Source organism: Prionailurus bengalensis, chromosome E4, assembly GCF_016509475.1.
Source record: "Prionailurus bengalensis isolate Pbe53 chromosome E4, Fcat_Pben_1.1_paternal_pri, whole genome shotgun sequence".
Lineage (NCBI taxonomy): Eukaryota > Metazoa > Chordata > Mammalia > Carnivora > Felidae > Prionailurus > Prionailurus bengalensis.
The window spans coordinates 9,544,588-9,688,766 of record NC_057360.1 but is presented as its reverse complement, the minus strand read 5'-3'; the positions used below and the strand labels follow the sequence as shown (position 1 = coordinate 9,688,766).

Here is a 144,179-nt window from a genome sequence, read left to right as displayed (position 1 = left end):
TTTATGGGGAATTAGTGCTATGGAGCTGGTTTTTTCTACCAAAAATTTGCAGAAAATAAAGGAAGAATCCATAGAATAAAAGAGGCACAACATCAAATTGGAATATGTAATACTTATTTGTATCCTAATTCAAACTATCAAAGTGAAGAACGAAGCAAAAATAAAAACACAGCTGGTAAAAGGTGAACACGCATTATGTGATGATATGAAGAAATGAATTGATTTCAGGTGTGATGAAAGTGTGTCTTTCTAAAGGACTCCTTACCTTTCAAAGATACACAATAGAATCCTTACGAATGAAAACAATACGATGTCTGGGATTTGCTTCAAAGTAATCGTTTGGGAGGTACGGGGAATGGATGGGAATATAGATGAAACGAAATTGGTCATACTTGTATTGATAATTGTTCAACTGGGGGGAGAGCTCCAGCATATATTCTACCTTCTACATGTTTGCAAATTTCGGTGATAAAAAATAAAAATAACAAAAGACAACAAAAACCAAAGTCCTGTAGCAAATAGTAAAGGCGATCCCATTATTTTGACTGAAAAAAGGAATAGGCAATCTCATTCATTCATTCATTCATTCATTCAACAAATTATTGAGCATCCATTCTGTGCCAGACAACAGTGAAGGGAAGAGAAAGAAAAATTCCTTGTCTCCATGGAGCTTACATTCTAGTGATGGGAAAAGGCCACTGGAAATAAAATGAGTGAGTGAAACAAAGTATGCCAGATGATTCTGTCATGGCGGATTGTCAATTAGCCTAAGGGGCTAGAGAATTTGGGGGAACGGTTATGTTGAAGAAGCTATCCACAAGACGATGACATTTCTTTCTTTCTTTTAAGTTTTTATTTTAATTCCAGTTAACTACAGTGTTATATAGTTACAGTAGTTTCACTGTAAAATACAGTGATTCAACAATTTTATGCATCACCCAGTGCTCATCGTGACAGCCACACTCCTTAATCCCCATCACCTATTGAACCCATCCCCCCCCCACCCACCTCCCCTCTGGTAACCGTCTGTTCTCTATAATTAAGAGTCTGTTGGGGTGCCTGGGTGACTCAGTCGGTTAAGTGGCCGACTTTGGCTCAGGTCGTGATCTCATGGTCCGTGAGTTCGAGCCCCGCGTCGGGCTCTGTGCTGACAGCTCAGAGCCTGGAGCCTGTTTCAGATTCTGTGTCTCCCTCTCTCTGACCCTCCCCTGGTCATGCTCTGTCTCTCCCTGTCTCAAAAATAGATAAAACGTTTAAAAAAAGAGTCTGTTTCTTGATTTGTCTCTCTCTCTCTTTTTTCCTTTTGCTCATTTATTTTGTTTCTTAAGTTTCACATGAGTGAAATCACATGGTAGTGGCCTTCCTCTGTCTGACTTATTTCACTTAGCATTATACCCCCTAGATCCATCCATGTCATTGCAAATGGCAAAATTTCGTTCTTCTTTATGGATTAATAACATTCCATATATACATCCATTCATCAATCCATTCATCAATCGATGGACACTTGGGCTGCTTCCATATCTTGGCTGTTATAAGTAATGCTATTATAAACATTAAGGTGCATGTATCTCTTTGAATGAGTGCTTTTGTATTGTTTGGGTGAATACCCAGTATAAGTAGTGCAATTCCTGGATCATAGGTAGTTCTATTTTTAACTTCTCGAGGAACCTCCATACTGTCTGCCATAGTGGCTGTACCCGCTTGTATTCCCACCAACAGTGCATGAATGTTCCTTTTCCCCCACATCCTTGCCAACACCTGTCGTCTCTTGTTTGTTGATTTTAGCCATTCTGACAGGTATGAGGTGATATCTCATTGTGGTTTTGACACGCATTTCCCTGATGATGAGTGATGTTGAACGTCTTTTCGTGTGTCTGTTGGCTATCTGGATGTCTTCTCTGGAGAAATGTCTGTTCATGTCTTCTGTCCATTTTTAGTTGGATTATTTGGATTTTGGATGTTGAGTCAATTCTTTATATATTTTGGATACTAACCCTTTATCAGAAATGTCATTTGCAAATGTCTTCTCCTATTCAGTAGGTTGCCTTTTAGTTTTGTTGAATGTTTCTTTTGCTATTTATTTTAATGTAGAAGCTCTTTATTTTGATGTAATCCCAATAGTTTGTTTTTGCTTTCATTCTGATGTAGTCCCAATAGTTTATTTTTCCTTTGTTTCCCTTGCTTCAGGAGACATATCTAGAAAAAAGTTGCTAAGGCTGATGACAAAGGGGTTACTGCCCGTGTTCTCTTCTAGGATTTTCATGATTTCAGGTCTTACATTTATGTCTTTGATCCGTTTTGAGTGTATTTTTGTGTAAGGTGTAAGAAAGTGGTCCAATTTCTTTCTTTTGCATGTTGCTGTCTATTTTCCCTACACCATCTGTTGAAGAGACTGTCCTTTTCCCATTGGATGTTCTTTCCTGCTTTGTTGAAAGTTAATTGATCATATAGTTGTGGATTCATTTCTGGGTTTCCTATTCTGTTCCATTGATCTAGGTGTCTATTTTTGTGCCAGTACCATACTGTATTGGTCACTATAGCTTTGTAATACAGCTTTAAGTTTGGAATTGTGATGTGTCCAGCTTTGCCTTCCTTTTTCAAGGTTGCTTTGACTATTTGGGATGTTTTCTGGTTCCACACAAATTTTAGGATTGTTAATTCTAGTTCTGTGAAAAATGCTGTTGGTATTCTGATAGGGATGCATTAAATGTGTAGATGGCTTTGGGTAGTATAGAAATTTTAAAATATTTGTTCTCCCAATCCATGAACATGGAATGTCTTTCTATTTCTTTGTGTCATCTTCAGTGTTTTATAGTTTTCAGGCTGCAGGTCTTTCACCTCTTTGGTCAGATTTTTTCCTGGTGCAATTGTAAATGGGATTATTTTATTAAGTTATTTTTGGTGCAATTGTAAATGGGATTATTGTAATAATTTATCTTTCTGCTGCTTCATTATTGGTGTATAGAAATGCAACAGATTTCTGTACCTTAATTCTGTATCCTGTGACTTTACTTAATTCATTTATCAGTTCTAGCAGGGGTTTTTTTGGTGGAATCTTTTAATAGTATCATGTCATCTGCAAATAGTGAAAGTTTTACTTTTTCCTTACTGATATGATGCCTTTTATTTATTTTTGTTGTCTGATTGCTATGGCTAGGACTTCCAATACTATGTTGAATAAAAGTGGTGAGAGTGGACATCCTTGTCTTGTTCCTGACCTTGGGGGAAAAAGCTCTCAGTTTTTCCCATTAAAGATGATGTTAGCTGTGGGTTTTTCATACACGGCCTCTATTATGTTTATATGCTCCCTCTAAACCTACTTTGTTGAGGGGTTTTATTGTGAATGGATGTTGTACTTTGTCAAATGCTTTTTCCGTGTCAGTTGAAATGATCATATAGTTCTTAACCTTTCTTATTGAGGTGATGTATCACATTGATTGATTTGTGAATATTGAACCACTCTAGCAACGTGGGAATAAATCTCGCTTGATTGTGGTAAATGATTTTTTAAATGTGTCGTTGGATTTGGTTGGCTAGTATTTTATTGGGGATTTTCCCTCAATCTATGAAGATCTATATTCATCAGGGATATTGGCCTGTAGTTTTCTTATTTGGTGGTGTCTTCATCTGGTTTTGGTATCAGGATAATTCTGGCCTCATAGGATGAATTTGGAAGTTTTCCTTGCTTTTCTATTTTTTGGAATGATTTGGGAAGAATAGGTGTTACCTCGTCTTTAAATGTTTGGAAGGATTAGCCCGTGGAGCCATCTGGTCCCGGACTTTTGTCTGTTGGGAGGTTTTGCTTGTTTGTTTACTGATATAATTTCTTTCCTGGTTATTGGTCTCTTCAAATTTTCTATTTCCTCCTGTTTCAGGCTTTGGTGGTTTATCTAGGAATTTATCCATTTGAGAAAACATGTAAAGAAGGTAAGGGGAGAGGTGCATAGGTATCTAGGGGAAGAGCATTCCAGGAAGATGGACCTAGCACACAGGCACTGAGGCAAGAGGGCACTGAGAGTGCCAATAGAACAGCAAGGAGACTAGTGTGGCTGCAGGAGAGCGAGCAAAGGCGAGGGTAGGAAGCCAAGTGGAAGACGTAGTGCAGGGTCTTGGTAGCTACAGACACGACTCTGTGACATGAATTGAAATGGAAAGCCATTAGAGGTTGATTGGTCTGTATTGATTGATTGATTGATTGATTTAAAAGTAGGCTCCGGGGTGCCTGGGTGGCTCAGTCGGTTAAGCGTCCGACTTCCGCCCAGGTCATGATCTCACAGTTCGTGGGTTCGAGCCCTGCACTGGGCTCTGTGTTGACAGCTCAGAGCCTGGAACCTGCTTCGGATTCTGTGTCTCCCTGTCTCTCTGTTCCTCCCCTGCTCTCACTCTGTCTCTCACTCTCTCAAAAATAAATAAAGATTAAAATAAATAAATAAATAAAAGTAGGCTCCATGCACGCCCAATGTGGGGCTTGAACTCACTACCCTGAGATTAAGAGCTGCATGCTCTACTGACTGAGTCAGCCAGGTGTCCCCGATTGGTGTGTGTTTTTTTTTTTTTTAGTTTCTTGAAGTATGTATTAATTTCTTAGGACCGCCATACAAATTACTACAAATTGGACAGCTTAAACCAACAGAAATCTATTCTCTCAACATTCTGGAGTCTACAAGTCCAAAATCAGAGTGTCAGTGGGGTTTATTCTTTCTGGAGGCTGAGCCCTGAGGAACCGTAAAATTTAGATGAAGGGAGAAAGCATAGCTAAGACGGATGAACAATCAGACAGGAGGGAACCAAGAGAATGTGGTGTCCTGGGAACCAAGTGAAGAACTGTTTCAGCTATGTCTAAGAAATGTTGCTGATAGGTTCATTAAGAGGAGGACTGAGACTGACCATTCAACTGAGCAATACGAAAGGCACCGGTGACCTTGGCAGGAACAATTACAGCTAAATGACAGGGACAGATGCCTTATTGGGTTCGGGAGACCATGGGAGCAGAGAAAAAGAAGAAAAGACCATTCTTTTTGAGAAGTTTTGCTTTAAGAGAGAGCCAATAATGGAGCAATATAGAGAAGTACAAGGATAGCTTGTTTTTCTTTTTAATTTTTTAATTTCTTTTTTATTTTTTACAGAGAGAGAGAGAGAGAGTACACCAGCAAGCGGGGAGGGGCAGAGAGAGAAGAGACACAAAATCTGAACAGGCTCCAGGCTCTGAGCTGTCAGCACGGAGCCCGATGCGGGGCTCGAACTCACGAACCACGAAATCATGACCTGAGCTGAAGGCAGACACTCAACCGACTGAACCACCCAGGCGCCCCAAGCTTGTTTTTATTTTTAATGGGAGACACAATATTGAGTTCATAGAGTAATGGGAATGATCAAATAGGGAAGGAAACATGAAGGGTGCCAGAGGAAAAAGAATTGCACGTGAAATGCGCTGGATGAGAGGGATGAGATTTAGATTGAAGGAGCGGTGTTGTCCTGAGTGTGACCAGATCATCCCTTCTACAGGCTGGGGTGGAGAGGACACAGACGTGGGACAGACGCCAGCAGCTGGGTATATGTCATGGTGGGAGCTCGTACAAGTTCTCTTCTGAATACTGCTGCTTTCTTAGTAAAGCGTGAAGCTAGGAGCGAGGATGGGGTAGGAGGTGTTGGAGTTTTGAGGAAAGAAGGGTAGGTACGAGAGAGCTATCCAGAAGAGTGGGAGAGTGAGGGACTAGGGCAACATAGCAGCATTCAGGGTGTCCTTGAGGTGGTGGTCAAACAGTGAGACGGGGCAGCCTGGCAGCGTGCCTTTCGCCAGCTCTTGTCAGATGTGCAGGTGTTGACACAGAGTAGGCAGAGAGCTGGGTTTAGCAAGGAGCTGCGTTATGCCAAGCGAAGAAAGAAGATAAGCAAAGGCGGTGAGAATGGATGCAAGGGAGGGATGGTAACACTTGACGTGGACTTTTAACATGGGAAAAAGCAAAGTGAAGACGGTGTCGTACAAGGGGGAAATGGTGATTGAATCAACAGGTCGTAGGTCCCGTGTGCAACACAAGAACTATTGAACTTGGGTGTCAGAAGATAGGAGCTAAAAAACTGAGGATTGAAAAGATCACCTCCACGGAGACTGGAATCCCCAAGAACCATGGCAGAAGTAGCACTGGAGAGTGTGACAGTGAGCCCAGAGCTGAAGTGCAAGCGTGCTGGCAGAGTAGAGGACGACGGCAAGGAGCCGTAGGTGACAATCTATCCAAAGGACACTCCAACCCGGAAGTTCTTAGGGAGAGGTGATGGAAAATGAGGAGCTGGGGGTGGGGCATCCGTCTCACCTCTAGACCCAAGGGTATGAGGAAGGTGGGAGAGAACCAGCCAGAAGTGGAGAGGACTGAGGCGCCAGAAGGGGAGGGGAATGTTCTGACAAGCGGTGGCGTATGCTAGAAGATGTGCCCACAACTCTCTTGAGCTCCGGAGGGCCCGGTAGAAGAGTGTTATGGATGGGGAGGGCTGGGAGATTGGGCCAGAAAAGAAATGTACAGAGCTGCAGAGGGTTTCCCGTGTGGGGAAAGAGGATGACCTGCGTCTGGTGTGTGGGAGCAGGGGGCGGGATGGATGATAAAAACAGAAAAAATGGCCCAAAGAGATTGGTCTCAACAGTCTCAAGACAGAAGGGGGTGAAGCCACTGCATGTTGGGTGTGAGGGAGCGGTAGGGTCTTGGGCTATGGTAACGTTCCTGTCAACCAGAGATGAGGAGGCGGGGGAGAGGACATTGAGAGATCCCTGGAGGCTTGTGGAGGTAGGGGTCAGGGCAAGGTTGTCTTACCTAGAATTTGCTTGGCGCCACGAATATTCTGAGTGCATTAAATCTCTTAATCCTCGTAACCACCCTACAGAGCAGGCGTTATTATCCCCACTGTTAGATGAGAAGCACAGAGAGGTTAAATAATTTGCCCAAGGCCATACAGCCAGTGAGTGGTGAAGCCCAGATTTAAATGGACACTGTCTGCCTCAGGGGCCATGTTCTCGATCACTAACTCTACCAATATTTGACATTCGTTGAACGTCGGCGGGGTAATATCTACGTGCCCACATCTCTGTGAGCTTTCTAAGAGTACAGACTGCTGTTCATCTTTTTCTCCCCTGCCCTGGCAAAATGTCAGGTAGTTAGAAGGTGCTTAATAAACGTTTGAATAGTAAATAAATGGGTGTAGGAATTGAATGAGTAACTAGATGAACGAAATAAACAAATTTGACCTTGCAGAAGGCTGGAGGTTGGGTTTTAAATGAATGAAATTGTCCCTTTGCCATACCAAATATTACAGACAAACAACCAGGTACTCGTTGTAAAGCGATAAGGAAAACAGGGCATGAACACATGAATAGAACAGAAGTCAGGCATTAGACCTAAATATGCAAAGGAATTTATTAAATGAAAAATCGGCATTTTGAAATCATTGTGGAAACATGGATTTAAGAAGGGATCCAGGGAAACGGTTTATCCCGGGGAAAATGTATATCCAGATTGCATCTAGAGAAAAATGTATGTCTAGATTGCATCTAGAAAAAAATGCAATCTGGGGCGCCTGGGTGGCGCAGTCGGTTAAGCGTCCGACTTCAGCCAGGTCACGATCTCGCGGATCTCGCGGTCCGGGAGTTTGAGCCCCGCGTCGGGCTCTGGGCTGATGGCTCAGAGCCTGGAGCCTGTTTCCGATTCTGTGTCTCCCTCTCTCTCTGCCCCTCCCCCGTTCATGCTCTGTCTCTCTCTGTCCCTAAAAAAAAAAAAAAAAAAGAAAAAAATGCAATCTGGATCCAGGATACAATATAGATGAATCAAAAATTAAAATATAAAACAATGAAATTCTAGAAGTCTGAGGGACAAGGATGTACACACTACATGCATTTTTTATCTCAATGTGTGGAAGGCATTTATAAATGTAATAAAAAGCCCCAAAAGGTAAAAGGTTGATAAATCTGATCAACATAAAAATAAAAATTTCAGCCTGACAAAAGCCACAATTAATCAAGATAATAGATACGCAACAAGATGGGCTAAACTATTTGCAACTCCTGTCATAAAGGGCTTCTAAAAATCCAGGCTCAAAACAATTCAATAACATAGTGGACAAAGAACAGGAATGCGTAGTTAAAAAGAACGGAAATGTAAATTGCTATCAAGCACGTAAATATCCTCAGCCTCACTCATAAGAGGAGGAATGGGATTCAAATGATATGGCATTACCACGTTGCTATCGCGCTGGCAAAAATCCAAGTTTTGATAACACACTCTGTGGTGAGAGTGTGGGGAAACAGGCACCCTTGTGGACTCACACACGTGCAAAATTACACACGAACAAGGATATTCGCGGCAGCTGTTCTAACAGCAAAAGATAAGAATCCGTTAAGGATATGAGGCATATACGATACCCATGCAGGGGTGTGTTGCTACACATACAGGTAAATACAAGCACCTGCTAAAAAGCGGAAGGAAATTCTATAGAAGGATGTGGAATGGGCTCCAAGATTCATCAAGTAGAAAAAAAAAAAAAACAGGGGGCAGAACAGGATGCTACCATTTCTATTTTTTTGTTTTGTTTTGTTTTGTTTTCCCGAGAGAGAGGAAAAAGAACCTATGAATGTATACGTGTTTGGTGTGGTTCGATAGAATAGCACATGTTGAAGGATGTTGAAGGATAGCCAAGAAACCGGCAATACGGGGAACACAGTGAGTGGTCTTATACATGTCACGCATAGAGACTCATGCATACCCTTCGTGTCTTTTGAATTTGTGCGTAAGGTACCTATTCCGAGTAATTGTAGTAACATAAAAAGAATGTCTTTTTGTCCTCAAGTTGGGGAGACCCTGCTTTACTACAAGATGAAAAATGTTAGGTGTCCTGAGAGAGGCAGAGATGAAATCATGTTCTGGCCTGGCTAGAAAGACGGGGCTGGTGGAAATTTAGCGGGAGTGTGCTTATATTTTATTTAAATATACCCAAATGCCCAGGAATGAGTATACTTGATGTCTAAGTTCAGGTCATGTTCAGCAGCACTTTAGCCCCCAACAATTTTTTTTTTTCCAGCTAAAAGCAGGTGCCTGAAAAGTTGAAGAATTCCACAAGGGCACGGATAGCATGTGGTAAAAGTCAAGGGTCTGAGAGGGGCTCCTGGGGTGGCTCAGTCGGTTGAGCTGCCCCCTCAGCTTAGGTCATGATCTCTCAGCTCATGGGTTCGAGCCCCAGCTCATGGGTTTGAGCCCCGCATCGGGCTCTATCCTGACCGCTCAGAGCCTGGAGCCTGCTTTGGATTCTGTGTCTCCCTCTCTCCCTGCTCAGACTCTGTCTCTCCCTCTCTCTCAAAAATAAACATTTAAAAAAAAATTTTTTTTTTAAGTGAAGGGTCTGATGTTACTAGTTAAAGGCTTTTTAAACACTCACCAAGCTCCTTTCTCACCTGTCCTGGTGGTAAAGTAATTGTACTTAACACCATTGTGTGCCAGTGGGAGACAGAAAATGTACGTTATTTTTAGCAAATTCTAGTAAAAATGGCAGATGCTCTTTGGACTCTGCTGGCAGATTTGCCTCTCAGCTCCTGGGAAGCCAAATTTATTTAAATTTCCATCCTTGCCTGTCATCTCAAATGGAGAAATGGGACTTTTTAGATTCCTCCAACTGTGATGTGGTGGGTGAATCCATTCCCAAGGTGGCATCCAACTGGGGCTGGCAAAAAGTTTCAGTTTTTCTTCTTAAAGCCAAGGAAAGACACAAAGTCTCAGCTCAGCAGCTGATGCAGACACCTAATTTACAGATGTACCACTCAGAGCACCTCTGCCTATATTTTCTTAAAAAAAAAAAAAAAGTGTTGTTTTTTTTTTTTTACATATATTTATTTTTTGAGAGACATAGAAACACAGAACACAAGTTGGGGACGGGCAGGGAGAGAGGGAGACACAGACTCCGAAGCAGGCTCCAGGTTCTGAGCTGTCAGCACAGAGCCCAACGCGGGGCTCGAACTCACCAACCGTGAGATCATGACCTGAGCCGAAGTCGGGAGCTGACTGAGCCACCCAGGCGCCCCTGCCTTTATTTTCTAAAGTAAAGTTTCAGGTGACTCATTAACTCTAGCCCTTTCCATATCAACTAGCAGAAACCGTCTTAAAGATTAAGATATTGTTACTCAAGAGAAGGAAGCTCTTTATTTCACTGTTTATTGCCCGAGTCACCAAAAACTTCTATTAAAATTTGCTCTGTATCATCCCTTTCAGTGTAATATTTGACACATATATTCCTCTGCCTTTTTCACTTTCATTCCCCAGAGGCAGCCACTATCCTGACTCTGTGTTTCTAATTTCCCGCCTGCGGCTTGTCTTTGCATAACGTCTGTAGTTTTGTTTTTGTTTTAACGAGCGTAAATTCTTTAAAGTAGCCACACGTATCAATAGCTTTTTACAGTGAACTCTTTCTGTATTCTGTGTTCCAAAAATCCTTATGACCTCAATCCTTAGGACCTTATACATCTTCTAAAATTTTAAATTTCTTTTCATATTTAAATCCTTAGGCCAAGTAAAAGGACTCTTTTGAATAAGGTAGGGAAGGGGTCTAATTTCAGGGGGTTTTTTGTTTTTGTTTTTTATTGTTGCATTTATCAATTTCTCTAAATAGACAGTTTCTAAGTGGACACTTTTCTAAATAGTCCCATTGGTCTGAAATGTCACTTCGGTCATATATCAGTTTCATGAAGGCACGGTCTTTGACTCTGTTGCATTTGTTAATTTGTCTATCCTTACTGCAATATCTCATACTGCTGTATTCACAATCTTAATTATAATTACAATAATCTTTGAAATAAACTGAAGAAACCGTGGATCTGAAGATTCACATTATTCCTCTACAGGGGTGTCCTGGCTTTTCTTTGCCTCTATTCTTTCCCGAATTCACTTACTAAGTCCCATAAAAACAAGGTAAGGATTTTAACTAAAATTGCGTTCAATCTACAGATGAGTCCACGGAGATTGAAATCTTTATGATATTCTTTCTATAGTTAGAAAACCATCTGTAAAGAGAAAACCTATCTATAGAAAGGCTCAATATTAAATAAATTTCTGTGTAGGTCTTTATTAATGTTTTTCACTAATGTGTAGTGTGTGTGTGTGTGTGTGTGTGTGTGTGTGTGTGTGTGTGTATTTGCTATTATAAGTGCTGTCTTTTCTTTTTAAAACTTTTTTTCCAAACTATTGGTTGCTGATGCGTAGAAATGTATTTGACTTTTTATACTGATCATTAGCCAGCCAAACTTACTATTTCTGCCCATTATCTATAGATCTTTTGAGCTTTTATGTAGACAACCATATCTGTGCATGACAATTTATTCCTTTCCAAATTTTATTTTCCTTTTTATACCGTACTTGCTAGAAACTCCAGTACAATGTTGAACACAGGCAGTAACAAAGGGCATTTTGTCTTAATTCTGGTTTGAAAGGAGATGCCTTTAAAGCTTCCCCATTAAGAATATTTGCTGTAGAATTTTTGTAGTTGCTTTTCATCAGGCTAAGGAAGCTCCAATCCTATTTCTAGTTTGTTTGGAATTTTTATCATGAATAGGTGTTGAATTTTGTCATATGCTTCTTTCTCCATCTTTTCTAATAATAACACGCTTTTCTCCCTTGAATCTATTAATGTAATAAATGACATTTATGGATTTTCTAATGCTAAATCACTTTTGTTCTCCTGAATAAACCCAGCTTGGACACAGACATATGTATACGGTGTAGGCTTTCTCTGTCTTAAGGCACTTCTAGTGAATTATATTTTTCTAGGAATTTGTTTCCAGTTCACCTGAGTTTTCAAATTTATTGGTTCGAAATGTTCATAGTATTAGTCCATCTCTTTGGCCTCTGCTGGCCTGGATTTATGTCCTTTTTTACATTCCTAACATTGTTTGTGCCTTCTTTCTTTTTGGAATGGTTCATCTCATCAGTTTTTTGTCTATTTCAATAGTCTTTTCAAAGAGCCATGTAGGACTATGTTGAACCTTACTACTGTATCTCTGCTTTCTATTTCATTGAGGTTGAGTCATTTTCTCCTGCTTTTCATGGGTTTATTGTTCATTTTCTAATTTCTTAAGTTGGGTATTTAGTTGCTTAATTTTCAGCCCTTCTTTTCTTAGTGTATTTAAAGCCATATTTTCCCTCACTCAGTATCCTAATGTAATATGTAGAATTTATATTATTGTTTAATTCTATCCAGAATCATAACATTAGTTACTATCATTTATTTTACTATTATTACTATCATTTAGCTACAAAGAAGTTTTTGGATTCCACTATGACTTCCAAATGTATGGAGTTTTTTAAATTATATTTTTAGAACTGGGGTGCCTGGGTGTCTCAGTCGGTTGAGCGTCCGACTTCGGCTCACGTCATGATCTCCCGGTCTGTGAGTTCGAGCCCCACGTCAGGCTCTGTGCTGACAGCTCAGAGCCTGGAGCCTGTTTCGGATTCTGTGTCTCCCTCTCTGACCCTCCCCCGTTCATGCTCTGTCTCTGTCTCAAAAATAAGTAAACGTTAAAAAAAAGAAAGAAAACACAAAAATATAAAACTCCTAGAAGATAACAAAGAAGAAAATCTAAGATGACCTTGAACATGGAAATGACTTTTCAGATATAACATTAAAGGCACAATCCATGAAAGAAATCAATGATAAACTGGGCTTCATTCAAATGAAAAATTCTGTTCTGCAAAAAACAATACAAAGAAAATGAAAAACCACAGAGGAAAAACTATTTGCAAAAGATACATGTAATACAGTTATCCAAGTTGTATAAAGAAGTCTTAAAACTTAATAAGAAAATGAACCACCCAATTAAAAAATGGGCAAAAGAGGGGCACCAGGGTGGCTCAGTTGGTTGAGCGTCCGACTTCAGCTCAGGTCATGATCTCACAGTTAGCGAGTTTGAGCCCCGTTTCAGGCTCAGTGCTGACAGCTCGGAGCCTGGAACCCACTTCAAATTCTATGTCTCCCTCTCTCTCTGACCCGCCGCTGCTCACGCTCTGTCTCTCAAAAATAAATGTTAAAAAAATTTTTTTTCAATGGGCAAAAGAACTTAAAGGATACCACACCCGGGTTTTTTTTTTTTAAATGTTTATTTATTTTTGAGAGAGACAGAGACAGAATGCCAGTGGGTTAGGGGCAGAGAGAGGGAGACACAGAATCCAAAGCAGGCTCCAGGCTCCGAGCCGTCAGCACAGAGCCCAATGTGGGGCTCGAACTCACAGAGCTGTGGGATCATGACCTGAGCCGAAGTCAGACGCTCAACCAACTGAGCCACCCAGCTGCCCAAACACACCCGGTTTTTAATTAGGTTGTCTTGTATTGCTGTTTTAAGAGTTATTTATATATTCTGGATACTAGACCTTTATCAGATAAAATGATCTCCAAATATTTTCATCCATTCTGCGGCTGTTTTTATTGACTTTGACAGTGTCTTTTGATGCACAAGAACACTTTTACTGGACTTAATGTTGATGAAGTCCAATTTATTTTTTCTTTTGTTGCTTTTACATTTGCTGTCCTATTAAGAAACCAATGCCTCATCTAAGGTCAGGATTTACCCTTATATTTTCTTCCAAGAGTTGTACAATTTTAGCTCTTATATTTAAGTTTTTCATCCATTTTGAGCTAATTTTTGTAAATGGTAGAGCCCAAATTCATTCTTTTGAATGTGGGTATCCAATTGTCCCAGCACCGTTTGTAGAAAGACTATTATTATTTCCCTCATTGAATGGTCTTGGCACAAATGTCAAACCAAATGACCATAGTTTATTTCTGGATTCTCAATTCTATTAGTTCATCTATGTACATAAGCACTTTTTTAAAATGTTTATTTATTTTTGAAGGAGAGAGAGGCAGAGTGTGAGCGGGGGAAGGGCAGAGAGAGAGAGGGAGACACAGAATCCGAAGCAGGCTCCACGCCCTGAGCTGTCAGCACAGAGCCCGACTCGGGGCTCAAACCCACGCACCGTGAGATCATGACCTGACCCAAAGTTGGACGCTTAAACGACTGAGTCACCCAGGTGACGCTAAGCACTTTTAGTAATACAGTAATCCTTCATTACACCCATGAAATGACATTCCTTGAAGACAGGGGAAACAACTTATTCACCTTGGTATTTTCTACCCAGCATTTAGCAGACCCTCAGAACATGTTCACCTGAATAAATGAAATTAATCATTTACTTTTGAGGAAAGGAATGGAAATGGAGTCCACAAGAAAGATGGGCTCCTTTCCTCATGGAGTATTTTACTGTTTGATGTGGATTTGGAATTCTGGCATTCCTTCTCCACTATCTGCAATGGTAATTTTTTTTTTTTTTAAGCTTCAAGTATACAATTTACTGACACAACATTTACATACAACACCTGGTGCTTATCACAACAGGTGAGCTCCTTAATCCCCATCATCTATTTAATCCATCTCCCCCTGCCCTGCCCCTCTGGTCACCATTACTTTGTTCTTTATATGGTTGTTTCTCCATCTGTCTTTTTTCCATGATCGCTTGTTTCTTAAATTCCACGCGAGTAAAATCATATGGTATCTGTCATTCTCTGATTTCACTTAGCATAATACTCTCTAGCTCCATCCACGTCATTGCAAATGGCAAGATTTCATTCTTTTTTATGGCTGAGTAATATTCCATTGTATGTATGCACACACACACACACACACACACACACACACACACACACACAATCTTTATCCAATCATCAGTTGATGGACATTTGGGCTCTTTTGATAATTTGGCCATTGTTGACAATGCTATCTATAAACATCGGGATGCATGTATCCCTTTCAATCTATCTTTTTGTATCCTTTGGCTAAATACCTAGCAGTGCAATTGCTGGATTGTAGGGTAGTTCTATTTTTAGCTTTTTTGAGGAACTTCCATATTGTTTTCCAGAGTGGCTGCATCAGTTTGCATTCCCACCAACTGTGTAAGAGGGTTCCCCTTTCTTCACATAGTCACAAACACCTGTGGTTTCTTGTGTCAATTTTAGCCATCCTGACAGGTATGAGGTGATATCTCATTGTGGTTTTGATTTGCATTTTCCTGATCATGAGTGATGCTGAGCATCTTTTCATGTGCCTGTTGGCCATCTGTTGGTCTTTGGAAAATATCTGTTCATGTCTTCGGCCCATTGTTTAACTGGATTGCTTTTCTGGGTGTTGAGTTTTAAGTTATTTACACATTTTGGAACCACAAGACCCCAAATAGCCAAAGTAACCTTGAAAAATAAAAGTGCAGCTAAGCTGGAGGTGTATTACAATTCCCGATTTCAAGTTATAACACAAAGCTGTAGTGATCAAGACAGTATGGAACTGGCACAAAAGCAGACACAGAAATCAGTGGAACAGAAAACCCAGAAATGAACCCACAAGTATATGGTCAATTCATCTTTGACAAAGCAGGAAAGAATATCCAAAGGAAAGATGGTCTCTTCAAAAAATGGCGTTGGGAAAACTGGACAGCAATCATGCAAAAGAAACAAGCTGGTCCACTTTCTTACACCATACACAAAAATAAATTCAAAATGGATTAAAGACCTAAACGTAAGATAGGAAACCATTAAAATCCCAGAAGAGAACACAGGCAGTACTTTCTCTAACACCAGGCATGGCAACTTTTTGAGGCAGGGAAACAAAAGCAAAAATTGGGATTTCATCCAAATAAGAAGCTTCTGTCTGCACAGCAAAACTGAAAGGCAACCTATGGAATGGGAGATGTTACTGGAAATTATTCATTCTAACGTTCACTGAACATCTCGTACAGAAATACGGGCACCTCAAAATGAGCAACTGAGGAAAAACTCAGTGATGAACTCAAACAGCAACAGTTAAAAGCTCTAAATATTGTCAGATAACACAAAGAAAATGTTACTGAAAATGGAGCAGAAATCACTTTCAACCAGGATAACTTTGATTATCCCAATCACTCATCAAGTCTTCCCGAAGGGTAGTTAATACCTCAAATTTGCTTTCAAGAGAATTTTGAAAAAAAGTGGGAGACAGGAGTTTGAATTTTACTAATGAGATTTGGGGGGTTTATGAAGACAAAGATCAGCCATTCTTCTAACCTAAATTTCTGGAACTTCTTGTTTTGGTTTATCTGACATGTATACTACAAAAGTGCAGCACAAGCTATAAAATTTTTAAAATAGAAGTTGAATAATTAATACAAGATTAAATTCAGATGGCATAGAACAGGACTTGGGCACCTAAAGCCATGGATCTGAATTATAATTTTAGGCCTTCCCTTCATCTCCCCAGCCAACCCAATTACTGTCATGTTGATTTTGAAGAAAGATAGGTTTTCAAAGCTTGGATATAAGATTTTTTAAAAAATCTTCTAGTAGAAAATGCAATATAAACTTACACTGTATGAGTTTTTTCTTGTTAAAAGATCTGATATCAGGGGCGCCTGGGTGTCGCAGTCGGTTAAGCGTCCGACTTCAGCCAGGTCACGATCTCGCGGTCCGTGAGTTCGAGCCCCGTGTCAGGCTCTGGGATGATGGCTCAGAGCCTGGAGCCTGTTTCCGATTCTGTGTCTCCCTCTCTCTCTGCCCCTCCCCCGTTCATGCTCTGTCTCTCTCTGTCCCAAAAATAAATAAACGTTGAAAAAAAAATTAAAAAAAAAGATCTGATATCAAAAATAGATGAAAAGGAAGTAGAAGACAATGCCGTATATGAGAAACAGTCCTTGGAGTCAGTTACAGTTACTCCTGAATGTGACCTGGATCTCTGAGTCGTGTGTGTGTGTGTGTGTGTGTGTGTGTGTGTAAAATGGAGGTAATCTCCTTTCTCAAAACGGTTATAAGGATTTCCCAAGGTGATAGATAACAGATATGTCTATAAAGTAGGTACTTAAATAAGGTTCCACATCTCATAATGGGAAGAAACAGATTAACACTATTTGAAAAACTTTTATAACAGATATTCAGTACCTTTATTGTAGACGAAAGATTATCAAAACATTCCCAAAAAGCACAACTCTGAAATGCCAGTTTTGTTTGTAAAGGACTCAAACTTTAATGGCGCTCACACCATACAGTCAGGAAGTAGAACAAGCCCTAAGAAAAAAATAAAAGCAAAAATGCCAAGATCTTCTCCAACCACAATTATTTTTAATCTATGAAACAGAATTTCCTTACAAATTAAGTAGTTTTTACAGTAGTGACATTTATCATTGATGTGATCTGTTTAATATGACTAGTCAGAAGGGAAGTTGGGCCTGTAATTTTTCCAGAAATTGAAAAAAGTACCATCATTAAGATAAGGAAGAGAAAGATTTGTATCCATCTTTCTGGGACATGTAAGGTGAGAGCGATGTCTCACGGTTGGAGAATTTGTGGATATTGCTGGAGGAATTGGAGATGCTCTCTAGTAAGCGCGTAATCCCTCTTCCCCGAACACTGCTGTTTGGGCCAGAAATTTTCACCCCAGATGGACAGTCACCTAAGGATACTGGAAATACAAGAAAAGAAATGTAGTAATTTTATAGTTTTATTAATTAGAGATGCCTCGATTAACTCTTATCCTATGATAGGCCTTTCATGAATAGGACAGAGATTCTTAGTAAAGGAAAACAGATTCTCAGAATAAAGGCAGAAGCCTGAACAAGAATATTTCTTTCTGCTTTTAGCCCCAGAAACCTTAATTGAAGTTCTTCAGGCACCACTTGAAATTTCATGTCACTAGCTTTAAAATTTTCCTATCTGCCCATAGACATCACAGAACTACAAAACTACAGCTGCTACAGGAATAAAAGGCTTTATTTTAAATGCCTTGAACAAAAATCAGAAGACTAAATTAAAGTGATACAAAAATATACATATTGAAATTGCTTAAGGTGGTAACATCAAATAAAATTCCCAATTCAATAAGATCCTCATAACCTAAAACTAATTTTTTTTCTTAATGTTTTTATTTATTTTTGAGACAGAGAGAGACAGAACATGAGCAGGGAAGGGGCAGAGAGAGAGGGAGACACAGAATCGGAAACAGGCTCCAGGCTCTGAGCCATCAGCACAGAGCCCGATGCGGGGCTCGAACTCACAGACTGTGAGATCACGACCTGAGCCGAAGTCGGATGCTCAACCGACTGAGCCACCCAGGCGCCCCAACCTAAAACTAATTTAGAGCATCTGTTTAATAAGTACCATACGCTAGAATCTGAATAAGCTTTAGGCCCAATACTTCTTGAGGTACATTCTTAGAAGATGCTTACCAGTGTGTGTGTTTGACCTTTGTTCCTGATTAGAAGAGTTGAAATGAGAAAATCCTGGACTCTCAACTCTTAGCTTCTATAAGTAACAAAGAAAAATACAAGGGAAAAATTGTTTTCTTATCAATTATTGGATCACCTACTTCCGTTTCAAATTACTGTTTATAAAATACAAACACCCACTTTTACAATGTCTGATCAACTTTTGAAGAGACTGCTGTAAAAGGAACAGAGGGGTAGTGTCTGGAAGGGTATTACAGGGTCAAGAGAGGGTTTCTACTTTTAAAGATGAGATGACAGGGCACCTGGGTGGCTCAGTCCAGTTAAGTGTCTGGCTCTTGATTTCAGCTCCCATGTGGGGCTCTGCCTGGGATTCTCTCCTTCCTTCTCTCTCTGCCCCTCCCCTGCTCATGCTCGCTTGCTCTCAAAATAAATAAACATTAATTTTAAAAACAGACCATAGCATGTTTCTTGGTGATTCAGAACAGAGAGAGACCCTGATGATGCGGGAAAGAGAAGTAAGTTACTGGAGCCACATCTTTGAGCAGGTAAGAGAATAAGATCTAAAACGTAAATGGAAGGATTGGTCTTAAGCAGGAACACAGACAATTCATGCATTAAAACAGGAGTCAAAGAGTACATGGTAGATGCAGTGGTAGGACTATGTAAAAACCTCTTCTGATTGCTTCTGTTTTCTCAGAGAAGTAGGAGGCAAGGGCATCAGCTCAAACAAGGATGAATGAGGGATGAGGTGGTGAAGTCTGAAGCGAAAGAAGGTGAGAAAGGTGCGCCTGGGGGGCTCAGTCAGTTAAACGTCCGATTCGGCTCAGGTCATGGTCTCACAGCTCGTGGGTTCGAGCCCTGCATCGGGCTCTGTGCTGACAGCTCGGAGCCTGGAGCCTGCTTTGAATTGTGTGTCTTCCTCTCTCTCTGCTCCTCCCCCGCTCATCCTCTCTCTCTCAAAAATAAACATTAAAAAATAAAAATAAAAAACAAAAAAAAGAAAGGGGGTGAGAAAAAGCTCTAGGAGAGTGGGAGAAATGGACAACCGACAGGTAACACTAAGGGCTCACTTGAAGTTGGTAGTGATTAGATCAGTCAGTATGGCAGTTTCTTTTCAGTCTCATTTAGCTTCAGGAGTATAGGAATAGAATAGGGAAGAGTTAGATTCAGTCAGGGTAGTGTTAATCAAGTAGGATAAAAAAAAAAAAAAAGGGAGGGTCAATGAAGTCGATGTTGCAAGTGAGTGGAAACAACAGATCCAGAGATTTAAGCTGGGAAGGAAGGAGGTCAAGGGCAGGGGTGAGGGAGGTTCAGGAGACACGAGGCTGTAGCACTGCATATGTGCCAGTGGTACCACCAAGGTCTAGGACAGGATAGTGGGAAACAGGACCGCCAGAGAAAGGGAAGTCAAAGAACTGAGAGGTCAGGCACTTGGATTATCTATGTGGAAGCTGACCTCAAGAATTCTGGCAGGAATCCTGTCTGATAACATGGCTCAGTGTTGCTCTAGGAATGAGGACATGCCACTCAGGGGCCTACTGACTCCACGATGTGGTTATCAGGTGCTAGAGCCTTTATGGCAGGAGATCCAAAGTCTAAGGATTTTAGGGAGAAGATAGGAACAAGCCTATAAGAGGCAATGGTAAACAAGGAAAACTATCTCAAATCTAAGCCCATGATAAATGAGGGGAAAAAAAGATGACACCATTTAAAAAAATTTTTTTTAGTGTTTATTTTTGAGAGAGAGAGAGAGAGAGAGCAAGCAAGCACAAGCTGGGGAGGGGCAGAAAGAGAGGGAGACACAGAATCCGAAGAAGGCCCCAGGCTCTGAGCTGTCAGCACAGAGCCTGACACAGGGCTCGAACTCACGAACTGTGAGACCACGACCTGAACCAAAGTCAGACGCTTAACCGACTGAGCCACCCAGGTGCCTCACGAGGGTACGATTTGATAGGATTAATAGGGAAGCAGTATCTTTAGAAGATAGCCAAATTTTAGTTAGAAGACGGAAGATAAACACATCTTCCCAAGAAAAGATTGAAGATATTTGAGATTTTGCTGATAACTAAGGTTGAGAGACCCACGGAGAAGTTTTCCAGGAGTTGGGTGGGGCCGGGAAACACAGTCAGCCAAACAAGAAGAGTCTGGGAGATGAGGGAGAATTTAGGTATCCTGAGTTTCTGTAGCGAGTGATGTAAAGAATGAAGGGGAACATACAGAGATTAATTCTGGCAGTCTCAACACAGTGATGACGGGATAAGAAGGCAAGGTTTCTCGACCTGGGCGTTACTGACATTTGCTGTGGGAGGCTGTCCTGTGCATCATAGGACGTCTGGCCTCTACCCACTTGATGCCAGTAGCACCCCTTCCCCCGCTGGGACAACCGAGAACGTCTGCAAACATTGCCTAATGCCCCCGGAAGGACACAAAATAGGTACTGGATGATAAATCACTGGGTTGAGAGTTGACAGGAGAAAGAAAAGTCTTGCTTGAGGAATATACAGAGACCTCCGGGATATCCTCGGTTTTATTTTTTAAAATGTGCATTTATTTTGAGAGAGAGCAAGGAAGTGTGCACACATGCACGAGTGATGGAGGGGCAGAGAGAAACAGAGAGTCCCAAGCAGGCTCCGCACTGTCAGTGCAGAGCCTGAAGCGGGGCTTTATCTCACGAACCTGTGAGACCATGAGCTGAGCCGAAATCGAGAGTCAGATGCTTAACCCACTGAGCCATTTAGACACCCTCTCGTTTTTAAATTATCATACACTAAGATGGACTTGTTTTGGGGGGTACACCTCTACAAGTTTTACCACACGAAGAGATCTGTGAAACCACTACCGCAATCAGGGTACAGAGCCATTCTATCACCTCAAAAACTTGCCTCGTGCTGTCCCTTTACAGGCAGCCCAAGCCCCTGGGAACTCTGGATATGTTCTTTATCATTATTGTTTTGTCTTTTAAAGAATGTCATATAGTATTTTGAGACTGCTTCTTTTGCTAAGCATAATACTTGTGAGATCCTAATCCTTGACTGTAACAATAGTTCATTCTATTTGGGGGGTTCCCTTTTCACTGTTTTACGAACTATTTTCAAGTGACAACAACATTTATTATGTACTATGTTCCTAGGCAGAGTTCTTGGCACTTTCATATACAGTTGCATTTAATCCTGCAACTACTAGCCCTTATTATTATTCTTGTTTTACAGATGAGGAATCAGCACAGAAAATTCAAATAACTTGCCTAAAGACACACAGACTGTATGTAGCAGCCTGAAATGCAATTCAGGAATTCTAACTCCACAGTCTATACTCTTAACTGCTACGTTATTAGGAGTATATAGAGGACTCCTAGTAAATAAATTGCCAGGAGGGAAGAAAGGTGGTAGGGAAATTAGACAGCTTTTAATCAAATCCTAAATCAGGTCTTATATATTTTTGAAGTAAATATTTTAAATATTTATATTGTCTACATTTAGACACTTAATTTTTGGAATGAACTTTGGATATGATTTGTATAGACTAGTCCACTGCTAATTTTGATTTTCCTAAAACTCTGTTAAACATAGTAGGAAAATATAGAAGAAAAAAGATTTATGCAACTGGGTCCAATTGGATTAAGAAGCGTTCGACATTCCACAAAGGATTTTTAAAAAATGTTTTACGAAAAAGAGAACCAAAGTCCCGATCTTTAGCTGTTGTTGGCCAGGACCACATGGAGCAGCACAAAGAGACCAGGAGCTCCTCCTAAAAGTCAGCTCCTTACCTGGTAACGCCCTGCATCCAATACAACCATTTTGGGTGTCACACTGTTGCTGGCCTCATAATCTTGAAGTGGTACATGAGTTTCTGTAAGCTGGATTCCAAAGAGAGTGGCCAGAGAATTACTGATGCAGTACCTTTAAAAGGAAATAAAAGCTCATTATCAGAATCTCATCTAATTCATTCTAAAAGCATTCAGATTTTTAAAATTTCTAATATAAAGAAAAAGCATGTAAGATATACCATTCTAAATGGGGGGGGGCAGGAATTTAGAGATTCAGAGAAGAAATGGGAATGGGTAGCAATACATACAATAAACTGGTCATTACTAGTAAGCAATACTCCACTGATTACCAGATAAAATTTCAGGTTCATTATAAGGAAACATGGATGGGAGTAAAGATTACTAGAATTCTCAAATGTTTAAGGCAAGGAGAGGGCAGCAACAGAAATTAGGCTACAACTTTAAAAACACTTATCTATCTTCAAAACCAATGCCACCAGCCATGTAAAGGGACCACCAGAGCACCCAGGGAGCTGAGGCTCCAAGTGTTTTCACTACAGAATGAGAAGGAGGCCGTCTGGGTGGCTCAGCTGGCTAAGCATCCGACTCTTGATTTTGGCTCAGGTCCTGATCTCACAGTTCGTGAGTTCAAGCCCCCACACTGGGCTCTGTGCTGACCACCTGGAGCCTGCTTGAGATTCTCTCTTTCTCTCTCTGCCCCACCCCTGCTCACTCTCACTCTCCTTTGAGACATTTTTAAAAATGAGAAGAAAAGGGTCTTTTTTGAGCACCTTAACAAGGAGGTGCTGTTGTTAACGATGGTAGGGAACTTCACTCTCCTATAATGAAAATTTTCAATAAATGCTTCTGAAGGTTCACCCAAATCACTCAGGTGGGTAACTCTCGCAAACAAGTGTCACATGTGAATAGTAACAGTTAACATGAAAACACACACACACACATATACACACACACACGAAACCCAACCATTTTTTTTAAAAGAGAATTATGGAAATAGAAGTGAACAGTGTTTAACCCCATTGGTGAAAGCAACAGCGAGCAAAATGGCTAAGAATTCAATGCAGAATAGAGCATTATGAAGACATTCCTTTCTCCAACTTACGCAATTTTCTTGCAAACAGCTAAAGCACAGAAGAGAATATCGTTTTCTTCGTGCCACTTGCACCTGTACAAAAAAGAAAAAGGACTTTAATATCCTTAACAGCAGTAGCACTGTTTAAGGGTTTTTATATGCCAGATTTCTAACTTACTTAGTTAAAATCATTTAAGAAAAACTAACATCCTTACTCAAAGATTTAACATTTAACAAACAAAAAATAGATTTTTTTAGAAAATGCTTTTTTTTTAATGTATCTCGTCTGATGCAAATTCATAAACTACACATAACCGGTAAACTCTACCTTGGAATAAAATGAGTGTTACAGAGACACATTAGTGACCATGGTTACCATATTTGACAACCATTTACTAAGTGCATACTATTTACCAGATATTGTTCTTGGCACTAGGGATATAGTACTGAATGAAACACAGAAACTCTTAATCACACAAAACTTACTTTCTAGTAGGAAAGACAGATCAAAAAAGATGTAGGCAGAATACACAATAAATCAGATCAAGACAAGTTATAAGGAGGAAAAAAATAAAGATGAAAAAGATGATATGAAATGTTGCGGACAGGGGACATTTTAGGTAAGGCAGCCGGGAGAGGTACCACTGAGAAGGTGTTTGAGCGGGGACCTCAGGAGATAATACTGGAGAGAAAATGATGCACAGCGTATTTTTACAACGACAGCCACTATAAACCCGTATCTTTCCACTAGGCACATTTTAACTGAGACTCAGAAGAGTACTTACTACTTGAGTAATTAAAAGCTTGCCTGAACCTACCAAGAATCACTTAAAAATTACTAAAAACGTGCTAAACACTAAGTGTAAAAAGTCAGTTATCTGCACTTAATTGGAGTTACTTAACTGAATGGAAGACTAAATATAAAATTAAGAATTTCCCACTGCTATTCTAAAGTGATTCAATAAATAGGATTCATAAAACTCTTAGGTCTAAAATGAAGGCTTAGGTTGAAACAGCCTAAGTTCTTACACAGACACACAGAATCAAGTAATGTTTAAATTTCCAGTTAGTTTTGCTCCTTTTCTGGAACTTAAACTCCCAAATTTAGTACCTCATACACACATTTCCATGTAGATCGTATCTGAAATAAAAGCAATTGAAAAACCAGCAATGTATTCCAAGATTAAAAACAAAGAACCCAAGAACAAACCTATAGGAATCTGATCCCAGGGGAAAATGCCTCCAAATCTAATAGTTACACTGTTAAGAATGATACTGTTTTGATGTTTTCACTTATACTTTTTAAAATTTGAATTCCAGTTAACACACAGTATAATATTAGTTTCAGGTGTACAATTTAGTGATTAAACATGTCCATATATCACCGCTCATCATAATGTACTCCTTAATCCCCATCACCTATTTAAGCCATTCTCCACCCCATTCTCCTCTGGTGTTCTCTATAGTTAAGAGTCTCTTTCTTGGTTTGTCTTTTCTCCCCCATGATCATTTGTTTTGTTTCTTAAATTCCACATATGAGTGAAATCATACGGTATTTTTCTTTCTTTCATTTTTTTCTTCTGGATTCTCTTCCTCAAAATCATCCCACCAACCCCCCCTAAGAATGACTGTATTTTCTAGTAAAGGAGGATTCACTCTGTCAAATATCAGAACTGCTTTGTCCACTTTGTTAAGCTATTAACATTCACTTTGCAGCCTCAAATCTAGCCCCAGTTTGAACACCTCTTAGATGGGTTTATTTTATTTATGAAATTCCACTCCAAAGTCATAAGGTCACAAGGGAGTCAGTCTTTTGAGTAAATCTGCAACCTTACTCCTGAGTTCCAACACAATCTCATTCACCCCAATGACGTGTAGCATGAAGGCCTTGACAATCCTCTTTTCCTGTCTCAAAAGGTCTCAATGATGTCCTTTCCTCCTCTTTCAGGATTAAGATTCCTCCTCTTTTCCAAGGATAACTCAGTCTTTACACCCTGCTCAGAACTAGGCTGCTATAGAGGCTCTATTATATGCTAGTCAAACTGACTCACTAGTTTCTCGTAAACAGTCTCTGCTTCATTCCTTTGAGTCACTGTTCAGGTCATTTTCTTCTCTTGGAAGGTCCTCCCTTCAACCCAAATCTCTGCTCATAGAAATTCTATTCATCTTTCCAGGAGAACCAAATAAAACATTTACCCCATCAAGTATTTCACGTTATTTTTAACCCTCACACTGAAGTGATTTCTCCCTGATGTATCATTATCTTTGGAAACACTTTTAAAAGTGATAAGAAATTACCATATACAACTCCATTGTCTTTACTTCGCTTTATTGCTCGTCAGACAGGAGACATTGTAGGCAAGGACAATCATGTTACTCTTTCCTGTGTTTCCCTAGTCTTCAGCCTTATATAGGAGAGCCACCTAAATGTTTGTTAAAAATAAAAAACTCAGGGCGCCTGGGTGGCTCAGTTGGTTAAGCTTCCAACTTCAGCTCAGGTCATGATCTCACAGTTCAGTTTGTGAGTTCTCGGGCTAGCTGCTGGCAGCGGGGAGCCCCGCTTGGGATCCTCTGTCTCCCCCTCTCTCTGCCCCTTCTCCACTCACACTCTCTCTCAAAAATAAACATTAAAAAATAATAAAATTTGGGAATGCAAGCTGGTTCAGCCACTCTGGAAGACAGTATGAAGGTTCCTCAAAAAGCTAAAAATAGGTCTACACTACGACCCACCAATTGCACTACTGGGCATTTACCCATGGGATACAGGTGTGATGTTTCAAAGGGACACATGCACCCCCATGTTTATAGCAGCACTATCAACAATAGCCAAAGTATGGAAAGAACCCAAATGTCCATCGATGGGTGAATGGATAAAGAAGATGTGGTATACATATACAATGGAGTATTACTCGGCAATCAGAATGAAATCTTGCCATTTGCAACTACGTGGATGGAACTGGAGGGTATTATGCGAAGTGAAATTAGTCAGAGAAAGACAAAAATCCTATGACTTCACTCATATGAGGACTTGAAGAGACAAAAAAGATGAACATAAGGGAAGGGAAACAAAAATAATATAAAAACAGGGAAGGGGACAAAACAGAAGAGACTCATAAATATGGAGAACAAACTGAGGGTTACCGGAGGGGTTGTGGGTGGAGGGATGGGCTAAATGGGTAAGGGGCACTAAGGAATCTATTCATGAAATCATTGTTGCACTATATGCTAACTAATTTGGACGTAAATTTTTTAAAATAAAAAATAAAATTGAAAAAATTGGGCTAAGAAAAAATGACTCTAAAATGATGTCAGAATAAAAAGCTCACCTCTTAAGGGCACATGCACCCCAATGTTTATAGCAGCACTATCAACAATAGCCAAAGTATGGAAAGAGCCCAAATGCCCATCGATGGATGAATGGATAAAGAAGATGTGGTATATATACAATGGAATATTACTTGGCAAGATTTCATTCCTTTTGATAGCCATTTGGGACAACATGGATGAAACTAGAGGGTATTTTTTAAAATTTTTATAATGTTTATTTATTTTTGAGAGAGACAGAGTGCGGGCAGGGTTGGAATGGAGAGAGGGAGACACAGAATCCGAAGCAGACTCCAGGCTCCGAGTTGTCGGCACAGAGCCAGATGCGGGGCTTGAACCCATGAACAGTGAGATCATGGCCTGAGCCGAAGTTGGATGCTCAACCGGCTGAGCCACACAGGTGCCCTTGAACTAGAGGGTATTATGCTAAGCAAAATAAAAGTCAGAGAAAGACAAGTATCAAATGACTTCACTCATATGTGGAATTTAAGATACAAAACAGATGAACCTAAGGGAAGGGAAGCAAAAATAACATAAAAACAGAGAGGGAGAAACCATAAGAGACTCTTAGATACAGAGAATAAACTGAGGGTTGCTGGAGGGGTATTGGGTAGGGGGATGGGCTAACAGGGCAATGGGCATTGAGGAGGACACTTGTTGGCACTGGGTGTTGTATGTGATTAATCACTAAATTCTATTCCTGAAATCGTGATTATACTGTATGTTAACTAACTTGGATTTAATTAAAAAATAAAAAAATTTATTACTTGAAAGAAAAAAAAACTACACCCCTTAAAACTACTATCTGCTGGGCTTCTGGTTAAAAATGCATAAATTTATCTCCTCTTGTTCCCAAAATCCTATCAAAATGACAGTCAAAAGAATAAAAATAGTAGAGGTCCACAGGAAAGGAGAAAACAGAAAGAGGTTTCCATGGAACAGAGTGTAACACACCTGTGGGATATGGAAAGTAAACGAAGGAGTGGTAACTGATGAAGCTAGACAAAGGAAGTCATAGCCTTCAGCCCCCACAGAACCAGCGACACAAATCTGCCTACCAGAACTCTAGAGAGGCTCTGAACCCATGGACATATCCCTGGCCAGACAGCAGAGGTTAAGACCAGGAGGCTGAACTTCTTCTGTACAAAGAATGGTCAAGTTCCCTGACTGTGCAAAGAAGTAAACTCTTCTTAGAGAACTAGGCAGCAAGAACGGATGCTAGTATCTTAAGACAAAGCCCTCAATATTCTGGCATTTAGGATTTTGTCTCAACTTAGCATCCAGCTCTTATCTGCTTCCCCTAGAGTAAAGCCCAATTAGTTGTTAATCCCCAAAGAACAATACTAAACACTCAGCTTTGCAGCCTCATTTCTAAATATGAACATAACCAAAGACAATCAGACATTCAAAGAAACCCTGCAACATGGAAAGATCAAGACAGGAACACCACAAGTCACAACCCCGAAGAATGAAAATACAGAGGACAAAAGCACACAAACATCCCTCCCCCACCAAGTACCCCAATGAGATCTATAAAATTACTGCATCTAGGATCCTACTTATCTTCCTCATATCTTCAACCTGAATCAGCACTGATGATGAATGTGACAGTATGTGTAACAGGATAGTACCTGCAGGCAGAGAGACCTCAACAAGTCAGCCTCTGCTCAGTATTAAAATGCCACAGCTTGTTAGGGTTCTGTGCTTGGTCTTCTTCTCTTTTTGCCCTCTGCCTAAGTAACCTCGTCAATATGCAGTAGATCCATTAAAGCAGAGAACTGGTCTCTCTTCGTTGCATTTTCAGTGCCCAGAACAGTGCCTGGCACATAGTGAAATGATGAATGCTGGCATCATCCAAATCTCTTCACGGAGTTCTAGGCTGGGAAGACCAGCTGCTTGCTTGTTATTTCTAGATCTTACCTCACTAGGGCCTCAAAACATTCTAAACTTGCTCCTCTCTCTTCCCTGTCTACTCTGAAATATATACTACAAACCTGAGTATTGTCTTTATTTCTTTTCACGCTCTTCCTGTATCCAGTCCATCGGGAAGGTCTGCTGATTTTTACCAAGATGAAATCTACTTATTCCTCTCCATCTCTACTGTCACTGCTCTGGTCCAAGCCATTTCTTGCCTTGACTAGAGAAATGGTTTAACAGTTACGGACTGTTTCCTTCCCTTCTTGCCTCCTTTCAATATATCCATTAAAAACTCAAGAGGAAAGGGGCGCCTGGGTGGCGCAGTCGGTTAAACGTCCGACTTCAGCCAGGTCACGATCTCGCGGTCCATGAGTTCGAGCCCCGCGTCGGGCTCTGGGCTGATGGCTCAGAGCCTGGAGCCTGTTTCTGATTCTGTGTCTCCCTCTCTCTCTGCCCCCGCCCCGTTCATGCTCTGTCTCTCTCTGTCCCAAAAATAAATAAACGTTGAAAAAAAAAATTAAAAAAAAAAACAAAAACTCAAGAGGATCTTTTAGAAACCTAACCAAATTCTGTTAATTCCCTGTTTGGTAAAATTCCTTCCTGTACCCCTTACATACAGAGATCGGATGGTTGCCAGAAGGGAAGGGGGAGGGACGGGGAAAAATTCCTTCCCGTAGCTAAGAAGGCCTATAGTGTGTATGGTCCTTGCTTATTTCTTCAACCTCACCTTGTACATTCTCTCCGGTGCTTACTACTTTCTGTCACACTAACAATTTCCAGTAAACACCAAGCTTTCACCTCAAAGCCTTTGCCTCTCTCTGCCCAGGATGCTCTTCCTTCTAGTTTTGCATGGCTGCATCTCTCTCTTGCTTCAGATCTGTTTTAATATTACATCTTTTAAAAAAAAAGTATTCTTGACTATTCTAGAAAGCAGTCTTTCTACCTAGTCTTCTCTGCAAGAAGAGGAACAGTATCCTACTGATTTCCTTCTCTGCACTGATCACAAGCTAAAATTACCATTTTATTATTTACTGTATGTTTCTCTTTCCCATTAAAACGTTAGCCTCATGAAGGCAGAGACCACGTAAATCTTGTTCACCACTGAACCTCCAGCACAGTGCCTGGGACAGAGGAGATGCTCAATAAATACTGGCTGATTAAAAACTACCTTGTTTCAAACAGATGTCATTACACAGTGAATTAATTCAGGGACAATTATGACAAAAAGCAACAAAGAGAATGGAAGATCTATAAAAGTTATGAATATTCTAGTCTTCAAAATTCCAGGATAGCCATCAACAGCCTCTTAAGATTCGGATACTCACTTTGTCTAACTGTACTCAGTTTCACCAATACCTATCCATTTCATCTACCTGAAGCTAGAGGCATTTATCAAAAATTTATTATAAACTTTAATGTAAAAGAAGTTCAAAAGAAGCATTTGAAAGGAGTCCTATCTGCTTATATTAACTAACAAATTCCAACAGTAGTTTCTGTTGACTACTACAACACAATCTCCTGTCTAAAAAATACTGTATATTAGAATCCATCCCATCCGAAGCAGTTGATTACAAAAGTGCTTAAAGTATTATGTAATAGTTTCATCATTAACAAAATCCCATGGCACCGGCCCCAATGTCATACACCAAAGCTACTCTTGTTGTAGCCTACACTTACACAACTGAGCTCACCACTGTGTTTCTTCTATTTTAAAACATGCATTTTTCACTTTTTAACTTCAGTGGAAATGCACCTTCCAAATGAAGGTGTTTTACAATTGCTATTGGTCTAAGAAATAGTTGCATTGCCTAAACATGTACAAGTTTGGTTGTTTTTGATGACAAACAATTGCACCCCATTTTATTCAATAAACCAATTGAAGATTATTTGAGAAAAGTATTGGTTTGTCTCTGAACACTTTCTGCTGACATCAAGAACCAGCATAAAAACTTGCATAAAGGGTGTTAGTGGCAAACAAGTATTTTAATACACCAGCATATAAATACATATGTCTGTTATGTGTTTCACATTAATTCACGTCGTTCACTTTCTTTGCACAATACTTGCTCAGTCTGTTTGGTTTCCTTTTTTTTCTCCTAGTAACCATAAATTTATCCTTCCCCTAAAATTATTTTTCATTTTTTTAACTGAAGTAGAGACTTTCAGCTGTACAACAGTGATTCCACATGTTTAATAAACACTACACTATACTCACAAGTGTACCGACCATCTGTCACCACACAACACTACTAAGACACCATTGACTATATTCCCCGTGCTGCACTTTTCATCCCTGTAACTTAATCATTCCTTAAGTGGAAGTCTGTACCTCTTACCCCTATTCACCTATTTTTCCCCATTCCCCTCCCCTCCCTGTTTGTTCTCTATATTTATGAGTCTGTTTCTGCTTTTGTTTTTCAGATTTCACATATAAGCGAAATCCTATGATATTTGTCTCTGACCCATTTCACTTGGAAAAACACCCTCTAGGTCCATCCATACTTTGCAAATGGCAAGATCTCATTCCTTTTTGTGGCTGAGTAATATTCACGTCTTTACCCATTCATCTATGGATGGGCGTTTGGTTTGCTTCCATATCTTGGCTATTGTAGATAATGCTGCAGTAAACATTGGGGTGCATAGATTTTTTCCAATTAGTGTTTTTTCTCTGGATAATATACACAGTAAAGGAATTACTGGATCACAGGATATTTCTAATTTTTTGAGGAACTTCAATACTGTTTTCATAGTGGCTGCACCAATTTACATTCCCACCAAAAATGCACAAGGATCCTTTTTTCTCCACATCCTCACCAACACTCGTTAGTTGTTGTCTTTTTGATTCTAGCTATTCTGACAGGTGTCAGGTAATAGCTCATTGTGATTTTGATTTGCATTCTCTCATGATGAGTGATGCTGAGCATCTTCTTACATGTCTGTCATCTGTATGGCTTCTTTGGAAAAAGGACTACTCAGGTCCTATGCTCATTTTTTAAATCAGATTTTTGTGTGTGTGCTGAGTTGTAGAAATTCTTCATATATTTTGGATACTAACCTATTATCAGATATATCACTTGCAAATATCTTCTCCCATTAAGTTGCCTTTTGATTTTGTTGATGGTTTCCTTCACGGTGCAAAAGCTTTTCACTTTGGTGTGATCCCAATAGTTTATTTTTGCTTTTGTTTCCCTTGCCTGAGAAGACACATCTAGAAAAATGTTGCTACAGCAGATGTCAAAGAGATTACTGCTTGTGTTTTCTTCTAGGAGTTTTATAGTTTCTTAAATTCTTTTTTTAGTGTTTATTTTTGAGAGAGAGAGAGAGCAAGGGAGGGGCTGAAAGGGAGACACAGAATCTGAAGCAGGTTCCAGGCTCTGAGCTGCCAGCACAGAGCCCTACTGAACCACAAGATCATGACCTGATCTGAAGCTGGACCCTTAACCCATTGAGCCGCCCAGGCGCCCCTAGGAGTTTTATAGTTTCAAGTCTTTAATACATTTTGAGTTTATTTTTGTTTATGGTGTATGGTGCAGTTCTCTTTTAAGAAACATTGTATCACAAAAACTCTGGATGACAGAGAAGTCAATAATGTATATAACAGACACCGAATGACTCTGAAGGTAAAGTTTTAGAAAGACATTAACAAATAGCTAACAGTATATGAATCAAAATATGCTAACATATCATCCATAAATTTTACAGATTAACAAGAATAGAATAAACAAAACAGAAAATCTATAGATGATGCATAACCAAGAGAGTATTACAAAACTACCTATAAATGGGGGGAAATAACTCTTAATTTTCAATGGAGTAATTTCTCAAGTTTATACCAAGCTATTTTAAATGGCTTTAGAGGGAGACTGGAGTCCCAGAAACACTGGAGGAGAGACAGAAGGGAAATTAAAGAGCCTAAGATTAAATTACAATAATTCCACAATGAGATCTGTAAATATTCAGCATCCTGATAGATCAGAGCACTGACTAAAAAGCACCTGTGGGACTCTAGGAGGCAGTCTGGAAGGGGAGGCTTCTGGGCAGCAGGGGGTAAGAGGAAGGGAGAAGTTGTTTAGAAATTGTACAGAGAGGGGTAAAAAAAGCAAACGGGAGAGGGGGAAAAACAGGACTTTTCAGGACAAAAGAACGAGAAAAATGGGAAGACCCACCACCCTGAAAGCATTCAAAGGAACCGCCATTTGCTACACAGACAGAAGAGGGAGCACTGGAATGAAGAATGTCAAACGTCCCAAATCAGCAGCCCTGTCCACGAAACGCAAAGGAACAACATACCCTGATCTACAGAAAGCTACAAGAAGAAAACTGAAAAGGGGACTTAAAACACTTCAGCTGATAACTTCTCCCCAAAGTCCCCTGATCCCCAAAACACCACAAAGGTAAAACTAAAACATAACACTCTATGTTGAATTAAATATCCTCAAAGAAGGATTTTAAGATATGAAAACATGTCCTGAGTGAGAAATTTCAAAACTAAGAACAGAAATAAAAAAAATAAGAGTTGACAAAACTCTGGAAATAAAAATTATATCAGAAAAGAAATTACAAACTGCCTAAGGAAGAATAAAAGATTAAAGAAGTAAAAAAAAAAAAAAAAAAAGAAAGAAAGAAAGAAAAGAAAAAGAAAAAGGGCCAGAGACCATGATCAAAATGAAAGGTAGGCCAAGAAGACCAAACTGGACCATACATATGCTGGACTCCCTTAAGAAGAAAAAAAAGAACAGAATATTAAATAACCAAGAGAAATCTCCAGGAATAAGACCTCATTCTGCATACTGAAAGTGTTCACCAAACAATTGAGAAAACTGACCTGTGATAATATACTCAGAGAAATATCATAATAAAACTATTAGACTTTAAAAAAAATTTTTTTTTCAACGTTTATTTATTTTTTGGGGGACAGAGAGAGACAGAGCATGAACGGGGGAGGGGCAGAGAGAGAGGGAGACACAGAATCGGAAACAGGCTCCAGGCTCTGAGCCATCAGCCCAGAGCCTGACACGGGGCTCGAACTCACGGACCGCGAGATCGTGACCTGGCTGAAGTCGGACGCTTAACCGACTGCGCCACCCAGGCGCCCCTAGACTTTTTAAAGATGAAAAAAACACCCTTAAAGTCTCCAGGCAAAAAGATCAAATAAATTAAAAGGCCAAGAGAATTAAATGACCAAACTTCTCAAAAGCAACACACAATGAAATACAACAATAAAGCTGTATTTGTAGAAACTCAAGGAAATAAAAGATAAATAACAAGATTTCAACAGGCAAGAACACAGGGACAAGTGTCCCCAAGAGCCCTTAATCAATATACCAGATCAATTCCACAATTTGTTTCTGTAAAGGCACCAAAATAACACAGTAACCAGCTTAAAACTACAGGATATGCAATGAAACATAGAAACACAGTATAACAGAAAACTTTAATACACCATTCTCAACACGTGACAGATGAAGCAGACATAGCTAAAGGTAGTTTCTTTTTTTTTTTTTTTAATAACTGGAAGTTTGTACCTCCTAATCCTCACCTAACTAGCCCATCCCCTCACCAACCTCACCCTCTGACAACTACCAGTTTGTATTTAAGTCAGTTTGGTTTTTAGTTTGTCTGTCTCGGTTTTTACAGTCCACGTAAATGTGAAATCATGGTATTTGTCTTTATCCGACTTATTTCACTCTGCATACCATCTAGGTCTATCCACGTTGCCACGAATGGCAAGATACATTCTCTCTGTGGCTCTGTAATATTCCAGCGTGTACGTGTGTGTTGTGTGCACCAATCTCCTTCATCCATTCGTTTGTCACTGGGCACCCGGGTTGCTTCCATTTCTTGGCTATTCTAAATACACATGGGGTGGTAGGTATGTTATCTTTTCAAGTTAGTGTTCTTGTTTTCTTTGGGTAATGGAATTACCAGATCCCATGGTCTATTTTTATTTTTTTTCCATGCTTATTTTCCACAGCGGTTGTACCAATTTACATTCCCACCAGTAGTGCCCGAGAGTTCCCTTTTCACCACATCCTCACCCACCCTTGTCTTTCTTAAGAGATAAAACAACTTAAACATAATCAAAGTAGTCCTCATGGATAAATGTCAAACGCTACACCCTGACAATAAATATTCGTCTCACATGCCCACAGAACATTCACAAAATTGATTATATATTAAGTTAGCAAAAAACTGCAAAACTTCCATAAAGTAGAAATATTATGGGGGCGCCTGGGTGGCTTAGTCAGTTAAGTGGCGAATTCAGCTCAAGTCACGATCTCGTGGTCTGTGGGTTCGAGCCCCGCATCAGGCTCTTGCTGACAGCTCAGAGCCTGGAGTCTGCTTCAGATTCTGTGTCTCCCTCTCTCTCTGCCCCTCTCCCACTTGCACTCTGTCTCTGTCTCTCAAAAATGAATAAATATTCAAAAAAAATTTTTTTTAAAGAAATATTTTTTAAAAGAATTTCTTTTTTTAAAAGAAAATTTTTTAAAAGAAATTTTAAAAGAAATATTTTTAAAATAAATATATTTTTTAAAATCACAATGCAAAGACACCAGAACTTACTAACAAAAACCAGAAAGGCCTTTCCACCTGGAGATTATTAACTCATGAGTTAAAACTACAGAATATTTTTTAAATTACAAAATACTGTATGTGAATCTATGAGATGCATTGAAAGCAATGTTAAGAAGAAAATTCACTCTACTAAACACCTACCAATAAAATATAAAAATTAATTCTGATCCCCCAAAATAGAAAAAGAACCAGAGTACCAAGAAATTAAGAAAAAAACAGAAATTAATGAGGAAGAGAATTTTAAGAAAAGTTGTTTTGAAGAAAAAAAAAACAACAGAATAGACAATATGCTATCTTCATTTAAGGAAAAAACACACAAATACACAAGATAACCACCGAAACAGAGGTAATTTTAAAAATTATGAGACTAACTTTGCAGACTGTTAAATAAATTTGGAAACTTATATAAAACGTACAATCTCCTAGAGAAGTACAGATTACCAAAACTGATTCCATTAAAGTTAGAAAGCCTAATCAAACTTATTTTCATAGAAGAAACAGAGTAAGTTATTAAGGAACTGCCCCACAAAAATTATCCAGTCCCAGATATGCACAATTTGTATGAGAAAATTTTAAAAGTACTGAAAGACCCAAAAGTAGATTAGAGAAATGGAAACACATCTCACCTTGGATAGAATTCAACATTATAAACATTTCGGTTCTCCCCAATTTATACATTCAATGCAATCCAAGGAGTTTTATGGAGCTAGACTGAAGTGAAGGGATTCTTCTGCATATACATTTTGTTTAAACCACATTAAAAAGAATAAAATCAACAAGGATGGGGAAAAAATGCAATAAAACAAGCAAATGGGTTGAACTAGATTTCAAATGAATAATTTCACCAGACTGAAGAAGGGGAAAGAACCAACTTTTCAAATAACTTTTGAACAAAGTATTTTGACTATGTATCTTCAGACTAAATAACTGAAAGCAAATTCTGAACTATTAGTATGTCATTTTACAGTAGTATCACTTAACAGTTCTCTAACAATTGACTTTTACTTACTGTATTCTAGGACTGAACAAACAAGAATATTGAGTGCCAGGTTTTTCACTCAGAGAAGAGAAATACAAAAACAGAAAAGTGGAAAAGTAGAAAACAGTATGTGTAGGTTTAGTATGAACTCATGGTGAGACAGATAAAAATGTGTGTGGAGGGGGTGTATATACATGTATTTCCTAGCTCTATCCACTAAGGGGAACTAGAATCAATGATGCTCTAGTAGGAATGAACATACCTAGCACCCACATCCTATCTCCTAAATACTCTCCTCCATTTAAAGGAACCAGGGTTTCTTGGAGAAACGGCTAACCCAAAGCTGAAGCAGGAAAGTACAAGGATAGGCCTGAACGTATTAAGCCAGAAAGCAATGAAGCACTGAAAGAATAATGAAGAAATGCCAAAAGGACAGAAACCACTGCTTTGAAGGGACTCCCAACGGCCATAAAGAAACAATGTAAGTATAAAAATAAGTTGGCAGTAAAAGATTATACCCCATTTAATAAAACAGGAATCCATGAGTCCATACTTATTATTTTTAAAAATAAAAGCTCTTCCTTACAGTAGGATGTCAACTAATAAATGTAGTAGGAACAACTGGATCAGAAAATCACCATTTCACAGGGGCACCCGGGTGGCTCAGTCGGTTAAGTGTCCAACTCTTGATTTCGGCTCAGGTCATGATCTCACGGTTTGTTCCTGAGTTTGAGCCCCTCATCATGCTCTGTGCTGACAGCATAGAGCCTCCCTCTCTCTCTGCCCTTCCCCCAATTTGCTTGAGCTCTCTCTCTCTCCCAAATAAACAGTAAAAATAAATAAATAAAAATAAAAAACAAAAAATAAAAAAATCACAACTTCACAAATGTAATAATTACTGATTCAGGCAAAAATCATCAATGGATGTGAAAACTAACAGGCAGGCTGAAATTTGAGGAGAAGAAGATCTACCATATCTCAAAATATCTCCCTACAAAATATTAATTTTAAGGTGAAAAACAGTAACTTTTCAATGGCAGAAATCTGGCAGAGGATATCTGGCAGACATGATCAAAGTTGCCATCAGTAACGGAACAAATGGACATCAGATGCATCCAGATACGACGTACTGAGAAGACACCTAACTTTTGTGGCACTCCTGCCAAAAATACAGAACCTCAATCTACTCATGAGGAAATAACAGGCAAACTAAAACTAAGAAACAGTCTATAAAGTAATTGGCCTATTCTCTTCAAAAATGTCAAGATCAAAAAAGTCACAGTAAGTCATTTGCAAATATCTTCTCCCATTCTGTAGGTTGCCTTTTAGTTTTGTTGATGGTCTCCTTCGCTGTGCAGAAGCTTTTTATTTTGATGCAGTCCCAGTAGTTTATTTTTGCTTTGTTTCCTTTGCCTCTGGAGATGTATTTAGTAAGATATCTAGTAAGAAGTTGCTATGGCCAATGTCAAAGCAGTTACTGCCTATGTTGTCCTCTAGGATTTTGATGGTTTCCTGTCTCCATTTAGGACTTTCATCCATTTTGAATTTATTTTTGTGTATGGTAAGAAAGTGGTCCAGTTTCATTCTTTTGCATGGTTGCTGTCCAGTTTTCCCAACATCGTTTGTTAATATATAAAGACCTTATAAAACTGAACATCCAAAAAACAAATAATCCAGTTAAAAAATGGGCATAAGACACGAACAGACATTTTTCTAAAGACATACAGATGGCTAACAGACACATGAAAAGATGCTCAACATCATTCATCATCAAGGAAATACAAATCAAACTACAACAAGGTTATCACCTCGCACCAGTCAAAATGGCTAAAATTAACACAGGAAACAACAGGTGTTGGTGAGGATGTAGAAAAAGGGGAACCCTCACTGCTGGTGGGAATGCTAACTTCATGCATGAGCCACTCTGGAAAATAGTATGGAAAAGTTAAAAAGTTCCTCAAAAAGTTAAAAATAGAACTACTCTACCATCTGGCAATTGTACTACTAGGTATTTACCCAGAGGATACAAGAATATGAAATCAAAGGGGTACAAGCACCTCCATGTTTTAGCAGCATTACCAACAATAGCCAAATTATCAAAAGAACCCAAATGTCCATCAATTGATGAATGGATAAATCAGCCATGAAAAAAAAAATGAAATGTTGCCACTTGCAATGCTGTGGATGGAGCTAGAGAGTATTATACTAAGTCAGTCAGAGAAAGACAAATACCATATGATTTCACTCATTTGTGGAATTTAAGAAACAAAACAGATGAACACGGGGTGGGGGGGTGGGGGGAAGAGAGGCAAACCAAGAAATAGACTCTTAACTAGAGAACAAACTGAGAGTTACTGAAGGGGACTCGGGCAAGGTGGAAGGGTTAAATAGGTGATGGGTATTAAGAAGGGCAGGTGTGATGAGCACTGGGTGTGGTATGCAAATAATGAATCACTACATTCTATACCTGAAACTAATATTACACAATATGTTAGCTGAAATTTAAATAAAAACTTGAAAAAAAACTAAACAAAAAGAAAGTCAAAGACTGAGAAACTATTTCAGATTAAAGGAGCCTAAAACAACCTAACTAAATGCAACATATGCTCCTGAGTTGGACCCTAGACTAGATTTTCTTTTGCCATAAAATATATTACTGGAACACTAGCAAAATATGAATATGGTCTTCCAATTAAACAACACTATTATATCAAGGGCAATATCCTGTTTTGATAATTTTATCATGTTACTATACATGTTCTTAGGAACAATACATTGATATTTAGAAGTGAAAAGGCATCATGGCAGCAACTTACTCTCAAGTGGTTCAGAAAAAGAAACTGTGTCTAGAGAGCAAGTTATAAAGAAAATGTATTAGAATGTTAACAATTAGAGGGGAGCCTGGGTGGCTCGGTCCGTTAAACATCAGACTTTGGTTCAGGTCATGATCTCACGGTTCATGGGTTAGAGACCTCCATTGGGCTTTCTGCTGTCAGCGCAGAGCCTGCTTTGGACCCTGTCTCCCTCTCTCTCTCTGCCCCTCCCCTTCTCATGTGCACATATGCACTTTCTCTCCCAAAAATAAGCATTGAAAAATAAATAAATAAATGTTAACAATTAGGAAATCTGAGAGAATGACATATAGGACTTTTCTGTATTATTCTTGCAACTTTTCTGTAAACCTGAAATTATTTCAAAATATAAAATATTTTCAATTTATTTTACTTACATATTTCATATATATATATATATATGCAAGAATTCTACGTAATATGACATCTGTTTAAATAAATATATTCTTCCATCAGTATAAAAATTCTAAGTGATAAAGCACCCTGTCAGTTATTTGGTAGTGTGTCTGTTTTTAGTTGCAGACAAAGTAACAATGTATCTGACAATCAATGGAATCCTATATTCAAGGAAATAATGATTCCAAAGTTTCATAGGAAAACACTGCCCATTGATGGAAAAACCAATCTTGTCATATTTTCTCAGTTCAGAAAAGTCAAAATCACTAACACAAAATCATTATAAATACCTTGTGTTGCTAGAATAATCCCACATGGCCACATCTAGGAGGCTCCGAACCCAGGTTTTAGAGGGCTCCTTAAGAAATTTTTGCTGGTAGATTCCCACTACAAGATCTTCTACAGTGAGAAGTTCTAGATCTTGCCTGATTTCTTCCATTGGTAAATAGAAAAAGACATACAATTAGTGAATTTAGATACACAGAAGATGTACATCAAAATGGAAACAAACACAGACATTATAAAGCACTTGAACAGTAACCTAGTTTTACTTACTTGATGCCTTTGCCATATGCTTCAAACACCAGTTGACTCTGGCTCGGTCATCAGACTGGAGAAGGAAAAAAATTTACTTGTATTTTCTCCTACATTGTTGTTCAATTGTTGTTCTTTCAAACTGGGGAGATAGGGGTGGCAGGAAGGGAAAGACTAAAGAGTTTGTGACAACTAAATGAGAACCATAAAAAAGAGCAACATGTATTTTAAAAGACTACTGCTATGAATAAAGTTACATTTATAAAGCAATGTTAACAGACTTTGTGAAAAGCAAGGGAGACCTAGGGTAGGCGCATGAAGAAACCAACATGCAGAAAAAGGTCATCTGTTCGTGATTACACTAAACTAGTAAGATTAAAACCCAGTTCTTCAACTCCTAATCTAAAAGAATTTCTTTGGGTACCTTTTGTGGATCTTTTGGTATCTTAAGTGGATAACCTTAAAAAAAAATTCTTACACTGAAATTACCTTGCAGTAGATAGGTGGCCAGCTTCCTGGGTTTGGGTGAATAAAACTATAAAGGTTTTGTAACACAGTTGCTTGGTCATGCCCAGATTCAAAGTTTGAAATAGGAATCTTGTGACTAGAATCACCTGAAGGAAACAAAAAGGAAGTAGGGAGTTCAAAATTTGACCAAGACAAATATGACAAAGTGGGTAAGGAAGGAGGGTATAGGAAGAGGATAGTGAGTAACTCATGTTTAAGCACTTGTACCAAGCCTAGTTATGATTAGGTACTTTATCCGATATTCTTATGAGAAAGGGGATATACACCTATTAGAGAAGAGACAACTGAGAATCACAGAAGTTAGTATAGTAAGTTAAGAGTTGGTGATCAATGGAGTAAGGACTCAAAACCAGGTTTAAGTGACTAAGCCTGTATGTTTTCACTATTCCCCTCTGCTTTTCATGTAAGGCTGGAGAACTTAATAGCAATGATTGCTTTTTTAAAGGTTGTACAATCAAGATTTTCACTTGCAATAAAAAGTGGACCAATTCAGACCAAACTTCCACAAAAATTTAAAATACTTGAAAATATCAAGAGCACACAGTAGCGAGGAATTAATAAACCCAGATGCAAGAGAATATAGAAATTCAAAAAGGCCCTCCAGAGAGCCTAGCTTTTGGGGCAGTTTTTTCCCCCTGCAGTTATTTACCAATTCCAGAAGAGGAGGAAGTTGAATGGCTGAGAAATGTGCTTGTGACAGCTTTGGAGGCCTGGTTTGCTAGGCCTCCAGGTGTCTAGTAAGAGCAAACATAAATCTTTTCTGGAGGAAGGGAACATCATTATAAACCTCAAATTACTTTAAAATCATTTTTTCAGCATAGTGGGGAAAATGGTGGCCAGGAAGGCAGGAAAGGAGAAGCCCAAGAAGCCACAGCCAGCTGGAGCTGTCAGAGTAATGAAAGGGAAAGTTCCAGTTGCAACACCAAGAAGTAATCAGCTGAACAAGGAGCTGCAAACCTCTCAACAAAGCCTGTAAAGATCCACAAATTTGGAAGCACCATACGTAGTGACAAAGAAAGTCTCAGCCATATCCATCAAACTTGGATCAAGTAAGCCTAGAGGAACTCTTGCTCCAAAAACCCTTTCAGTAGCAGTAGGCTTTAATGAAGATGAAGATAGTGAACAGAGGAAATGACTCCAGAAACAAAGATGAAGATGAAGAATACTGGAAGGGATACACCAACATCGTTAGAACCAAACTCGTTCAATAAAGGAAAGCATGATTTTTCTGATGACCAGAACCTATGGGAATGAAATAGAAAATCTCATCTTGGAAATGTCCATGACCAAGATAATTAAATGATGTGTTTTGAAACTGGGGTGTTGGGTGGGTGTAAAGTTAAAAAGAACAGTTTCCTTTTATTTTTTTAATTTTTTTTAACATTTATTCATCTTTGAGAGACAGAGCATGAGCGGGGAAGGGGCAAAGAGAGAGAGACACAGAATTGGAAGCAGGCTCCAGGCTCCGAGCTGTCAGCACAGAGCCCGATGCGGGGCTCGAACTCACGAACTGCGGGATCATGACCTGAGCCCAAGTCGGACGTTCAACCGACTGAGTCACCCAGGCGCCCCGCAACAGTTTCCTTTTTTAAAGAACGGTATAAGATTATCTTTGAAGACTTTTTTTTTTTTTTTAAGATTGAGTGATATATAAATGAATTTGAAATTAGAGGCAATTTAGGTTTTATATACAGATTTCAAGACATTTACTAATTTTATAGTTTCATGTGATTAGCTTACAGATAATAGAAAAATCAGAAATGGTATCTAAGAACTGCATTTTTTTTTAATGTCTATTTATTTTTGAGAGACAGAGCATGAATGGGAGAGGGGCAGAGAGAGAGGGAGACACAGAATCCGAAGCTGGCTCCAGGCTCCAAGCTGTCAGCACAGAGCGTGATGCGGGGCTTGGAACCCACGAGCCATGAAATCATGATCTGAACCAAAGTCAGACACCCAACCGACTGAGCCACCCAGGTGCCCCTAGAATTGCATATTTTTAAAGACACTATCAAGAGGGATGCAAAAAGTTATTATCTATTTAAACTGCAAACAATTACTCTTGACTCCCTTATTAATGTAAACTGTCTCCCAGGAACAGCGCCTGTATTGGGAAGAAAATGTTACTGGACTATTGACTGGAAGTACATTAGATAAAACATGGTTTGTTTTTCCCCCCCCAATGGGCATTTGTTTTTGATCCTCATAAACTAGGTATTGCATTGCTATCAGCTGGTACAGATGCCTACCTCTTTAAAAAAAACTTTGTTTTCATTTTATGTAAACTGTTAAGTATTTGAAATAGTACATTTCATCTTAATGGGTCCGGTCTACCTTCGTTAGTCTTCAAAGACCATCTGCTACCAAAGTAAAATCAGTATTGTGAATGTGCTTCTTAGTTTTTGTTCTTCGCTAGTTCCTGTAAGCATTTCCACCAGATCTTGAGGCAACTCATGAAGAAGTAGTTTCTTTTAAAATACAAACTACCACCAAAAACTTAAATGTAGGTATAATACTTAGATATGTGGGTGTTTTTGTTTTTTAAAAGGTAGTAACACCAAAAAAACCCACACTGTATGAAGATGAAAATGAGAAAAATGCACTTTCCATACCTGTGTTAAAGCTTAATTTACTAATTTATGAAAATGGAATTTGATTTGAACTTAATACAAGAAATCTTATGTTAGTAAAATAATATGGCTATTTGAATTATACATATATTTTTTAAAGTATTATACACATTAATCATGTATATTTTAGATACTGAAGATAAAAATAAAGAAAATACATCTTTAAACATATTCTATGGAATCTCCAACCACATTGTTAGATCTATGTACTATAGGCTTTCTAAAAACTTTAATTTTTTTAATGTGACAGTTAAGCACATCTTTAAAAGCACAATCACAGATAAAAGAAACATACAGTAAAATGATTTCCTTGAAAACTCCTGCAATGTTTAATTTGGAAGCAGCTTCAGACTACTTTATTGGTAGCAACCACTCGCTGAGCTCTTTTAAACAGGGATTAACTCCAGAGAAGCAGCCTGTATTCCTAACTCTTTGTTCATTTGCATTTTGCTTTTAAGTTGAAAGTAAACCCCAAGTAAAACAATGGAAATATATATAGAACTATCAGTTCTTACATGATTTAATTATATCATAATACATGAATTTAACTTGCTTTAATGTAAGCAAACTTTCCACTTTTGTCCATTTTGTTGTTTATGTTAAAATAACATCTTTTCGGGGCGCCTGGGTGGCGCAGTCGGTTAAGCGTCCGACTTCAGCCAGGTCACGATCTCACGGTCTGGGAGTTCGAGCCCCGCATCAGGCTCTGGGCTGATGGCTCAGAGCCTGGAGCCAGTTTCTGATTCTGTGTCTCCCTCTCTCTCTGCCCCTCCCCCGTTCATGCTCTGTCTCTCTCTGTCCCAAAAATAAATAAACGTTGAAAAAAAAAATTTTAAATAACATCTTTTCCTACATATATATTGTCTGGACTCAAATGAATTATTAACCTAAGGTCAAGAGGGGAGAGAAACGACTGAGATGAATGTCTTTACTAAAATACCACTAAATTTGTCAAACTCAAAAAAAAATCATTTTTTCAAACATTATATATGAATAACCAGGTACCGGATGAAAGAAGAATGAGAACCAAACCAAATTTGATAGAATGAGATCCAAAGTATTCCAGCTACGGAAATTATTCAGTACAGATGATAAATATTCACGCTTATGATCAAATTATGAATTTTATCATAAAGTTATAAAAAAGGACACACAGGAAGAGTTCAATTTCTGATAGCAACAGACTAGAACTCTATGAATGAAACACCTGCTTGAGAGCACTGCAGAGAGACAAACTACAGTAAGGAACCGGGGGTCCAAAATCTTGGAGAAGAAGGAATCCTAGAAAGTGGATTCTGGCATTTGGGTTCATTGGTAATTTGGGGCATTTATGAATTCTGGAAGAGGAGATTTAGAGTCTGATAAACTGAGCAGTTTTCAAAAGACTTAGATATATAAGAATTAAAACTATTATTCCGGGGGCGCCTGGCTGGCTCAGTTGGTGGAGCATGTGACTCTTGGTCTTTGAGTTGTGGATTAGAGCCTCATGCTGGGTGTGGAGATTATTTAAAAATAAAACCTCTAAAAAAATATATTACTGTAGGACCACCTGGGTGGCTCAGTCAGTTAATCATCCATCTCTTGTATTCAGCTCAGGTCATGATCTCACGGTTTGTGGGTTTGAGCCCCGCGTTGGGCTTTGTACTGACAACACGGAGCCTGCTTGGTATTCTCTCTCCCTCTCTCTCTCCCCCTTCCCCTCTCATACTCTCTCCCTTTCTCTCAAATAGGTAAATAAGACATTAAACAGTATTACTCTAGTATTACTTGTGTATATTAAAAATTATAATTAAAAGAATATTCAATTGCCTTCTTGCTTCCACTGTTTACACTCAAGTCAATTGCAAATTTTACAGATGATCCTTTGGCGGTAATCTGTCTACCTTCCCCCACTTTTTAGAGATCAATCAGAAATAGACTCTTAAAAGATATGAACCCAATTTTACATTATCTCAATCCCTGAAATTGGATTAAGGTACTCTGAGATGGCTAGTGACAGCATCTTTCTGCCAGAAGCAGTCACAAGTTTTCTTCAGAGAAGAATAACAAGTTTTTCTATGTACTGTTCAGCCCTCAAAAATAATCAGATGGGGGTGGGGGAGAAAAAAATAAGACATATGAAGAGATCAGGTATCTTGACATCAAGATAACCAACAGACCCCCGCCCCCACAAAAAGATCCCTATGTTTTTCAGACATAAGGTTTTAACTGTTCAGAGAAGTAAAAAATAGATTATTTTAGCAGAACCATAAAAGAGAACCAAAGGTAAATTAAACTGAAGACACATTCTCTAACCCATTTTAGGATGGCAAAATAACCTTGAGAACAAAATTAGGTAAGATTAATCAAAGTCTTTAACATGAACGTACAAATCCTAAAACAAAATATTAGCAAACCAAATTCAGCAATTTAAGAGCTATACAGTCACTATAATGGGTTTATTGCTGGAATGTAAGGTTGGTTTAGCATTAGCAAATTACCAGATGAACAAAAAGACATAAATCACCTGAGATACAGAAAAACTATTCATTAAAATGTGCAATTGGGGCGCCTGGGTGGCGCAGTCGGTTAGGCGTCCGACTTCAGCCAGGTCACGATCTCGCGGTCCGTGAGTTCGAGCCCCGCGTCAGGCTCTGGGCTGATGGCTCGGAGCCTGGAGCCTGTTTCCGATTCTGTGTCTCCCTCTCTCTCTGCCCCTCCCCCGTTCATGCTCTGTCTCTCTCTGTCCCAAAAATAAATAAACGTTGAAAAAAAAATTAAAAAAAAAAAATGTGCAACTGATATCTCTAACCAAACTGGGAGTAGAAGGGACCATCTTTACCCTGATCAGGAGTATATACTAATGCACTAATATATAGAATCAGAAAAGACCCCAAAATAATGTCAGCCAGAGTAATGTTAAAATAGAAAACCAAAACTGGAGGCATCACAATTCTGGACTTCAAGCTATATTACAAAGCTGTAATCAACAAGACAGTATAGTACTGACACAAAAACAGACACATAGATCATCAATGGAACAGAACAGAGAACTCAGAAATGGACCCACAAATGTATGGCCAACTAATCTTCGACAAAGCAGGAAAAAATATCCAATGAAGAAAGTCTCTTCAAGCAAATGGTGTTGGAAAAACTGGACAGAGGCATGCAGAAGAATGAAACTGGACCATTTTCTTAAACCACACATGAAAATAAATTCAAAATGGCCAAAAGACCAAAATGTGAGACAGGAAATAATCAAAATCCTACAGGAGAACACAGGCAGGAACCTATTTGACCTTGACCGCAGCAACTTCTTTACACGGTCTCCAGTGGCAAGGGAAACAAAAGTAAGAATGAACTATTGGGACCTCTGTGCTTCTGCAAGTGAAGGAAATAAAATCAACAAAACTAAAAGGCAACTGACAGAATGGGAACAGATATTTGCAAACGATGTATCAGATAAAGGGTCAGTATACAAAATCTATAAAAAACAACAAACTCAACACCCAAAAAACAAGTAATCCAGTGAAGCAATGGGTAGAAGACATGAATACACTTTTCTAAAGAAGACATCCAGAAGGCTGACACATGAAAAGATGCTCAACATCACTCATCATCAAGGAAATACAAATCAAAACTACGAGATACCACCTCACACCTGTTAGAATGGTTAAAATTAACAACTCAGCAAACAACAGATGTTGGCGAGGGTGCAGAGAAAGGGGAATCCTCTTGCACTGTTGGTGGGAATGCAAACTGGTGCAGCCACTTTGGAAAACAGTATGGAGGTTCCTCAAAAAATTAAAAATAGAACTACCCTACAACCCAACAATTGCACTAATAGGTATTTATCCAAAGGATATAAAAATACTGATTAAAGGGGCACATGCACCCCAATGTTTATAGCAGCACTACCAACAACAGCCAAATTATGGAGAAAGCCAAAATGTCCATCGACTGATGAATGGATAAAGAAAATGTGGTACAAGGGAATATTATTCAGCAATCAAAAAGAATGAAATCTTGCAATTTACAACAGCATAGATAGAACTACAAGTGTATTACACTAAGTGAAGTAAGTCAGAGAAAGGACAGATCTCGTAGGATTTCACTCATATGTGGAATTTAAGAAATACGACAGATGACCATAGGGGAAGGGAAGGAAAAATAAGATGAAAACAGAGAGGGAAGCAAACCGTAGGAGACTCTTAAATACAGAGAACAAACTGAGGGTTGCTGGAAGGGAGGTGGGTAGGGGATGGGTTAGATGGGTGACAGGCATTAAGGAGGAGGGCATTTGATGGGATGAGCACTGGGTGTTATATGTAAGTGATAAATCACTAAATTCTACTTCTGAAACCAATACTACACTATGTTAACCTGCATTAAAAAAAAAAGTGCATATGAAAAATAAGAAAAAACTACAGCCAACAACATACTCACCGATGAAACATTAAAAACCAGAGTTCCTAACCAGCACAGTTACACACATTTTTTAAATTTTAAATAAAAAAATAGGGGCGCCTGGGTGGCTCCGTCAGTTGAGTGACCGACTTCGGCTTAGGTCATGATCTCATGGCTCGTGGGTTTGAGCCCCGCATCAGGGTCTGTGCTGACAGCTCAGACCCTGGAGCCTGCTTCGGATTTGGTGTCTCCCTCTCTCTCTGCCCCTAACCCACTCACATTCTATCTCTGTTTCTCTCAAAAAATAAACATTTAAAAATTTTTAATTTAAAAAAATATATATATAGATTAGGAAAAACATCATTTCACAGATCTAAGGAATTGACCAAATTCAAGAATTATAGTTCAGCAATGGTTGGATAAAACTAAAACATAAGAGTAAATAAAAATATAATTTCAAGAGACATTATAAATCATAAAATTTATAAGCTACAAATTTAATGAGATAGTAAGATCACTGTGAAGAAAATTATGAGTATTATAAGGCATCACAGATCCAAAATTAAAATGTAGCCCCATGTTCACAGAGTATCATGAAGTTGTCAGTTTTGTCCAAAATGATCTAAAGATTTAAAGGTGATTCCAATCTAAATTTTTTTTTTCAACGTTTATTTTATTTTTTTTATTTTTGGGACAGAGAGAGACAGAGCATGAACAGGGGAGGGGCAGAGAGAGAGGGAGACACAGAATCGGAAACAGGCTCCAGGCTCCCAGCCATCAGCCCAGAGCCCGACGCGGGGCTCGAACTCACGGACCGCGAGATCGCGACCTGGCTGAAGTCGGACGCTTAACCGACTGCGCCACCCAGGCGCCCCTCCAATCTAAATTTCAACAAAGCTTTTTATGAAGCATGATACTCTGAATTGTATGGAAGAGCAAAGGGTCAAGAATAGCTGTGATGTTCCAAAACAAAGTCAAGGAACTTGTCTAAGTAAATATTATCAAAATACTGTATTCAATGGTATGAACACCAAACAAAACACAAGTAGACCAACAGAACAAAATAAATATATCACAAAGACCCATGCATCTGCAGAAATGTGGCACTACATACTGACAAACAAGCTGATTATTTAATAAATGACGCTGAGGGGCACCATGGCTCAGTGGCTCAGTCGGCTGAGCGTCTGACTCTTGATTTCAGCTCAGGTCATGATCTCATGGATCTGGAGTTCAAGCCCTGAGTCCTGCTCTTCACTGAGCATGGAGGCTGCTTGGGATTCTCTCTCTCCCGCTCGCCTGAATGCACTCTCCCAAAATAAACAAACATTAAAAAAAAAAAACAGTAATAATAAATGATGCTGAGACAACTAATTATCTACACAGGAAAAAAAAAGAAATAGAACCTCTATTTCACACCATGACACAAGTCAGTGCCAGGTGGAATAAGAACTTGGGATATGAAAAACAAAACTTAATAAAAGCTATCTTTATCACCTGCAGGTAGAAGAAGATTCTTAAATAAGACATTAAGAACCCTCAAAACCCTAAGGGAAAGGAGGATACATTTACTAAATTAAAAATAACTTCTGTTCATTGAAAGACGCCACAATGACAGTAAAAAAAAAAAAAATACAATGCATACACTGAAAATAGGTACCTGTAATTAAGTCAGTAAGCAGATACATAATAAAATTCCCCAAACCAATATAAAAGACATTCCAATACAAAAATTGGGGAAAGGTAATGTTGAGTTAAAAAAAACAAATACAGGTATGGAAACAAGCACACAATGTTAATTACATAAAAGTTCAAAAAAAACCCAAAATTAAATATACCCTTTAATTTTTTTTACTGTTTATTTTTGAGAGAGACAGAGAGAGAGCGAGCGAGCGAGCAAGCAGGGGAGGGACAGAGAGCGAGGAACAGAGGATCCAAAGTGGGCTCCATGCTGACAGCAGAGAACCCGATGCAGGGCTTGAACTCACGAACTGTGAGATCATGACCTGAGCTGAAGTTGGACGCTTAACCAAATGAGCCACCTAGGTGCCCCTAAATACACCATTTAAATACATATGTATTCACAATAAAACTATTCAGAAAAGAGAAAATGATTAGCACAAAATTCCAAATAGTGTCTCTCTCATAAAAACGGAGGGGGATGCAATCAAGGAGAGCTACAGGGACCTTCAATGATAGGGCACCGCTATTATTTCTTCAGCTGACTGGTGAATGCACAGCTGTTCATTAACGTTCTTTATACCTTAAGTCAATGTTATACTCTTTGTGTATGAAGACTAATTTTAAAAGCTGATAGACCTTTTGTACGGGAAGCCAAAAGCAGTTTTCCAAGCTTTGCTTTTTTTAAAGCAGAACTTCTCTCAAGAAAATTAACCAGTAAAAGAGACAGAAGCAGAGCTCCTCTGGTTAAAGGGGGGAAGAGAGGGAAGGTCCAAGACCTCCTACTCCCACACTCTCATGCAGAATCTGAAGTACCTTTTCAGAGAAAAGCAAGGCAGTGGGGGTGGGGAAATTAATGGATTCCGTACCAAAATCTCTTGAAATTCTTTGATTCTAATGTGCTAAACCATAACACCCATCCATGAAGTATTCCCGCGATTCACTTACACATATTTCATAAAAGGCCAGATAGCACAGGAGCATCTGAAAGATCTACATGTACATTCCTTAGCTACTACTTACGCTGCATCCACATGTAAATTTGCTTCAGCATGTTCCCCTTTGAAACATGATCTTTTCCTAAGCATCAGGTTGATTACACTAGCATAAGCATTTTTAGTTATTATGTCGACACAGCCATCACTCTAATAGAATCATTTATTTTATTTAACTGGCACATTTCCCAGCGTTATCAAATTGGCAATTTAAGACATGTCTAAATTGATGAGCTCCAAAAGATCTAAGTTTCCTGAATGAACTGTGTTCAATTTTAATTAGTTTAAAATAACATATTAAGAAAACCCTTCTAGAGTCTTTAATAGGTTTTTAAGAACCACACTTTCTGTTAATCTGGTTGACTTGAAAATGTTGTAAAAATAAGCCCTAAAAACTTTTTTTTTTAAATCAAGTACTTATCAGAACCAGAATAATAAACAGTAAGCCAGTGGCAATCTCATAAATGAGTGTCTGGCAAATTGCAGGGATTCCAATGCACTCAACAGATGAACAAACCAGAAACAGCTTAACTAAAAAAGTGAAGTTAATTCACCAGCTAAGTTTCTATTTTTGTTTTACTACCACCTATTCAGTTGAATAACCTCAGATGACGTAATACGTGGGGAGATTAGCTAGGTTCACACTTCAAAAACTGCAACAGAATTCTTCTGCTTTATACATTTTTTTTTTCATTCAAAGCTACATAAAGGAATCAACTAAAAAAATTTGCCCTTACCTTGTTCCACAGTCTATGGCCCTGATCCCAGGCAAAACAAAAAAAGGACTAGTACATATTTTTCACGAAGACTAGAAAAAACTCAAAGGACATAATTAAAAGTGACTCTAAAATGTTTTCATGTATGAAGAACAGCATTATAAATGTTACATAATAGCTGCTTATCATGCATATTTGAAAAACTTAGCATTTTTAAGTAAAAAAAAAAACCTTAAAACAATGATAATTTTGAATATAAATAAAAAATAAAATTATCATGATTTTCATTCTAATCACAGAGGAAACTTGCTAAAACCTAGTTTCTAAAAGAGTTTAGTTCAGAGTTTAGGTATACAGTCATATCCTTTGGTGTCCCACAAATCTATTTAATTTTCAGGTTTTTAAGGATCACATGCGCCATCTATCATGTCTATGAAGAGTCTCCAACAGTAAGATTATTCTTCCTCCAAATTGTTTTACGTGTTCATTTAAAGCAGTAAGTCTTAATCAGGTACATACACATTCAATGCCTATATTCTACCCCATTCATTTATACTTACTTGCAGCCTGACAATGAAACCGAAATCCTCGTGGAATTTCACCTATAATACAAAATATTTTGTTGAGAGAAGTTCTCTGATTTTGCTATAGCAATATTTCATAGGATGATCAAGTCATAAATAACATAGGTAGGTAACTTACTGCTATGTGAAAACACAAACGATTAAATTTTCATAGAGATTTGTTTTGTTTTGTTTTGTTTTACCCAGAGGAATGAGGAGTATTAAAGAATTTTGGTATATTGTCTAAGCTGTTTTAAAAAGGAAGTTACTCATAGGGGGCACTTGGGCTGCTCAGTCAGTTAAGTGTCTGGCCCTTGGTTTCAGCTTAGGTCACAATGTCATGGGATGGAGCCCTGCTTGGGATTCTCTCTCTCCCTCTCTCCTCACCACCCCCACAGGCTGTCTCTCAAAATAAACTTTATATGTACATAAAAAGAAAGTTACAGAAAAAAATACTAGGTAAAGAAAACTTGGGCTAAAGAAGTCTTAACGAGGGGTCCAGAAGGCCCTTGATATAGGTATTCATGTATGTATTTAAAAAAAAAAAAAAAAGAAAGTCTCCAAATTCTTTTTAATTTTTTGTAACCATATGAAGAAAAATAGTTATTTAACTTATTCTAAGCAACAACTCTCACAGGTGTGAGTAGGATAATTAGTTTTAGTTTTTCTGTCATCTAAACACAAGGAAAAGTGCTGGCCTGTACTAATGAATTTTATTTTTTTTTTTTATTTATTTTTTTTTAACGTTTATTTATTTTTGAGACAGAGAGAGACAGAGCATGAACGGGGGAGGGGCAGAGAGAGAGGGAGACACAGAATCGGAAACAGGCTCCAGGCTCTGAGCTGTCAGCACAGAGCCCGACACGGGGCTCGAACCCACAGACCGTGAGATCATGACCTGAGCCGAAGTCAGACGCTTAACTGACCGAGCCACCCAGGCGCCCCTGTACTGATGAATTTTAAAGCAACTGACAAAACTAAAGATGAAGTTCTCTCCTCAACCTCTTTCCCTTTACTCTTCTCCCTATATAGTTCCCCTCCTTGCCTTAAAAAGTATTACTGGTCCTTTATCTATCCTCTTGGTAACTGAATTGAATCCTGTCTTCATGACTACCTCTTTTGCTTGAGTGGAATATCCAGAAAAAAAAGTATTGAGAACATCTGAGAAGCTATTAAGTACTAGGCTATTTCCATACCTTCTCTTGTATTCCTTAGAGCAGCCAACAATAGGAATTATTCCCACTTTACTGATAAGCTAATAAGTTCAGAAAGGTTAATAACTTTGCTGAAGGTTACAAAGCAACATCAAGTTAAAAACTAGTGATCACCAAGATAAAGGATGGGTTAAAAAAATAAAAGAGCAAAGGCATAAAAAGCTTTTAGAAAATTCCAAGACGTAAGGCCATAGGCAAGCAAACGCCAGGCTACATACACATTTTCAGGTATACCATCCACCCAACTCTAATGCTTTCTTGAGGTTAAAAGCTTCAACTAAAAAAACCCCATGTAAACACCTAATTCTTAATGATTTTTCAACCAATTATGATGAAGTCTTGTTACATTTAAGAACTCAACTATGCATCAGCCTTTAAGAAAACAAATATTGTTAAATAAACTCAAGATAAAACGCATAGTTTTTAAGATCTAGCATCTACCCACTCTACTTACCAGGATTTATAAAACTGTGGAAATCTGCCATAATACCTTCTTGGAGAGAATATTTAACACAGCCTATTTCACAAGGGAGGAAGCGCTGTTCACAATGAGGAGGTAGTTCACCATGGCTAAAAATGTTCAAAAAATAAAAAATGCCTCCAAGGAGAGCTAAAAAAATAAATAAAAAGAAAAAAAAAAGCAGTAAGACAGCACAAATAGATGAGAGTTTACCCCTCTACAAAAGAAAGTTTTAGAACCGTTTTCCTTGTGTTCCTATAATCCTAAATGAGCTAGAAATGAGAAAACTAATTATCTGTACCAGATAAACGAATCAAAATTTTTATAATTATACTTATCAAGGATTACAGTGGTAACCACTCTGCATGAAGCAACAAAATTATTCAAATTTGCAGCCAGCTCTACATAATTTAGTTAGACATATGCCTTGAATTTCAGGAATGACTTAAGAAAAGCTGTGACCCATATTCAACAAATTCAAGAGGTTTGGGAAATAAAGCCAAGTAGAATCAGTGTAGAAAAACTGCGTGATATAAACTATGGACAATTTAGTTCACTCTTTACTTTTTACCAATTTACATAAGAACACCAATAAATTCTCTAAAGGAAGAAAGAAATATGAGATTGCGAGAAGGGTTTTATACACCAGGATTGGCCACAATTTAAGACTGTTAAAAGTTTATTAATCTTCAACAAATTCATAACACAATAAAAACAGCCAGAAGGCATAACAAGGGCTCTTATTAGCTACATTCTTTTCCAGGCCAACTCAGTAATTCAACCTTCTCTTTGTAATTTAAATGTATTTTAAGGGTCTAGTTATAAACACTTAAATCTAAGAAGTATATTTAGTAACACATGAAGTGGTTATTAACCAAGAGACCAGATTTTTGTATAAAACAAAACCTCTCCAGCGTTATTTCAACAAACGCAAATTAGCTCATCTTTTACAACTTTAGCACCACTGTAATTTGAACACTTGTAGTCAGTTATTTTGAAATGCAGGATCAAAATGAACAGAACATATATTTACTGATCACTTGATCAATTTGAGCACCCACATTTATCTAAGCAAAACATTTTAGGATTATTATACCTTGATCACTTTTTAGAGACAAACTTGACATATCCGGGGGTGAAACATTCTGCTTTGGTACAAGCATGCCTGGCCTCCTCAGTGGGGTGGAAAAAGGTTTCTAAAGAGGAAGAGAATTCATCACATTCTTAAACTCTTACTGGTCACTTTATACATATACTTAAAGTTAGCAAAATAACAAAAACAGCTCATAGATTACTTCAGTAACCTCTCTAGGCCAATGAACCCCAATGAGTAAATAAACACATATCTGTCAGTGACACCAACAACCCAAAGGGAGACAAGGGCAAAATCTGTAAATATTCTGAATCAAAAGATGAGTAAACAACCAATTCAACTATTCCTGAAAACCATGTGCCCACTACTGATAATCCAAAAAAATTTTTTTAATGCCCACTACTGATAACCTAAATCAATCCCACTGAATCACATAATATATGCCAGCCCAGTGGCCAAAAGAACATTGTTCGACAAAGTACTTTAACACGGTTTTTGCTAAAAATAAAAACCCGATCATGCTGACTCCAAGTCTCAATGAGGTATGTACACAACATGGCTTACATTATGAGAGGAAATTTCTTATGAGAAATTATAGTAAAAAAAAAAAATCAAAGCCCACAAGTGTAACTAAGTACCAATGCAACTGATTGGAGCTTCTACTCAAATATACATCTACAAAATAAAACAATCTCTCAAGCCTAAAGCAAGCAAAGCTCTCTCGAACTTCAATCCGATGTTGACAGTTTAAAAAAGAATGGAACTTTACTATGTAAGAATGGAAAGAACACAGAGGGAGGGGAAAAGTCCACAACTACCCTGAATTTTTTTTTCATGTTTATTTATTTTTGAGAGAGCATGCACACGGTGGAGGGACAGAGGATCCTGGCTGACAGCAGAGAGCTAATGAGGAGCTTGAACTCACAAACCCTGAGATCATGACCTGAGCCAAAGTCAGCCACTTAACCAACTGAGCTACCCAGGCACCCCAACCCTGCATTTTCTTGATACAAATCAATAAGAAAATTTTTTAGTACTTTATCATTTTACTAGTCATAACTTTACCCAAATAAACTTTATTCAATTCTTACTATAAGGCACATTAACCTTCATCAGCATGTGCAAGTTTTGTTATTTCCTAATTTCAAACACAACAACTGGTCTGGTTCCAAGTGTCATTTAAAAAGACAGAATGGTCCAAGCTACTTTTAAACATTCAAAAAGGGAGTCTTTAATCATAAAGGGGTTGAAAGGAACCCTTAAAGATCATCTAGTACAAATCCTAAAACCCAACTCCCCCATTGCTGATCATGGTTTATTGGTTGCAGGTTTCCGAATAGGGATTTCCCTGTTTTGGTGATTTCACACCACCCAGTAACAACAATGTGTGGTTTGCCCTAGCTAGGGAACCTGTTGGCTCTTTAAATTTTTTCCAGTAGGCTCCCTGCCCAATGTGGGGCTGAACTCACAACCCTGAGATCAAGAGTCGCATGTTCCACCAACCAAGCGAGCCAGGTGCCCAGGGAGCCCGTTGGCTTTTTAACAGGCATTCTGCCACCAGGAAAAAGAAAAAAAAAATCCTTTGCATTAACCCAACTCACCCACCAGCCTACCCTTTTAGTCTACCCTTCACCCATTCACTCCTCCAGCATTTACTGAACACGCCTATGTGCCAAGCAGGTAACTGCTCGTCTCTAACTTTACCTGCTTCTCCGAAGGCCCAGAGTCCTTTCCCTGGGCTGCTCTCCACTCCCGAGCCATTTCTGCATACTTCTCCTTTTCTTCCTCCCTCAGGAGCTTGGGGACATTTGAGGGGACAGAAAGGAGAGAAGCGGCAATGAGGACCGAGTGCCCTAGGCCCCAGACGCGGAAGCCTAGACTTTCCAGGAGGTTTCCGCGTCGGTTTGCCTTAGGGCCGGACTTCCTTTCCCTCCAGCAGGGGCCAAGGGGTCACTGGTCTCTTCGAGGCCTCTATCCTTCCCGCCTCGCCTTCTCACCGGCCCAACTGCCTGCTCTACCCCCCTGCCCCCCATTACCCCCCCCCCCTCCAGCCTTACTTACCGCCCAGTCAGCAGAGCAGTAGGGGATGGCATCAGCTACGCGAGCCACGGGCAGGCCTCGCCGCCGTAGTTCGGGGATCTTCTCCTGCACAAAGAAATAGTAGGCATTACGGCTGGTCCTGCGGTTTGGCATGGCGAGCGAGGCCAAGATTCGACGACCCGGGCCTGAGACTGCACAAGCCGCCGGCGCCCTCGCCGGGCTCCCGCCCTTAGTAACCGAGGCAGGCGCCTGCGCGCGAAGGCTTGCGGCGCTCAGCCAATCAGGGCGCGGTGCGCAGGCGCATTGGCCTTGCCGGGAGAAAAGCAGTCCGAGGCTGACTCGTGGAGCCGTGGGGGTGGGGGGGAGGGGGGGGCGGAGCTCGGTCACAGGTGCAAAGCATTCTGATTGGCTGGGATGAGGCGTTGGTGCGTGTGCTGTCACGTGGAAGGCTCGGCGCAATTCCTGTACATTGTTGCGTAGTATGTGTTAAAGTAGGTAGAGAGAAAGAGGCCTGGTGAGTTGTTTAGGTTCTTTCATGTTTTACGACTGTAAAAGGCCGGCTCTGTGTCAAGCATTGTGAAAGGTGTTGGGTGGGGGAAAGAGACAGGAGCGCGACAAACAAGATCTTTTCCCCCAAGAAGTTTACAATCTAATGGGGGGCAGTTTGAGAAGGAAGGTGACGGAACAAATGCATCAACCAATATGGGGCACGCGGGGCGGGGGGTGTTGTTGCCTTTTCGTTTCGCCCCCCCCCCCCCGTTCTTAAATTACACTTGTTATGGTTGCAAAGAACATGGGGTTTTATAAAGCAGTTTGCAATATGTGAGGAAGAAAACCGACAATAAAAAGCTGAGATTTAAAATAATGTCCCTGAAAAAAAAAAAACACGTAAATAACGTCCTTGAATAAAATTTTATAGGTTTCCTCAGAAAGGTCAGGAATATATTTGTAGCTGCTATGGAAACTTGCATCTTTTAATTGGTTACTGCTGGTGTATACAGAAGGCTTTGGTTTCAGTGTTATATATGCTTCACAAAGAAATCCCCTTATGAGGTCAGTTTATTAAGCATGTGTATACATGTTGATGTATATATATTTTAAATGTTTTTTATTTTATTTTTGAAAGAGAGTGACAAAGGATCCGAAGTGGGCTCGGCACCGACAGTAGAGAGCGAGATTTGGGGCTGGAACTCATGAAGCCACAAGATCACAACCTGAGCAGAAGTCCGGTCGTTCAACCCACTGAGCCACCCAGGCGACCCGTCGTATATGTTTTTAAGTCAAGAATAGGAGTTGAAAACTTATTAAATGCTTGTTGTGGATCATTTCAGATGATCATATGGTTTTATTGTTTAATTTGTTAATATAATACATGATACTGCTGGGGGCGGGGGGGCGCCTGGGTAGTTCAGTGGATTAAACCCCCAACTTCAACTCCGGTCATGATCTAGGTTGGTGGATTCTAGCCCTTCGTCGGGCTCTGGGCTGATGACTCGGAGCCTGGAGCCTGCTTCAGATTCTGTGTCTCCTTCTCTCTCTGCCCTTCCCCTGCTTGTGCTGTGTCTCTGTCTCTCTCTCAAAAATACATAAATATTAAAAATTGTTTAAATAGGGGCGCCTGGGTGGCTCAGTCGGTTAAGCGTCCGACTTCGGCTCAGGTCATGATCTCACGGTCGGTGAGTTCGAGCCCCGCGTCGGGCTCTATGCTGATGGCTCAGAGCCTGGAGCCCGTTTCAGATTCTGTGTCTCCCTCTCTCTCTGACCCTCCCCTGCTCATGCTCTGTCTCTCTCTCTCTCTCTCTCTCTCTCTCTCTCTCTCTCTCTCTCTCAAAAATAAATAAACGTTAAAAAAAATTTTAAAAAAATTTTTTAAATAAATGATCCTGCTGGATTTTTCTAATTTTGAAGCAGCCTACTTTTCTGAGTATAACCTCTTCTTGATCATGAAACAGTGCTTTTTTTTTTTAACTTAATGTAAGATTTTTTGCTTCCTTGTTTGAAGTGATACTGAATTATATTTTTGTGCTAGCCTTACAAAATGTTGGTATCAGCATTGTGATAGAATGAACTGCCATCTTTTTCTCTGTTCACATTAAACAGTATATGGGAATTATTTATTCCTTCACAGTTTGGTAGAACTTACTGGTAAAAGTCTTTGACCCTAGTATAGCTTTGGCAGATAGAGTTGCCCTTGTTTACCATTTCAATAGTTTGTATGGTTATTATTTTTTTTCAAGTTTTCTAATTTTCCTTCGGTCAAATTTGCTAATTTACACCTTTTAGAAAATTGTCTAATTCATTTAGGTTTTCCAATATATTGGTTTAAAATGTTGGCAAGGATGTGAAGCAACTAGAATTTCCATATATTATTGGTGGGACAATTGCATGACAGTTTCTTACTTACCATAGGACCCAGAAGTTCCACTCTTTAGGAGAAGTGAAAACGCGTATCCACACAAAGACTTATACACGAATTTTCATAGCAGCTCTATTTATATTCATGAATAGATTAACTGATAAGCAAATTGTAGAACATCTGTAGTAGACTGCTACTCAGGAATTAAATTAAATGGAATGAACTATTCAACGTGAATACATACCAAGATATTTTGTTGAGTAAAAAAGGCATACGTAAAAGACTACGTACTTTATACAAAAATGTGTAAGTTTGTACACAACTTGAGAAAAGGTAAGACTGTAGTCATAGAAGTCAGGCCGGTGGTTACCTGGGGCCAAGAGGTAGGGTGAGGGGTTGCCTGAGAACTGACACAGGGAAACTTCTGGTTGGCAGAAATATTCTATATCTTGACTGTGGCGTCAGTGGTTACAAGTGTTATGTAGCTGTCAAAACTCCTCAAATTATACACCTGAAACATATGCATTTTATTGTGTCTAAGTTATACTTCAAAAAGTTGATTTATTTTTTTTTTTAATTTTTTTTTTCAACGTTTATTTATTTTTGGGACAGAGAGAGACAGAGCATGAACGGGGGAGGGGCAGAGAGAGAGGGAGACACAGAATCGGAAACAGGCTCCAGGCTCTGAGCCATCAGCCCAGAGCCCGACGCGGGGCTCGAACTCACGGACCGCGAGATCGTGACCTGGCTGAAGTCGGACGCTTAACCGACTGCGCCACCCAGGCACCCCTCAAAAAGTTGATTTAAAAACCAAAACCTTTATTGGCATAAAAATAATATTTGCCTATATTTAAAAATATATGTATTCTAATATTGCCTCCCCTTTTCATTCTTAATGTTATTTATACCTTTTGTCTTTTTTCCCCTTAATACTTGCCAAAGTTTATTTTATTGATCTTTCCAAACACCAGGTTTGGGTTTCACTGATGAAATGTATAGTTTTCCTTTTCATTTTAATTTCAGCTTTAAGTTTATGACTTCCATCTTTCTGCTTATCAGAGGCTATTTTGTGGGGTTTTTTTTTTCTAGTTTCTTGACTAAAAGCTTCATTCAGTTATTTTCAATTTATATTTACTATCTTTAGGTTTCTTATTTTTCCTTTTTCTTCCTTAGTAGGATGGATCAGTATGTTTCGCTATACTTTTTCTTCTGTTGGCTTCAAGTTATACATTCTAGTTTGCTTCATTCAGCGGCTACCCATAAATGTTTAAGATACTTGCATTAAAACGTATTTTTATAACAACATATACAGTTAATAAGTATCTATATACACTCTTCCCAAATAGACAAGAAGCTTAGAAAATTATTGCTTTCCTCCACTTAGTTCCCCAACTCATTCCTTGCTCACCCCACTTCTGTCTCCCATGGTGGCATCATCTGGGATTTTAGTTCCTGGTTGCTTTGTTACACTAATGTTGAGACATGGCTGAAGTACCAGTCTCATAGATACAGAGTAGTATATCTAAAGCATACGATTTGATGAGCTTTGACATGTGAACACCTGTGAAACCATCATCCCCATCAAGATAATGAACATATCCACCCCTAGTTCCCACCCCTCCCCCTTAGGCTTGAAGTTGCCCGCAGTTCACTGATGTAGTGTTTGTTTTTGTCTTCAGTCTTTTTTCTCTGATTTTCATTTTTGCAGTTTCTGTTGCTATTTCTTCATGTTTACTAATCTTTTCTTCTGTAATGTCTCATCTGCTGTTAATCCCATCCAGGTTTTGTTTGTTTGTTTGTTTTGGTTTTTTGGTGGGTTTTTTTGTGTTCATTTGTTTTTTGTTTTTTTGTTTTTTGGTTTTGTTTTTGGTATCGGATCATTTAGTTTTCATCTCTAGAATTTGATTTGAATCTTTTTTCTATCGTCCACATTTCTACTTATCATGGTCTATCTTTCCTCTATCTTTAATGTGGAATGTAGTTATAATGTGGACTATAGTTATAACAACTCTTAAATGCTGTCTACTCATTCTATCATCTGTGTCATTTCTGGGTCTGTTTCTGCTGGTTGATTTTTCTCCGTATTATGGGTTGTATTGTCTTGCATCTTTGCAAGCCTAATCATATTTGATTGCACGACAGTTGTAAATTTTATCCTTTTGAATGCTGCATATTTTTATATTCTTATAAATGTTCTTGTGCTTTTTCTGGGATAGAGTTATGTTATTTGGAAACAGTTCAAGTGTAGTTTTTCCTCCTTTTGAGGCTTACTTTTATGCTTTGTTACTTGGAATCAGAGCAACCTTTAGGGCTAATTTTCTCCTCTGCTGATATAATACCCTTCTTAGTACTCTGCCTGACAACCCGTGAATTTGGAAGTTTTTTCACTTTGGCTGATGGAAACACAAACTATTTCTAGCCCTGTGTGAATTTCAAGGATTGTTCCTTCTAATCCTTTCAGGTTGTTCTTTCCCTGGCACTGTGTGGTTTCCTCCCACACATGCACTGATCAGTATTCAGCTGGAGCTTCAAGGGAGATCCTTAACAGATTTCCAGAGCTCTTTCTTTGTGCTGGTCTCTATTTTCTGGTACTCTGCCCTGCAAACTCTAGTCACTGTGGCCTACCTAGGTACCGACTCCATCTCCTCAACCCAGAGAGACCACAGGGCTCTGCCTAGGTGACCCTCCTTGCTGTCTTGTGGGTACTCTCTCCAGGCAGCAACTGGGGGGCAATCAGAGGGTTCACCTTATTTGTTCCTGTTCTTTCAGGGATTACTCACCTCTGCTCCTTGATGTCCAGTGTCTGAAAACATTGCTTTATATATTTGATCAGATTTTTAGTTAAGACTGCTGGATAAATCCATTCCCTGTTACTCCATCTTGGCCAAGATCGCTTTCTCTTATTTAAAAGTTTTATTTATTTATTTATTTATTTATTTTGTTACGTTCCTTTATTTTTGAGAGGCAGAGAGAGACGGAGTGCGAGTGGGGGAGGGGCAGAGAGAGAAGGAGACACAGAATCCGAAGCAGGCTCCAGGCTCCGAGCTGTCAGCACAGAGCCCGATGAGGGGCTCGAACTCACGAACCGCGAGATCATGACCTGAGCCGAAGTCGGACACTCAACCGACTGAGCCACCCAGGCGCCCCTGTCTTATTTAAAAATTTTAAAACAGTATTTAGATTTAACTGCTGAATTTTTAGATTTGTGATCAGGACAAATGTCTCTGGGGAGATGCCATTTAAAATGAAGAAGGATGCTAAGGAATAGAGCTAGTCATGTGAAGAATCAAAAGGAGGGCGTTCTAGACAGAGGGAACAGCATATGTAATGGTGTCAGACAACAACTGGTTTGGTGGGTCATCAGAATAGACAGAAGACTGGCTGATGTTGCAGCAGCATGTCCACTCAGGTGGAGAAGGTGAGGTGCATGCCGAGGATGAAGTGGATCAGCAGGGATTTGGGCATGGCAGGGTCAAGGGTCTAAGCACTACTCAGTGTGTGGGCGATCATTGAAAGATCTTTTTGAAAAGTGTCATGATATGGTTTACAGCTAAAAAAGATCGGTCTTGTTGCCATTTGGAGAATAGGTTCAAAGCAGCAAGAATGGGCATGGGGATACTAGTTAGGAGGTCCCTTAAGAAGTCCATGTGAGAGATGATGGTGATCTAGAACAGAAAAGAGACAGGAGAAATGAAGGGGGAGGAGGATGGCTTCAAATTGCACTTTGGGGAAAAAAGAGCTAACTGACGGATGGGATGTCGACAACGTGAGAGAAAGGGAGGAACCCTAGGGTTTTGGCTTGAGTAACCTAGTGGCAGGTCGTGTCTTTTTCTAAGACAGCAAGAACTGGGGGGGGGAGGGGGGGAGGACAGTGCTAGTGCCAAAGAGGGTTTGATGCTCCTCATAATTTCTATTACTTGTTCCTCTCCTTCTTTGATACAACTGATTTTTAAAAAACATTACTTAAATAAAGTCCTTTGTAAATGGGACAGGTTTCCCCTCTTTCCAACCAGATTGACCTTCCTTTCCAGAAATTCTAGAGGGTGTTAGGTTTGGGTTGGGGTATTGCACGGCAGGGGGATCAAGATTTCAGTTATGGAGATGTTAATTTTGAAATGCCTCTTATCCATTCAAGTGGAGAAGTCAAGTAGGCATTTGGCTGTCTGCATCTGGGGTTCTGGGACAGAGACAAAATTTGGAAGCAATTTAGATTTAAAGATGGTATTTATATTCACAGAAATGGATTAGATCACCTAGGCTGGAAGAGAGGAAAAAAGGATTCCAGGATGGAGTCCTGAATAACACCAGCATTCAGACGTCAGTTAGAAAAGAAAAACCCAGCAAAGGTGTACTAAAAAGGAATGTCTGAAGAAGCAAGGAGAAAACCAGGGAAACCAAGACAAAAGAGTATTTACAAGAGGAAGTGCTTCATTTATTCAATGAATATCTATGAAAAGTCTGTACTCTTGTGGAGTACCAAGCTCAGTTTTAGGCCCAGTAACACCATAAACAGAACAAAGTGCATAACAAAGCAAGGAATGCAGATCATGAAGAAATAAACAATCTTGTATATAATAAGATGTCTGGACATATTATTAGACAACGAGTCCAATGAAGGAAAATAAGGCAGGATAAGGGAATAGGGACTGATTGAAGGTCAACAAAGGCCCTATTTGAGGAAATGGAAGTTAAGCAAACAACGGAAGGAAGTAAGGAAGCAAAGAGGATTCCAAGCAGAGGGAATACCGAGTGCATACACCCTAAGGTGGGCACGCGTCGGCTCTGTGTAAAGAACAGCAAAGCAGTCTGTGGCTGCAGTGAAGGAAGCCAGTGGGAAAATCGAGAGGGTATTAGACAGGGAGTTGGGACAGAACCATACAGGGCTTACGAGGCCACCGTAAAAACTTCAGATTTCACCTGTATTGGTGAGAAGCCACTGGGGAGTTGAATGACTTCTATTATTTTTTGAAAATATGAAATATGAAGCGATTGTAAGCTAAGCGAGTGTGATGAATGCACCAAGAACACACAGCATTTTGAGAAAACGCCTTTCCTAATGCTACTTCTTCCCAGATGCTAGTTTAGGTTAAGGTCCTGACATTGTTCAGTGTGCATCTTCCAGTTGATGCTGATAATAATAGTAATAGTAGCTGACGTTCACTGAAGGCTACTGTGTCAGACTGTCTCTTTTATTACATAATGGTTTGCCAAAGCAAAAAGAGGGATTTCCAAGTTCCCCGTCATCTCTAGATTTTGCCTGAATGCATAACCATACTCTGGAATAGCTCAGTCTGAATTCTAGTTGATTCCTCTGCTTGCTCAGTCAGGTCATGCAAATTCTACCTTGTGTTTCCCTGCAATGTCCCTCCCACTTGCTGTTTGCTTCCCATTTCTGCTACCCTGTAGCCTAGTTTTGATGCTTGTTCCTTTTTGGGCTCTTGCAATGAGCTCTCACATGGAAGAGGTTGTCTCTCTTCCCATCAACCCATCCTACACCCTGTGGCCAGAATAACTTGGCTGAAACACGGGTCTAATCTTGTTTTTCTGCCTAGAAATCCTCGTGTGGTCCACAGCCTGTGGAATTAAGCTCAGACCTGGGACCCTGGCTCCCCTTGGTCTAACCTCCACCTACCTTTCTAGCTCTGTGGCTGACTCTGCCCTTCGTGAAGCTATGTTCTGGACGGCAGATCCCACTCTCCTCTCGGCCTGTTGCTTGTGTATCTGCACTACCTCCTGCTCCATTTCTGCCTTTAGAAATTCTGCCCAGGTCACATTTGAAGACTTAGCTCAGGGGTTACCTTTCCTTGAAGAGATCTCTGACCAGCACTCCCAGTGAGTAATTGACAGCTCTCCTTTTGTTCCACCACCATACCTAATACAGGTCCTGTCACACCATCGCAGATAAAGACCATGTGTCTGTCTCTTCCTCACCCCAACGCACACACATGGCTGCATCTCAACTGTAAACTCTTTGACATAAGGAGCTGTGATTCATTCATCTTTAAATTCCTTTCATCTTAAATCTCTAGACAGCATAGTGTCTAGCATATAGTAACTGCTCAATAAATGTGTAGGGGCTAAATGAAGGAATCAGGGAAGAGAGAAAAGATGAAGAAAAGGGAAGAAGACCCTAAGAAGACCTAAAACGGTTTGCGATTAATTAGACAAAAATCCACTTTGATTATCTGCGTATAAGGCACTCACTCAGAATTGGGGTAGGAACATGGGATTAACAGTTCTAGGAGAGAGCCTCAACCCAGAACTCCGACACGTAGGTCAAGTCTGCTGTTTTTTTAACACTAGCTTTTGAGAGTCCACAAATGACCCCTCTTTTGTTTGAGTGGTTTCCTTTCATGCTCAGTGTTCAGGTTCTCTTATTCTAGCTCCCTTCCCTGTCTGTCTTCTGGGGGTAAGGTCATTGGATGAGATACTTGTTCTGGCTCACTTCCCTCTCTCAGGTCCCACCTTTGACGTGTGCCAGGGGAGAAGGCCTCTAGGAGAATGCTTAGGGCCGAGAAGCAATCCTCTGGCTTAACCATCAAGACCGAGTGCCCAAGGCCCTGATAAAATACAGAAAGACATGCCTTCTATCATTCTCCCCACTTTGGGCTACAGAATGCTGATCGATCGATCCCTGGAATCTGCTCTGTTGATCATTTTGGGGGCTGTGACTGTTGTTCTGGCCTCCAAAGTGTGCTAACACTGAAACAAAAAGAGAAACAAAAGCAAAACCCAGAGAAAGGGCGCATGAAAGAGAAGCAAGCTTACTTCATCTTTGGCTCTGTAACTCGCAAAGAAATTATAGTTGAACTATCAGTCAGTAAAGGCTCCCAGGGCTTCAATTGCTCATAATTAACTTGATTAACTGCTCAGGATTGAGACAGAATGAGAGCAGGTGTGCATCTGGGGGCTTTGTAGCTGGCTAAAGATGCAGGCCTGACAAAACACCTGTCACTCCTTCTTTGTGCCTCTATCCTTCCTCCAGGGATGTCCCAGAAACGGAGTGCATTGTGGCACAGTTTTATCTTTCGTCCAGCAACTTTTTCTACGCTGCAGAAATATTAGAGGATATAGAAAGTTATGCAGAAGATACAAATGAATGACAATCCTACCCAGAGATAACCATGGTTAGTATTTTGTTGTTTCCATTGGCTCTTCTAAATGCATTGCCTACATTTGAGACCCTGCTGTAATACAATTTCATATTCTGCTCTTTTTTTCTGTACACTGTCCTTGGATGGACCTCTGTGGGAAATTGTTATTGGAAAGCTAACTCAGGTGGAGGCCGCCCACTGTTGGTGAGGTTTGGCCTCAGGATGAGGCAGGCAGACACCATCTAAAAAAAAAAAAATATATATATATATATATATATATGTATATATATATATATATATATATTTAGTATTTATTTTTGAGAGACAGAGAGACAGAGTGCGAGCGGGGGGGGGGGGGGAGCAGAGAGAGAGGGAGACACAGAATCTGAAGCAGGCTCCCGGCTCTGGGCTGTCAGCACGGAGCCCAACATGGGGCTCACACCCATGAACAGTGAGATCGTGACCTGAGCCGAAGTGGGAGGCTTAACCGACTGAGCCAACCAGGCACCCCGGGCAGACACCATCTAATTCGGCACCCTACACCCCTGAAGTTTGCCTTGAAGCCGGAGACAGCAGGCTCTTGGGTTAAATCTGCCTCAAGTACATAGAATTTTCAGCACATTTTCCCAATCTTTTACTTATTATATACTTACCACTGTTCTTGGCAGTACAGCTTTTTAAATTTTTGGCATCATGCACCCTGCATTTGCATTTCCTTTCTTTATAGCATTTTCTTAATGAAACAATTTATTCCTCAATATGAAAGCGCTTCCAGATTGAAAACGTTTCTAGTTTCCAGTATAAGGTGCCTAGAATCTCCCCCCCCCCTTTTTTTTTCGGTTCCTTGCTTCAATTTATATTTTTTAAAACTTACAATTCATTGAACGTTGGTTTGAAGACACGGGGAGATGGGGAAGAAAACAAACCTAAAAGGTAGCACCAGGGCAGGAGAGCCGAACACAACTCAGATAAGAAACATGGTATCTATTTTGAAGTCACACCTCATAGATTCTTCCTGGAAGTCAAGATCAGAGAGGAGAAGTGAAGTGTGATGTTATCTGTGTGCTTTAAAAAGACCTATGTTAAGCAGGATTCGTGTGCATGCATGCTTCCCCATGTGCCTGCAATGAAATCATGTTTTAAAGTGGATTCAGCTGCATTATATTTATAACCACGGGGTTGCTACCAGCTACCAGCATGTCTCCTTGTGGTGGTTCACTTCTCTTCGTGTCCTAATTCGGTTCTAAAGTGTGCAGCTTTAGTGGACTAGCGGTGTGCTAGTCCACTTAATGCTGGCTGTGGCTTCCTTCAAGTCCGGCTCCGGTCCCACACAGGTTTATGTTCTGACGTGTTTGTTTCTGGTTGCAGCAGAAAGTTTGAAGTATAGGGGATTCAGACCCTGCCATGACGGTGAAAAATTAATCTGCACTGTCCTATCTGTCCCATCCTGTCTTATCTGGCCAGAGAAATGGACAGCTGGAGCTTAACCAGATCTGAATCTGGGGTTCATTTGCAAACATCAACTCAACAGCTACTCAGGGAAGCGAAAAAGTAATTAGGTAGTACTTCTTAAACCTTAGAGTGTGTCAGAAGCACCTGAAGAAGGCAGTTTAAAATGCAGATTTTCAGACTCCACCCAGAGTTTCTGATCTTAGTTTGTATCAGAGCCAGAGCCAGAGGATCTGCATTTTAAGCAAACACTTTAAAATTTTTAAAAAATTTTAATATTTATTTGAGAGAGAGAGAGAGAGAGAGAGAGAGCGCGAGCTGGGAAGGGACAGAGAGAGGGAGACACAGAATCCAAAGCAAGCTCCAGGCTCTGAGCTGTCAGCACAGAGCCCTTCGTGGGGCTCGAACTCACGAGCTGCGAGATCATGACCAGAGCCGAAGTGGGACGCTCAACCGACTAAGCCACCCAGGTACCCCTTAAGCAAACACTTCAATGTGATTCTGATGCTGAAAATTCAAAAACCACACTTGGCAGAGCACCAGGATTCTGAGGTTATGCCCCTCTACCACCAACAATCCGGTAAAATCATACCGTCCTTCTGCCTTCTTTCCACTGGCCATCCCTTAGGCTCCCTGTTTTGAAACATTGGGTGTTCCCTCAACGTTTCTCTTAACCCTCCATCAGGTTGCTAATAACTTGCACGTTTGGGAGGGACGCACATTGTGGCTTAATCCAGTTTAACCCCTCCTTCGAGATGGCTGGGAGCCCCACCCATTCAGGCAGATGCGGGCTCCACCAACTGTTACTCTAGCTGGAAGGTAGAAGTGTAGACTGCTACACACAGAACAAATTCCCAGGATGGTGGACGAGGCCCCTGTGTTCTATGACTTGCTCTGGCGCAAACTCTCCCCCAAGTCCCCTGAAATCTTGTTGATTTGAGCACACACTCGAAGCTCACTTCTTCAGTGGGCATTCACTTTCCACTTCCTGTGCACATGCAGGTTCTCTTTGCTTAGTCGGACTCTTAAAAGTTGTCCAAGTTGTGCATAAACTTCTATTGTTCTGTACGCTTAGACACTAAACACTGTGCAAACTCTTCTGTGCACTGTGTGCACCTGCCCGTGCACACACACAGTCACACACGCATACAGTAAATGGCAGAGCATACTACAAACGCATGGTCATATCAGCTCAGGTGTCCTCCCTAAGTCACTATAGCCCTGGAGTCAGGGGTCTTGGCATCCAGGTGTCTGGAGTTAGTGGTCTACATGGTGAGCTCCCCTTGTCACTCCTTAGATGTTATCTATTGTTCTGGAAGACTCCAAAGAAATCATTAACTCCTTGGCCTTTACAAGGAGGTCTAGATGCCCCTTTTATGGTGCAAAGGGCATATGCTGGGAGTCAAAAGACCTCAGTTCAAATCCTCCCTCTGCCATTTACTAGCTACCTAATCTTAGAAAAGTTAATTCAATTCTTTGGGCCGGAGCTTCCTTATTACGATTAAATGAGAAAGCTTGTAAGACATCTAGGACTGTGCCTAAAACCTGCTAGGGAATGTTAGGTACCTGCTTTTGTCTTATTTTCTATTTTTCTTTTCCTTTTTTCTTTATGAAAGGAAATAGTCCTCCAAATTTCTCTCACACAGCATATTAAAGTCAGAGTTCTTTTTTTTTTTTAATTTTTTTTTAATGTTTATTTATTTTTGAGACAGAGAGAGACAGAGCATGAATGGGGGGAGGGTCAGAGAGAGGGAGACACAGAATCTGAAACGGGCTCCAGGCTCTGAGCCGTCAGCACAGAGCCCGACTCGGGGCTCGAACTCATGGACCGCGAGATCATGACCTGAGCCGAAGTCGGCCGCTTAACCGACTGAGCCACCCACGTGCCCCTAAAGTCAGAGTTCTTGATTGCAGTTATCAGAAATAATCTCTGGCCAAAATACACAAGGAGGGAATTTATGACAGGATACTGGGGGGCTCACAGAAATGCCAGGAAGGCTGAAGAGCCAGGTGTAGAGAAAATGGGCCGGAACCCAGAGAGGTCTGTACAAGCAAGACCACAGCCAAACTCACACCTCAGAGCAGTCCGAACACGGGGTGCCCCTGCCCGCCCAGGGGGGAAACCTGATGCTCCTCTGTCTTTGCTTCTCTTATCCCATGCTCCGGAATCAGAAAGCTCTGAGTGAGAGGGTCCCTGGCTATGCTTGGAGCCTAGGCCTACACCCCAGCTGGAGTGGTTGGGGAGGTGGCTCTGGATTTTCTGGCTTCCACGGTTGGAGTTTCTAAAAAATAATGATGTAGGCCCGGTCTGAGGACCCAGAGGGGGTCCCACAGCACCAGCTAAGAGGGTCCTTGGCTTTGCACAGGATAGAAAGCAAATGTGGGCTGAGAGGAAGTGAGAACAGAACGTATTGGAGACATAGAAAGAGTAGATAGAGTGTCTGGGAGACTCGGAAAGGAAAAGGAGAATGAGTCTTAATCTTTGCTTGCGGGTCTGGTGTACATGTCCTTTCATGCATCCAGGAACCAGTCACAAATACGGACCAGTGCTCAGGTGTCCTCCATTAGTCACTGCGCCCAGGAGACAGGGGTCTTGGCATCCAGGTGCCTGGAGTGACTGGTCTACATGACAACCTCCCCCAGTCACTCCTTAGATGTTATCTATTGTTCTGGAAGACTCCAAAGAAATCATTAACTCCTTGACCTTTACAAGGAGCATATACATGAGCTGAACTATAAAGCGCGTGTATGGTGGGGGTGATGCAGGCGGTAGTAGGAATAAAAATAGGAAAAGGAGCAGAACCGGTCCTTCCTGGGTCCCTTCAGTTTCCCCATCTCAATAAGAAGGGAACTCAGATCTCAGGCAGTCAGGAAAGATCAGTGTCCAGAGACTTTTCTCCCCATTTCTAATGTTCACATCTCACCCCTGTTTCACATATACATTCATTCTTAAGTGCGTAATCTTTCTCTCCAGGAACTCCCCTCAAGCTTAGAACCACTCTGTTTCAGAGGCAATTTTGTACCTGCCTTGTCTCCTTTCCTCTGCCCAGAATTCCCTACCCTGCCCCCTTTCCACTACCAATCCCGGAACAGTTCAAATCTTGCCCATTCTGCAAATGCCAGTGGAGATGTGACCCCTTCTTTCTTGCGGTGCCCCTCCAACCCCCTAAATTGCTCCTTCCATTATGTTCCTAGGGCACTTTGCCTGGGTCTCCATTATCACCTTTGCTTTGTTTTACTACCACTATGTCTTAGGCGTTTAATGGCCTGACCTTCTTCCCTCTCCTGGACCCAACGGGAAGCTCTTTAACTGCAGGAAGCCGGTCTTATTTATCTTGTAGCCTCGGTTCTTAGTACACAGTAGAGGCTTAATACATTTTTGTTAAGCAAAGCAGAAGTTTCTTCTCACTTGTCTCTCAACACATACGTTCAGACACTTTTCCTATGCACATGCGACAGACCCATTTAAAAAGTGGAAATCGGGGCGCCTGGGTGGCGCAGTCGGTTAAGCGTCCGACTTCAGCCAGGTCACGATCTCGCGGTCCGTGAGTTCGAGCCCCGCGTCAGGCTCTGGGCTGATGGCTCAGAGCCTGGAGCCTGTTTCCGATTCTGTGTCTCCCTCTCTCTCTGCCCCTCCCCCGTTCATGCTCTGTCTCTCTCTGTCCCCAAAATAAATAAACGTTGAAAAAAAAAATAAAAATAAAAAGTGGAAATCAAGGCGCCTGGGTGGCACACTGGGTGAAGCCTCTGACTTTGGCTCAGGTCAGGCTTTTAGAGCTCACGAGTTGGAGATCCACATCCGGCTCTGAGCTGACAGCTGAGAGCCTGGAGCCTGCTTCCGATTCTGTGTGTCTTTCTCTCCCCCTCCCCCACTAGTGCTGTTTCTCTCTCTCTCTCTCTCTCTCTCTCTCTCTCTCTCTCTCTTTTTTTTTAAAGAAATAATCCATGTGAATGCATTCAGCAAACTGTACCGTTTGGACAAATGCATTTGATCTTAGCCAAAAGGCCGGGAAGCGATTAAGCGTTGGACACATGTAGGCGGTTACAATGGTTTATTTCTCTCCAGTTTTCCCTATTTTCTGTTAAAGAGCTCTATGCCCTTGGTATGCCTCACAACGTTTTCACAGGAGAAAGTTGCAGCGTGGGTCTCCCTGCTACCTTTCCCGATGCTGGAGAATCTCTGGTTTCCTTGAACGGCCTCCTGGAAGCAGACACCCTTGCCCAGAGAACTTGCTAGGAGGAGTCCCGGGACAAGTTATGCCAAGTCCCCGCAGGTCCCCCCTCCCGCGTCTGTCCCTCCCCCGGTGCAGGCTGGCCACAGACACCTGCGTCTCCTGACTCCCCCTCCCAGAACCCCCACTCCGTCGGGGCTCGGGTTCCCGGACGTGGGCCTCCCTGGGAGGAGCAGCGCCCGCGGCCCCCGGCTCTTCCCAGCACCCTCTCCCCCAGCGTACTTTGTTACTCGGCGCGACCTCGGGGCCGGCACGTGACCCAGAAACTTCGGAAGCCCCGGGGCGGCGGGCGGCGGGGCGGAGGCGGCGGCGGCGGCCGAGCTCCCCCGCGCGGCCGGCTCTGCGGCGGGGAGGCGCTCGCCCCGCGCCGCGCTCGCTGCCTGGGCGTGCGGGAGCGCCGCCGGGAGCCGCGCCGAGCCGAGCCGGGGAGCCCGCGGCAGCGCGCGTTCGGCAGGCAGGCGGCGCGGCGGGCCGGGCGGGCGGGCGGCGGCGCCCAGGGACGCCGGGGGCCGGCTCACGCGCGCGGCCGCAGCCCCGCCGCTGCCGCTGCCGCTGCCGCCTGGTCACCCCGAGCCTTGCGCTGCTGCCCTTCCCCACTTTGCCCGCTCCTACATCTGAATGGGAAGTTGGGGAACATGGACGGGGTCGTGCTGGCGTGGATCGCTGTCTTCTGGCTAACAGGTAGGAGTCGTTTTCTCCCCAGGCGAATAACTTTACGTATATTCCCTCGGTGCTTCGGTTCCCACCCCACCCCACCCCCATTCCCCCCCCTGGCTGGGCTTAAAGCTGCTTAGCAGGCCGGCGGTAAGTGGGGGAGGGGGCTGTGTGTGTGTGTGTGTGTGTGTGTGTGTGTGTGTGTTAGAATGATGGAGGAGGCGGGGAGAATCCCGATTACAAGTGAGACGGATCGAGATGCAGGTGTTTGACTCATTAGGATTTTTTTTTTTTCTTGTGCATTTCCTTTTCCACACAACGGTTCTCTCTTGGTCTTATCCCGAGTTTGTAATGCTGTGGGTCCTGGGAAGAGCCTGGCTAGGAAGAAAGAAAGCTCGGGGGACACCGATTAATTAACCGAACTGGTCTTCTGGAGGTGAGGGGTAGAGGAGTGTCTCTTGAATTCCTTCCCTAGAGAAGCCGGGAGAGCCAGCGGCGTTCTCTCTGTGGCTCCGGGGGGTGCAGTGGGGCGCATGAGGAAGGAGATGGGGACGGAGGCTTGATTGGTTGTGGAGTTTAGGGCCCTTCTCTCTCTCTCTCTCTCTCTCTCTCTCTCTCTCTCTCTCTCTCTCGCTTGGTACAATTTGGGGAGTGGTCTCACAGTGGAGAAGAAAGAGACTTCTTCCCCCAATAAACAGGCCCCAATAAAGATGAATTGCAGAGATATTCAGAGGGTAGAGCTTCTCCTCAGCATTAAAGTCACTTCCTCTAGCTGGGTCCTCTGTGTTTCCCCCTGCCTTTCAGGGAACTTTCTCCCCACCCCCCTGGGGTCTGGAGAGGCTCAGCTTCCTAGCACGTTGTCTCCCACGAAGATCCTGCAAGGTTAAGGGGCCGGTGGCTAGCCCTGAGAGATTCACAAAGTAGCCTTGCTTGGGTGGGAGTGGGGATGGGTAGGAAGGTTCAGGTAGTTTGGAAGCGGTTGAGACCAAGATTCCAAGCAAGGTGGAGATGGACTGATGGAGGAAAGGAACAAGAGATCAGAAAGGTTGTGAGGACTGGATGCGGGCAGTGAAGGGCAGGGGAGAAAACAGAAAATAGCACCCCCCTCCCCCAAAAAAGAAGAAGTTCTGTTCCCTCTGGGGGCACCACTCAGAAGATTTGGAAAAATCAAGTCAATAGGGTAAGGGGAACAAGTTTAAAATATCCAAGGCAAATCATTGGAAGAGGATTAAATATATTTAAGAAGAAAAGCAAGAACTCCTTTTCCCTTCGCTGTAGAGTAAGATTACTGATTGCCTCAATTTTTTTTTTCCCTGTTCCAAACGGAGGGCCCCTAACACTGGCTCTGCCCCCTGCTGGCTTTACGTTTGGGGGAGCAGGGCACGCCAGCAGAGTTAGCCTCTTCTCTTGGCTGTTCTGAGTTCATCCCTCCCACATTATTCAAATATGAATCATCTCTGATTTCAGGGTTTGGCTGAGCCATGTCTCCCCACTCCCCTGGCCTCCAGTGCCTTCCACCTCCACCCTCACTGATTCCGAATGTCCTTAATTTGCCTCTACTTCTACGTTATCATACTGGAAGGAACTTGGGCCTGGAGCCTGTATCACCACCTCCCCAAGGTCAGCTAGGTATCCTGGGGTGGGGGTGGGGGTGCTCTGAGTCAGAGATGCTCTTGCAGATACCCAGGGATGTGCCCGAGAAAAGCACTCTAGGGATTGGCAGGGAGTGGGAGCAGAAGGCGAACATATATCCAGGCCTTGCTAGATGGCCGACAGCTTTTTATGAGATGGAGTCATATCACCGGAAGGGGTCACAGGCCGTCTAGTTCAGCCCTCTCAGTTTACAGGAATGGAGGTCCAGAGAGGTGACAGGCACACAGCAAATTTGTGATGCAGCAGGGACTAGAACCCAGTTCTCCAAGCCTCGGGCCAGTCCTATTTACACTCTCCTAAGCTGCTGCCTCTCTGGTGTTTCTGTTTGTTCGGTTGTTGCTGGTGGTGGTTGTAGGATGTTTTGTTTTGTGTTTATTTCGAGGGGAGTTGCTGCTTTGTCCGTGCCTTCTTTGCTCTGTACCTGGGGAGGCCGCCACCTGCCAGGAGGCAGGCAACAGGTTAGTTGTTAGGGCCATCTCAGCTGTCAGATGGCTGGGCGGCTGTGCTCTGCACGGGAGACTGGCTCTGGAGATCCCGTGGACCCCGCAGGCGTCCCCGGATCCCAGCTTCTGCTTCCCCGTCATCCCATCAGGCTGTCAGTTGTGCCTCTGGACCGGCTGCCTCTCAGCCTCAGCAAAGCAGAGGAGCTAAGGATGGCGGCCGGGGAGGGGGGAAGCCAAGGATGAGACGGGGATTCAGACTCATCGTTCACAGAGAAGCCAGGAGAGGAAAGGTGAGAAATCTCAGTCCGGCCCAATCAATGAATTTTCTCTTAAGGGGGTGGTACAAAGGGAGGGAGAAAGGAAAGGACAGATTAAAAATGAGTCAGAGAGCATAGGGAAAAACACATTCATTCTCCTCTCCCTCCCTTTCTCCTCCCCCACTTTCTCTTCCCTCCCTCCCTCCCTCTCTCCTCCCCTGTTTCTTTTAATGCAGGCTGAGCAATTTCTAATCAACACTTTAGTTTTTTTCCCCTCAGTCTCTAGCAGCTCCTTCCTTGTCTTTCATTGCTGAAATTCTGCTGTATATTTAGCCTCATGATTTCTTATTGTCATTTCGATGCTGCTTCCTGTAATAGATTGTTGTTGTTGTTTTGAACCAAGCGCAATGCTTATCAGCTGTTATTCTAGCAACAGGTGCCATCTAGCAGTAGGACCTGAAGGAGGGTTCACTCGGTCTTTGTTCCTGAATGTGGCTGGTGGCGTTTTCCTCCTTTCCTGGCAGCAGAAGCTGTGAGAAACGCTGGCGCCGTGTCCACTCCGCGAACACACTCCCATGCGGGGAGCAGGCGACGGGTTTTCCTGGAGGCTTCTGCGCCTCCCTGTGATGAAGATTGCTCGCTCTATTAGCATTTCTTTTGGTTGCCTTCTGGCTTTACTCCATTCATTCATTCATTCATTCATTCATTCATTCCTTCAGCCACCCTCCAGGCACGGTTTCCTGTGCTTTGTAAGGGTTCCAATAGGTGCTGAGGATGAAGAGAGAAAAGACACAGTCCTTGTCCTCAAAGAGTAGTCAGTCTGGTCGGTGACTCAAGCGAGCTTTCCAGTGATTTTGATGTCGAAGCAGAAGGTCCCCTGGTGAGAACCGTGGCCACACGGGCGCGAGGGGAGCGTGGCAGAGGCACACCCAAGCCGCACCTGAAGTGGATCCGACGGCGGAGGCCTGGAATGAACTCCCAGAAGAGGTGGTGGCCGCGGGGAGACACGTGTTCCCGCGTGTCAGTCAGCTGCGGAGTTCCGGCCACATGCGGGCGCCGTGCCGGGGTTAGGAAAATGAATGAGACACAGCCCTGCCTTCCAGCACCCGCCGGCGGGTGGCCGGACACGGTTATGGAGTAGCCTGTGCCAAAGCAGTAATGGAGCTCTGCACCCAGTGCTGTGGGGGTGCTTCCAGGCGGCTCCTAGCCCAGCCTGGCGGGGGCCGGAGACATCCAGGAGCGGTTGTTACCTGGTGTGGTTGGCGTTCAGGCAGATACCTGGTGCCTTTTTTAGGAGAGGCTTGGATACGGAGAGTTAAGGCGGGGATTAGCCCTGGAGAAGGAAGAGTGGCTTCCGGAGGCTGCTGACCCCTCCGCTTCCATGATCTCCTTCCCTGTCCTGCACTCCTTTCGGTTCCTCTCCCTCCTCTGTTCTCCTTTCTCCTGGGGAAGAGACCTTGCTCTTACCAGAGCATCTTCTTTGAAACTCCTTATCACAGCTCTCCCCACTCCCCTCCATCCCCCCAGCCAGATGCTGCCCTCTGGACCAGAACAGGGCGGCTTGTTTGGGTATCACGCTCTTTAGATTTTACACTCACGTGACTCTGTGGGTTGGCGGGTTTTTGCAGACTTGGAATTGTTAGTACTCGTAGTCTTGGTGCAAGTACTTGGTGCTCAGTACAGTGTTCGTAGTTTTGGCACCAGGACTCGGTTGGTGGATGGAACCTTGACCTGGAAGTTAAGGATTGGGTTCCAGTCCTGCCTGCTCCACAGATTGACTATGTAAACCGTGGGATCTGGGTCTCATAACCTGGTGAATGAGATGACTTCTGAGGTCACTTTCAGCTCTAAGATCCTATGATGTAGAATCTTTTCTCCATGTAACTTTGATGAGTTGGAAGTCACAACTGAAGAGTGACAGGTCCAGTCTTCCCTTTGTAATTCACCCAGGGAAGAGCCACCAGCCAGCTCCAGTTTCTTCAGCCTTTCCCTGATCACGAATGATTGGAATGAAAGACACCAGCCCGGGGAGGGAGAGCTCTTGCTAGGATTTTCAGAGAAACGGATGGGGTAGCACCCAGTGCTTGGTGGATAGGAGAGGGTCCACTCTGAACTCTTAAATGTGGTCAGATTGGGAACTGGCAAAGCAAGCCAAGCACTGTGGACCAGGTGGGATGACTCCTCCTAGAGCCAATATGGCCCTAGAATGTCCCTTCTAGTCTCAACTTTCTGTTCCAGGACCCACTCATCTCCTCACTTCTTTCGACATTTTAGCTTTTATGCCTCCTTTTCTCCAATCAAGAATATAAAGAGAGGTAGGGGCGCCTGGGTGGCGCAGTCGGTTAAGCGTCCGACTTCAGCCAGGTCACGATCTTGCAGTCCGTGAGTTCGAGCCCCGCGTCGGGCTCTGGGCTGATGGCTCGGAGCCTGGAGCCTGTTTCCGATTCTGTGTCTCCCTCTCTCTCTGCCCCTCCCCCGTTCATGCTCTGTCTCTCTCTGTCCAAAAATAAATAAACGTTGAAAAAAAAAATTAAAAAAAAAAAGAATATAAAGAGAGGTATAATGTGATGGTTCTTGTTTGTTTACATGCTATCATGCTTTTCGGTATGTTAAATGGCTTTCATATACATTATGCCTTTCGATCATTCTAAGTAAGAATGGCTGATATTACCTGCCTCTACTTAAGAAGACAAAGACTCAGAGAGAATAAGTGACTTGTCCAAGTCCGTGGTATCTTATTGATCCAAAAAATAAGAAACAGTGACACTGACTTGATACGACTTGGTTGTTTCAAGTGCCTGAATCCAAGTGAAACATTCTTTTCTGCTTACAGTGGGTCGGAGTAGAACTCTTGATTTAAGTGAACATACGTGGGGTCTGTTATGGGGCACTGGGTAGTGAGGCTCAGAGTTCATGGAACTCAAGGAAATATGGCAGGGACTAGTGATAAAGAAAGCATTTAGCTTTTCCACTTCAATTCTAAGATCTAAAGTAAGTGAGAAGTGCTCCAGTGAGGCCCAGAGAGCAGAGGATGTGACCCAGGGACAGCAGATAACTGCTGGTATATCAGAGCCCATCCGGGACTAGGGGCTGGGGCTCTGCACCCGGGAGCCGCACAGGATGTAGCTGGGGCGTGTGTACAGTTGAAATTTTGGTCTTCAAGATAGTTTTTGGCTCTCTGAAGGTGAAAGAAGGCATTTTGGGTGACTAGTGTTCTTTATGGGCCAAGAAACAAAGAAGAAGTCAGAAGAACATGCTGCTTCCTGTTCTCCTGCAGTGTCTGCAGTCCTGTGGAAAGTGGTGCCCCGCATCAGGAGTAGAACCCTCATTCAGCTGGAATCCTGCATCGTCACTCCTCCATGCCCTCGGCTCATCAGGAGGCAGACCCGGAGGCAGTGCAGGGAGAGGGATTAGATTCAAACTGACCTGGATTTGAATACCAGCTTAATATTTTACCTTATTTTCTTTGGCTTGAAAGTGGGAAATTAACTTCCGTTATAGGGCTGTTGTGATGATTAAAATGGAATTATGTAAAACTCCCAGCACAATGTGTGGTACACAGTAGGTCCTCAATTACTAATTATGAACCCCAAATAGGCCTATCAGCCAGCATTTTGATACAGCAGGGAGCAACCTCCAAATCTCAGTAGCTCGTACGAGCAGACATTTGCCCCTGCTCATATTACACGGGAGCTGAAGTCAGCTACGAATTGGCTAGAATTGGTGGACTTGGCTCAGTTCCAAATGTCTTCTTGTTCCAAGACCCGGGATGAAGAAGCAGCCACTAGCTGGGCCTGCCGTTGTCATGGTGGAGGGCTCAAGAGGGTAGGGGGAGGGCCTAGAGTGACCAGAGCCAAAGCATGCATCTGCCCTTTAAGTTTCTGCTTGGACGTGTCTCATGGCCTTACGTGTCTTACGTACTTACATTCCATTGGCCAATGCAAGTCCTTGGAAAAGCCCATGGTTTTTGAAGTGGTACCCTGCCTACAGGGAACAATGCAAGAGTCCAGAGGGAAAACGAATTGGGAATAATAAATAAGACGATCTATTAACTGGGTTAAATCATTCAGCAAATGTGTCGAGTACCTACTATGTAGCAGAGTCTTTTTTTTTTTTTTTTCAACGTTTATTTATTTTTGGGACAGAGAGAGACAGAGCATGAACGGGGGAGGGGCAGAGAGAGAGGGAGACACAGCATCGGAAACAGGCTCCAGGCTCGGAGCCGTCAGCCCCGAGCCCGACGCGGGGCTCGAACTCACGGACCGCGAGATCGTGACCTGAGCTGAAGTCGGACGCTTAACCGACTGCGCCACCCAGGCGCCCCATGTAGCAGAGTCTTTAAAAGGCTGCAGGAGAGAGTTTGTCATTTCATGGCAGGGACCACTGAATAGGAAATTCTTAGGCAATGCGATGTCATCCTCTCGGGTACCGTGACTGCAGTGAGAGCAAGAGGAGACTCCTAGAAGAAGTGATAGCCGAGCAAGTTTGGAGGGATAAGGAAGAAGTACTAGGGGAAAAGTGGGATGGGAGAAGGGGAACTTGCAGAGGGAACAGCCATGTGCAGAAAAGACAAGAAGCAGGGAGGACCTGATTTCGGACAATTACAAACATTCCAGTGTGGTCGGGAAATTTGGTGCCGCAGGAGGGATGAAGGAGAGCGGCCCCCTCTGAAATGGGGCCAGTTGTCCCTTCTCCTGAAGTGGCCGGAAGGAGTCGTTAAAAGGGTCAGAGCAAGGGAGTGCCCCAAACGGACGTACATTTTAGAAATACCATTTGGACCTCAGTGCGGAGAATGGGTTAGTCACAGAGTCGCAGAGTGGGTTAGTCACAGAGCGACTAGACACGGAGGAGTGGCGGTGGCGTGGTTGGATGTGCAGGGTGAAGGGGCAGGAGTGTCAAAGATGGCCTTCAGGTTTGTGGCTTGGCATAGATGGGGATGCCATTTGTGGGCCTGAACTAATACAGGAGGAGAAACATGTCAGGGAGGGAGATAAAGTTTCACTATTTTGCATTTCATTAAAGTAGAGCCTAAGCTGCCTTAACAAAGAGACTCTAAAATATAATAACTCACACAGAATAATTCCTTTCTCTCCCCTGTAATAATCCAGGCCCAGTGGGGGTGAATTTGCCATTCCCCACATGTAGCTGCCAAGACCGTTCCAGTGACTGGCATTCTCAGCCAGTTGGAGCAAGGAAAGCAGAGGGCCAGGCAGGCAGCTTGTCTTTAGAAAGGTAACCCAGAAGTTGCACCTATCACTTCTCCTCATCTACCTTCATCCCGAACATACGGCCACATTAGCTACAGAGAAGCCAGGAAACAGTATTTGGCTGGCTTGGCTGGCTAGATTAAGCCCTGAGGAATTCCATTACTGACGGAGGGGGACCCTTAGTGTCTCCCTCTATGGAGTGACAAGTTGGAGGTGCTTGCGTAACATCCACATGGAGAATGAGGTTGTGTCTTTGGGTCTGGAGCTCAGGTGAGAGTCTAGACACGGAAATACAGATAACGAGGTGGTATAGGTTGTTCAGAACTTTCTTATAGGAGTTTTCTCTGTCCAAATGGCCGGCCCATCTCAGAAATCTGGCCCACCCAAATGAACCAGGACACTTTCCAAAGTACCTCTGCCTTGCAGGCTAGGGACTGACCTCTTTTAGTGCAGCTTTGGTCCTGCTGGAACAGCAGGTAGGCCAGCTAGACATTACCCAGGAGCTCATTTCAGATCTCTGGAAGACAAGGCAAATCGGACAGAAAAGAGATATGCTTCTGGCTCTCATCTGCACAGTGGCGGCCGAGAATGGGAAAGCATGGCTCAGTTGGACACAGAGAACGTATGCTTAATGAATGGCAAGTTCTGTGTGCACAAGTACAGCGTTATTGGCAGCAGATAATAAGCAGGCCATGAGCAAAGCCTACCTGAGCCAGGGCAGCACTGGCATTCACCATAACCCCGTGGAAGACGGGGAGCTATTGCTGCCTTTGAGGACTACCAGGGAGAAAATATACAAGAATGCTGTCACATTTTTAAAGTATCCAAATGGCACATCTGGTCACCCTAACACTGAAGTGGATCAAGCAATCGGGTGTCATGAGAGCAAACAAGAGAAACTGATCCTGGCCAATTGAGGCAGGAAAGGAGTTAGAAGGAAGCTGATTAACTTGCAGAACCCGTGGGAAAGCTGCATAATTGGGCTTAGATATTAGGCAAATACCAAGGGAATGTCTGCTATTCTTTGTAAAGCCTTTTTATTTTATTTTTTAACCCAAGTACATCAGGAAGATGATGGATTGTTCCTATTTTTTTAGGGGGAAAAAAAAGACCCAAGCTGACTTGTCTTTTCCTTTAAACCTTGAGCCTGCAGGGCAGCATTTCTCCAAATACTTTGCTCCCATCCTGACAATGCCACTGAGGGATGGACAAGCTTTATTTCCTCTTCTGGACTATGGACCAAACCTAGAGGAGATGCGTGGATACTTCGTACTCATCTCCTACACTTAGGAAACCCACCCGTGGCAGGCAGTATCTTAAGAAATTGGGACAATATGTTGAAAGTGTGCAGGCAAAAGATAAATTTCTTAAATAAGATCTAACGTGAAGGCAGGAGAAGGAAGATTTGTACTGTCATACGGAATGCAGCAAAACCTTAGGAGTCTGACGGCCAAGGTATGCTGGGGAACGGGTGATTCTGAGGTCAGAATCCCACTTCTGGAACTTCAAGGACGGATGAGCTTTATACGAAATTTCTAAAGATGAAAATCCCTACAATGATGATTGTCCATGACCTTCAGCAGCAATCTTTGTTTCTCTAAAAGGGGACTGTACTTCTTGAGCTGCCTCCCAGAGATGCTGGCAGGAATAGCTTACCAACTAACTAGTGGGGAAAAGGAACTTGCTTTGGAAAAAAATGAAATGGCTAAAATAGGAACAGCTTTGCTTTAGATACTGCTTTTGTTATTCTCGCAAGAACACAGTTTGTCACGTATGGAATCCTTTCCTTTCCACGAGAATTGGGGCAGGACCTTGTTTGGCCGCATGAAGGGAGGCATTGTCTTTACTTGGAGCTGATCTTCCCTGGCCTAGTGACTAGCTGAGGTGGGGGCTGCTCTCTGAGCTGTCGCGCATCACTCTACTTTTAGGCAGCTTTTCTAAGTTATTGGCCGGAATCCATTCTCTGTGCTGGGGGTAAGTCACTCCTTCATTTATTCTGTCATCCATTGATTCATTCCGCGTTGTGTGAGCTTTAGCCATATTCTGTGGCTTTGCTACATACTGGGGATACAGGGTCAACCAAATCCTGGTTCCTGCCCCCAGGGACCCTGGAGTTAGAAATGAACTTTGTATTGAATTTCTCAAGATCAGGGACTGGTCTTTCAAATCAATTTTCCCAGAACTTAACAGAGTGTTTTAAAACAGACTTTTGATTGAATTTGAGTTTGATAGGCAAGGGGAGTTTCTCTGTTGATCAGGGGCGCAGTGACAACGGCCAGCTTGGTCTGGTGGTCTAAGAATGAAGATTCCCTCCTCTGCAAATGTAGAAAAACACATAATCTCCAATCCCCACCTTTGTGTTGTTTTTTTTTTTTAATTTTTTTTTCAACGTTTACTTATTTTTGGGACAGAGAGAGACAGAGCATGAATGGGGGAGGGGCAGAGAGAGAGGGAGACACAGAATCGGAAACAGGCTCCAGGCTCTGAGCCATCAGCCCAGAGCCCGACGCGGGGCTCGAACTCACGGACCGCGAGATCGTGACCTGGCTGAAGTCGGATGCTCAACCGACTGCGCCACCCAGGCGCCCCTCCAATCCCCACCTTTGATCCTCAGTGTGCTGTCTATTTGCTGCTCTCAGTCAGGAATCCTAAATTTTACTGATGCCTTCTATAAAGGATGATTCCTTACCTTACTTCGCTTCTTTTGCTATCTTTTGCTATCTTCCCTAACCTTTTCTCTCCGGTGTTCCGAAATACTTGCTTTCGCTTGTAGGCTGAAACACAGATTCTTTCCTTACCTCTATAAATCTCTTTATCAGACACTGAAACAGCAGTCCCTTATGGTGTCGCCAGTGCCTGGACTCGGAGGCCCATCTTTCCCATTGTGCCAGTGTATGCATGACCCAATGCTTCCCTCTCTCTGGCTCGCAGGGACTCCTTCAGTTACATGCTCTGGTGTTTCCCCAGCGAAAGGAATAACATATTTATAGCTAGAGAATGGAAAATGTTTTAATATGTCTGGAGTGCGCTTGGGGCCAAATCACATTGAAGACCTCACATGCCGTGTCTAGGCATTCGGGTCTTATCCCGGAAGGAAAGGGGAATCAATGGAAATCTCGAAGCAGGGAGCAGATATGATTGGATATGTCTTTAAAAAAAACAACCCTAGATTAAAAAAAAAAAATGTGGAGAGTGTATTTGGCCAGAAGTAGGGAGACCACGTAGGAGGCAATTATAAAACTGAGGAGGTAACGAGACCTACGTGAAGTGATGCTCAAGAGCTTTGGAGCCCGTCAGCCTGGGTTCCTATCTGACTGTTACTTGCTAACTCTGAGATGTTAGGGAAGATACATACATTCTCTGAGAAACAGGTTCATCGTGTATAAAATGAACATAATAACAACTGTAGAATTTTTTGAGAGAATTCATTTAAGATACTACATGAATAATGCATAACACAATTTCTGACACACAGTAAGCATTTCATAATTATTATTTAGTAGGAGGAATAGAAACCTAATTTAAGGGGGTGATGGCCGCAATAGAGGAGGGTCAAATTTGAGAGATGTTTAGATTTAGTGACCAACCAAATGTATTCGGGGATGGAGAGGAAGTCATCAAAGCTATGATTTCTATCCGAGGTGATAGGATGGGGGTATACTGGCAGAGGAACTAGAGAGAGAGGAAGGCCTGCTCTAGAAGCAAGGAGTGGGAAAAGAGATGATGAATGGGGTTAGACATGTTGAATTTGAAGTATCTGTTAAAACATGCAGATGAGGCTTCAGAGAGCTGAGGGTCTGAGACTTAAATGATAGTTGGAACCGTGGGAGGGAATACGATTTCTCAGATCAAATGCACGGATGAACACCACGAAGAGGCTGACCATTTTTAATTTATTTACCTGGCATGCAAAGATATTCTTATTAGCCTGTATAGACTCCAGCGTAAGAAGTACTAGGTTTTTGGCATCTGACAAATAGTGAAATAGAAAAAACTCTGTGGGAGGCAGGACCAAAGCTCAGGACGCTAACCTTACCCCAGGGCAGATCTCTTGGAAATGAGAACCAGAGGGAGGGTATTGCCAGGCCGTATCTCAGTGCCCATGGGGAACTATCAATCTTAGTTTTCGCCCCAGTTACATACTCTCTCTGAGGGGCCTGATCTGGTGGTAGGAATGGAGATCCCATATGAGAGGTATTTTTCCAAGTTGGGTGGTCAGCCACATGGTTTCAGATTTGGTTCAGTCATGTGTCGGGGGGAGGGGAAACAGTACTCAATCCTCTGGAGAAGGGGCTAGTATCGTGGCCCAGGTAAACAGACTGGAGCCTAGAGTAAGGTCTCGGTCCCAGTTGGGCAAATGGATTGCAAATCAGGAGGAGACCGTCTAAGGTTGAGAAGGAGATGGTACGTAGTGGGTGTAAGGAATCCAAGCCCTCACCCAGAATTCAGGGTTAGGGCCAGAAGAGCCATTCCAGACCCCACTAGAGTGGGTTGGGGTTCCTAAAGGCAGGCTCAAGACCCGGGTGGCATTCATCCTACAGTTTGAAGTTCATAGAGCTAACGCAGGGATTGGCATTTCCATCTTTCTTCACTCTTAAGGTCCTTAAAGAGCCGATAAACTGGGATTTACTTGAGATTTTTCGTCCTGTCTTCTCCAGTTGTCCAGATGTATCCTTAGCTGAGAGTTCCAGGGTTCCTAATATACCTGCACAGGAACACACAGGGTTACCCTCCATTTCTGATTTCCAGGAGGTGCCTGTGTGACTGTGCAGTGATGAGTAAACCCAGGCACTGTCACTGTTCAACTCCTAATTACCTATCCTAGCGTTCCTGTGCAGTTTCTGCCCTCTGCCCTCTACGCACTTAGCATCTCCCGTCTTGGTATCTGTGCTCACCCAGCTCTAGGTTCATAGCTTCCCGGAAGTCAATAGACTGTGCTTGACAGGAGCACCAGCTACATTTATTGAGTGTTTGCCATATACCATGCTGTCCTAAGTACTCGGGTTCAAATTTCATTTAGCCTTCAGTCAATTCCGTAAGGTAGTTATAATTATCCTGGTTTTACCAGTGAGGAAACTAAAATTGGTGAGTTGAGAAATTTGCTGTAGGTCATGCAGCCAGGAAGGGGTAGAGCTTGGACTCTAATTTAGGACTGGATTCCAAAATCCATGACTCTTGCTCCCATGCTGTAAAATGGTAGATGTTTCTCAGAATGTGTTCCTGATTCTTTGGAGCATGGATTTGTATTGTATGTCATGGAATGAACGGAGAACCAACTAGACTACGTTAATAATTAAGGGAGTCCAATAGCTTGGTCAAATGGCAAATCTCGTTAACAGAGAACAGAGCTGTAAAGGAGGTTATTCTTAGTAGTCACCTAACTCTCTCACAAACAAACAAACAAAAACACAAAACCCTGACCAAACAAACAAACAAACAAAACGTACAATACTTTTATTTAGCAACGCTTTTATACAACACTTTGTCTACCTTCTTCGCTGGTTTTATTTATCCTAGAAAGGCTAGGAAATGTGATTTCCCAGGTATAGCCTGAAGTGATAGCAGAGAAGAAAGGCGGTGTGGTCAAGTACAAAGTGTTGTATTGGGAACAATGCCTGTGATTGGTTATTCAGCCTCAACCACTGCTAACCGAAGTCCCTTCACCTCTCTGTCCCATTTTTGGAGAACTGGAAAATTGGAGTGTGAATAGGGATTTGGAGAAGAATTACAAGGTTAAAAATTAACGCAATGGAATTTCAGGAGAAATTGTAAAGAAATTTCTTTTCCCACTCCAGCTCTGTGAGTTAGAGAGCAGTGGAATTAGCCATATCAACCTTTGGCGTGGTGGAAGGAAGCAATGGAGCCTAGAAACTGAGATTCTTCGGTGAGCTTCCAGATTGGAATTATTTGCCCCTGGATGGGGCTGATGTACATAGTCTGGTTATCATCAAGCCTGTTGGTGGTGGACGTTCATGGAGATTCAGGAGCCTCAGTGTGGGAGGTGAGAGAAAAAGCAGGAAAGGTGAGGGAGGATAGATCTACCACTGCAGGACATGGTCACAGTCCTCTGCGGTAGGGTCTCCTCCGGACAGGTGCCCAATGACGTAATGCTTGTTAACAACCCCGTGAGTAAGCATTATGAGGCTCATTTTGTAAGCGAGGGCTGCTTAAGAGGCTTCGTTAAGGCCTCATTGCTAGTGGATGGCCAGATGGGATTCGAAGTACTATCTATTTGATTCCACTGCTATACCGTGCTATCTATGACACATGTAACCGTTTTCTCTGCAAAGTCTTAGAAATTCCTGTAGTGATAGTCATTCATGTGTGCGCGCGTTCCTTCATTTATTCTATAGCACTTGGTAGGTTCAAAACACTACGATCTGGTGAATCTCAAACACTCTGTTGTACTCACTTCCTCATGTTCACAGAATGCGGAAAATGTTTTCTCCCCAGAAGAACTTAGAACCTGGTTTTTCATAGCGAGAGGTGCTGGTCTGGAACTCCGAAGACAGGAGCACAAGTGTGGTATTTTGCCTTTGTTGAGGGTGCTTCCATAGGAGACCCTCATAGGTAAATAAGTGTATGTTGGAACCGTGAGAGTGAGTGTGCTTTCCAGATGTCATTTTGAACACTGGCAGGAATAAAGGACAGAAGGCGCCCCGCGGAAACTATTCCTTCCTCGCGTGCCTCAAGTCCACTGTAATTCTAGGGTCTCAAGCTCCCGGCAGCTGACTTGGCAGACTCCTTCCTGGATTTAATTCAGAGCGTCTTTATCATGTCTTTCTGTTCATATTCCTTTCTCTGCCTCTCATCATCATTCTGTTTCTGCTTCTACGTTAGATCAGGGTAGAAACTCCTGATTCTCTCATTGAACTGAGAAAGGTAAGTTCTCTTTGCTTGGAATTTCTAGATCTCACCATTAAGTTAATAGAGACCTTTTGCCTCTCAAATACTCCCCTGGGCTTCCATTCACTGAAATCTCCCTCTCTTTCTTGGACAAAGCCTCAGGCTGTATCTTTTCGCCACTTAAACTTCTCGTCTGCTTTCTAGCGTTCTTTCTCCCTTTTCTAAAAAATTTTTGAGCGACAGAGAAAGAGAGGGAGACAGCATGCACAGCAGGGCAGATAGAGGGGGAGAGAGGGAATCCCAAGTAGGCTCTGTGCTGTCAGCATGGAGCCTGACGTGGGGCTCAAACCCACAAACTGTGAGCTCCTGACCTGAGCTGAAATCAAGAGTTGTACGCTCAATCGACTGAGCCACCCAGGTACCCTTCTCTCCCCCCCGCCTTTTTTTTTTTTGATGAACCTTCAAAGCTTTTGAACTTAGTCTACTGCTTTTGATCTGAAAATCTTCATTTCTCTTAAAGCTTTCATTTCCCTTCATCTCTGTCCCCTTTGCTAGCTTATCATCTGGAAGGGAAGTCACTTCCTCCTGAAGTTATACTTCCCAGCTTCATTGTTTTTATTTATCAAATATTAGTTGAGCACCTGTGGGCTTCACAAGCCAGGACAGTAAGATAAGACACATTCCTTACCTGACAAATCTGATGGGGGTGACAGGCATGAAAAGAAATTCTTGCAGAGTAATTATAAGAAGTGTCTAGAAAAGGATGCTGGGATTCTGATGGCAGAAAGGAGGAAGTCATGAATGGACTGAGGGTCAGAGAAGACTTACAGAAAGCCTTTGACCTGGGCTTTGAAGGGTGGAAAACAGCTTCCCAAAGAAAGAAGTGAGGAGAAAGCATTCCAGAAACTAGGAGCTCCATGCGCAAAGACCCAGAGGTGTGAGATAGCATGTCCCACCTGGGGAAACTGTTAACTTGTTTGGTTATTCTTGGAAGCTGGCACTCAAATAAAGGTGCCACTACAAGTGAGGCTGAGGAGGTAAGAAGAACTAGATGATGAAGGACCTTACATCTTTTCCAGGTGCTTTGGGTTCTATCCTGAAGGCCAGGGAGGTTGAGTGAAGGGTTCTAAGAAGGAGAGCCACAGCAGCCAGATTTAGAAAGACTGCTTGAATTCTATAACAAGGAGAATGGATGACTGTGGGCAGTGGCCGGCGGGGAGATGAGACGAGATTATTGTCATCTTATAAGCAAGAAATCAAAAGCAATGGTAGTGAGGTCAAAGAGGAGGGAAGAAATATTAAAGATGTTAAGAGATCAAATGGACATGGCTTAGTGACCGACTGGATATTGGGAGTGAGGGCAGGTTTCTGGACAATGCAGCCAGATGGGATGATGCCGTTAACTGTGATGGGGAAAGCGAGGAGGGACAGATCAGGGAGGTGAGGTGGAAAGGCGCGACTGTGTGATGGGAGGTAAGGTCCAGGGTGTGGATACCACTTGGACATATTCATTGTGTTTTGCAGCCATGGCTGACGGCCTTCAAGTCACAGTGCCTGACAAGAAGAAGGTGGCCATGCTCTTCCAGCCCACCGTGCTTCGCTGCCACTTCTCCACGTCTTCCCATCAGCCTGCCGTCGTGCAGTGGAAGTTCAAGTCCTACTGCCAGGATCGCATGGGGGAATCCCTGGGCATGTCCTCTCCCCGGGCCCAGTCTCTCAGCAAAAGAAACCTGGAGTGGGACCCCTACTTGGATTGTTTAGACAGCAGGAGGACTGTTCGAGTGGTAGCTTCCAAACAGGGCTCGACCGTCACCCTGGGAGACTTCTACAGGGGCAGAGAGATCACGATTGTGCATGGTAATGATGCCTCCGCTTGGAATCCAGGAATGGAGGGGAGATTAGTTCCACCCTCCCCCACACAAGGGGATGCCAGCGTCTCAGCCTTGCAACCCCTCAAGATTTTGATTTTATGGGAGATGGGAGCAATCAAGAAGCTTAGCGAATTACTTAATGGGACAGTGAGTATAGAAAGTGTAAAGGGTGTAATATCTAGGACAGACACAGAGATGAGCTTTGGAAATAGTCTTTCCCGGTCCCGACCTCTAGTCTGAGGAGCTTGTTATCAGAACTGAATTGAAACAGATTCTAGTGAAAGAACATCCTCAAAACCTTACACCTTGACATTAGCGTTTACGGCCCATTCCCAAACTCAGAAAACCCACTTCCCTAGGAAGTTGCTCTGCTGGGAGAAGGGATGAATGCATCAAGTTACAGAGCCGGGTAGATGCTATGGCTCAAGCCCCAGGTGGTTCTGCATCAATTCTACCCTTCCTTCTGCTCCCTAAAGCTTTGGACAAGAAAAGGGCCTAAGAGTCTGACGTGACCCGTGAATTTTGAAGAACTCCTGTGAAGCCAGCCCATTTCTGGGAGTCCAGGGTAATTCTGGAATGTATCTGGCTTTCAGGGGCCTCTGCAGATCTGGTTGGTTGCAAGCAGTCATCTATTCCCAAACCTGAACTGGCCCTAGACCAGTTTCTGGGGACACACTAAGTGTCTCACCTTAGGGATGCTATTGTTTGCTATCGGGTTTTTGTTTGTTTGTTTGACATAAAGCAAACATCTCGTCAGCTGCCATCTAAGTGGAGAAGTAGACCTGTAAACAATCCAGAAGGGCCCTTCTCTCACCCTCTAGTGTTCAGTGTTTTCCTTTCAGGGGGCAGTTTTAGGACTGGGCACTTCTTTTTGTGATCACAGATGCCGATCTTCAAATTGGAAAACTCATGTGGGGAGACAGCGGACTCTATTACTGTATTATCACTACCCCTGATGACCTGGAGGGCAAAAACGAGGACTCGGCAGAATTGCTGGTGTTGGGTAAGTGAAAAGCATCAGCAGCACCTGTGTCTTCGACCGCCTCACTTCTCCCTCCACATCCCAGCAGGTGCACACGCAGGCTTTATCGTTTGTGCGCAAACTGGTTTCAGTACATGTTCTCTGTGAGCAGTAGGCGTTATTGTATCTTGTTTCTTGGAGGCTGTGCCCCCCTCCCTTTTTTTTTTAGCATCGTCCTGAGTGTTTCTTCTGCTTTCTTAGAGTTGTTTTTCCCTCCTTTCCACTTGTGTACCTTTAACCCTGATTTCTCTTTGCTCTTAAGCTTTACTTACCTTTTTCTACGCTAAGTGTTTGAAGAAAATGCCAGAGGCTTTTGAAGCAGAATAGAGACAATTGAGAGAGAAGAATTTGTTGGTGAGTCAGGATCTCCTGAGACAATGGGGAATCGTTTCCCATACAGTTACAGACACTTAGGACAATCATGAGGAGGGGGGGGGGCTGTAAACTAGAGAGTTTAACAATAAAATGTTCCAGGTGAAAAGAACCATCGGAGAGTCTGCTAGTGTTTATTGGAAGGCAAATGTCTTGAAACCTAAAAGTGTCTGAGTCATTCTCAAAGCAAATATATCTAATCCTCATTAATATTAATTTGTTCATAAATGAAAACTCACTCTTCTTGGCGACTTTTCTAGTGGATTGGAGGAGTGTTAGTGGGAGATGACCTCCTTGTGATGAAACTGAAAATGGAGCACATATTTCATGTTCTGTAAGTGTTGGTTGAACAAGAAAATTAGAGTCAAATATACAGAAATTGAGAAAAGAAAATGCATTAATTGTAGGCGAAAGATTCAAGCAGTTTTTAAAAGAAATGACATTTTTTTGTAGTTTCAGAGAACCCAGGTGATAACGATTTTTAGGAATGTTTAAGGGCGCTTTCTTTTAAAGGCAAGTGAGGTTGAAGGTTCATTTTTACCCTGTGTGGGAAGCTCAGTGCCTAGGGAGAAAGTCGAGGTTGCCATTTAGGGTTTTTAGTTTTACTCTATTATGACTGCTTGCCTTTGGCAAATCAACGGTTTTGTGGCCTTACTTTTACGGTTTATCAAATGGATAATTTATTAGTAATTCACCCTCTAATTAATGATAACCCCTATTAAAGGGTTGACTTAATTCAACTACATACTCCTTGGGTCTAATATATAAAGCGTAGCTGCTGCGGTTGGTAAAAGATCGGAATCCAGATACACAAAAGGAAGTAAAGTAAAAAGGCTTAGATTCACATTGTAAGAGAATGCGGGGAAATCAGATTTGGGATCTGCTGTGACTCTGTAAATCAGAGGGGAATAGAAAGATAAATTTCTGCCCAATCACACCACTCTAACGGCCAAGTTTGAAGGAACAAGTGGCTCATTGAACCTGCAATTAGCTAATTGTGGACACGGTTATTTGGCTAGTGCAGCCATTTGCAGAGAAGTAATTGCCTGTGCAGGAAAATGAGGCCAGGTGAAAACCACTTTAAATAATTTGTTCCCAGTTCTGCAAACGTGGGGAAACAAATGGAGTGAGAAAGCCTTGTCGTCTGAGGATGTGCGGCAAGTATAGGAAGGGCATTTCCCTGGATCGAAACACACGGTCGCTAGGGGGACGATGCGGTCTGTCCGGAGGACAGAAAGAGGCGGGTGAGAGAGAGGCTCAGCTGAAAATGGTCACCAGTGATGAGAGAAAAGATGAAGAACAGAAATCCGTGTCCCTCCAAAAAGAACAGTAAAAGAAAACTGGGGAGCCTGCAGATGAACTCATCACAGAAGGAGCTTATCTGTGAGATGAGCAGATACATGCTGGGGTTCTCGCAGGGGAGAAACATACCCTTCTGCTGTGCTCCACATTAATTAGAAATGCTCAGAGTGTGATATATTTGCCATGTAAACTTTTTTTTTTTAATGTTTATTTATTTTTGAGACAGAGAGAGACAGAGCATGCGTGGGGGAGGGTCAGAGAGAGAGGGAGACACAGAATCGGAAGCAGGCTCCGGGCTCTGAGCTGTCAGCACAGAGCCCGCTGCGGGGCTCGAACTCACGGACCGCGAGATCATGACCTGAGCCGAAGTCGGTCGTTTAACCGACTGAGCCACCCAGGCGCCCCTAATTTGCCGTGTATAAACTTTTTAGGGCAATACTAGTTGTGATGTTTATTGAAAGAAGTTATTTGGAATTCTGTGAGAACTTTCTGGCCACAGAAACTACTGTATTTACTTTCCAGATGCAAAATTCGGAGTCGTCTTTATTTTGACACCCTATAGAGAATGAGTCAAAATATTGTCGCGGTTTCTAAAATTCTAATTATTTGGTTGTTACATCCTGCGGGCCTGATTGTTAGCTATTCCTTTTATGTGAGCCCAGGAGAGCAACCTGATGTCTGAGGTCAATCTCAAGGAGTCATGAAATCCTCAGGGATAATATAACTGGGTCCCCAGATTGCTAATTACAACCTCCATGGAGCCACTGGTTCAGTCATTGAATTTTAATGAGGAATGGTTGGTTGGGAGGAGCTGAGAGGGTTCGATCTGATAAAGCGGACTTGGGAAAGGGATTATGGGAAGCATGTCCACATGTCGGAAGTGAAATTGCACCGAAGAGGGACTGGAAGCTTTGCGTGGCTGGGTAGGACTGGAACCAGGAATAGAGGTTACCAGCGGCGGGAATCCGTCTCAGTATGAAGAACTAACTCGTAGCCATTGGAGACATTCCAGATGGAATAAGTGTTCTGAGGCACAGTGATTTCTTTGTCCCAAGAGGGCGAAAAATTTCTTACGAGTTGTTATAAGTGAGACATTGATGTATAGGAAATGGTGTGTAGGTAACTTTCGAGCTTCATTTCAATTTTAAAAATTTTGGACTGAAAAGTAGAGAGACATGAGGGATGTGACTACCTTGACACATGAGCAGATGGCCTCCCAGGACTTCAGTCCTCGTGACAGAGATAGAAGGGGTACAGGTTGGTTACGAGACTGTACAGGGTGATGCTCATTCACAAGGAAGCCACAGAGAATAGACTGTGGTCTTTTGCAGTAGGTCAGGGTCCAAAGGACCAATCCCATGAGAATGAGGAGAGACCATTGATGGTGCCTGGAAAGAGCTGAAAGTAGCTTTCCTTGGAGATGGTCACAAAGTGGGGAGCAGAAAGCTGGTTGGAGTTTCAGATGACCAATCAGTAAGGAGAGATGAGTTAAAGGGGTCAATTAGAGGCAAAGTTGAGTTTATTTTTCTCACCATACTCACAAAGTGGGAAAGTTGACCGAGCACAGTTGTGAAGCGGCTTCTATGTCAGACTAAGAAGTTTGGACTTCATCCTGAAGACTTTGGGGATCCGGTAAAGAAATACTAAGAAGAATGAAGTGAGATTTTAGGGTCAAAACTATAATTAGCAGCAGTGTAGACAACGCAAAAGGAATGCTAGAACAGAAGGATGGGCCCTGGGAGTGCTGCAGCAGTGGGGATGAAAGCATAGGAGATTCTGAACCAGAGCAGTGAATTGAGAACAACACAGAAGCATTTCTGAGGTGGAAGGTGACGGATCCTGGTGACTAATGTATAAAAGGAGAGAGGAGAGAGGAGAGAGGGAGGAGTCAAAAGGATACCATGATTTCTGGCTAGCTGGGTAGGCAGGTGTTCCATCAACTAAGAGAGGACGCAGGTTGGAAACCAGGTTGGGGAGGCAGGAGAATGACTTTGGTTCTCGACAAGTTGAACAAGAGGCCTATGGGAACCAAGGTACGGATGTCTTGCTGACTAGAAACGTAGGTCTGGAACTCAGTGGAGAAGCCAGGAATTAAGAAGACAGATTTGAGAATCCTGAGTGATAATCAGAACCATGAAAGAGTAGATGAGTCACCCGGGAAGATTTTATAAAGTGGAAAGGGCCAAGGACAGAGCCTGTCAGTCTTATATTTCTAGTTTTACCTCGTGTGAGTAGTAACCCTGCTACTGCATGCGTACTCGCCTTGCTTTCTCCCACAACACTGGAAGCTTCTCAGTAGCACTGGACCATGTGGTCTTCAGATATAGGACCAACTCTCATTTGTCTTCATATCTGCAATGCCCCGCAGAGTGTCAGGTATAAAGAGGCTGGTGTGAATGTTTTTTTGTATTTAGTGATAAACGGGCAGAATCTGTACCTAATACTTTATGCTTCTTAAACGTTAGTCAGTGCTGAGTATATATTTGTTGCTTTATAAAGGGTCAGTGCAATCAATGCATACAGTCCCAAGTGAGATAACATGGTTTAATCTCACTGGTCATCATTCTTCATCTGGCTGTTGAAATCGTTACTGGTGATAGATCCATCAGGGATGTGGTTGAAAGCGACGGAGGTGAGCAGCTTCCGCGGGAAAAGAATTTGTTGGAAGGGTATCATAACTGAAAGGAAGCCTGGAACGTCTCTGAAAAGGATAGTATGTGAGGGTGACACTTGTTAGTTTCTGTAAAAACACCCCCCCGTCACACCTCCCTTCTTACTACAGAAGTCTATTACTTCCTCTTGTTCTAGTCAAATGTGGGTTAGGAGACTCACCTGGGTAGCTCGCTTCCAGGTAGTGGAATGGGACTCTAAGCTTCTCCCTTGTTTGGCTCAGCTGTACCGGAAACATTGACTCTCAGCTGTTTAGGAAGAGAGAGTTAGAAAGGTCATGTGAGACTTTTCAGCTGCCAGGTCTGGCGGTGACATGGGTCACTTATGCTGTTACTTTGTATTTCCCCAGGAAAAAAGTAAAAGTCTTTTTTAGTGAACACAGCACAGTCCTTGTGGTGCCAGAGATGCTCTACGGTCTACGTAGCAAGAATTAATAGAAAATGTCTTTAGGGCTCCATAGCCAGAAAAAAAAAAAAATCAATTCAATTATTTTTTTCTGGTTTTGCATTTTCCAGCTCAAGAATCAGTTTCAGGAGAGAGTCTAGTCGGCCCAGTTTGGACAGGTGTCCAGTGCTTAGCTTTGGGAGACCAGGGGCTCTTGGCGGCTCGTCCATCCAGATATGGAGAAGAATTAATTCCCCAAAGTAAATTGAGGCACTGTTACAAAAGAAGAATGGATGTGAGATGCCAAAAAAAAAAATGTCCACCAAAGTAATACCATTATTCTGTCTGATACTAATATTAACATACATTTCCTAATGATACTAATATTAACATACACTGATAATAATTTGTAGTTCACAAATTTTTTCTATAATGACCATGTAATAAGGTAGGATAGCAGGTATTTTTTCCTCATTTTCCAAGTGAAGAAATTAATGTTCAGGTTTTATAACAATCATCCCAGTAAAAAAAAACAAAAAACAAACAGTGTTGATGATCAAACCTAAATGTTTAAAAAAATTTTTTAAATGCTTATTTACTTATTTTTGAGAGAGAGAGAGAGAGAGAGAGAGAGAGAGAGAGAACACACAAGAAGGGTAGGGGCAGAGAGAGAGAATACCAAGCAGGCTCTGTGCTGTCAGCACAGAGCCCAATGCAGGGCTTGAATTCATGAACATGACCTGAGCAGAAATCAAGAGTTGGCCACTTAACTGACTGAGCCACTCAGGCACTGCCCCCCCCTTTTAAAAAAATGTTTTTTTAATGATCAAACCTAAATGTTTTGATTCCTAGCCTCATCTCTTTCCACAGTACCACATGACCTGTGTATATTGAGAAGCTATGGAATGCTCCCCTGCATAAACCATGTTTTAAAAATTGTGATTGCTGCTTTGAGGTCATGGGCAATCATTTTTACTTGTCCCAGATTAGCTTTCGTATTTCACTTTATTTCTAAGGGCAACTGCGTATAACCGTTGACCTAGGCACTCACTTCAAAGGCATAGTTGCCATTGCCTGGATTGCATACCTCTCCCTGAGTGTGACCCCACCCTCCTTTCCCCATACATCTGAACCCTCTACCAATCGCTCTGGATGCTTCTTTCAGAGGTTTCAGAAATATCTGAAGACAAGTGATTCAGAGAAATGGGAGGACAACCGCTGAGTCAACATTAAACGCAAAAACTATACTGAACGTTCTTTAATCTCTTTTTGATGATTCAGAAAGTAAAGTCATACTGAAGTTGGAAACGCACTTGGTGTTTTGGGTGCTTTGAGATGACTGTGCCAGGTACCTTAGAAACATTTAGATGTTTGGGATCATAGGGCCATACCAGCAGACAGAAGAAGGGAATGTCCAGGAACCTGCCACCCTGAGATTAGACATTGGTCTAAGATCTGTGGCAAGGACAGGATGTTTATAACCTGGAACCATGCCACTATTTGGATAGAAGTAAAGTTCCCTCGGGCAGCTCCAGCTGGCAGGAAAGGACTTCACCATTCAGGAAGGCTCAAGCAGAGAAGTTATTATTTTAAAATCTAAAAGCAGCTTGCTTTGCTCTTACTTCTCTCTACGCACAATACGAGGGCCTGACCCCTTCTGTCTGATGTCCCATGTGGTAGCTTGTTTTTGAAGTGCCTTCAAATAGAAAAAATGAGAGAAAGGGCCCCTGTGGAAACACGGGTGGATGAACACTCCTGCTTCTGGACCGAGAATAGAGGAAGAGAACATTACCTAAGGGGTGTTTAGATTAAAGCTAAGGAAGACTTTGCTAATGGTAACTTTTGGAAATTATGGCTGGCGGAGGAAATGACAGAAACTCCCTCTCTGATGAGCTTTCAACATTGAACAGGTTCTCTTGTCTAGAATATTAGGATAAATAAGATCGCTTTCAGAGTCCTTTCTAGGATTTTGATTTATTTAAAAGATCCACAGATTGCCGGGGCGCCTGGGTGGCTCAGTCGGTTGAGTGTCCGACTTCAGCTCAGGTGATGATCTCATGGCTTGTGGGTTCGAGCCCCGCAACAGACTCTTGTGTTGACAGCTCAGAGCCTGGAGTCTGCTTCAGATTCTGTGTCTCCGTCTCCCTCTCCCCCTCCCCCTCCCCACTCAGGCTCTGTCTCTCTCTTCTCAAAAATAAATAAAAACATTAAAAAAAAAAAATAGAAGATCCACAGATCGCAAAATTAATTCTCTATATAGGGTGATGCCTAAAATACCGCAGTCTTGTTTTGCTGTAATATTGTTTCCGTTTTAGAAAAAATGATATATGTGTATTGTAAGCATTTCAATCAGAAGAGAAATGTAGAAAAGAAAAAAATGTCTCCTAAAATCTCACTATCCACAACTAATGAATGTATTCTTCAGAACTCTTCTGATTGCAAGGGATAGACACTTAACCTGGCTTAGGGGACTTTTTTGGCTTAGGTAATTGGTAAGTCCAAGTCCAAGTATGTCTATGTTCGGATTACATTGTATTTCAGTTATTTTTTTTTTTTTTTAATTTTTTTTTTTCAACGTTTATTTATTTTTTTTGGGACAGAGAGAGACAGAGCATGAACGGGGGAGGGGCAGAGAGAGAGGGAGACACAGAATTGGAAACAGGCTCCAGGCTCTGAGCCATCAGCCCAGAGCCTGACGCGGGGCTCGAACTCACGGACCGCGAGATCGTGACCTGGCTGAAGTCGGACGCTTAACCGACTGCGCCACCCAGGCGCCCCAGTATTTCAGTTATTTATGTAAAAATTTTTTTTAAGTTTATTTATTTTGAGAGAGAGTGAAAGAGCGCACACAAGCAGGGGAGGGGCAGAGAGAAGGAGAGAATCCTAAGTAGGCCCCATCCCAAGCGCCATCAGAGCAGGGCCTGATGAGGGGCTTGAACCCACAAACTCTGAGACCGCGACCTGAGCCAAGATCAGGAGTCGGACACTTAACTGACTGCATCACTCAGACTCCCCTGATTTATTTATTTTTTTAATTTTTAAATTTTATTTTAGAGAGAGCGCCTGCTTCTGGACCGGGGAGAGGGGAGAGGGGCAGAGAGAGAAGGAGAGAGAGAATCTTAGGCAAGCTCCACATGCAGCACGGAGCCCAATGTGGGGCTTGACCCCACGACCCTGGTGTCAGCCTGGGCTGAAGTCAAGAGTTGGTCACTCAACTGACTGGGCCCCCCAACTGCCCCCAGATTATATTTTAAAGAATCGCTGTCTCCTCTGGGTTAGCTTAATTCTCAGGCAGGCTCTCCGTTTGGGGCAAAGGTGGCCCCAAGCAGGTCCAGAGTTAAATGGTCTTTAATGCCTTCCATCTCAGGAGGACAAAGTGCCATTCTTCGCAGTGGCGGGCAGAAGTCCTGTTGCTGGGGGTGGCTGTGCTCTGGCAGAGGAGCATACAAACGGGCCACCAGCCCGCGTTGAACCGTATGCGTTGAAGGGAAAAGGGAAAAGGAGTAGCTTCCTAAAGGGAAATTGGGCAGTTGTTTCCAAATGAAGAAGGCAGGCAAAAACAAACACTGTTAATGTTTTGTGGAATTCATCCATTTCGGCTTCTTCACAGGCCAAATGCATTGCTATTCCAGGAAGCCAGAAATAGGTTTGCTCCCAGCAGGTCCTTGTGAGGAGGTGCTATGTTGGGATTGATTCTTCCCTGTGACGGTAATGCCACAGAGTTACCTTTGTTTTTCTGTCATGCTTCTATTTTTCCTTCCATCTCCTTCTGTGACTTACTCAGAAGTGCAAGCATATATTACCTAGGCAAGGGGTGAAGGAACAGACATACATGAATTTTTATAAAATCAACTTATTCACAACACCGTGCCTGAAATTGTTACTGTGGTCTAAAATAAACCTTGTAGGCTGTTAGTATTTAAAAAAATTCTTTTTAAATGTTTATTTATTTTTGAGAAAGAGAGAGAGAGAGAGAGCATGAGCAGGGGAGGGGCAGAGAGAGAGAGGGAGACACAGAATCCGAAGCAGGCATCAGGCTCTGAACTGTCAGCACAGAGCCCGGTGTGGGGCTTGAACCCATGAACCGTGAAATCACGACCTGAGCCGAAGTTGAATGCTTAACTGACTGAGCCATCCAGGTGCCCCCAGCCTGTTCGTATTAAGAGGCCATTAAGGGGTGCCTGGCTGGCTCAGTCAGTTAAGTGTCCCACTCTTGGTTTTGGCTCAGGTCATGATCTCATGGTTCATGAGTTCAAGCCCCTTGAGTCCCGTGCTGGCCTCTGTGCTGACAGAGCCAGCTTGGGATTCTCTGTCTCGCTCTCTCTCTCCCTCTCCCCCACTCACACTCCTCTCTCTCTCTCTCTCTCCGTCTCACTGCCCCCCTCAAAATAAATAAATAAACATTTAAAAAAAGAAACCATTAAGAACACAATCAGAGGGGCACCTGGGTGGCTCAGTCAGTTATGCGTCCGACTCTCGGTTTCAGCTCAGGTCACGATCTCATGATTTGTGAGTTCGGGCCCCGCATCTGGCTCTGCACCGACAGTGAGGAACGTGCTTGACATTCTCTCTCTCCCCCTCTCTCTCTCTGCCCCTCTCCCACTCAGCTCACTCTCTCTGTCTCTCTCAAAAATAAATAAATAAACTTAAAAAAAAAAAAAAAGAACATAATCAGAAATCAGGGAATTCTTGGGAGGGGACATCTCAGAACTTGCCATTGACCTTAGGGATTTGGACAGGTGTTTCTAAGCCTGAGCGGAAATGCTCTAGCACTCATCCCGGTGTCAATGCCGCCTCAATCTGAATCCTATTGTGTTGCCACCCCTGTGACGTTCTGGCTGTTAAGAAAGGCTACTTGTTGCCAAGGTTCCTCCTCCTCCTTCTCTTCCTCTTTGCCAGCCCCAGCCTGGTGCTGCTAACCAAGGAGATTTGCCGATTAAAAGGGCTTCAGCTCCCAGGGTTCCCATGGCAACAGCCTCCTTGGAGGTCTTTGTTGCTTGCTAAAACTTTGATCCCTCCGAGTGGCTGCTGCTGTTTCTCTCCAAGATTTACAAACAGAAGAAGAGGGAAAAAGAATTGGGGGAGAAGAAAGAAAAAGTTTACTCGTGGCAGAAAGGAGAGAAGGAATTAATTACAGAACCACACTCTAGCCATAAATCTGGGGGTGACTCCTCTGGAACATCTTTGCGTTCGGGCTGTGCCCATATTTTCATTTGTAGACTCGGTTATACCTCAGTTATCTTGGCCGCGCTTGAAAGACCTCAAGTGAACTTGATTCTACCAGGGGGGCGGAGCCATCTTTTCTATCTTCAGTGGACACCTGTGCCTTCAGATATCCAGAAGAGCCAAGATAACCGTGCCAGGTCCCGTGGAAGGAGAGCCAGAGAACTAATGAGAAGTGAGCTCTTAAGGCTTCATCCCCATTGCCTCTTTTCCCAGTTCTCTGTCCTAGCCCTAGCCTGCTCTGCCCTGAGCATACCTAGATGCCTCTGGGGGAAGAACTAGAAAGTTAGCCAGGCATCAACTAGAATATGATTCTGGTTAACGACCATGAGTAACAACCATTCTACTGTAGGAGCAGTGGAATGGGGGTGGTGGTTGCTCCAAAGAATTGGGATCACGCCTTTTACTCTTTGCGGAAGGCCTCCTATGGCCTTTAGACCTCTCTGGTGCATAATCGCACCCTTGCTGTATGATAGGCACCATGCAGTAGAGTTAGTTTTGCTTCAAGTATGGTTTACATTGAAATTATGATTTACATTTAACTAGTCTTTTCTGCATACTATGTCCCTAGCACAGCAAGGATACAGAGTAAATAAATGACACCATCTTGTCCCTATAAAAATTACAGTCTTTTGATAAAGATGAATGTTGTATTTCTGAAGCAATTAGAGAATATGAGAAAAGGTTAAGACTGTATTTGATATTAAGTATCTAGGCTATTGGTTCGCAACAGGGTGCTATTTTGCCCCCCAGGAGACATTTGGCAGTGTCTAGAAACATTTTGGTTGTCACAACTTACGGGGTGCTATGGCATCTAGTGGGTAGGAGCCAAGGAGGCTGCTAAATGCACAGGACAGCCCTCCTACACACAATTACGTGGCCCCAAATGGCCATAGTGCCAATGTGGCAAAACCCTGATCTTGACCCAAGGTCCGTGTGGATACTTGGCAAGGTCTGCTGTGAAGAGCTTTGGGGTCAGATACCCCTGGATTCAGTGCAGCCATATAACCTTGGGTAAGTCAATGTTAATGAGCCTCAGTTTTGAGCCTCAGTTTCCTCATCTGTAAAAATGGGGAAGGGGTAATAAAAGCTACGTGGAAGGTCTATCGTGAGGATTAAATGGCACATGATAAGTAAGAACTCCCACCTGTTCCCACCCCTCACATTTCATTGCTGGTGCAATGCTTGATCTGAGGGAACGCTCTGCAGGGAGTTCTGCGATCCGGGGCTCCTGCTAGAAGAGCTGATTTCCCTTTAGCCCATTCCATAGGCAGAGGCTGTAATGAGCCATCTGTGCATTGGCAATCCTATTACTAATAGATTCACAGTTCCTCAATGACATTTGGGCAATGCCTTGCCAGTGGTGACCCCAATCAGCCCCGTGGGAATCTTCGCGCTAGTGGATTTCAGGACATTCTGTCCCAGCACGCTATGTTTTGGTTGCTCTATTTTGGTTGTTTTGGAAGCCCCTATTTCTCAGTGGATGGCCCCGAGTTAATTACGCGGCGTTTAGTGCCTGAATGCAAGGAGTACAGCACACAGGCCATTCGCTGAAGTCTGGAGGGGTCTGGGGAAACGCCTGACTTGGATTAGGCCCTGGATGGCTCCGGAAAGGCTTTAGACGGGGCGACTTCATAATTTACTGTCCAAATCAGGATCCTTGAGAGGGAAAGGGGGAAACTTTTAATAATTTATCTCAAGACAACAGGCATAAACGTACACTGTCCGAACTGGTATCATGGTCGCCCCCATCAACGTGACCGCCTTGAAGGTTCTCCTTTCGGTTGAAGAGAACAGAACAGAAGATCCAGGGAAACTGGGGGCAAATGAGGGTCGGCTCCTTCCTTCACCTGCCGGACCCTCGCTGCTAGTTGGCGTTTCATTTGCGGGGCCCCAGGGATGTACACATCGCCGTTCATTTACCAGGACCGATCAAAGGGGCCCAGCACAGAGATGGTTAAGGACCGTTCACTGACAGTTTTGCGCCAAGATGTCTGAAGGGTAAAGGGCGTCCACTTAGCTCTTCACGACCCTGGGTGGCGAAGAGAACAGACGAGGTCTCAAGGCGCCCTTTGCCTTCCCCCGTCCCCAGCCACCCAGTCCCGCGCTGCGCCTGCTCTCCCCTCCACCCCCTGCGCCCTCGCAGCCTTCATCCCGCCTCACTATTTTTGCTTCACTTGTTGCTCATCACTGTGGGAGGAAACTCGGCCTTCAATTAGCGCGCATTCCTGAAGCCTGCGGTTGCCGTGGTTACCCGGGCGCGAGCTGAAGCAGCTGGGTCAGCCCGCCAGCTTCATTGTCGTCTCTGGGCCCCGGGCGCGGGCGCGGGCGCGGGAGGGAGGGCGGGGACGGGCCCGCAGAGGGGAGGCCCCGGGGGGCCGCGGGGGAGTGGGCGTCACCGAGAAATCGGCTCAGCCCGGCCAAGAAAGAACTGGGGCCCCTGAAAGCCGGGCGAGAAAACAGTCGTTGCATTTTTCTCCAGAGCCAGCTGCTGCCATTCAAGGCTGCAGGTTCGCGTTCACACGCCGGCGGTGTCTGGACTTTGGTCTGGGAACTGCCCCCAGGTGGAAGCCCCTCAACGCTGAGAGGAAAGGGCAGAGACCCCCACCGCCCAAGACCCACAAGGAGTGGGGCCCTCCGTGTCTGCTGCAGACCATCAGGGCTTTGGGGGTTGAGGAAAGTGGCCATTTTGAGCACCTTTGTATTTAAGTTCCCTCTGCCAGCCTGTTGGATGGAGCCCGGTGAGCTCCGAAAATCACACTGGGTACCGAGGAAGCCCATTCCCTTCTTCCATGAAATCCCAGCCTGCCCCGGGTCGTTTCGGAGTCAAATCCAGCCGCCTTCTGCACTTCATCTCAGGCCAAGTTGTGCACGCTAGATTACAAATAATACTTGGCATCTCTTCCCTCTCTGGGGGCAGGGAACTGGTTCACTGTAGCACTTTGCAAAGGCAGAGTGCTTTGCAGTGGTTTTTATTATTGTTTATTAGTTTGTGGCGGAATGGCGAATGCCTTTTAATTAGCTCATACTGCGTTAGGATGTATTCAGTAATCACTCTCTGGTCACGACTTTAAAAGATGCTGAACATTTTAGCCATCTCTAGCATTTCCTACATCCCAAAATTATACTTTAATTATGTAAGTGGAGCAATAATGCCACAAACAGAAGTTTCAGGGTTGCTGCCTGCAAATACTAGGAGACTAGAAAGCTGTTGCTATACATTTCTAAATTACGGCTAAGCAAAGCTTGAGGGGGAATGAGATATTGGGGGGAAAATACTGGACTGGGGATGAGTAGGTCCAGTTTCTTCTGGTTCGATTATTAGCCGTGCGACTTTGAGTACGGTTCTTAACCTCTCTGAGCCTCAGTTTCCTGAAAACACGGAAAGGGTGATGGAGTCGATGACCTCTGAGATTCTTTCTAGCTGTAAAATCTAATTCTAGAATCTATGTGAATAGAAGAAGTCAGTGCCTTAGGCCAAGCTTATAATCACTGCCAAAAACCCGGAAGCATTTATTGACAGTTAATTGCAGACGGTCCAATACTAGTCATTTTGTGGAGAGAATTCACTGTCAGAATTATTCACTGCGGTTTAAAGTGACCTGAAATGTAAAAGATAGAAAAAGAAAAGAGTACACGCACGAAATGCTTAAATACAGTTTATAAATATATGTAAAAGAAGGAAAACTATACCCACATTTCTGATGGATAATCATAAATTATATTTATTGAATGCATGGTTGCTATGGGAACATAGAATAAAAACAGGGATGTGTGTGCACTTGGGAAATTTCCAGTCTATTTGGGATTCCAAATAGCCATAGAAACAACTCTACACTTGAGAGGGCCAGAGAAAGCCATCTGCTCTCCTAAAAGCCTTAGGAGAGAAACATTTTGGATGGTCAGGAGCTGAGAGAGCAGGGGGTGGGTCACCCTGGTCTCTGAGAATGGATCTGGGGCATGTTCGGGAAGCCCAGAAATGGGATGAAGCCCAGAGGTGCATTAAACAGAAGGGAGAAGAAGGCAATCTCAGGAACTGGGGAAGGAAAGTGTTCTAGGTTGTCCCGAGCAGAAAGTTCATTAGTATGGAATATTGGCAAACCGGAGGAGGACTCCGAGGTAGTAAGTTCAAAGGAATGAACGAAGATAACCGTGCTGTCAGTCTTGGTGACATCATAAGTAGGAAGGACGTGTTGTTTTTTCCTCCTTTTGGTAGGTTCCAGCGCATGACAACCTTCCGTTGTCAGCAAGTAATTGAATGGCAGATATGGGATCTGAAAACAAATTTGTCCTAAATCCAGAATTTCGGTACCTTCCATTGCACTTTGAAGGTTTGGACTAATAAAATCAGAGCTTAGATTTAAGTTTTAAAGGTAGAGACAAAGACGGCTTTTTTGGCTAAACTTTGTATGCATGTTGGATCTCTCTGTAACGACTGCCTCTCAAACAACATAGCCTGATAGCTGTCAACTTGTCCGGTGGGGTTGTGCTTCAGTCCTCCCAGATAGCAAGATGGCCTTTGGGGACGTTCAAGGACTAGAGGACACTAGTGGCATTGAGCCCTGAGTCCAGGGGCGCTAAACATTCTCCAGTGCATAGAATAGCGCTTAATGAATGAATGAATGTTTCCTTCGTGTTCTTATTAAAAGCCTGTTTCCATCTGGGACAAAAAGCACTCTCATGAGCAGTGAACCAGAAGTCCAGCCAGAAGCTCAGCGTACCAGACAATGGGGATTTGCTACTGGAAACGTTGCAAGGTCCTGATGGGTGAGGACCTTGCTGCTGGTCAGGGTGTCAAACACAGAACACAGTCTCTGCCCCCGAGGGGTACCCGTCCCGTTAGCGGAGGCGCACGTAAAGGTGTCACTGTGGTCCAGAGCCACAGGGGCTGTCTTGTAGGTGTGCACAGTGGTCCTTAGGAGCATGGAGGTTCCTCCCAGTGCAGCATTCTTCCAGGGCTCTGTCGCAACAGATTTCAGAGTCTTGTAGACTGTGCGTGGCAAGGGTTTGAACAAAGCAGGAGATTGAGAAGTGTATTAGCTGGTTATGTGAGTAAAGAAGGTAAGTAAGTCCTGCCTTGAGGAGACTGGTTTACCAAGAAAAGAAGCATTTGGACCTTGGGGAAATGTCACTGGGACCTTGTTGTGAAATGTGCAAAGATAAGGCCACGAGTAGACGAGAAGTGGGAAACCAGGCAAAGGCTGTGTCTCTGGGGAACGGCCTCGTACTAGGTGGAACTTGATGTCAAAAATGTAAAAAAAGAAAAAAAAAACCTGATGAGAATTGGATTTGGCAGGAGGAAGGCGCTTTGACCTTAGGAAGCTTTGTGAAACAGAAGCAGGTAACTAAAACGGGGTTCTTAAGCTGACGCTGTTAGATGAGCTGCATGGGCCAGTCAGCGAGCCTCCCCAGCACAGGGTTCATGTCTATTCCTCTGTGTCCCCACCTGGCACAGGACACATTTTTTTGTTGACTGAATGATGAATGAATGAACTGGAGACATTCCAGAGGTGAGCAGCTTCTCAGGAATACGTACAAAGAGAGTTGGGGATAACTTCACTGTGTCAGTGGCAGAACACGGCTGAGATGGGAATTGTACGGGTCAGGTACAGAGGCCGTTTTATTCACAATGCATGTTTCTGCCCTAATCAGTCAACCGAAAGCATGTGAATGTTTTTGGCTACAAACTTAGTGATGGTTTTGTACGGAGCCAACACTTGTGTGTGTGTGTGTGTGCATGTACCAACTGTTAGCATGCCTGATTTGTTTGGTCTATTCATGGGGAAATTTCTTAAAAGTAATGGATGCTGCAAGGTTTGGGGAAAACTGTTTGAGTGCTTACATCAAAACTGTATTTTCTCCTGATAGTTTGAGCTGCGGTTTGAAAAGCATAAATGTGGCCTTCTGTTTGCAGGGTCTGCTTTCTGTCCCCTCCTCAGACATTAAAGTGACTTCTAATTGCCCCTCTTCAACTGAATCCTGGAAGAATAGCAATGATTCACAAGTGTTGGTAAAGTGCTACTGAAATCTGGAAAGTATTTACTGCAATTGTTTGGACTTTCTAAGATCAGACCTTCAGTGGATGTGGTAGAAAAGGAAGAAGAGATAGAACGTTTCTAACTGGCAACAGCATTTCTTAGAAATTGTTAGGCAAGAAGCTGGAAGCAAATGGTTTTCAGAAATATATTATTCCAGCATAAATCTACTTTAAAAAATGCCTTTAGTCCCAATAAAATGTAAGTGTGGTATAAAAGCCAGAGAGCTTTGCACTCTGTCTGCTGTCGACATGATACAGTCATATTGTCTGCTACCCCAAAGCTCCTACTGTGTCCCGAATTCTGAGGACATTTTTTTTAAAAATTTTTTTTCAACGTTTATTTATTTTTGGGACAGAGAGAGACACAGCATGAACGGGGGAGGGGCAGAGAGAGAGGGAGACACAGAATCGGAAACAGGCTCCAGGCTCTGAGCCATCAGCCCAGAGCCCGACGCGGGCTCGAACTCACGGACCGCGAGATCGTGACCTGGCTGAAGTCGGACGCTTAACCGACTGCGCCACCCAGGCGCCCCCCGAATTCTGAGGACATTTAATTCCACCAACTATGGCAAGATTCTGTCACCCACGCCATCCTGGGGCTAGCGCTACACAGGTGCATTATGGGAAAGCTTCATCTTCTTCTGAAGCATCAGCTATTGGTTGTTGCCTTAGGGAGAATGAGAAGCTCCATGTGTGTCTTTCGGGTGGAGTGACAAGTTTTGTGACTCTCCTGTCCATATTTCTGTGACCACCGTATCCTTAATTTTTTTCGTTACAAATGTAAAAAAAAAAAAATCTAGAAATGAAAATCTCTCCATTATTTCTCCACGATGCCCATTCCGGGTCCCCAGAAATAAGAAAGGCACACAATTCTGTGTGTAGTGCTGTCGCTTACAGATTTTAGCTTGAACATAGGTTCCTGGAGATTATATTCGCTGACATTCTCGGTGTAGAAACAATGTCAGAACACCAGCCTATGGGGAAATCCAGCTTTTGTATTTTACCTGCTCATAAATATTTTGGTTTATATATGCCCATCAGTGGTTGCAAGTGTGTGATCTCTGGGCTCCATACAGCCCCCAAACATGCTTTGTATGGCTTGTCCGGTGTTTAAAAAAATACCTATGGATCAATCGCCAACACTGAAAATGCAGATATTTCACACAAAAACCTGGGGTCTGGCTAATCTTGAAAAATAGGAAGACCCACAACTGTGAAGACACATTCCTGTGGGGCAGCGATTGGCCAGACTTGAGTAGTAGCAGCCTCTAGAGACATATAATCTGCTGTTTGCTACACCTCGTATTCCATTCGGCTGGCTGCATTTACTTGTGTTACCCGCTGTCCCTGTAAACATACAGAGCCGAGTTTGCAACTCTAATCTCTAAGTATCAGATTTGAGAACCAAGAATATTGTAGGCTGGGTGACCATATAATTAATCGTCCAAGATAAGACACTTAGAGAATAAAAAGTAGTGCTATTAGTATTTACACAGGTACAACAGGCACAAACGAGGATATATAGTCTCCCTATTTATCGATCACTTTATTCAGTCACCTCATTTGATTAATGAGAAAACTGAGACCTAGAAAGAGGAAGTAATTTGCCTATAGTCACCAAGTAAACTAATGGCAAAGGTGCCCTAAGTACCCTGATTCCCAGTTCATTGCTTTCTCCAATATAATGTGTTCTATATAAATAAGTATAAGCGCCCTATTTTCCTTGAATATATAGATTTTTTATAGTTAATAATTATCACATGGCTAATTTCCTATGAGTGTACAAGTTGGTAGTTTATATCATCAATAACATTTCTTTTATAAATGTAGTTAATTATGGGCTATAGCGTATCTAGAGATGTTTAAAACATTGGTAGGCTTGAGAGCTTAAGAGTAGACCCAAGAAAAGCATTTCATTTTATTAGATACAATAAGAGATACATTCAGAAGTGCTAATTGTCTGGATTTTAAAACAATCTTTTAATGTTTATTTTTGAGGGACAGACAGAGTGTGAGCGGGGGAGGGGCAGAGAGCAAGAGGGAGACAGAGAATCAGAAACAGGCTCCAGGCTCTGAGCTGTCAGCACAGAGCTCGATGCAGGGCTTGAACTCGGGAACAGGGAGATCATGACCTGAGTCGAAGTCAGGTGCTTAACCGGCTGAGCCACCCAGGCACCTCTGGATTTTTTTTTTAAGCCACCATTAAGTAAGCATCCCATAACTAGCTTGTGAAAAACATTGTATATTGACTTTTTTTTTTTTTAATTTTTTTTTTCAACATTTATTTATTTTTTGGGACAGAGAGAGACAGAGCATGAACGGGGGAGGGGCAGAGAGAGAGGGAGACACAGAATTGGAAGCAGGTTCCAGGCTCTGAGCCATCAGCCCAGAGCCCGACGCGGGGCTCGAACTCACGGACCGCGAGATCGTGACCTGGCTGAAGTCGGATGCTTAACTGACTGCGCCACCCAGGCGCCCCTGTATATTGACTTTTTGATCAACTATTGGCTGGTAATTAATATTAATTATGTCTTCAAGAGATGGCCAACATCCCAAATTCCCCAGTCCTTGACCAGCTGTTCCTTTGTTGAGTTTCCAACAAGGGATTCCAAGGGATATTTGTACACAGAACACTCCAGATGAGACCAGTGCATGCTGTGAATCACTTGCTCGGAATTTGGCCCCAAATTCCTGTCTGGTATCCCATCCTAGACCACACGTGAGTCTTAGAGGCACCTCTTAGCCTACCAGGAAGGCTTAGGTCAAAGGCTAGCCTGAGAAGTCTCCTTCAGGGTACACCTTTCTCCAGTGCCCCACTTGGCTCTCGTGTGTTCTTCCAAGAGACCTCGCAAGCAGCAGACCATCCTTACCAGGTCAGCTGCACAAGCTAGAAAGACAGAAAGAAAGAAGCCTTTCTTGCCAAGACCTAAAACAGAGCTAGCCTAAGTCACTTCATTCTAGACTTCCTTCGCCTTGGAATGTGTTGTGGTCCCAATGAATTTCTCAGATGAGGAACCATTACCCAAGCAGGAGACATGGCCAGGGCACCTTTTACCCCGTTGGCCTTGTATAGTTAGGGAGCGCCAAGAAAAAGTCAGTGTCCTGGAGGGACTCCTTTTTCTTTGACTTTTGTCAGACCTTCTTTTCCATAGAGTAGTTTGACGGAGGCGGGGACCAGTGACCGATCATGATAAACCTTTCGATTGAAAACATAAACTGCACGTGGGTAATTTTTTCTCTGATGCACCTCAATAAACTCGTTTTCTAAATGGGCCCACTCCACATGCATGAAACAGACCCCTAAACCTGTGTGTTCAGCAGTGACGTGTGGCTGCTGAGCCTTTGAAGTGCTGCTATGAGTAAAATATAGTATTCAATTAATTTCTTTTTTTACTCTGTGATGTGATGACTAGAAAAGCTAAAAATTACCTGTCGCTCACATTATATTCCTAGTGGATAGAGCCGTTCTAGAGGCATATGTTCTGCGCGTAAGTGAAGTAAGATTCAGTTGCGTGCTTAAGTGGTGCCACGGCGACTTTTTGCCATTAGAAGTCGGAAAGGAGGGCAGTTTGCCAGTCGTTTCATAATGCAAGACTTGTTTATTAGCAAGGCCTCCGTGGGGTAGAAACATCTGGTACAGGTACAGAAGGGCCTTTATATTTACGTTGATACGGGAACATGGTGAAAGCATTCAGTGCTTCTTTCTATAAATCAGGCCAGTTTTTTTTTTTTTTTTTAAGTTTAATTTATTTTGAGAGACAGCATGAGCGGGGGAGGGGCAGAGAGGGAAGGGCAGAGAGAGGGAGGGGCAGAGAATCCCAAGCAACCTCAACACTGTCAGCGCAGAGCCCGATGTGGGGCTCGGACTCACGACCCGTGAGATCATGCCCTGCGCTGAAACCAAGAGTCAGATGCCTAACTGACTGAGCCACCCAGGCGCCCCTAAATCAGGCTAGTATTTAAAAGGACTAACCCCCTCCCCCACATCCTCTACAGTCTTGGTTCCTGCGTAGCTCTTTGCCTCCCAGAACCCCGAGGGGGCGCCTGTTCTGACACCAGCCGGCTCTTAAGCTCGTATGCCGAACCATGCAGAAGGCGCTTGGGTTCATACAACGCCAGCTGTGGGTCCCATATGGAAAATCCATACCATATACATATGTATGGAGTATTTCTGAAACCAGAAGGAGTGTAGAAGAGCGTGTAACTCATCTAGCTTTATCTTTTCCTCGCCTTTGAACATTTTAATCATTGAAACATCTTTAGGCTATAAATAGAACATGTAGTGAGACAATTCTGAGTTAAAACCAAATATGTACTTTTGTTTTTATATGGACATAGGACTGTGTATGGGTGTATGAAAATGTAGGTTGAACGTTTGGATACAGATGGGTTTGACTTTCCAATAAAATGTGTGGAGAAGAATGTATAAATGAATGGAGATGGTATGTGTCAGTCTGCTCAAGCAGGGTTTTTCATATTTGAAGCAGAGAATTTCCTCCTTCTATAAATAGTTGGAGAGAAAGTTCTGTTTCTGCTTCCATCTGGTTTAGGTGCAGAGTTCACTTAGATGGCTGCCAAAGAGTGATGGAGAAAGTTATTCTCTTGACTAAGCCCCGCCTCAGCGACTTGCCTCTCCTACCCCAAGGAGCGTGGGTCCATGGCCCTGGTGTAGGGACGGCGCCACGTGGAGCCAGCCTTCAAGCTGTATTTTCCTTTGGAGTAACCTCTTGCCTTCTTCTTTTCCTTCCACCTCTTCCAGGCAGGACAGGGCTGCTTGCTGATCTCTTGCCCAGTTTTGCTGTGGAGATTATGCCAGGTATTCACTCATTTAACTCTTTATTTGCTTAATTTGCTGTCACTCCGTCTGTCTTGCTTCTGCATTAGTCGCTAATCGTTCCTTTAATTTGTTTGCACATTTGTCTGTGTTATTTCTGTGTCCTTTTCCAGGATGAACTGAGCCCAATGGAAGAGCCTTTAGATGGTATTTCTTCCATTAGTAGGTCCTAAAAGGATAATGATTAAAAATAAGCTGCAAGGGGGACCCAGTCCTTCAGTGTCAGGTGTGCAGGCTCTTTGGCAAACTCCATAACCATTCAGCATCTCAGCTGTCCCCAGGCAGCTAGAAGTATCCCTAACAAAGTAATTACTTATCTGCATTTCCTTATTCCCTAAGTTATATGTTTACCCATTCGTTAGTGTATGACCATGTTACTCTGAATTGCGTTTTGTAACTTTACCAAAACAGTTTTTCAAACCTCATGAAGTCAGTACACCCCTCCTTCCTTGAAAAGCACCTACTTACAGACCTACATTGCTTTGTATACAATTTCAGGGGCTCCTTGGGCCCCATAAGTCCCTGGGATCCACGGACCATATGTCAGGGAAACCCCAGATGCACAGCTCTGTCATTTTATATAGCTTAAGTTGAATGCACCAGCCTAGACAAGCCAGCATCCGTTCAGTGCAACACTATAGTCCGTGATGGAAGGAGGTTCCATGAGAAACGGGAATGAACTACGGGAAAGGACATATCCAAACTCAGAGAATACTAAAGACTATGATTCATTCTTGCTTTGGAGGGCTACTGCCAAAGGGTTGAGAGCGGCATAATAGTTGGGAGCAACAGAGAGATACAGACTATTCCCGGCCATAGGCTTTGACTTTATTCAGCTTTTAAAACATCCAAAGTCTTCACAGTTGAATTTCACTAATTATTCTTCCACGAACTCTCCTGTTTTGCCGTTAGCTGGCCAACCCAGATATAAACATGCTTACTGTTGATGTTGACCCCAGGGACACAAATAGATATCTGTTTGTGATCCCTCTTATCCAGAGTGCTGTCAGCTTGTACTCGTTTGTTCATCACCCGCAAACATACACATACAATGTTACGAAGCATCGCTTCAAACTAGATGTTATGTTCCCCCAGTCCCAGGAAAGAGTTACTGTATTTTTCATATCTGGTCCTGGTCCCTTGAATATCCCTCCCTTTTGACTCCAAGAATCCTTGCGTGGATAACATTCTTTTGTTTCTCCAGGGTAACCCGCCAGTCCTTTATCTTTGACTGCTTGACCCAAGACCGTTGTAGCCTCCATGCCACAACACTCATCTGATCCTCAGAGCTCATATCTGTCTCCAGAGACAGAATGTTACTGGGTTATTGCTAAGGTCCAGGACAAAGCCCTGAGCTATCTATGGTCCTCAGCAGGAATGTTTTCCAGACCATTCTCAGCAGGCGCAGGGCCTTCTCATTTCCTCACTGAAGAGATGGTGACCTGGTTCATTTGAATGGGGATGAGTGGATGGGGTGACGAGGGACGTTTCAGGAAATATAAGTTGTTGGGTTTTTTTCTCTGAGGAAACTGTGTTCTAGACAAAGGCCAAAGAATTTTATCATTATCACAAAACCCTTTATATAACAAAAATGTCATATTCTCAAGCTCCAACTGAATGTCCATTTAACTGAAAGAACATTTAATAACCAAAATTCAAGAAAAACAATATATACTTAAAGTTCATTGTAAAGGGACTTTTTGGTAGGCGGCTTTCGATCAAAATGAATTACTTTGATTTTTTGACTTTTAAAGGAACTCATGGCTCACTCTAGTCTGTCCAGTCTATAGGAAGTTGGGTCCTGTAGCCAAATCCCAAAAGCGTGACACAAAGTCACTCGAAGGTCACAGTCATTTTTATCTAAGCCAAATGGAATTTGTTTCCCTTCCCTTAATCTTTTGGATGAGCAAATGCACTAGAAGCTGTGGTCATCCTCTGGCAGAGGTGGGAAAGTAACAGGAGTTAACACACATAGCCAGTATAGTCCTCAAAGCCCTGAGCCATTTTCCCCGCAGCTACGCTGGCTATTCAGCATGGTCAACCTGAGCGTGATCCAACCGAGCCATTCTTGGGGGCGTGGCGACATCATATTCTCCACCTGAGTCTTTGTCTCTAGATTTCTCTAGCCATGGTTTGTTCCACAGGTTTTGTTCCAGAAGGTTTTGATCTCAGCCTTGATGCTGAGTCCGGGAAGGGTGTTACGGGGTGGTCAGCAGGGAAAGTAGATGAACACATAAGGAACCTGGACTACTTAAATATGTGCCGGTTTAGACCGTGGAGACATAGAGAACTTTCTCTCAGGACTTATATATATATTTTTTTATTTTATTTTTAAAAAAAAAATTTTTTTTTCAACGTTTATTTATTTTTGGGACAGAGAGAGACAGAGCATGAACGGGGGAGGGGCAGAGAGAGAGGGAGACACAGAATCGGAAACAGGCTCCAGGCTCCGAGCCATCAGCCCAGAGCCCGATGCGGGGCTCGAACTCACGGACCGTGAGATCGTGACCTAGCTGAAGTCGGACGCTCAACCGACTGCGCCACCCAGGCGCCCCTCAGGACTTATATTTTTATAGGAAAGAGTAACTTGGCCGCAAAAGGAACATATTCACAGAACCCACCTCTTCGTAGATCAGCAAGCAAGGTTCCTCCTTTCCCCAGCCGGGGGGTCCTTTTGTTCTTGTCCCATACTTGTTCTGACGCTACAGTTGATACTGTGAACCTTTTGCCCAGGAGGGGGCCCCGAAGCTCCCCCATCACTTTGTGCCGGTCGTTACGTGTGCCCGGTACGACCTAGGCGACCTTCTCCCCTCTTCCCCATGACCCCCCCCCAACCCTGTGAAGTCTGCACGTCTCCCTCTCAGAGTTCGCCCTGAGTCTGGGGGCTCCGTGCCCTGTTACCGGATACCCCCCCAGATCCCTCCCGCCCACTCCTCCCACAGTAGACAGCCACGAGAGTGTGCCTGTCCCGACAGCGGGCCACCTCAACCGTGGGTTTCTCTGTGCGTCCTTCCAGAGTGGGTGTTTGTTGGCCTGGTGATCCTGGGAATCTTCCTCTTCTTCGTCCTGGTGGGGATCTGCTGGTGCCAGTGCTGCCCTCACAGCTGCTGTTGCTACATCCGCTGCCCGTGTTGTCCAGATTCCTGCTGCTGCCCGCAGGCCTGTGAGTAAAGTGACTAGCGGGGAGATGTAGAATGATCGCGAGAAATGTCACCTCACCATCAGACGGCTGTGTACCCTGAGTTCCTTCTCCGCCTCCTTTCCTTCCACCTTAAAAGCTGGTCGTTCCAGGCTCACACCTCTGCTGGGAGCCCCCGGCATCCTGAGATGCCCATTGCTGTTTGCCTTCTCACCTGCCTGCACCTCTCCATACTTCTCATCCACACCAGTCACCCCTGCGTTTGCGACTCTCATTGGCACTATTGGTGAAAGGAAGGGCAGCTTCCAGATGTCAGGTTGTGGGTAAGGCTTTTGTCCTCTCTTCAGGCCCTCAGGCCAGAGGAAAGGCCATGCCTCTCGGATGCAGAGAACTCCTCTTTTAGCAAGCAGGGTATGCAGACTGCAGCCTTTGAGTACCATCCGGCCACGGATGAGTTTCATTTATTCCCGTGACAAAATGGTCCACAAAGGGACCAGTCCTTACTTGGGGATTCACAATTTTACCTGAATGGCCGAGCCCGTGTAGCCACTAAGTTGGGCACCCCGGCCATAAGCCGAATACATCTTGAAGGAGAAAGACATACGTGCATCTTTAATATCCTTAGGATTAAAGCAGTTTCCAGGAGGACCCAGGTTATTTGCTCTGCCTTTGAGAGCACAGAGCAGGGCCAGGTGCAAGCTCATTACCTGCTCTGCCTCTCTAGAAGAGGTTTGGGGTCCTCCTGGAACCCAGGAGGGTGGCACGGTGCTAGGCCTCCTCCGGAGGGACAGAGGCAGCCTACAGACAGTGTGGTTAGCGATGGGCCGTGCCGTCACCGCGGACTGCCATGACAGCTCCTAGTATTGCTTAATTACTCAGTTGCCAGCTACTGAACACTGTAATTCCTTATGTCATTGCTTTTGGTGGAGCTGGAGGAGTCCAAGGGGGTAGGGGGAGAATGGTTCTGATGAATCAGTTCAGGCCTAGGAGAACACACACACACACACACACACACACACACACACACAGAGGCATACATCCAAGAGCTCCCGTAAGCGCATCCTCAGGGAGTTTTGGTGTGAGGGTTGTGGAGGGTGGGACAATAATATAATCTCTTTTGCTCTTCATCTCCCTCCACAGTGTATGAAGCAGGGAAAGCAGCAAAGGCCGGGTACCCTCCCTCTGTCTCCGGTGTCCCCGGCCCTTACTCCATCCCCTCTGTCCCCTTGGGAGGAGCCCCCTCATCTGGCATGCTGATGGACAAGCCGCATCCACCTCCCCTGGCACCAAGTGACTCCACTGGAGGAAGCCACAGTGGTAAATGTAGTTCCAGCCCGCCCTGCCCCATGCTCCTCTCTGGCTTCCGCTCTGGTTCCTTCCTGATAAGAACCATCAGCTCAGTGCTTCTTCTTTGGAAAGTGACGGTCTCCATTCCAGAAGTGGGATCTCTCTAGCTCTATCAGATGTCATCTGGAACGCATGTCAGGCTCTCCAAGGGCTGCAGGATGTAGCCGCCCCTGCTTTCTTCCCAGACTCCTCAGTAACTAAGATGATGAGGAAAAGAGGCAAGGCACCCGTTGAATGTGGGTCATCCAGTGAATAAATAGTTCTTTCAGCCCTACCTAGGGTTCAGGACTGGTGCACTACAGTAGGTGCTGTGAGGAACACTAAGAAGTTTAGGACACGGTTTGCCCAGGAAGCGGTACGGCCCAGCCAGGGAGAGACAATAGACTTTTATTAGGACAATTAGATGCTGTAAAGAGTATGGTGCTGGGAATTCAAAGGATAAAGAGCTGGAGCAGTTACAGAGCGTTCAGGGAAGAGGTGGATTTGAGCTGGGCCTAGAAGAACACAAAGGAAAAGGAGAACGGACAGCGGGTTGCTGGGCACCCCCAGGAAGGACACATGGTGGAAGCCTGGGGCTGGAAGAACAGGGTGTGTGCTTGACGGTCTCCAACTTGGCTGACTGGAAGAAAGTGGGAGGCTTTAATGGAGCCTCACCCAGGTGAGGGAGGGCCTTGAAACCCCTTCAGGAGAGCCGGGACTTGGTGCCATAAGGGAGTCGGAGCCACTGCGGGCAGGTTCCTGAGTTCTTGGAGAGGTGCTGTGCCAACAAGGCCGGTGGGAACGGAAGTGAGTGGGATCAGCGATCCCGGGCTGAGGGGTGACTGAAGCCGTTCAGGGGGTATGAGAGCATCTGGGTCGTGACGGAGGCCATGGAAGTTGAAATGAGCAGGTAAATCTGAGAGAGACTTCGAAAGAGGAAGCAGGTATGGCTTTAGGGAATGCAGGAAAGGGGAGGCTTCAGGAGGAGTGCAAGCTGTCCAGTGATACGCACCACAGACAGAATTAAGTACTTGGTAGGGAGAGCTTATTTGGATGGAGATGAGCCCTGGTATCTAGGGCATGATGCATTCGTGGTTACTGGCGAGGGCACAGGGGTAGCAGGGGCGGAGAGACATTAAAATGTAGCTTTCCGGGAGGTGTCTGAACAGGATTACAGAGTCGTAGCGATTAGACGTGTGTGAAGTATATTTGGAAGGTAACTTAAATCCCTAGGTGTGGATGAGCCAGCAGGGTTGGTAAAACAGACACTTCTCCCCTGGAGGTATCTGGACTTCTTCAGTGGGTACGGGAAGAGTATCCGGCCCACTGAATGACCTGTCCGTGCTGGACCCTGGAAGGAATGGATATCCTCAGTGAGCAATTGGTATTTGTGGGTTTGTTTTTTTTTTTTTTTTTTTACCCTCTCCCTGGAACTATTCGTAGAATTCTGACGTCTGAGCCTGGGAATGAGTCACAGACTGAGAAGTAAAAGTTAATGATCAAGGACACACAGAGAATTGGAGAGATAAAGACAATATAGTTCGTTTCTCCCAAGGATGGAATGGGAAGAGAGACGTTAATGGAACTTGTCTCATAATCGGTTTGTGGCTTCCCCTTTCTCCAGTCTTTTTATCCTTCCTTCCCACCAGAACCCATTCCCTCTTACGTTTGGAAATGGATTCTTGTAATGAAATGATTCTTACTCATCGGGTGACAGACACTTCCTCTCTCCTGATTTCAACCTTTTCCTGGTTCCTGCCATACTAACCAACTGCAGTTAGAAGTGGCTGGAGGGGGGCGCCTGGGTGGCTCAGTCGGTTGAGCGTCCGACTTCAGCTCAGGCCAGGATCTCATGGTTTGTGAGTTCAAGCCCCGCATCAGGCTCTGTGCTGACAGCTCGGAGCCTGGAGCCTGCTTCGGATTCTGTGTCTCCCTCTCTCTGTCCCTCCCCCGCTTTGCACCGTCTCTCTCTCTCAAAAAAAAATGAATAGATGTTTTTAAAAAAAGTTTAAGAAAAAAAGAAATGTTCCTTGAAACGTAGGAACACTTATTATTTCAGAGAGCAAGAAATCCCAAGGAAAAGTGGCTCCGGGGTTGCTTAATCGATCGGTTCAGGTAGCACCACTGAAGGTCTGAGTTCTTTATAGCTTTTGTTCTGTCCTTCCAAGCTGGCTCCCCTTAGGATCCTGTGGTGACTGGGATAGTTCCAGGTACTAAATGCATTCGGAGAGCGAAAAAGATACGCTTCTCCCTTGTGCTGCTTTTCTCAAGAGTGAGGAAGCCTTTTCCAGAAGCCCCTCCCCCTTCTCACAGACTTCTTGGTGGTTTTATTGGCAAGAATTGCGTCCTGTGCCCGTTTCGGTACCAGATTGGCTTGAACTAATCGAGACGCGTCTCTTAGGCCAAAAACACCTAATCACCTTGGAACTGAACAAAATCAGGGTTCTGTTAGCCGGCAAAAAGGGGAAGATGCACAACCCATGTTAGCCACAGCTAGTCTGGCCCAGGTTGTCATTGTGTGGTTCACTGAGTCAGGATAGCATTCCTCATGACCCCTAGTGGGCACATTTCTGTACTCATGGCCCCATGGACAGAATTATTGATGGCCTCTGGTTATTTGTTAAGAAAAAGGTGGCTTAAGCCAGTGTTCTATGTACGTTATTTGTTAAAGAAGGTTAGAGATGTTAAGAAGTGCTGATTTATAAAGATGTAAGTTTAGCCTATTTTATATTTATATGCTAGCTCAATTTTAGGGTAATCATCTAGCAATAGTGATTTTTCAGGTTACATTTGTGTACAGTGCCCTTTTGAACCCTCTGGGTGGTTGGAAAGGCATCTTTGATGAGCTGTGTGTAGTACAGCCAGTCAGTTACCCACTGGGAGAGAGAAGAGGCGCCTTGATTCCCTCCCCCGTTCTTCTTGGCAGCTACTTGAGACCTCTGTTACAATAGAAGAACTCTCTCCTCCTGTCCTGCCCTGGACTCAGCCTCTTCAGCTTTGTCAAGGTTCTCTCTTTATTGAGTACCCCACATTCCATCCCAGTCTCCCCTCTCCTTGCCGGACTGTCTTTCTCTAGAGACTCCTTCCTAGCAGCATTCAAAGCGTGCCTGAATCTCTCCATTAAAATAAAACAACAATTTGCAAAAACCTCGTAGTCCTTGGATGTTGCTTCCCTACCCCTTTTCTCCTCTTCACAGCTGAACTCCTTCAGCGTTTCGGATGTTTCACGTCTCCATTTCCTCCGCTTTTCGCCAACTCCTCGACTAACTTCCACCTCGCTATCGCTTTCACTACTCCAGAAACAGTGCTTGTGAGGATCGCCTTGTGGCAAACCTAATCAATGCTTCCCAGTTCTTAACCTCCCTTGACTTCTCAAAGCGTTTGCCACCCCTGCCCCACCCCTCTCTCTTTGCCTTCCCCAACACGTTGGTTAGTAATTTTTCCTACTTCTTTCTCTCCACGCTGGCTGGCCTTCCTCCTGTTTTGTCCAAGGTCCTCTCCCTGGGAAATGTTATCTACTCCCACGGCTTCAATCACGTTTTCTATGCTTATGGCTCCCAGTCACTGTCTCCAGCCCCTCTCCTGCTCCTCAGTCCCATGTACCCAACTGCCTGGACATCTCACAGGCATTTCAAACTCGGACTCTAGGAAGTCGAATTAGTCTGCTGTTTTTTGACTGCAAACCAACTCCTGCATTTCTCATCACAACAGGTGGCCCCGTTGTCCACCCGGCAGCCCCCACCAGAAGCAGGGACCTCGTCCTCATCTCTGCCTCACTTCCCTCATCCGGTTGGTCACCAGGTCCCTCGGATTACACCTCAAAATAACCTTGAATCGGTTTACTTTCCTCCACCTGTATTGTGCTATCCTAGTCCCTGCTACCCTTATCTCTCACCTTGATGAACGCAACTATCTCCGACACTGGCTTTCCACCGCTACTCTTGCCTTGTTCTAATTTCTTTTCACATCCACCTGGCCTCCCCTCATTCTTCTTACAAAAGAATTGAGTAGGCAAGTAGGGTTTTGAAATGTCATTTTCAAAACTAATAAGGATATGCGTCTATATATATGCCTACTGTATGTATACAGAGGATATGCAAATTTTAAACATCACTTCTCCCACAACTGAGCTGCTATCACCCTGGGGGTGGAATGTGGCAGCTGTTCCATCATCCATAAACAGCCTTACTTAGCTCATTAAGATAGGGCAGGAAAAACAAGGCTATATCCATGGGTATCTGCCTCAGAGACTTCTTCTGCAAGTTTTATAAGCTAGGCTTGGCTGTAAAGGAGAGATGAACTGAAAAGTAGCTGATTTCCAGTCAACTGGGTCAAACATATCAGCTCAACTACTTTAACAGTAAGAATTTTTGTAGGTTGGCATCAAAATGAACATCCCAATATTCCCTCCCCGCCAGAACCAAAGTCGCCGAGGCTAATCCATTCGAGGAGTTGAAGTATGAAGAGCCACAGCAACGAAAGGACTTGGGCCAGACAGAGCTCGAAAAGACAAATAGATCCCCCATCCATGCTAAACTGAAACATCACTGGGGGGAAAAGTCATTTTCCAAAAAGGGCTGGACTTTGGCCAATGGTCCAGGACCTGTCTTTTCAAACTATCGCCACACATCAGAGAGTTCTCGGATCTTCAGGCAAATTACAGATAAAAATCAACCTGACACCATTTTACTTGTTTTCACGTAAGAAAAACTTGATGAATGCCTACGAATTTTCCCTCACAGAATTTGCTGTCTAGCAAAATGGGCATTGGGGGTTTGTGAATGGAAATAAAACAAGTAAAGAAATACAAAGCAGTGTATGATAAGACTGCTCTCTGATGCAAGCTCAGAGAAGGAAAAGTCTCATCTGCTTGGAGGGATGAAGAGAGGTGTTCTGGTGTTTTAAATGCTCCTGAGCATATACGTGACACAGAGCCAGATTCTGCCAGGATGAGAGAACTTGTTTTCGTTCTAGTTTTAGTGTGCTACACAATCAAACTTACAGTTTTCCGTTGAAAAAAAGAAACACCTTTTTGCAGGGAGAATGGCCTAGCTTTTTAGCTACTGAAACCAAATAGATGATACGTCTAAAGTCTAAATATCAATAATTCGTCCTCGTCCTTCTCGGCAAATCGGAGGGATTTAGATTTCTGAAGACGTTAGCTGAAGTCAAGGCAGAAAGTATCTATTCTAGCAGAGTCTCTTTATAATGCCAGGATTGGAAGGTGAGACAACTGTCTTCATTTGAGGCTGTAAATAGTTACTGTAACTTTTCAGGGACATGATAACCTGTGCATACATCATCAAACCTGTCTCACAAGGAGGAGTGTGATTTGTTATAATGACACAGAAAACAATCTATGCTCTACTCCGAGTTGCAATTAACGGAGAGGTTTCCAACTGTTGCTCAGAGAGGCGGCCATCTCTCACCACCAGGGGACAGCTGGGACATTGTTCCATAAAGCAACACCTCCCCACCTCCCCTTGATCTCAGTATGACTGAATGTTTACCGTAAAAGTGCTTCACGTATTTAAAACACCTGGCTGAAGCCATAGCTCAGGTAGGGTAGGCCCCTTCCCTAATGCCTATAGCACCTGCTAGTGTTCTCCTTTAAAAAATAACCATCAGTAATGGCAGCAAAACTGACCTAAACCTTGCTGCTCCCTCAAGCCATCGTTCAAGTCCTCCCCTTCCTGGCCAAAACCCTCTGACCAACCAACCACATGGCTGCTTCTGCCTTACTCTGCAGTCCCTTGTCATATAGTTTCTATTTCTGATTTCTGTTCGTTCGTTCGTTCGTTCGTTCATTCACTCATTCATTCATACAAACACATGTTTCTAGGGTCTACAGTGTGCTAGGCTCTGTGCTTGTGCTGGAGATGCAGAGATAGAACCGGTCCTTGTCCTCAGGAAGTTTAGAATCTAGAGAGGGAAACTCTACAGGAAATACTCTTTCCGAGGAAATCATTACCCCCCGCACCACCCTCAGACTAGCACCAATTCAGCTCAAACGTTTATTTATTTAAAAAAAAATTTTTTTTTTCAACGTTTTTATTTTTATTTTGGGGATAGAGAGAGACAGAGCATGAACGGGGGAGGGGCAGAGAGAGAGGGAGACACAGAATCGGAAACAGGCTCCAGGTTCCGAGCCATCCACCCAGAGCCTGACGCGGGGCTCAAACTCACGGACCGCGAGATCGCGACCTGGCTGAAGTCGGACGCTTAACCGACTGCGCCACCCAGGCGCCCCTCAAACGTTTATTAAGTGCCTACCAAGCACTGTTCTGGGCTTTACGCTGATCTAGAATAAGACTTCTTTTCCTTCGAAAATCTTTGGGAAGATGAGACATTTATACAAATAATTTGGAACAAACTAGAGCGTCTTGAGGGTCCTAGTGAAACTTCCAAGTAAATGGTTTATAAGAGAGAAATGAGATGGAGAGAGAGAAGAAATAGAACTTTATAGCTATGAGAATCAGAGAAAGCTTTTGGGATGTGGTGCCATTTGAGCGGCCCCTGATAATTACAAGGAACTCAAAGAACTCTACCGATTAGGTCTTTGTTGTCCTCTTTTTTACCTTTAAAAATTTTTTTCTGTATCTGTCTTCCTTGTGAAGAGAAAGGTTGGGAAGATTTAAAGTTGGGGGAGTATTAGTTGCATTTTATACACATTAAAACCAGGTACTTGGTAGGTCATCATTTATTTGAGGCCCCTCAATAAACCAGCCACATGCCGACCAGTGCCCAGTTCCCTATTTCCTAGCCCTGTGTTTCATCCATCAGACATGACTGCCTCAGAACAGACGTAGCAGTTCTGTGGGATAATTGCATTTTAATTGAACTGTCTGTGCTACTCTGTAAACGCCTCTGCAGAGATGGAGGGAAGAGTGTGTAGCTTGATAAATGAAATCATTCCTGCTAATAATCGCTTCTGCATAAGGATTACGGATCTAACCTCCAGGAGAAGGTGCCACTTACAAGCGTGTGCTGAGATTCATTAGCTTTTTTTTTTTTTTTTTTTAAAGTGATTCCACAATTGGAGATGAATCCGAACTGCCCAGAATGTTCTCATATAGAAAATTGGTGCACCTGCAAATGGGTGTGGGGGCGTTCTTTCAGTTTTCGGTGCCAGGGCTGTGATCAGAGTGCTGCGGAATGCTGTATTTTAATCTTCCGTGGACATAGCTCGTGTGTGGGGCTTTGTCCACAGCCAGGGTAAGGTGACCAGAAAGCAGAAAGCAGAGTCCCCTCTGGAGGCGCATGCAGTCACGTGGTTTCCTTATGGCATTCGCCCTGCTTTGGGAACAGAGGACGTTGGGGGTTGGGTCACTTTCTTCCATCCCGTTGTAGAGTCCTGACTGGCTGGAAGATAGGACGACGGCTCAGATCCTCCCACCCAGGGCACACCTACGAGCATTTCCTACTCTGGGCTTTCTCCTCTTGTCTTTCCTACTACCCCTGACTCCTAGGCTCCAGGGAGGCTTCAGTCAGATAACATGGTTCCAGCCCTGGTGCTGCCAGTAATGCTTGAGCAAGTTATGAAATCCCTCTGAATCAGAGTTTTCTCAACCATAAAATGAGGCTACCGGAACTTCATTAGGGGTTGGGAGGAATGAACGTGCATGAAAGCATTTAGCACCGTACCTAAGCACATTGATAGTGCCCAATGAGTGTTGTCTCTTGCCATTATTGTTACATCCCCATCCCATCCCTTCCCTTCTCTTGTTTCCCTTATCTGTGAAGATTAGACGTGCCTGTGTCTGGTCACCCTTGAGGCTGGTATTGGACTTGGCTGATACTTAAGTGATATGGGGCTTCAACAGCCTTTGTAGCTGACAACATGAGTGATGGGAATGTAGGAGATGGTATTATCTCTCAGGCGTTAGTTTTGTTTCTTATTAAGCCCTGAAAATAGCACCTGCTTGTAACCACATAGCGGCAGGTTGAATTTATCATGTCTAGAATATGGCATTCCCTTTCCTAAAAGGAAAATGTTAAAGAAATAAATGGAACCATACTTAGCAATCCGTGTGGTTTGCACCTTCCTTGGCCCAAATGTATATCATAGTCTCTAATCCCAGTTATGGAGTTTTTGCCTCATCTCCCAGGACACTAGAGGCGTTCAGGCCACCTTTGTCAAGGTCCCTGATGTTTGGGTGTCTGTTTTATTTACATGTGCTCCTACCAAGTGAAGATGTGATCCCCAGATGGTATAGAATGATCTGTCTGGAAAGTGGTCTTTTTTTTTTTTTAGTGTGAGTATACTTCCCTGAGCTTTGAGAAGATGATCTTTAAGTGGAGCTCTAGAAGGTCAGAAAGCAGGAAACAGAATTTAGCAAGTGACCCCAAATACACTGTCCTAGAACTTTGTTATTTACCTGCTGTTCCTCCGTTCCGGGGGCACCGTCTGATAAAAGGGATCTCAGGTATGGTTCCATAAGTATAAATATAGATGACTGTCTCCCGGGTGATTTCAAAAAGAGTTGTCATAAGCGGGGACCATGTTTCTTTCACTTGGCAAAATGGAGGCCCGCTCCTGCTTTTTTCAGCCCACCTTCCTGTCCTTTCCTTAACAGTTCGCAAAGGCTACCGGATCCAGGCGGACAAAGAGAGAGACTCCATGAAGGTCCTGTACTACGTCGAGAAGGAGCTGGCTCAGTTTGATCCGGCCAGAAGGATGAGAGGCAGATGTGAGCGTCTGTTAGTTCTGTGTGATCTGCGCGTCATGCGGGAGTTCAACGCTTGAAGGGGGACTCGGGGGTTACCAAACCTGGGCAGCCCTGAGCTCTCAGGGTTAGAACTGGCAAGGGTGCCGGTGACATCCTGAGGACAGGAGCCTCAGGTACACACAAGGGAGAGGAAGGGCTTCTGGTGCGAGGAGTAGAGCAGACGTGTGTCCCTTGGCTTACGTTGTATCTCTCCACGGAGTAGCCAGCGCTGTTGGGCCTGTGCAGTCCTGGGGTTGGACATACTTGATTCCAAGAGTCTCTCCCTGCTACTCTCTTTAAAACAGATTCAGAATAATGACAAAAGATGTGCGGTTTTTTCCCAGCACGAAAGCCCCCATCATTGAACAACGGTCCAGCTGCTGACTTGCTAGAGGGGGGCCTCGAGGAAAGTGAACGAGCAAGTGTGCCAAATGAATCTACAAAAAGGAGGCCCGACGGTCCTCTGAGATCCCCAGCAGCAGAGACCGAGGGGCTAGCAAAAAGGGTGTCCCTCTCGTCAAGAGAACCTTTAAATCACTGAGTTGCAGGGCCCCAACCTTAACTCACTCGCAGCCCGTTGGATGCTTGGCAGCCGACACGGCTGATTATTTGGCGTGGATTCCAAATTACCTTCCGTGATGAGGGGCGGCACGGGGCAGGTCTGACGTAGATTCGCTGATTATCAAAAGGGTGCTGGCGGGCCTGGTGGTGAGGTCACAATGTCTGTCTCTCTTTGAACCCTCCTTGCCTTGGAAGCAAGGAGAGACTCGATAGAATTGTTGGGGAAACAGTCCCAGACTAGAGGCACTTTATTCAGATTAAGGACAACATATTCCTCCCAGTTTGCAATGCTAAATTCATCCTGTCTGGGCTGCATCCTCCCACCGCAGGGACTATAAAAAGACAATCTCCAGATTGGAATGTCAGGAATGCAGATGTCACTGCACTTGACAAGTTAGTTGTAACGTGTTGTCATGGAGCCCTGTGAGGGGACACAGATAGGGATCAAGGAGAAGGAGCCTGGGAGGAAATCTGTGAATCTCACGGCTCAGAGAAAAAGTTAAAACCTGAGGTTAAGCTAAAAGGATGGGTGCCGGTTTAGGTGATGTCTCCTGCCTACCTGGATGGTCTTGGGGGAATGACAGATCATTAATGTCATGGAATCTTAGCATCCATGGAATCTTAGCATCTTAAAGATGGCTGAGGTCAATCTTTGCAGTGTACAGATGAGGAAACAGAAGCCCAGAGGGTTGAAGTGACCGGACCAGGATGAGAACCCAGCTCTTCTGATTCCCAGTCCTGTACTCTTTACCCAAGAAATTTTTGAGCAAACTGGATGGCCCCGTGGCTGCCGCGGCTGTATCTGTTTAGAGATCACAGCCTTTTACCTCTTAGGACTTTAGTATGTTAGAGCTGAAGAGACTGAGGTTGTTGAATCCACCTCCCTCATTTAAAAAAAAATTTGGGGGGCACCTGGGTGGCTCAGTCGGTTAAGCGGCCGACTTCGGTTCAGGTCATGATTTCGCGGTCCGTGAGTTCGAGCCCCGCGTCGGGCTCTGTGCTGACAGCTCGGAGTCTGGAGCCTGCTTCAGATTCTGTGTCTCCCTCTCTCTGACCCTCCCCCGTTCATGCTCTGTCTCTCTCTGTCTCAAAAATAAATAAACGTTTAAAAATTTTTTTTCCAAATAAAAAAAAATAAAATAATTTTTTTTCAAATAAAATAAAAAAAATTTTTTAAACATTTATTCATTTTTGAGAGACAGAGAGAGAGACAGAGCATGAGTGGGGGAGGGCAGGGAGAGAGAGGGAGACACGGCATATGAAGCAGGCTCAGGCTCCAAGCTGTCAGAGCACAGAGCCCAATGGGGGGCTCGAACTCACGAACCACGAGATCATGACTTGAGCCGAAGTCGGACGCTTAACCGACTGAGCCACCCAGGCGCTCCCATCTCCTTCCTTTTACAGAGAAGAAAAGGGAGGCAGAGAGGAAAAGTGCTAGAACTGGAACCAGGATTTCCTGGAACCTGCGGGTTGACATTACAATAATTGCACAGAGATGAAGTAGGAATATAGTTCACTTGACTTTGAGAGGTTCTGTTCCTGAAGAGCAGAGTAAACCCTGGGGTGGATCTTGGACGTGGGACGGTCTTGAAGATCTCCTTGTAAAACGGATCTCCTGGTTTCAGGCTGGGGCAAGATTCTGTAAGAACTGGGGATTTCAAGTCCATGAATATGCTAGCCAGGAAGATCCTTCTTCTTGCCCCTTGTAAGTAGGGGGTTGCTCTTGGGATGTTTTTAGTCCAGAATCCTAGTGCAGTGATCTGTAGACAACAGCTACCAGGGCAAATATGTTCCACCTCCTGTTTTTGTAAAAAGTTTGTATTGGAACAGAGCCATGCCGGCTCACTTATACATTGACTGTGGCCGCTTTCGTGCTACAATGGCCGGGTGAAGAGTTGTGACAACACGGCTTGCAAAACCTAAAATATTTGCTATCTGGCCCTTTACAGACAAAGTCTGTCTCTCCTGTCCTAGAGTTACATTATTAGGTGTTCGTGAAGCAGGGACGTTGATGTGTATGCTCGATGCGGCAGAAATGTTAGAGCCGCAGACATCCTAGATGGTCCACCAGTATGAATGGTGAAACAGAGCTAGCCCTCACTGTGTGGAGAAGTGGGAAAAGTCCATTATTCCCTGAAGTTTAAGGAAAGTTCTGAGCCAACAATGTGATCGTTCAGCAGTTTCACTTGATGCATTTTATAGTTCTCTTCTTTTTTTAATGTTTATTTATTATCGAGAGACAGAGACCAAGCATGGGCATGGGAGGGGCAGAGAGAGGGGGAGACACAGAATCCGAAGCAGGCTCCAGGCTTTGAGCTGTTAGCACAGAGCCCAACGCGGGGCTCGAACTCAAAAACTGCCAAACTGCAAGATCATGACCTGAGCCGAAGTCGGACGATTTACCGACTGAGTCACCCAGGCTCCCCTGATAGATAGTTCTCTTCTGTGCTGTTCCCAGGAGATTCGAATTCACTGAGATCATGAGAAAAGGAAGGTTCTAGATTGTTTAATCAGTAGTATCTGAGTTATTTTTCTTTAAAATGGGCACTAACTAGTCCATTCTCCTCAGAAAGAGGAACAGGTTTAACGATTAGATTATAATCCAAAACCAACTGATTGCATGACCAAAATGAATGACATTTCCAGTAAGCCCAGATCTGGTAGAACAGGACAAGGACACTGTTTATGCAGTGGTGGGGAGGCCCTTCCTTTCCTCTATGGGTGGGACTCAGCAAAATTCTCTGCTCCTCCAAGGACTGTTGGGGGTAGGGAGGAGAAGTAGAGGGGAACCTGAGACGCATATTTGTGCTGCCCACATCCTATCTTGGCTTACCTTTTGCTCAACAGCCAGGCCTTACACCTTGTAAATGTTGATTTTGATAATATTTTGAAGTTCTAACCAAAGGATTGTAGAAAACAAATGGATCCAGTTACATTAGAAATAGATTCGCTAGATGTGTTTTTTTTAAGTAAAATGATATTCAATCCGTTTCGAAGTTCTATAAATAAATAGTTGGTTTTTTTCTTTTTTTTTTTTTTTCTTTCCAGACTGCGATTCTGGTCTTATTCACAAGTGCTTATGCAAAATGCTACTTAGGGCCCTTTAGGGGATGAGCAAACTGTGGCCATCCCCTCCTTAGAATTTTGTAGGAAGAGGACAAGTGGAAGCCCATAGACCATAGTATCCAGAAAGGGAAAGAATGGATACGAGGTATGCAGTCCCCCTGACCCTGTGGACTGTGCTCTGTGGTGAGGGGCACGGCTGCAGGAGGCTGGAATGGGGTTCCTCTAAAGCATGGGGCTGTCCCGGCTCCGAAGGCCCGTCTTGGGACTCAGGCAACAGTAGGGAAGATCTTGTGAACTATGACTTCTCTTTTTGCCCCTTTTGGCTCAACGTGCCTGGGATCGTCATGGCTTTCACCCAATTATACATGGAGAAAAACACTGGAACAAGGATGGTGATGCTCTAGGAGGAAACCAGCTGCAAAAGAGCCCAAGTTCTGGGAAGCCTGCCTTAGGTGGGGCAGTAACCACTGTTTTCCCATTCCACCAACAGAGAATGCGGGAAGCCTTCCTCCTGATAAGCAAGTGGGCTTTTGGGTGGAGCCGGTTCCCGCTGAGCTCGGAACACAAATCCCATTAGTTCAGGTCTATAACCAACCCTGGACAGGATTGAGGTCTTCGGGAGGGAGTCTCCCCAGAGCCTCGGTCTCAGCCCTTCACAGAGTTCCCACCCTAATACGTAGAAAGCTCTGTCATGTCTGGTTTTGTCCCTGCAGATAACAACACCATCTCGGAACTCAGCTCCCTGCACGAGGAGGACAGTAATTTCCGCCAGGCGTACCACCAGATGAGAAGCAAGCAGTTCCCTGTGTCGGGGGATTTGGAGAGCAATCCTGACTACTGGTCAGGTGTCATGGGAGGCAGCAGTGGGGCAAGCCGGGGACCCTCAGCCATGGAGTATAACAAAGAGGATCGGGAGAGCTTCAGGCACAGGTGAAGGTGGCTGCAGCAGGCAGCTTTGGTGCCGGGTGCTGGTGGCCGGAGCTCGGAGGCTGTTACTTTCTCATAGCATCTCTGTCTCCCCTTCTAGGTTGTCCTGCCACCTCTCTTTGGGCTATTGAACATCCCCTTCTCACATTAATTTTTTTATTAACTTTTTAAAAATCTTTATTCATTTTTGAAAGAAAGAGAGACAGAGCGTGAGCAGGGGAGGGGCAGAGAGAGAGAGGGAGACACAGAATCCGAAATGGGCTCCAGGCTCTGAGCTGTCCGCGCCAAGCCGGACGCGGGTCTGGAACTCACAAACCGCGAGATCATGAGGCTGAAGCTGAAGTCGGCCGCTTAAGTGACTGAACCACTCAGGCGCGCCCCACCCCCTCACATTTATTAAGCAGGGGAACACTTAAGACACCATGTGTAGAAGTAATCATTCAAGGCCCTTTGAAATGGGCACCGTACTGAACCTCAATGCACCTTATTAACTACGTTTCCTTATTAACCTTATTGACATTTCCCTGCCCTTCTCATAATATTTTATCCTATAACCTCTAAAAACTCCCACCCATCACCCCCATCATTTGATCATTGTTACGTGAAAGGTAAGATGCCAAACACGTTATATATGCTGTTGTATTTGATCCTCATAACTCTAAAAGGCAGGTCCTATTAATGTCCCCATTTTAAGTTGGGGTGGGGGGGGCTGAAATTTGCAGATGTTGAGGAGCTTGGTAGAGTCACCTGGCCAATGAATATGGGAGGCCAAGACGTGCACCCTGTTTTGTTGGGCCACTTCCCACTGAATAGGACCAACACCATTCCCCTGTCCTTTATCTTGAAGGACACTAGACATTGTCTTTCTCTCAGACTGACCAACTGCAGGTAACTTGCAGAGATAAATTGACCCTGGGCTCTGAGGGAGGAAATGGGCTCTTTGTACATCACCAAATATTACAGGGTATTCTTGGGCTACAACTGTGTGCATCCCAAGCCACCCCAACCCACGCTGGCTTTGAGGGTGTGAGGAGACGTGTGGCTGTCAACCAGAAGTCACATAATGATCACAAGGCCCCACTGTGTGTTTCAACACCATGTATATATCACCATTTTTACCTACAACTCCGTCTTGATCCTTGGCACGAATTCAGGAACCAGCCACGGCCGCCCTCGCTCTACTTTGAGAGTCCGGGGTGTCCGAGGTGTCCAAGGCCGCTCGGCCAGCCAGAGCACATGGCGCTCTCGCGTCCCACTCAGACCCCCCCCCCCCTGCTGGGCCCCCGGGGCCCCCGGCGGACGCGCAGACCCCGGTTTGGGGCGCCAGGGCCGGCTGACCGTCGTCTCCTCTGCCCTCTGCCCTCAGCCAGCAGCGCTCCAAGTCCGAGATGCTGTCCCGGAAGAACTTCGCCGCCGGCGTGCCGGCCGTCTCCATGGACGAGCTGGCCGCCTTCGCCGACTCGTACGGCGCGCGCTCCCGCCGGGCCGACGGCGACAGCCACGAGGCGCGGGGCGGCGGCCGCTTCGAGCGCTCGGAGACGCACGCCCTCGGGGGCTTCTACCAGGACGACTCGCCCGACGAGTACTACGGGCCGCGGAGCCGCAGCCGGGAGCCCCTGGGCGACGCGGGCCGCGCCTGGGCCCCCGGCACCCCGCGCCGGCGGCCCGACGACGCGCCCCTGCCGCGCCTGGTGAGCCGGACGCCGGGCACCGCGCCCAAGTACGAGCACGCGCCCCGCGCCGGCGGCCTGGAGCGCCAGGCGCGGCCCGAGGGCGCCAGCCGCGGCGGCAGCCTCGAGACGCCGTCGCGGCTGAGCGCGCAGCTCGGCCGTCGCAGCGCCTCCTACTACGCCTGGTCGCCGCCCGGCACCTACAAGGCGGCGTCGCCGCAGGGCGACGACGACGACTCGGCCGACGACGACGACGACGACGCGCTGCCGCCCTACAGCGAGCGCGAGCTGAGCCGAGGCCCGTCCTACCGCGGCCGCGACCTGCCCTACCACGGCAACTCGGAGAAGAAGCGGAAGAAGGAGCCCACCAAGAAAACTGTGAGGCCGAGCCTGGCGCTCCTCGTGCGGGGAGCCGTCGGTGGGGGCGGGGGAGGGCAGGGCAGGGCAGGGGGGCTGCTCGGGGAGGAGGGCCGGGAGCCGGGCCGCCGGCTTTGGGAGCGCGGATGCCAGGCCGGGTTTTGCCCACCTCGCTCTGCCCCGGACCAGGCAGGTGAAGGCAGTAAGCAGGGGGCCCTGGAGAGTTGCCAAAAGCAGAAATTGCGGGGGTGCAGATGTAGCGTCTCAGATCCTTAAGAGCAGCTTTCAGAAGCGTGTGGCGTCAGGGATTCGAGAATCGTTACCACCGCAGACGTTGGGGGGGGGGGGGGCTTCTGAGATCTGTGTGCAGAATGTGCGATGCACGCGTGTAGATGCGTTCCCCCCCCATCTCCCACCCCTTGCGGGGAGGGTTGCATAAACTTCCGGATGCGTTCACAGCCCAGAGAAGGTTAGTAGCTACTGCCGTGTTTGAAGGACAGCTCGCTTTCCTCCTTGACATTTTGTTGAATGTAAACTATAAATTGTGATCTGTGTATGTGAAGGAAACCTTTCGGTCCCTGCCCGGTTAATTGTCTCTTTTGTAATTGGCCTTACATAGATTTTATTGTTTTCTCTCTAAATGCCAAGGGCAGCCCGGTCCGCCCCTCAGCCCCCAGATGTGAGCTCTGGAGGTCAGAGAATCGCCAGGGGACAGCCCCAAATGCCCACTCTTGGTTGTCAGAATGCCTCTGCCCCCTGTGCTCTGAAGACCACTCTGCCAGCCCAAGGGCTTACCCTCCCTCCTCAGTGACCCTGCTTCTTCCACCATTTTGTTTTTCATAACTCAAGGTGGACCTTTCCTTTAGTGTGCAGTATGGGGAGAGAATATGAATGGGGAAAGTTCTGGCATGACTCGTAGCCCCTCCAAAACAATTCAGTATCTTTCGTTGTTCTTTAAAGAGTAAAATGAGATGACCTGTGAGGTACCGTGAGCACGGAATGAACTTTAAGGTTATGTCAGGTTTACGGTGCGCCGTCCGCACTAGCGGTTATGGGACTGTAAACGTAGTTAGCCCTAAAGGGCTGGGAAGTCATTGTGTGGCCACGGAACTAAGTTCCGTCAGATGCATGTTGGCTTCAGCACCAACTGAGGCTTAGGAACTATAGCCATAAGCCTGATGAAATGCCCTAAGAGTCAGGGTGCGCCGGGCTCTGAACAGTTAGGTTGTAGCCTCTGCCCAGGGGACCATCCGCTGTGTTGGGTTGGGGTTCTTTAACCATCTGTGGCTTAACATTGGGCTCTTTCTGCTCTTTTCCAGAGTGACTTTCCAACCAGGATGTCCCTTGTGGTCTGATGTTTGTTTTCAAGCTGTCTCTCTGGGTGACTAGAAATCAGAAGCGGACTATGGAGACAAGACACAAATCCAAGAGCCAGCAGGCCCGGGACCTTCTCTGGACACCACCTTGGAAGATTTGACCTTTGCTTTGGCAAGGGATTGGGGGGGAGCGTCCTTTAAGGGGGGGGGGGCTGATTCCAAACTTCAGCGTACATCTAACTGGTGTGAGAAACAAGACGACTACGTTGTGAGAACATTCCACGCACGGAGTGTCTCATCCACTGAGTTCATCCTGCCTGATGTCTTTCCTTAGCCAAACCGGGATTCCTTTTCCAATTCTTAAAGGGAGTTAGCTCTGGACCGCCGATCCCTGGAAAACGCCTCCGCCTACGGTATGCTCTTCTATACTTCCTGTGCTGTGCTTAGAGACAGAAGAACTTATTACTACCATTAGAAGAAGGCCTGATACTGACAACAGAAGATAGCTTTAGGCAAAGTATACCTTTTACCCCCCCCCCCCCCCCCCCCCCCCCCCCCCCCCCCCCCGTCTCCCAGTCACTAGTCAGTGACTATTGTTACGCTAAAATCAGAGGGCCTTTGGTGAGCTCAGTGACAGTGACCTGCTGGACGATCACAGAAATGACTTCAACTTGCCCTTCCGAATGACATGCCTTGAGTGGCTGTGACAAAACAAAAGAGTATACGTTTTTGAAAAGCTGTGCAAGTGGTATTTCTTTTTCCACTCCGAGAACATAAACTGCTTTTTCTCCTTCTGCCGTGCACAGTGACATCTGAGTCTCGGACATTAAGGGCTCTCCTCACCCTCCTTCTCCCGGACTTTTCACATGGCGGTGCCACCCACAGAGCCCCACCTCCCTCTGCACCCTGATTCACTTGTCATCAGGTGCCTTTTGATAAACGCTTAAAATACACACATGAAAGAGAAGGGGAAGGGGAAGAAAAAGGACAAAGCAGTAAGTAGAGAAGAATGAAAAAGAATTTAAGAGGAAAAGAATATACGATCTCATTATGTTTTGGATGTGGGCCATGTCCCCTACAGATTCCACGTGATCTTCTCTGGTTTTGTACTTCATTTACCGTGAGTTGTTTCTGCCATCCCAGCCCTGCCCTTCCAGGACACCGGAGATGGTGGAGTGTGCAACTCTTCGCCTCATCAGATTGCTGCTCTAGATGCTTTGGGAAACAAGTGATCCGGCTCTCTCAGGAAGCAACACTTCCTATTCCCACCCTTGCCTAAATGACAGATTTTGCCTAAATCCCAAAGCTAGATATCTCTGGATGTTGTAATTTGTGTAGATTGCAAAAAAACAAAACAAAACAAAACAAAAAAACCGGCCATAAATTCTTCCCTTCTCATCAAGAGGTGCGGCCTGTTTCTCTACCCCTTACATCTGGGATTGGCCATGTGATTTAATTTGGCCGGTGGCCCAAAACAAATGTAACACAAGCAGAGACTTGGAAAAATTTTTGTGCATGGGGCCTGTTTTCTCCTGCTGCTCTTGGAAACCCTGCAGTTGCCACTAGGTGCACAAGCCTGGGCTGTCCTGTCGCATGATGAGAAAAAAAGGCCCGGTCCCCCTGCCACCCTGACAGCCCATCAAGTCCCAGCTGATCGCAAACACCGGCGTGAGCCAGCCGCGACCAACAGAAGAACTGCCTCGCTGAGCCCAGCCCAAGTTGCTGATTCCTGCTCAAGGCTGAGAAGTTGGTGCACCTGTTACATGTTCCTTTCTCTTCGAGGAAAAGCTATTTCTTCTTGTCTGGGTGTTCTTCATCCCTGACTCCATCTAACCTAGGTGTCTCACAGTCTCCACTTTCTTTGGCAAACGTTTGTCAAAGCTTTTCACCCCACACCATTGTGGTGGGACACAGGGTTGGGTCAGATCCCCGGAGGACAATGATACCTGGCCTCCCAGCAGTGGTAAATTTTTTTATCTTTGAATCCCCGGGAAACCTACGAAGATTTCTTCTTCAGCAACTCCTTGGTCTTCTCCAGAGCCACCTGATTGGAGCTGGGCCCTATTCTCAGAGTACCATTCCACTGGTATCCACTTACTTCGTGACGTGTCCAAAACAGTCCTGCGTGTGCAGTGAAATAAAGAAGTGGCTGGTGGTGAGGGTCAGAGGATGAGTTGATATCACTGCTTGGAGGAGAACTGGCCCACCAGGCGACTTTGCAGTGGCTTCGGCCTGTCTGAGAGGAACCAGGGACGGTTCAGCCCAGCACTGGCACTTCCAAGGGTGGGGGACACAAGCCATAACCCTGGTGCTGAGTTTTAGACTTGCTGGTGTGTCCCTGGCCTCTAAGAGCCTAGGTCTAGTCTGTTTGTTTTGGCCCCAGTTCAGACGGAGAAGATGATTAAACATCATCATTTCTTAGTCACCAGCTTTGGATTTCAACTTGCTCAGGCAATTCTAGAGAATATTGGGTAGCTGTAGTAGCTATTATCTCTTTATACTGAGCACTGTGTCAGGCTTCTCTCCACCAAAGAGCCCCATAGCACCAGCTGCAGAGACCAAACATATTGCTTTTGTTAGCCGAGGGCATGTATGATTTTGGTGAAGGTTAGGGGAGTCGTGGAAAAGAATTATTAAAATTGGAAACCTGCAGTTCCAAAGACAACAAAACTACAGACAGACAACACAAGAAAAAACACAAAGGTGACAGGCTACTGAAATAACCTGGGGAGATAGGACCAGGTTGTCCCCTGTAGGGCTGCATAAATCACTGAAATTTCCAGGCCTTCGGCCAGGAGAGAACACCTGCTTCTGGGTATGGGGACGCAGACAGGGTTGACTGCACAAGTGAAGGTAAAGCTGGCCATCCTTGGCACCCCGGCTTTTCTCAGTGGGTCCTTTTGTTTCTTCCCTGAGTAGTGTTTCCCACATAGGACGGACTTAACACATATTAGCTTCCTTCCTAGGTTCCATTGGGTACAAAATAAGTCTTGTGGAAGACATGGTCTCTGTCCACTGGGACCCTGCAATTGAACAGGCGAAATAAGACATGCCCAAGAAAGAATTAGGAGATTTTATGCATATAATGTGAAATATTGCTATGGATAAATTATAACAAACCCAGAGAATTAAAGTTTTTAAATTTAAATGGGTATATTTTGATATTTAAATGTTGTGTGTGTGTGTGTGTCCATCCATTGTATTTAAAGAGATGCTCAGTGTCCTGAAAAGCCAGTGTTAAAAAAGTCTGACTGCAAGAGGTGAATTCGGATGGGGGAGGGGGGAGTACAAGGCCGAGGGCCCAGTGGGTTGATGGAGGAGCTGCTGTGTTTGCCTGTGAGTCACAGCTGAGTCAGGGATGTGTTGGATAAGGGGGCGTGGATGCAGGTGGCAGGAGGTATCCCCCAGGACTGCTTCTTGAGGTCCTGCGTAGACTCACCAGGAAGCCCGGGACGCTTGCGGTGGCCCCGGTGGTACATGTCAGCTGTCCCGCCCGGGCGTGCTCCCGGGGGAGCTCTGCGTCTCCTTATCCAGGGGCTCCATCCCGCAGCCGTGAGTGTTGCCACCGTCACCCGCACGGAGCAAGTCTGGCGGAGATAATGGGCCTCTCCTCTCCCTTCCCGCGACCGTCCCTCTGCACCTGGCACAGGACTGTGCAGAGTCGGGGTGGGAAGAGGCTGCCACTGGAGCCCGAGGCGCTGCGTGCTGAAAACAGCCACGTCGGTAAATAGTTCTAAATAGTCTGAAAGACTTCACGTAGGCAATCTGATTAGACGTCAGGCAGCCTTTTCGGGAGGCCGAAGTCACAGACACTGCTGTAATCCAGCCCCCCTTTCCTTTGTGGCTGGAGAAACGAACTGTCACTGCCATTAGTGAAATCACGAATCTGATTCAGCCTTTAGACTCCAAGCCGTTGCTGCTGGGTCAGTGTTTCCCCAAATTGCCTAACCGTACAAATTACTTGATTGCTGTTAAACATGTAGTGTTGGGTCCTGTCTTGGAGATTTATTGGGTGGGTCTGCAGCGAGGACTTGTTCTTTTAACGTACGTTTCAAAAGAGTCCTGTGATCAGATGCGTTTGGAAAATGCTGCACTAGATCGTAACTAAGGTGCACCCCAGTCTCGAGGCCTCCTTGGGCTTTGAAATTTTTGCTTAAACATCTTGGGGAGGTCCCTTTTACTCCCTTGGGGCTGGCAGTGGTGAAGCACCCAGCAATCTGGCTGCCACGGTGGTAACTGACTCGCCAGGGTCCAGGGTTAGGAGAACTGTCTGAGGCAGAGAGAAAGGAAAGCTAGGAGCACTCCCAAGAACCCGTTCTAGGTGTTTCTAATCCTGGAAAAGTGATCTGTTGTGACAATCCCAGATCTGACAAGAATTACAGCTAATTTTCTCATTCCCTTGATGTCACTCCGAGCAAAACTTAGATCGTGAATAGAAAGGAAAAAGACCATTGGGAAACGGCAAATCATTTTTTGAAGCAAATTGCCAGCCTGGCTGTGGTCAACACCCACTGCCACCTTAAGGCCCAAAGTGGGATGGATGGGCAAGAATAACAAAATCTACATTACCCTTCCAAGGTCAGATTTAGATGATGCTAGAATCTTGCAAGAGTTGAAACTGATTTATAGGATGTAGAGATCCAAGTGCACCAAAATAGGGCCTCAGGTACTTAAAGTCCTAGAGAAAAAAAGTGCCTAGTTTTTTGTGGGTTTTTTTTTTTTTTTTTTCCTGCCAGGATCCTACCTCCTAGTCACCTGGGAAGCTGATCCACAGAGCTTGAAGTGAGGGGCTTTTGCCACCAGAGTGGAACAGAGATAATGCTGAGCTGCTTTAAGGGGCAGCCTGAGTTTTGGCATTGCCTGAGGGAGATAAGAAGGTTAATAGTAATGGTATTTGTGTTATTTTTGTGGCGTATTACTGTTTGCAGAGCACTTTCACATGCATTCTATCCTTTGATCCTTACAACACCCTCCTGCCTTGGAGGGAGGGAGGGTTGATGTCGTGACCTCACCTAACAGAATGTAAAGCCGAGGTTGAGAAAAACTAAGTGATTTGCCTATAGTCCAAAGGCTTTTAAAGTCATCGAGCCAGGCCCTCTGTCTTGGATTCTTCCCGGGCAATTCCTACAACACCTGCAGGACGGGGATCCGGCTGGTTTGCACCCGGTGCAGAGTCCTGGACCCCGTGCCCACCCACACGCCGCCGGCGGGGCAAGGCTGCGAAGCCGGCCACTGGGGCTGCCCCTCGCTGCCCCGCGTCGCCCCTCAAATGTGGCTCTGCATGGAGCCAGCCTCCCTCCACGATGGTTTCTTTTTCATCAGCCGTGCTGTTGGGGGGGTGGGGGATGGGGGGGGGGAGGACGTGACAAAAAAGGCACTTGAGATTTCAGAACCCTTCCTGAAGAGGAATTTCTGAGCCAAACTAGAAATTCATCTAGACTCGGAATTCTGGGGCTTGGGGGCAACCTGCTTAGGCGTGAAGTATCTGGCACCGTCACTGTATCTCGGGGATTTTAGGTGGCACTAAGGGACTAGAGGTAGGAGACGATGCAGCTGTTTAGTTAGAAGTTTTGTCAGGGTTCCTCGCTGGGGCTGGACACGCGCCCGTGTGGTCCGGCCCCTCTCTTCCGGGAAAGCGAAAAGAGGCACGGATAACTTCGCTCTTACGTTGGCTGTAAAGGCAAAGCCACTTTATTAACAAAGGCATTAGACACGACCCCGCGAGAGTTTTCCTTGTGGGACCGCGCAAGAGGAATCGAAGGAACGACAGGGCCGAGGGGTCCGAAATCTGTTTCATGGGAGTCACGTGCCCGGCTATTTTGTGCCTTGTCTGTGGCATCAAAACTAAACTGTTGTTGTATCGCTGTTGCCCGTGATTTTTTTCTCGGTGTCAAACATACAGAGTGAATTTGGTTGTAATGTTTTCATCTAAATAAAGTGTTTCACCCACGTTTGTTATCAAGAACTCGTAATTAATACCTATGTCTGATCGTGATCTGACGTTAAAAGACGTCAGCAGGAAAGAAAAGGTTACATAGGACTGCCTCGGGTTGTTGTAAGGACCGTATCAGAGGGGTTAAGGACTGTTAACAGAAGGCCGCGGGACCGCAGGGGAGTCAAGTGCCAGCAGCAAAAGGATGTTGTCACAGACTTTCGTAAGCTATGGGCTCCAAAGCTTCTGTTGTCACTCTCCCCGCTCCCCACAGGCCTACATTCAGGAGGAGATCAGGGGTAGGAAAGACGGCAGGACAATGTGATGGTACCTGGCTCCTTTTCAAAGAGGGCACGAAATGGCACTTGGTGAAGGGAGGGGGGAAAAAAGCTATTTGTGGGCGAATGTTTTAAGTTCTAAAGAGATCTGAAAAATTCCAGAGATCTGAAACATTTTTTTTTTATTAAAAAACAAAATTTTTTTTTAATGTTTATTTTTGAGAGGGACAGAGCACAAGAGTGGGAGGTTGCAGAGAGAGGGAGACACAGACTCCGAAGCAGGCTCCAGGCTCCGAGCCGTCAGCACAGAGCCTGATGCGGGGCTCGAACTCACGAACCGGGAGACCATGAGCCGAGCCGAAGTCAGATGCTCAACCAACTGAGCCACCCAGGGGCCCCTAGATCTGAAAAATAATTAAGAGAAGGCCACTGAAAACCCTTGTGGGCGGAAGAAGGGATCAGTACCTCAGGGGTGTAGTAATCCTCTCCTTGGCTAGGCCTTCTCAAGGGAGTCTCAGATTCTAGGGTCCTGGTTGAATGGAAAACCTGTCATTTCTTGAAGCATCTGGACTCAATCCTCTCAGTAGCCAACTTAAAAACGTTCCCATGTCGGGGCGCCTGGGTGGCTCAGTCCATTGAGCATCCAACTTCGGCTCAGGTCATGATCTCACGGTTCGTGGGTTCAAACCCCACATTGGGCTCTGTGCTGACATGTCAGAGCCTGGAGCCTGCTTTGGATTCTGTGTCCCCCTCTCCCTCTGCCCCTCCCCCACTCATGTTCTGTCTCTCTCTGTCTCTCAAAAGTGAATACAGATTAAAAAAAAAAAAAAAGTTCCCAGGTAGATTTAACTTAAAGATAGACCCCAAAACAATTTAACTCTGATTATCTCCTCTGGACTTACTGCTGTTTTGTCCATTGTTTTATTTATCTTGATTGGCCAGCTTTATAAAATATTGCGTTTAGAAAAATAAAATATTGGTTTATAAAATGTTTATTTAGAATCATCCACATTTTTTCTACACCTTTTCTTTCTGCATTTCAGACCTTCTTTAGAAATCTTTTTGCTTCTTTCTTTTTTAAAATTAATTTATTTTGAGAGAGAGAGAGAGAGAGAGAGAGGGAGAGAAAGACAATCCCAGACAGGCTCCGTGCTGTCAGTGTGGGGCCCATCATGCAGGGCTCTATCTCAGGAACCTGGAGATCACGACCTGAGCTGAATCAGTTACTTAACAGACTGAGCCACTCAGGCGCCCCTCCCTTCTTTCTAAAGGAAGTTTTCTCTAGTGATGGTCTATTGGTAGGATATTCTATCAGTTTTTGTTTAAGTCTTTACCTCACGTTCTTAGGAGATAATTTCACTGAGTATACAATTTTATTTATTTTCTTAATATGAAATTTATTGTCAAATTGGTTTCCATACAACACCCAGTGCTCATCCCAACAGGTGCCCTCCTCAATGCCCATCAGCCACCCTCTCCTCCCTCCCACCCCCCATCAACCCTCAGTTTGTTCTCAGTTTTTAAGAGTCTCTTATGGTTTGCCTCCTTCCCTCTCTGTAACTTTCTTTTCCCCCTTCCTCTTCCCTTCCCCCATGGTCTTCTGTTAAGTTTCTCAGGATCCACCTAAGAGTGAAAACATATGGTATGTGTCCTTCTCTGTATGACTTATTTCACTTAGCATAACACTCTCCAGTTCCATCCACGTTGCTACAAAAGGCCATATTTCATTCTTTCTCATTGCCAAGTAGTATTCCATTGTGTATATAAACCACAATTTCTTTATTCATTCATCAGTTGATGGACATTTAGGCTCTCTGACAGCTGCAGCAATTTCTTACTTGACACATCTCCAAAGGCAAGGGAATTAAAAGCAAAAATGAACTATTGGACCTCATGAAGATAAAAAGCTTCTGCACTGCAAAGGAAACAATCAACAAAACTAAAAGGCAACCAACGGAATGGGAAAGATTTTTGCAAATGACGTATCGGACAAAGGGCTAGTATCCAAAATCTATAAAGAGCTCACCAAACTCCACACCCGAAAAACAATCCAGTGAAGAAATGGGCAGAAAACATGAGCAGACGCTTCTCTAAAGAAGACATCCAGGGGCGCCTGGGTGGCGCAGTCGGTTATGCGGCCGACTTCAGCCAGGTCACGATCTCGCGGTCCGTGAGTTTGAGCCCCGCGTCGGGCTCTGAGCTGATGGCTGGGAGCCTGGAGCCTGTTTCCGATTCTGTGTCTCCCTCTCTCTCTGCCCCTCCCCCGTTCATGCTCTGTCTCTCTCTGTCCCAAAAATAAATAAACGTTGAAAAAAAGAAGACATCCAGATGGCCAACAGGCACATGAAAAGATGCTCAACATCACTCCTCATCAGGGAAATACAAATCAAAACCACACTCAGATATCACCTCACGCCAGTCAGAGTGGCCAAAATGAACAAATCAGGAGACTATAGATGCTGGAGAGGATGTGGAGAAATGGGAACCCTCTTGCACTGTTGGCGGGAATGCAAACTGGTGCAGCCACTCTGGAAAATAGTGTGGAGGTTCCTCAAAAATTAAAAATAGATCTACCCTATGACCCAGCAATAGCACTGCTAGGAATTTACCCAAGGGATACAGGAGTGCTGATGCATAGGGACACTTGTACCCCAGTGTTCTTTTCCTTTTTTCTTTTTTTTATTAATTTTTTTAACGTTTATTTATTTTTGAGAGAGGGAGAGAGACAGAACGTGAGTGGGGGAGGGACAGAGAAAGAGGGAGACACAGAATTGGAAGTAGGTTCCAGGCTCTAAGCGCTCAGCTCAGAGCCCGACGCGGGGCTCGAACTCACAGACTGTGAGATCATGACCTGAGCCGAAGTCAGACACTTAACCGATGGAGCCACTCAGGCGCCCCTGTACCCCAGTGTTTATAGCAGCACTTTCAACAATAGCCAAATTATGGAAAGAGCCTAAATGTCCATCACTAATGAATGGATACAATTTTTTTTAATTAATTAATTAATTTTTTTTTTCAACGTTTATTTATTTTTGGGACAGAGAGAGACAGAGCATGAACGGGGGAGGGGCAGAGAGAGAGGGAGACACAGAATCGGAAACAGGCTCCAGGCTCTGAGCCATCAGCCCAGAGCCCGACGCGGGGCTCGAACTCACGGACCGCGAGATCGTGACCTGGCTGAAGTCGGACGCTCAACCGACTGCGCCACCCAGGCGCCCCAAATGGATACAATTTTAGATTAATAGTTATTTTCCCTCAGCACGCTGAAGATATTATTCTGTTCCCTTCTGGCTTTTATTGTTGCTTATAAGTCAGTTACTAATCTAATTATCCTTCCTTTGTAAGTAATCTGTCTTGTCTCCCTGGCTGTTTTTAAGATTTTCTTTTTGTCTCTAACGTTCTTTGGTTTAATTAACATGGTGTTGGGGTGCCTGGCTGGCTCAGTCAGTTAAGCGTCAGACTCTTGATTTCAGCTCAGGTCATGATCCCATAGGTCGTGGGATCGAGCCCTGCCTTGGGCTTCAGGCTGACAGTGCAGACCCTGCTTGGGGTTCTCTCTCTGCCCCTCTTCAACTCTCTTTCCCAAAATAAATAAATAAACATTAAAAAAAACACCCAAAACATGGTGTGGATTTCTTTTTTACTTATTCAGGTTGGGATTTGTTGTGCTTCCTGAATCTGTGGATTGGATTTTCCATTAATGATGGAATGTCAAATATGTCATGTCATATTTGTCAAATATGTCTTCTCTTTAAACCCTCTTTTGAGAATTCCAATTCAATGTCTGTTAGACCTTTTCATTCCATCCTCCATATTGCTTAATCTATCTTTTGTATTTTTCATCTCTTTGTCTATCTGTGCTGTGTTTTATGTAATTTCTTCAGATTGATTTTATATAGTCCACTACTTTTCAGTTGGCTCTGATCTTCTCTGTTTTAATTTTAATTAATACCTCTTTCTTTTTTTTAAGTTTATTTATTTTGAGAGACAGAGAGAGAGAGAGAGAGAGAGAGAGAGAGAACAGGTGGGGGAGGGCCAGCGAGAGAGGGAGAGAGAGAATCCCAAGCAGGCTCTGCACTATCAACATGGAGCCCGACACGGGCTTGATCCCACAAACTGTGAGATCATGACCTGAGCTGAAATCAAGAGTCAGAGGCTTAACCAACTGAGCCACCCAGGTGCCCCTAAATTTTGCATTTCTAAAAGCTTAGTTCTTTTTCAAATTTGCATAGCCATCGTTGGCACTGTCTTGCTCCTTATTCTTGTAGACAATTCTTAGATCTAATTTTATACCTTATACCCAGTAATTCTATCTTCAGTCTTTATAGGTCTCATTTTGAAGTTTGTTACTTCTGCTAACGCTCACTTATGAGTGTCATCATGTTTGGTAGAATGCCATAATGCATCGGTGGCAGTCGAGAAAGACCTTTCTTGCTCCTTGCCTGCCCTCCCTCTCTCCATAATGACTCTACATACACACAGTAACTGTGAAGGGTCCAAGAGAAATGGGTAATTGAGTGAAGAGGGAATGAAGTGCTAAGTGGGATAAATCTCGAAGGTACATGCATTTCTCTTTAATGCAAGCTTCTAGACTAAAATGAGCCTAAGATAAAAGAGAACAAGAAGCTTTAACTTTACATATTGTTAATAGTTCGATCACTCTAAGAGAATTTCTATTTCAGTTATAGAAATAAGTCTATTTGGGGGTTAAAAGTGAACAAAAGGCCATTTATTAGTCAAGAGCGACCAAAGGAAAGTATGGATCTAGATTTTATTCAAGAAGCAAGGAAGGATTAGCTCCATATGATGGATTATAATTAAGCAGTTGTGGGGAAAAATACGTTATCTTTTGTTTGCACCCTATCGATTCCCATTTGTTTAATGGAAAAGTCATATTTTTATAGACATTTAAGAAATCAAGAACTAGGTTGAGCTAGTTTTCAGAACTAGGTTCTGAAAAATCTTGACAGATACACCCTAAATCACACCATTAAGGTGAAAGATTTTCTGCTGAATTTGGTTTTAAGCAGTTCCTGAATGCTTATCAGGTGGTCTGAGGTGACTCACCAAGTATGGCAGGAGGTGTAGACGTCGCTTGCAAGCCTGCTTAAGAGAAGGGCAGTGAGTTAGCCTGACACGCCACCTAGCGGCTCACATCCATGGGAATACCTCTGGTCCAACCTCCCAGGATTCCAGGTATTGGTATTCTTTTTTTTTTAATGTTTAGTTTTGACAGAGACAGAGACAGAATGCGAGTGGGTTAGGTGCAGAGAGAGAGGGGGAGACAGAATCCGAAGCGGGGTCCAGGCTCTAAGCTGTCAGCACAGAGCCCGACACAGGGCTCGAATTCCCGAACCGTAAGATCATGACCTGAGCCGAAGTGGGGCGCTCAACCCACCGAGCCACCCAGGCGCCCCTACGAGGTGTATTCTTAAAAAGTCATGTATGAATTCACTTTTGGAAAATAAAATTAAAGTTAATTAGGAGTTTGTTTGTTTTAGAAGCGATGAGTTTTTCTGTATGTTTTTCAAGTGTAGACCTTGCCATGTTGTATTTTCAGGGCAGACTTTTGTGGATACCATGTGGGGAAAATCTCATGTCACTTCCTTGGGACAAGTGGGAATGAAGCACGTGCCTCCCTTGATTTAAGGCTATGTTAAAGTGTGCTTTTTAAAACCGTTGAGTTAGAAGTCTTTTCTGAAGTCAGGTCAGACTCTGATGCTGCAGAATTATGGTGAAGCCAGTTTTTCATTAACAAGCAAAAATTATGTCACTTAAATGTGCAACCAAAGGATCTAAATACTCCATTCCCTGGCCTTTGGCTATAAAATGATGAATCAGGGGCGCCTGGGTGGCGCAGTCGGTTAAGCGTCCGACTTCAGCCAGGTCACGATCTCGCGGTCCGTGAGTTCGAGCCCCGCATTGGGCTCTGGGCTGATGGCTCGGAGCCTGGAGCCTGTTTCCGATTCTGTGTCTCCCTCTCTCTCTGCCCCTCGCCCATTCATGCTCTGTCTCTCTCTGTCCCAAAAATAAATAAACGTTGAAAAAAATAAAATGATGAATCAGTCCCTCTCTTTCTCCAAAAAACAAGCAGAGAAGATGCTATGGCCTTTTATATCAAAACACTTTTTAATTACAATCCTTGCTCTCAGAAGATGTTTTCCTATATTTCGTTTACATATCTTGTGCAACAGCCTGGCACCAATGTATTCTTCCCGGCTTATTTTGGTTGTTCCTGATACGTTCAGGGTCCAACAGAGCAAAGCCAAAAAGATACAAATGCCAACCGCTGTTTAGCCCTGTGCTTGTAAAAGATCCTTGTTCAACTGAATGGAATTCATTTGTAATAGACATGCTAGCATCCCTCCTCCCCCATAGCCTCTTGGTGTTGCTGCTGTGGTCTTGGAAATTGGCTTTTCTCATTCCTTCATGACAGGGAGACGTGAAGTCCCAGCTGAAGTTTTTCTTTTGGCAGAGATATTAGTCAAAAATCTTTTGGTCGCAAATGACAAAAAGCCAACTCAAACTAGCTATATATATATATATATATATATATATATATATATATATATATATATGGAGGGCGGGGAGGGAGTTTATTAGAAAGATCCCGGGGGTAGCTTAGAGGAACTGAGGGAAAATCTGGGTCTTAATGTAGTCAGATTCTCCTGTATCCATCGCTCACATCTACTGGTCTTTTTTTATGTTTATTTATTTATTTTGAGAGAGAGAAAGAGAAAGAGAGAGAGGAAGAGGCAGAGAGAGAAAGAATCCCAAGCAGACTCCACGCCCAGTCAGCATGGAGCCCGATGTGGGGCTCGATCTCACGATTGAGAGATCATAACCTGAGCTGATATCAAGAGTCAGATGCTTAACTGACTGAGCGAGCCACCCGGGCGCCCCTCTACTGGTCTTTTTACACCTATATTTTTTCCCAGTGAGGACAGGCATTCTCTACAAGGCAGGAATCAAGCCACTAGCAGTCCAAGAGT

General features: G+C 43.8%; 2 protein-coding genes, 1 long non-coding RNA gene and 1 pseudogene across 4 annotated transcripts; 2 read left to right on the top strand and 2 right to left on the bottom strand.

Annotated features, from left to right (window-relative positions):
• Window positions 1-17,135: 17,135 nt before the first annotated feature.
• On the bottom strand, window positions 17,136-56,296 carry MAEL (maelstrom spermatogenic transposon silencer). Of its 2 annotated transcripts, XM_043567977.1 has the most exons (12): window positions 56,024-56,289; window positions 55,667-55,759; window positions 53,966-54,065; window positions 52,864-53,019; window positions 51,193-51,234; window positions 40,187-40,311; window positions 39,719-39,773; window positions 39,454-39,595; window positions 23,150-23,212; window positions 22,027-22,159; window positions 18,261-18,336; window positions 17,136-17,497 (listed from the first exon to the last, which is right to left on the bottom strand). In XM_043567977.1, the coding sequence occupies exons 1-12, from the start codon at window positions 56,153-56,155 to the stop codon at window positions 17,301-17,303; spliced, it is 1,314 nt and encodes a 437-aa protein (XP_043423912.1). In that variant the 5' UTR covers window positions 56,156-56,289; the 3' UTR covers window positions 17,136-17,300. The 2 variants fall into 2 exon arrangements, with proteins under 2 accessions (XP_043423912.1, XP_043423913.1); XM_043567978.1 differs by lacking the exon at window positions 55,667-55,759 and having other exon boundaries at window positions 56,024-56,296.
• LOC122475860 lies at window positions 40,322-41,595 on the top strand (annotated as a pseudogene).
• Window positions 56,297-70,939: 14,643 nt separating the features above from the next.
• LOC122476185 lies at window positions 70,940-71,459 on the bottom strand. Its single transcript, XR_006295415.1, has 2 exons — window positions 71,356-71,459; window positions 70,940-71,102 (listed from the first exon to the last, which is right to left on the bottom strand). It is a non-coding gene; the product is annotated as an uncharacterized LOC122476185 (long non-coding RNA).
• Window positions 71,460-71,622: 163 nt separating this feature from the next.
• Window positions 71,623-131,506, top strand: ILDR2 (immunoglobulin like domain containing receptor 2). Its single transcript, XM_043569007.1, has 10 exons — window positions 71,623-71,814; window positions 87,718-88,050; window positions 88,948-89,067; window positions 109,833-109,889; window positions 112,924-113,070; window positions 114,187-114,363; window positions 122,949-123,062; window positions 127,421-127,637; window positions 129,001-129,682; window positions 130,981-131,506. The coding sequence occupies exons 1-10, from the start codon at window positions 71,769-71,771 to the stop codon at window positions 131,014-131,016; spliced, it is 1,929 nt and encodes a 642-aa protein (XP_043424942.1). The 5' UTR covers window positions 71,623-71,768; the 3' UTR covers window positions 131,017-131,506.
• The last annotated feature ends 12,673 nt before the right edge of the window (window positions 131,507-144,179 follow it).

Coding starts and splice junctions, on each gene's coding strand:
- ILDR2 (XM_043569007.1), top strand. CDS start 71,769: ATGGACGGGGTCGTGCTGGCGTGGATCGCTGTCTTCTGGCTAACAG. Junction 113,071..114,186: donor CTGCTGCTGCCCGCAGGCCT/GTGAGTAAAGTG, acceptor CTCCCTCCACAG/TGTATGAAGCAGGGAAAGCA. Junction 123,063..127,420: donor CAGAAGGATGAGAGGCAGAT/GTGAGCGTCTGT, acceptor TTGTCCCTGCAG/ATAACAACACCATCTCGGAA.
- MAEL (XM_043567977.1), bottom strand. CDS start 56,155: ATGCCAAACCGCAGGACCAGCCGTAATGCCTACTATTTCTTTGTGCAG. Junction 55,760..56,023: donor ACTGCTCTGCTGACTGGGCG/GTAAGTAAGGCT, acceptor AATGTCCCCAAG/CTCCTGAGGGAGGAAGAAAA. Junction 22,160..23,149: donor GCTGTTTGCAAGAAAATTGC/GTAAGTTGGAGA, acceptor TTCCTTTTAAAG/GTACTGCATCAGTAATTCTC.